This window comes from Phalacrocorax aristotelis, chromosome 28 (genome assembly GCF_949628215.1).
Source record: "Phalacrocorax aristotelis chromosome 28, bGulAri2.1, whole genome shotgun sequence".
Lineage (NCBI taxonomy): Eukaryota > Metazoa > Chordata > Aves > Suliformes > Phalacrocoracidae > Phalacrocorax > Phalacrocorax aristotelis.
In genome coordinates this window covers 486,997-613,146 of record NC_134303.1, presented here as the reverse complement: position 1 = coordinate 613,146, position 126,150 = coordinate 486,997, and the positions used below count along the sequence as shown (strand labels likewise).

General features: G+C 64.4%; 16 protein-coding genes and 1 long non-coding RNA gene across 45 annotated transcripts in view; 12 read left to right on the top strand and 5 right to left on the bottom strand.

The window, feature by feature from the left end:
* HOOK2 (hook microtubule tethering protein 2) overlaps nt 1–4,834 on the bottom strand; it is a 6,749-nt gene extending 1,915 nt beyond the window's left edge. Inside the window, 17 exon segments of the mRNA XM_075076077.1 lie at nt 342–407; nt 487–600; nt 689–758; nt 1,016–1,103; nt 1,209–1,319; nt 1,639–1,785; nt 1,788–1,842; nt 2,002–2,142; nt 2,333–2,490; nt 2,703–2,783; nt 2,953–3,015; nt 3,300–3,367; nt 3,448–3,580; nt 3,692–3,742; nt 4,075–4,147; nt 4,288–4,373; nt 4,784–4,834. Of these exon segments, the coding sequence (XP_074932178.1) occupies nt 342–407; nt 487–600; nt 689–758; nt 1,016–1,103; nt 1,209–1,319; nt 1,639–1,785; nt 1,788–1,842; nt 2,002–2,142; nt 2,333–2,490; nt 2,703–2,783; nt 2,953–3,015; nt 3,300–3,367; nt 3,448–3,580; nt 3,692–3,742; nt 4,075–4,147; nt 4,288–4,373; nt 4,784–4,834 (1,556 nt within the window).
* A 5,048-nt stretch (nt 4,835–9,882) lies between these two features.
* RNASEH2A (ribonuclease H2 subunit A) lies at nt 9,883–12,946 on the top strand. Of its 2 annotated transcripts, XM_075076115.1 has the most exons (8): nt 9,888–10,151; nt 10,297–10,368; nt 10,582–10,708; nt 11,200–11,287; nt 11,718–11,855; nt 12,067–12,154; nt 12,250–12,373; nt 12,751–12,946. In XM_075076115.1, the coding sequence occupies exons 1-8, from the start codon at nt 10,025–10,027 to the stop codon at nt 12,881–12,883; spliced, it is 897 nt and encodes a 298-aa protein (XP_074932216.1). In that variant the 5' UTR covers nt 9,888–10,024; the 3' UTR covers nt 12,884–12,946. The 2 variants fall into 2 exon arrangements, with proteins under 2 accessions (XP_074932217.1, XP_074932216.1); XM_075076116.1 differs by lacking the exon at nt 10,297–10,368 and having other exon boundaries at nt 9,883–10,151.
* Nucleotides 12,947–14,660: 1,714 nt separating this feature from the next.
* Nucleotides 14,661–27,267, top strand: MAST1 (microtubule associated serine/threonine kinase 1). The gene is given in 28 exon segments (XM_075076076.1): nt 14,661–14,704; nt 15,195–15,283; nt 15,804–15,823; nt 15,825–15,880; nt 16,012–16,090; nt 16,484–16,612; nt 16,614–16,648; nt 17,146–17,221; nt 17,582–17,788; nt 18,341–18,442; nt 19,086–19,215; nt 19,586–19,653; nt 19,731–19,816; nt 19,906–20,114; nt 20,622–20,760; nt 20,891–21,023; nt 21,104–21,269; nt 21,575–21,676; nt 21,745–21,867; nt 22,202–22,311; nt 22,599–22,726; nt 22,942–23,129; nt 23,239–23,479; nt 23,741–24,023; nt 24,402–24,524; nt 24,795–24,931; nt 25,150–25,319; nt 25,741–27,267. Coding segments are annotated over 28 exon segments (4,092 nt in total). The 3' UTR covers nt 26,460–27,267.
* A 160-nt stretch (nt 27,268–27,427) lies between these two features.
* GCDH (glutaryl-CoA dehydrogenase) lies at nt 27,428–31,178 on the top strand. Its single transcript, XM_075076112.1, has 11 exons — nt 27,428–27,527; nt 27,748–27,835; nt 28,002–28,142; nt 28,541–28,603; nt 29,032–29,202; nt 29,585–29,714; nt 29,785–30,004; nt 30,090–30,193; nt 30,274–30,399; nt 30,471–30,631; nt 30,721–31,178. The coding sequence occupies exons 2-11, from the start codon at nt 27,754–27,756 to the stop codon at nt 30,810–30,812; spliced, it is 1,290 nt and encodes a 429-aa protein (XP_074932213.1). The 5' UTR covers nt 27,428–27,527; nt 27,748–27,753; the 3' UTR covers nt 30,813–31,178.
* A 121-nt stretch (nt 31,179–31,299) lies between these two features.
* Nucleotides 31,300–33,322, bottom strand: SYCE2 (synaptonemal complex central element protein 2). The gene is made up of 3 exons (XM_075076118.1): nt 32,958–33,322; nt 32,475–32,673; nt 31,300–31,719 (listed from the first exon to the last, which is right to left on the bottom strand). The coding sequence occupies exons 1-3, from the start codon at nt 33,068–33,070 to the stop codon at nt 31,525–31,527; spliced, it is 507 nt and encodes a 168-aa protein (XP_074932219.1). The 5' UTR covers nt 33,071–33,322; the 3' UTR covers nt 31,300–31,524.
* A 416-nt stretch (nt 33,323–33,738) lies between these two features.
* Nucleotides 33,739–36,882, bottom strand: FARSA (phenylalanyl-tRNA synthetase subunit alpha). The gene is made up of 13 exons (XM_075076109.1): nt 36,675–36,882; nt 36,456–36,593; nt 36,274–36,372; nt 35,850–35,968; nt 35,679–35,771; nt 35,474–35,602; nt 35,267–35,382; nt 35,092–35,176; nt 34,901–35,000; nt 34,645–34,813; nt 34,488–34,565; nt 33,983–34,097; nt 33,739–33,898 (listed from the first exon to the last, which is right to left on the bottom strand). The coding sequence occupies exons 1-13, from the start codon at nt 36,828–36,830 to the stop codon at nt 33,793–33,795; spliced, it is 1,503 nt and encodes a 500-aa protein (XP_074932210.1). The 5' UTR covers nt 36,831–36,882; the 3' UTR covers nt 33,739–33,792.
* Nucleotides 36,883–37,770: 888 nt separating this feature from the next.
* On the top strand, nt 37,771–41,167 carry CALR (calreticulin). Its single transcript, XM_075076113.1, has 9 exons — nt 37,771–37,942; nt 39,133–39,234; nt 39,324–39,527; nt 39,611–39,705; nt 39,785–39,994; nt 40,071–40,184; nt 40,267–40,410; nt 40,493–40,585; nt 40,702–41,167. The coding sequence occupies exons 1-9, from the start codon at nt 37,846–37,848 to the stop codon at nt 40,894–40,896; spliced, it is 1,254 nt and encodes a 417-aa protein (XP_074932214.1). The 5' UTR covers nt 37,771–37,845; the 3' UTR covers nt 40,897–41,167.
* A 143-nt stretch (nt 41,168–41,310) lies between these two features.
* Nucleotides 41,311–45,353, top strand: RAD23A (RAD23 nucleotide excision repair protein A). Its single transcript, XM_075076114.1, has 9 exons — nt 41,311–41,486; nt 42,082–42,243; nt 42,330–42,508; nt 42,826–42,881; nt 43,281–43,408; nt 43,495–43,570; nt 43,985–44,115; nt 44,205–44,360; nt 44,876–45,353. The coding sequence occupies exons 1-9, from the start codon at nt 41,415–41,417 to the stop codon at nt 44,987–44,989; spliced, it is 1,074 nt and encodes a 357-aa protein (XP_074932215.1). The 5' UTR covers nt 41,311–41,414; the 3' UTR covers nt 44,990–45,353.
* Nucleotides 45,324–46,901, bottom strand: GADD45GIP1 (GADD45G interacting protein 1). The gene is made up of 2 exons (XM_075076117.1): nt 46,217–46,901; nt 45,324–45,749 (listed from the first exon to the last, which is right to left on the bottom strand). The coding sequence occupies exons 1-2, from the start codon at nt 46,546–46,548 to the stop codon at nt 45,395–45,397; spliced, it is 687 nt and encodes a 228-aa protein (XP_074932218.1). The 5' UTR covers nt 46,549–46,901; the 3' UTR covers nt 45,324–45,394.
* A 2,316-nt stretch (nt 46,902–49,217) lies between these two features.
* NFIX (nuclear factor I X) lies at nt 49,218–66,788 on the top strand. 7 transcript variants are annotated; one of them, XM_075076102.1, is made up of 11 exons: nt 49,218–49,411; nt 57,183–57,714; nt 60,902–60,964; nt 61,144–61,218; nt 61,397–61,517; nt 61,969–62,102; nt 62,486–62,608; nt 63,001–63,167; nt 64,014–64,137; nt 65,559–65,647; nt 66,692–66,788. In XM_075076102.1, the coding sequence occupies exons 1-11, from the start codon at nt 49,385–49,387 to the stop codon at nt 66,704–66,706; spliced, it is 1,470 nt and encodes a 489-aa protein (XP_074932203.1). In that variant the 5' UTR covers nt 49,218–49,384; the 3' UTR covers nt 66,707–66,788. The 7 variants fall into 7 exon arrangements, with proteins under 7 accessions (XP_074932203.1, XP_074932204.1, XP_074932207.1 ...); XM_075076103.1 differs by lacking the exon at nt 62,486–62,608; XM_075076106.1 differs by lacking the exon at nt 64,014–64,137 and having other exon boundaries at nt 63,108–63,167.
* A 2,333-nt stretch (nt 66,789–69,121) lies between these two features.
* Nucleotides 69,122–73,671, top strand: ACP5 (acid phosphatase 5, tartrate resistant). 8 transcript variants are annotated; one of them, XM_075076225.1, is made up of 6 exons: nt 69,122–69,415; nt 70,266–70,308; nt 71,152–71,432; nt 71,754–71,881; nt 72,225–72,576; nt 73,047–73,671. In XM_075076225.1, exons 1-6 carry the CDS (start codon nt 69,320–69,322, stop codon nt 73,281–73,283), a joined length of 1,137 nt encoding a protein of 378 aa, XP_074932326.1. In that variant the 5' UTR covers nt 69,122–69,319; the 3' UTR covers nt 73,284–73,671. The 8 variants fall into 8 exon arrangements, with proteins under 8 accessions (XP_074932326.1, XP_074932327.1, XP_074932328.1 ...); XM_075076226.1 differs by having other exon boundaries at nt 69,140–69,289; nt 70,142–70,308; XM_075076227.1 differs by having other exon boundaries at nt 69,142–69,415; nt 70,142–70,308; nt 71,175–71,432.
* A 143-nt stretch (nt 73,672–73,814) lies between these two features.
* Nucleotides 73,815–74,930, top strand: ELOF1 (elongation factor 1). 2 transcript variants are annotated; one of them, XM_075076237.1, is made up of 4 exons: nt 73,815–73,911; nt 74,094–74,211; nt 74,335–74,405; nt 74,496–74,930. In XM_075076237.1, the coding sequence occupies exons 2-4, from the start codon at nt 74,096–74,098 to the stop codon at nt 74,558–74,560; spliced, it is 252 nt and encodes an 83-aa protein (XP_074932338.1). In that variant the 5' UTR covers nt 73,815–73,911; nt 74,094–74,095; the 3' UTR covers nt 74,561–74,930. The 2 variants fall into 2 exon arrangements, with proteins under 2 accessions (XP_074932338.1, XP_074932337.1); XM_075076236.1 differs by having other exon boundaries at nt 73,831–73,940.
* Nucleotides 74,931–75,610: 680 nt separating this feature from the next.
* CNN1 (calponin 1) lies at nt 75,611–79,664 on the bottom strand. 2 transcript variants are annotated; one of them, XM_075076234.1, is made up of 7 exons: nt 79,085–79,664; nt 77,969–78,090; nt 77,650–77,716; nt 77,391–77,528; nt 76,989–77,099; nt 76,579–76,725; nt 75,611–76,059 (listed from the first exon to the last, which is right to left on the bottom strand). In XM_075076234.1, the coding sequence occupies exons 1-7, from the start codon at nt 79,145–79,147 to the stop codon at nt 75,832–75,834; spliced, it is 876 nt and encodes a 291-aa protein (XP_074932335.1). In that variant the 5' UTR covers nt 79,148–79,664; the 3' UTR covers nt 75,611–75,831. The 2 variants fall into 2 exon arrangements, with proteins under 2 accessions (XP_074932335.1, XP_074932336.1); XM_075076235.1 differs by having other exon boundaries at nt 75,630–76,059; nt 76,579–76,605; nt 79,085–79,528.
* Nucleotides 79,665–80,485: 821 nt separating this feature from the next.
* Nucleotides 80,486–83,342, top strand: ECSIT (ECSIT signaling integrator). Of its 2 annotated transcripts, none has more exons than XM_075076224.1 (7): nt 80,486–80,689; nt 80,847–81,258; nt 81,384–81,607; nt 81,986–82,040; nt 82,296–82,444; nt 82,825–82,927; nt 83,004–83,342. In XM_075076224.1, the coding sequence occupies exons 1-7, from the start codon at nt 80,627–80,629 to the stop codon at nt 83,321–83,323; spliced, it is 1,326 nt and encodes a 441-aa protein (XP_074932325.1). In that variant the 5' UTR covers nt 80,486–80,626; the 3' UTR covers nt 83,324–83,342. The 2 variants fall into 2 exon arrangements, with proteins under 2 accessions (XP_074932325.1, XP_074932324.1); XM_075076223.1 differs by having other exon boundaries at nt 82,248–82,444.
* A 137-nt stretch (nt 83,343–83,479) lies between these two features.
* On the top strand, nt 83,480–87,600 carry ZNF653 (zinc finger protein 653). Of its 10 annotated transcripts, none has more exons than XM_075076221.1 (9): nt 83,480–83,812; nt 84,094–84,137; nt 84,483–84,698; nt 84,906–85,310; nt 85,522–85,699; nt 86,273–86,390; nt 86,485–86,599; nt 86,686–86,785; nt 87,037–87,600. In XM_075076221.1, exons 1-9 carry the CDS (start codon nt 83,637–83,639, stop codon nt 87,212–87,214), a joined length of 1,530 nt encoding a protein of 509 aa, XP_074932322.1. In that variant the 5' UTR covers nt 83,480–83,636; the 3' UTR covers nt 87,215–87,600. The 10 variants fall into 10 exon arrangements, with proteins under 10 accessions (XP_074932322.1, XP_074932321.1, XP_074932320.1 ...); XM_075076220.1 differs by having other exon boundaries at nt 84,091–84,137; XM_075076219.1 differs by having other exon boundaries at nt 83,480–83,950; nt 84,939–85,310; nt 85,525–85,699.
* Nucleotides 87,601–88,457: 857 nt separating this feature from the next.
* On the top strand, nt 88,458–94,978 carry ELAVL3 (ELAV like RNA binding protein 3). The gene is made up of 7 exons (XM_075076075.1): nt 88,458–88,466; nt 90,168–90,453; nt 91,018–91,121; nt 91,415–91,568; nt 91,844–92,060; nt 92,401–92,439; nt 92,600–94,978. The coding sequence occupies exons 1-7, from the start codon at nt 88,458–88,460 to the stop codon at nt 92,922–92,924; spliced, it is 1,134 nt and encodes a 377-aa protein (XP_074932176.1). The 3' UTR covers nt 92,925–94,978.
* A 30,466-nt stretch (nt 94,979–125,444) lies between these two features.
* The window catches only part of LOC142048875 (uncharacterized), a 6,708-nt gene continuing 6,002 nt past the window's right edge, over nt 125,445–126,150 (top strand). For 2 of the 3 annotated variants that reach the window (XR_012657550.1, XR_012657551.1), the window contains exon 1: nt 125,445–125,633. This is a non-coding gene — a long non-coding RNA (uncharacterized LOC142048875). The remainder of the gene's footprint in view (nt 125,634–126,150) is intronic. The other variant, XR_012657552.1, reaches the window with a different exon arrangement.

The following is a 126,150-nucleotide window of genomic DNA, read 5'->3' as shown; positions in this document are numbered from 1 at the left end:
GGTCTCCAGCAGCAACAACTGTGGGGGGGAACAAGGCGTGAGGGGGGGCCGTGGCACCCCCCAAAAGCCTGGGGGTCCTGAGGAACCCCTGCCCCCCCCCCAAACCCCAGCATCCTCCTTTGAAACCTGAGAGGATGCAGGCCCTGCGCCCCCCAAAGTCCAAACCTCACTTGCCCCAAATGTGGGAACCCCCCCAAAATACCACCTCTTCCCCAGAACATCAGGACCCTCCCAAGAAAATGGGGACCCCACAAGAACACTGGGGACCCCCCCCAGCAAATAACAATATTTCCCCACCCACTAAGCCCCCTAAACCCTCAGGAGAGCCCCCACCCGCTCACCTCCTCAGGGGGTCCCCCTGATCTTCCAGGGCCATCGCCAGCTCTGACGCCCCTGTGGCCCCCAGCCTGCGGGTGGGGGGGTGTTAGGGATGCGGGGGGAGGGGACACATTTAGGACAACGTGTCACACCCTCCCCGGCCCCCACCTCTGCTGGTCAGCATCACGCAGCCGCTGCTGGAGCCGGTCCCGCTGGAGCCGCAGCGTCGCCTCCTGCGCCTGCAGCCGTCGGTTCTCCTGCTGCAGCTGCGCCACCGTCTCCCTGGGGGCCAGTGGCAGGGTCAGGGGGTCTGGGGCGGGGGGGGGGGGCCCCCAGGGTCGGGGACCCACCCCTCTGCCTCTGCACCCACCTCAGCTCCGCAGGGAGGATTTCAGCCGCCAGGTTTCCTGCGGGGGCCATGCCCTCTTCCAGCACCGCATCTGGGGAAGGAGATGGCTGATGTGGGGACAGGAGATGACACCCCCAAACTGCACCCCCGGGACAGCACTGTGTGCTCCCCCAAACCCTGGTTCCTCCCAGGGTTAACCGCCAAGGCCAAAACCCTTGCCCCAAGGGAGGGATTCTCTGGTGTCTCGTATGAAGGTTGAGCTCAGCAGGGTCCCTCCCCCCGACATGGAGTCTGTCACCTTCCCCCTGCCCAGGGCCCGTGTCTCCCCCCACGGGGTCCCCCACCCACCTGCCTGACGCAGGCAGCTCTGCTGCACCTGAGTGCAGCGCAACTCCTCATTGGCCTCACGTAGGGCATCCCGCTCCTCCAGCAGCCGCTGCAGGGCCCAGGGGAGGTCAGTAGGGGGGACCCAGGCGCCCGGGGGGGGGGGGGACGGACGACCCAGGCGCCCGGGTGGGGGGGGGGGACGACAGACACTCGCCTCCTTCTCCTTGTTCAGCGCCTCAAACCTCTCCTGCAGGTTCCTGAACTCCACCTGCCATTTCTCTGCCCGCAGCTCTGCCGCCGCCTGCTGCCCACTCAGCTCCTCCACCTGGGTGGGGCCACAGCTGACCACACCCCCTCGGGCCACAGCTCCACCCACTGGCTACAGCCCCGCCCCCCCACACCTTCACACCTCTGCAGCTGCCACAGGTGGCCACACCCCCTCGGTGACCACACCCACCTCCACGCAGGCCATGCCTCTGCTGCCCCACCCAGTTCCCTGTGGGAGGAGCCTGTAGGCCTAGCCCTGCCCCCACGCCAAAGCCACACCCCCCAGCCATATGGCATTGGGCCAGGACAACATTGTCCCGCCCCTTGGCCACAGCCCCGCCCCCAAACCCCGCCTACCAGCCTATAGCTCCGCCCACCTGCCTGCGGGCGGCCTCCAGCTGTGCGCAGCCGGCCTGCGCCCGGCCCAGCTGTTGCTGCAGCGCGGCCGCCCGCCGCAGCTGGGTGGCATGGCGCTCCTCCAGTGCCCGCACCCAGCGCCGCAGGTCACCCGCCGCCGCCGCGCGGGCCCCGGTACGCCGCCACCCGCCGCCTCCAGCCGCCCCGCGCGCGCCGACGACGCCCTGCCGGGATCGGGGGGGACCGCTGGTGTTCCCTGCGCCAGGGGTGCCCCGAGCGCCAGGGTACCCCATGCCCTGGGGCACCCCAACTGCCCAAGGACACCCTGAGGGGACCCAGGTGTCTGGGCACCCCCCCCCTCCACCAACGGGACCCCGGCCCACCTCAGCACGTCCATCTCATCGCGCAGGGCGCGGGCCTCCCCAGCCAGGCCGCTCAGCTCCTCTGCCCGCGCCTGCAGTCCCCGTGCCTCCCGCTCCAGCTGGCTGCAGCGCGCCCGCAGCTCCTCCTTCCCACTCTCCAGCCTGCCCAAGGGGACCCCAACATCAGGGGACCCCCCATGGCATAGGAGTGTAGAGTGCTACTCACCCCTCCAACCCCTATTTTGCTCTCTCGGTGGGAAAACCCAGACCCCAGAGATTGGGGTAACCCCTCCAAAGGGACCCAGGCTGGGCCCCCCTCCCTGCCCAGGGGACCCAGGTGTCCGGGCCTTACCGGTAATTCTCCTCCTGCAGCTGCTCCACCTGCGTCTGCAGCAGTAGCAGCTTCTTGGCAGAGGCACCGGCAGCATCAGCCTCCAGCTGCGCCTTCTCCTCTCGCAGCACACGGTTCTCCTCTGCCAGGCTGCCCTTCTCCTCCAGCAGCGCCGCCACCTGCCCCGCGGCGGCAGGACCCAAATGTCCAGGAAGGGACCCGAGCATCTGGGCTTCCCTCCCTGGGGGGTCCCAGGGACAGGGTGCACCACCCAACCCTTATACAAGATAGCAAAGAACCCCTCCCACTCAGTGTGACCCTTTGGGTGCCCTCACCCCAACCCTAGAGACTGGCAGGGATAGGACTGTGAAACCAGGCGTCTGGGCCCCACCTGCTGCTCCAACTCAAGGCAGCGCTGCTGCGGCCCCCCGGCCTCCTCGGGCTCCTCGCTCAGGAAGTAATAGCGCCGTGACTGCAGGGGGAAAGGGGGATCAGTGCCGGGGGAACACGCACCCCCAGGCACCCCCACCCAGCCCCCACCCTGCCCCCCAGCCTTGGGGCTCCCCTGGAGCACCCCACCAGAGCGCTCCCCCCGTAGCCCCTGGCCTTGCCCCCCCCAACCCTGCACCCAGCCCCATCACCTGCGTGTCGAAGTTCCCGTACATCTCCACTGCCATTGTCTCCGATGGTTCTTTATCCAAAAGCTGTGTAAACGAAAAAAGTACAACATTATAAAGTGTAATTGGGGGGGGGTTTCTTCAGGGCCCCCCCATAACCCACGGTGCTTCCCAAAAATCACACACCCCCCCCAAACCTTCCTGCAGAGCCCTCTGGTCACATTCACTCTCAGGCTCCAGGATGCTCCAAACTCCCCTGAGACGATCCCACAGAGACCCCCATCCCCTCCTGTCCCCCTCAATGCCCCCAGGGCCCCAACACCCCCCAGAGACCCCCAACAGCCCCCTGGGGACCCCCAAGGTGCCCCCACCTCCTGGATGGCCATCATCACCACGTGCTGCACTGACTCCTCCAGCGTCATGATGCGCTGAATGTGTTCTACAAAGGAGGAACATGGTGGGTTAGGGGGTTCAGGGGGCATTTCAGGAGTGAGGGGACCCCCCCAGCCCTGCACCCACCTTCCCGCCTCTCGCAGCTGACAGCGCACCCCAGCACCAGTCGCACCAGTTTGCCCAGTTGCTCTGGGTCGGCCTGCTGGGCCGCCAGCACCACATTGGGCACGTGCTGCTCCGCCACTGTCTGGCCCAGCACCTGTGGGATCCGGGAGCAGAGACCAGGGGTCAGCCTCCCTCCGGGGTACCCCCCTACCCCAAAACAGGGGGCCCAAATGCCAGGCCCCCGCCCATGGGCCCCCACACTCACATCCTGCCAGTACTCCAGGATGCTCTGCAGAACCTTCCGCAGGTTGCTCACCTGTAGGGGGGAAAGGTGGGACCCCCTGGTGGGACCCCTAAAATGCCCTCCCAACGGTTGGGGACCCCAAAATGCCCCACCATTGCTGTGGCCCTGCCTCAGGTCCTCCAACATGGCCCTCTCCAACTGCCCCCCCAAAACAGCTCTCCCAATCAACCCTCCCCCTAGAAAAAGCCTCCCCAAACCAGCTGCCCCCAGACACCCCTCAAACCAACACCTCCAAATATTCCACTCCCCCTCCTCACCCCTCAGGGCAAATCTAAGGCTGAGAACACCCTCCCTAAAGCACACATGGGTGGTGTGCCCCCACCCCAATATATGCCCTCCCCCACCTTCAGCCTCCAGTTATCCTCAGTGTCGTCCCGGATCCGGCCCAGCCATGTCTCGTTGAACCACGAGGCGTCACTGGGGGAACACAGGGGGAGTCCCCAAAATCAGGTCCCCTCCACCCAGGCTGCCCCCACCCCCACCCAGGGGGTGCCCTGGACCCCATGGGGGGCCCTAGGGTTGTCCCCAAGGTGGGGGGCAGCACTCCCCACACTCACATGCTGTGCAGGACATGGGCAAGGGCCACCCCGCTGGCCAGGTCCTGTGGGGAGGCGCAGGGCGAGGGGGGGGCAAAGGTCTGCAGCTGAGGGGGGCACAAAGGGGGGGTGGTGGTGTCAGGGCACGGCTGCCCCCAAAACAGCCTGCCTGGACCCCCTCAGGGCTAGGGACAGACAACTCGTGTCCTGGCCCTCCCTGCAGACAGGGGAGCCCCCAAACCTGCACATCCCCCACTAACCACTGTGGAGGGGAGGGGCAGGGACCCTGTTTTTACGCTCAGCAAAGTCCCCCCAAGGTATGGGAGTAGCAATGACCCCCCGTGGGGTGCTCCCCCTGCTAATCCCCTCCCCGACATTAGCTAGGGGGCAAAGGGCACCCGGGGGAGGGGTCACTGGGTGCTGGAGGGTCACAAGGGCCCGGCAGGTGCCCAGAAGGAACCACAGGGCCCCGAGGGGGCCACACGGGCCCGGGAAGGTCGTCCCGGCCCCCCCTTACCCAGGTGAGCAGCGGCCCGCACACGTCCCGCCCCTCCGCCATTGCCGCCATCTCGGGGCCGGTCCGCCAGGGGCACTGAACAGCACCCAGAGCGGCCACACCTGCCGGCCGCGCCCTCTTCCGGCCCCGCCCCGCCGCCCTCTCGGGACAGGTCCTCCCGCGCTACAGAGTCGCGCCCAGAGCGGCCGCACCTGTCGGCCAGCTCCCTTCCGGCCACGCCCACGGCCATATATGGAGCCGGTCATCCCGCGCTACAGAGTCGCGCCCAGAGCGGCTGCGCCCGGCGGCACTGCCCTTTCCGGCCACGCCTTCCCCGCTATTTTTGGGGCCGGCCCTCCCGGGCTACAGAGTCGTGCCCAGAGCGGCCGCGCCAGTTGGCCCCGCCCGGCCTCCGCTGACTCAGCGCCGCGTCACCGCCCGCCCCCGCCCCTCCGGCCGCTCCCGTCTGGCCCCGCCGGGCCCGCCCCGTCGGGGATCGGCAGCCGCCAGGTGCGGGGGGGTTAGGGGAGGCCGCACGGGGTCAGGCTGGGCCGCTTTCCCCCGAGGGGCGGGATTGGCGGCGCCTCCGCCCCCGCTGACGTCAGCGACGAACTCGGCGACTCTGGTTGCGTCACCGGCGCGGGGCGTGCGGGAGCGGCGGGAACGGACCCCGGGGGAACCCAGGCGCCGGGGGTCGGGTGGGGCGGCGGGTGTCAGTGGTGTCGCCATGGTCACGCCAACCCCCCCGGTGCTTCAACCCCCGCGGCGGCACTTCCGGTTCCGGGGTGGGGGGAGCCCGGGGACCCCCCCGTGTTCCCAGTGCAGCCCTGGAGGTATCCCAGTGCTCCCAGTACCGCCCTGAGGCTATCCCAGTGTTCCCATTACAGCCCTGGAACCCTGCCGCTGCTACCAGTACAGCCCTGGGGACATCCCAATGCTCCCAGTATAGCCCTGGAAGCCCGCCAGCGCTCCCAGCGCAGCCCTGGGGACATCCCGTTTCTCCCAAGGGAGCTTTGCCCCCCCCCATGTCCCTGTACACCCCCAGGGCCCTCTCAGTGTCCCCAGTCCGTCCCCAAGACCCTCCCAGTCCTCTAGTCCAGCCCCCCCCCCGCCCCCCCCTCCCGGCTGTTCCCACCACTGTGAACCCAGGCGTCTGGGCCCGGGGCATGCTGGGAAATTCCCACCCCGTGGGGCTGCCTGGTTCCCGTTGGCTGCCCAGATGCCTGGGTTGCCCCAATGCCTGGGTTGCCCCAGATTCCCCCCCCCAAGTCCCCCCAAACCCCCCAGCCTCACTCCACCCCACTACCAGGTGTATGGTCATCCCCCCAGATAGTCCCAGTTTGCTCCAGGCTCCCCAGGACTAACAGCACGGTTTGGGGGTGACCCAGACGCCAGGTTCTCGCCCCACTGCCTGTGGTGGGGGTAGGGTGCCCGGACGCCTGGGTCTCATGGGGGTGGGGCACAGGGCTGGCCCTGCACACCTGGGTATCCTGTGCTGGCAGTGCCCCCCCACCGAAAACCTGGTGGCAGCCACAGCCGTTGGTGCCCATGGGGCACCCAAAGGTGACACCAGGCGAGAGGTGCTGGGGGGGGGGGGGTGTGTCCCCGACCTTCCCTCCCCCCCAAACCTGGGACCCCCCCTCTGGGCCTGGGACCCCCACGCATGCACCCCGAGGCCCAGCCCCTGCAGCTGGGAGACCCTGGTGTTGGGTTAGAGCCACCCCACCCCACCCCCATTTCCCCAACCCCCCCCACCTTCCTGCTCCCGCCACTTCCTGGCAGGGGGAGGGGCAGCCAGGGGACCCAGGCGTCCGGCTCTAACCACCCCCCCGCCGCAGCTTCCCCCATGGGGGGGTTGAACCAGGGAGGGGGGGTTCCTGACACCCGGGGCTCAGGGTGGGGGGTCCAGCCAGGCCTGACTCACTCAGGGACTGCTCGGGGGAAGGAGAAGTCGGGAGGGAAAATCAGACGGGCCCAAAATCCCCTAAAATCCAGGGTGGGGGCAGGGCCCAGACACCTGGGACCCTGGAGGGGGGAGGCCCTGACGCCTGGGTCCCCCACGGGAAAGCCCCGGGGGCTGCCGGCACAGGGCATTAGCATGGGGCTGAGACAGTGCAGGGGGACCCCCCCGGTGCTGCTGACCCACACACACATGTCCTTGTGCGTGCACACGCGTGTGCATCCCTGCCCCGCCCTGGCAGGCTGGGACATGCCGCTCATTAACCCGCATCTGTCCCGCCCGGATGCCTGGTTCCCCCTCGCTCTGGGCAGGGGTGTCGCAGAGGACCCTGGCTTGGGCGTCCCGGGGGTCTCGGGTGCTCAGCCCGGGCATGCACGCCAGGGCACAGGGAGGGAAGTGACTCAGGTGGTGCCGATGGTGACTCATGGATGGGGACTGGGTCCAGGCGTCTGGACACCCGCAGGGGCACCCAGGCACCCGTGGGGCACTCAGGCATCTGGGCACCCACGGGGGGACCCAGGCACCCATGGGGGCTCCCAGAGGGACCCAGGCATCCGGGCACCCATGGGGGCAGCCAGAGTGACACAGGTGTCTGGGCACCCTCGGAGTGGGAGCCGACCCACCCGAGCACCAATGTGAGCTCACACATGTGTGCACGGCCCCAGTATGGGGGCCCACACATGTGCCCTGTGCTAGCCCTGGCCCTGGTGTGGGCTGGGCTCACACATGTGTGCATCCAGAGGCGTGCTGGGGCCCACGCTCACACGCGTGTGCACCCAGATGTGTACTGGAGCCCATGCTCACACGCCTGTGCACCCAGACATGTGCTGGGGCCCACACTCATGTGTGCACCTGGACACGTGCTGCGGCCCATGCTCACACGCGTGTGCACCCTGAGGTGTGCTGCAGCCCACACTCACACGTGTGCCCCGGGCACATGCGTGTGCTGCCCACCCCCCTGCGTGTACCCACGGGTGCGTGTGCGTGTGTGTCCCCTGCACGCCCGTGTCCCGTCGCCCCGTTACACACCTCCCCCATCCCGGCGGCCCCGCCCCTTCCCGCACGGGGGCGTGTCCCGCCGGGAGGGGCGTGTCCCGCGGGCGCCGCAGCCAATGGGGCCGCGCTTCCGCCGCGGGCGGGTATAAGGCGGGCGGGGGGCGCCGGGTCGCGGGTTCGAACCCCGCCGCTCCTGGTCCCGTCCCGCCGCATGTGTGCGCGGATGGAGCCGCCGTTCTACCGCCCTGCGCCCTTCCCGGGCGGCTTCTGCCGGCCCGAGCCCGATTACGGGGCGTTGCCGGGAGCGCTGCCGCCGGGGGCCACCCCGGAGCCCTTCCGTGGGCTCAAGCCGGCGCCGTGCCCTGACGGCGGTTTCTTCGGTTCCAGCGCCGGTACCAGCGGCTTCTTCTACCCCTGCCCGGGGGAACGCGACGGTTTCGCCGGTAGCTTCGCGCAAGCGCTGGACGAGCTGCACCAGCCGGGGCCGCCCAACGTGGCGCTGCCGGAGCCGCCGGGGCTGGCGGCGGCGGGAGGCGGGGCCCCCTTCCCGGCGGTCCCCGGAGCGGCGCCGGAGGCGGAGGCGGCCGAGCCGGGTCCCGACTCCCCGGAGCGGTTGCAGGCGGAACGGCGGCGGCTGCGGAACCGGCTGGCGGCGAGCCGGTGCAGGCGGCGGAAGCTGGAGCGCATCGCCCGGCTGGAGCAGCGCGTCCGCGGGCTCCGCGCCCAGAACGCGGCGCTGGCGGCGACGGCGGCCGGGCTCCGCGCCCAGGTGCGGCGGCTGCGCGGCTCCGTGCGCGACCACGCCGGCTCCGGCTGCCCGCTGCCCCCCGGCGCAGCCCTCGGCTTCTAGCCACCCCCCCGGCGAGGAACGGACCGGGCCCGGAGGGGCGCCCGGGCCGTCGCTGCCCCAGCTGCTGCCCGGTGATGGGGACCCCCACGGACCCCCGGCGTGGACACGGATGTATGGGGCACCCCGACGGAACGCTGAGCGTGGGTGAGGACTGTGGCTTTGAGGGACCCCCATGGACATCCTGATGATGAGGACCCCCAGTGTGGACACGGTGGTATGGCGCACCCCGATGGAACGCTGCATGGGACTATGGCTGAGGACCTCGGCTTTGGGGGGCTTCCTCTGGGGACCCCCATGGACACCCCGATGAGGACCCCACAGACCTGGACAGACCCCAAGGGACAGGGACCCTCTCCCCCCTGCCCCCAACGGGATGCTGCATGGGACCATGCTGGGATGAGGACCACAGCTTTGGGGGGGGTATCCTGCTGCGGACCCCCATGGCCACCCCCACGGGGACCCTGTGGATATGGACCCTGTAGGCTCCAGCTGCTGCTTGGTGAAGGTCACGGCTTCTGGGGGGGGCACCCAGAGGGACCCCCCTCCCTGCCACAGACCTGGAGGAACTGGGGACTCCTGATGGAGAACCCCAAACAGAGCCGAGAGGATAGGGGAACCCTGTGGGGGAACTGCCCCCCCCCCCAATGGACCTGCCTGAAGGGACTTGCAGGACGAGGCACACCCAGTTGAGGCCCCCCAAGGGGTTAGGGACCCCAGGGCCCGCGGGAACGGGACCTGCGAGATGGACTGGGTACCCCCAAACTGGGCCTAGCGCCCGCCCCCCCGTGGTGCCCCCCCAGCTGGGCCTGGGGACTCCTTTGGGACTGGGGGGACCCGCAGGGTCAGGCCCCCCCAAACTGGGCATTTACCCGTTGGGGGAGTGTCCCCGGGTTGGACTCATTTTGTGGGGGGCTGAGCCCCCATTCTGTGCTCCCCAAAGGGGGGGCACCCCCCCGCGAAGTTTACAGGAACCCCCCGGAGGGGGGAAGGGGAGCGTTTTGTTGTTGCTGTTTATTTTTTGTACGTTTGTATTTAATTAATAATAACTGTAATAACTGGTCGAGTTGTGCCGTGTTTTGGGGGGGTGACCGTCTCGTGGGACCCCCGCGCCGCGGGCACCGCCGTCACCGGAAGGGGGCGGTGCCAGGGCTTTCCCCGCTGACGCAACCATGCCCATATACGGGCAGGCGGGGGCCGTTGCGGGAACCCCCTCCCGCGCTACCCGGCACCGTCCGCCCCGGGGCGGCACTTCCCGGACGGAGGGGGATGGGGCGGGTCTTCCGCGACACTCCCTCCCACCCCACCCCCCGCCTGGGGCTGGACCGACCTCCGGGACCCTTCCCCACGGGACCCAGGCGTTCCGGACCCCGCCGTGACCCCTGGGGGGGTGGTGCCTCCCCGCAGCCTACATCTCCCAGTGGGGTGTGCGTGGGCCCCGCCCGGCCCCGCCCCCGCAATGGCGCTGGCGCGGCTGGAGCGAGACCCGGCGGGCGCGGGGCGGTTCGGTTCCGCCGTGCCCCCCCTCTGCCGCCGCCGGCCCTGCGCCCTCGGCGTGGACGAGGCGGGCCGGGGGCCGGTGCTGGGTGAGACTGGTGGGGGCCGGACCCTCCCCTTGGGGGGGCTGCGCGTGGCGCGGAGGGGGGTCCCGGTACACCGGGCTGCACACGGGGGTTTCCTTCCTCCCGCCTCCCCGTTCTCACTCACCCCTGCTCCCGGTTCCCCCCGCAGGGCCGATGGTTTATGGGATCTGCTACTGCCCCGTGGAGAAGCTGGAGGAGCTGGAGGCGCTGGGGGTGGCAGGTGGGGGCGTCTCGGGGGGCACCCGGCGGGCTGGGGCGCCCTGAGGGGGTAGGGAGCCCCGTGGGGTCCTGGGAGGCCCTGTGGGGGGAGGTTTGGAGGTCCCGAGCGTGGGTTTGGGGTATGGCGGAGGTTGGGGGTCCTGGGATTCGGGGGGGCGTGTGTCCCAGGGGGAGTTGGGGGATCCGGGGTGTCCCCTCACCTTGGTCCCCCCAGACTCGAAGACGCTGTCGGAGGGGGAGCGGGAGCGGCGCTTTGAGCTGCTGGAGGCGGCGAGCGACGTCCTGGGGTGGGCGCTGCACGTGCTGCCCCCCGACCACATCTCTGCCTGCATGCAGCAGCGGTGAGACCCCCTCAGGGCCCCCCCGAGACCCCCCACCCCCCGACCACATCTCTGCCTGCATGCAGCAGCGGTGAGACCCCCTCAGGGCCCCCCCCGAGACCCCCCACCCCCCGACCACATCTCTGTCTGCACGCAGCAGCGGTGAGACCCCCTCATGCCCCCCCCGAGACCCCCCACCCCCAACCACATCTCTGCCTGCATGCAGCAGTGGTGAGACCCCCCTCAGGGCCCCCCCAAGGCCCCCTGGGACCCCCCAATCCCCTGATTATATCTCTGCCTGCATGCAGCAGCAGCGAGAGCCACCCAAACCCACCCGGGGTCCCCCAGACCCCTCTGTGACCCCTCTTGGCCCCCCCCCAGCACCTTTGAGTGCCTCTGGCCCTCCAAGCCTGGTTCCTGCAGTCTCTATCTCCTGCCCCACCCCCCCACCCCGTTTGGGGTGCCGGGGGGGTTTGGGGAGCTGGGGGTGATGGCCCCCCTGACCCCCCCAGAGCCAGGTACAACCTGAACGAGCTGTCGCACGATACGGCCATGGGCCTCATCCAGTTCGCGCTGGACTCTGGCGTGCAGGTGGCCGAGGTGGGTTTGCAGGGGGCGTGGGGGGGCAGCACAGGTGCGGGGGGGGGGAACTGGGTGGGGGGGGGCCCTGGGCTGTGGCTAAACCCCACTTTTCTCCTCCCCCTGTGCCTTACTTTTTCTCACAGGACTGAGCAGTTTGGGGGGGAATTGGGGCTCTGGGGGTGATCCAGGTTGTTTTGGGGTGATTTTGGGGTGCTTTGGAGGGTGACTGGAGGGAGTCTGGGATTGTTTGGGGGTAATTTAGCATGGGTTTGGGGGTGCTGGGAGGGAGTGTTTTGGGGCTTCTTTTGAGGAGGAGGGTCAGGGCGCAGCAGAGGGTTCAGGCTGTTTTGGGGGAGGTTGAGGAGCTTTTGCAGGGGTTTTGGGGTGCTGGGCAGCCACGATGGATCAGGGAGCCAGGGGTGATTTTGGGGGGCTGGGGCTCCCCCAGGTGTTTGTGGACACGGTGGGGCCAGCAGAAAAGTACGAGGCGAAGCTGCGGCAGCACTTCCCAGGGCTGGCGGTGACCGTGCGCCCCAAAGCCGACGGGCTCTTCCCTGTTGTCAGCGCTGCCAGCATCTGCGCCAAGGTGGGCACCGAGTCCCCCCCCTGAGCACTGACATCCCCCCAGAGCACCCACCCGCCCCCAACCCCATGGGGCCATCCTCCCCCTGCACCCCACATCTGCTCCCTCACTCTGCACCAGGCTCAGCTGCACCCTGGGGCAGTGAGTTTGGGGGGGGGGGCCCATGGGGGCCTAAGACCCCACCCCCAACCCCCCTGGGCTCTGCCCCCCCCAGGTTGCCCGTGACCGGGCCGTGAAGCACTGGAAGTTTGTGGAGGACCTAGAGGACATTGACCGGGACTACGGCTCAGGGTACCCCAATGGTAGGAGCAGGCAGGGGGGACGCGGCGGGGGGCTGGCCCCTGGGGGACCCAGGCATCCGGGCACCCCTCATGCCGCACCCCCACCCCCCCTTCAGACCCCAAGACGAAGGAGTGGCTGCGGCGTCACCTCGACCCCATCTTCGGGTTCCCCCAGTTTGTGCGCTTCAGCTGGGCGACGGCACAGGAGTTGCTGCAGCGAGAGGGTGTCCCCGTCAAGTGGTATGGGGCGGGGGGCTGGGGGGGTCCTGGGGTGGGGGGACAGCGTGGGGGCTGCTGTCACTTGGGGGGGGGCAGTCCCCAGTGTGAGGCTATGGGGGAGCTGGGGCTGCTCCTGTAATGGGGGGAGTGGGGTGGGGGTCCCTGTGTAATTGGGTGGGCACAAGGGGAGTCCTGTCTGTGCCATGAGGGGAGCCAGACCCGGGCAGGAGAGGGGGACACAGGGGTGCTGTCGGTCCAATGGTGGGGCCGAGGGGTGGGTGTTCCCATGCAATTGGGGGACACGGGTCCCTGCCCTGTGGGGCGGGATGGGGCAAATCCCCTGCCCAGACTCCTGGGTCCCTTGTGCCCCCCCTAGGTCCCTGACTTTTCCCCCCCAGGGCCGACGAGGACCCCAAGGAAGACCCCTCATCCACGCCCTCGGTGCTCTCCTACTTCGCCCGGGCACACCCCCGGCGTACCCCCCACCGCTTCTTCCAGGAGCGCAGCCTGCAGCCTCTGGCCGAGCTGTGACTCCCCTGAAACAGGGACCCCCAAAACGCCCCCCAATAAAGGACGTGGTTGTTTTCTAACAAAGTGTGGTACAGAAACCCCCAAATCCACTTTTTTTGTGGGGGGTGGGGGCGCTGGGGCAGCAGAAAACTCATTTATTCCCCCTGTGAAGTTGGGGGGTGTCACAGGGAATGGTGGGCCGGCAGTGTCTGTGGCATTTGGGGGGGGTCTGTAGGATTGCGGGGGGGCGGGTTGCACAGACCCTGGTTGTGCTGGGGGGGGCGTTTGGGGCTCCCTAGCTTTGGAGGGGGTTGGGGCCCCCAATGAGCATGTTCCCCCATGGGGGGAAGGGAACCCAGGCATCTGCCCCCCCAACCCCTCCTTAATCGGTCCTGGCCGGGCACCTGGCAATCGCTGTGGCCTCAATCCCGGGGGATTAGGGGTCTAATGCGGGGGGGGGGGGCGTCACTGGGGGCCCCCCGACTTTGCTGGGTGCGTTTTTAGGGGTTTTATGGTACCAAAATGTCGCTAATGAGCCAGGGGTGGGGGGTTCGGCCGTATTGCCGGAATATGAACATGGGGGAAGACACACACAACATGGGGCGGGGGGGACGGGACAGAATCCCCCCCGAGGTGACCCAAAGTCCCCCAGAAGGGACCCAGGCATCCGGGCTGGAGAGCGTGGCCGGTTCAGCACCGCGGACAGCGGTGGGGGGGCTCGGGGGGGTCCTGGGGGGAAGGGGACGGGGACCCTGGGGCACGTGGGGGCCATGGGGCAAAGGTGGGGACAGGGCAGGGTAAGGGGGGGCAGGAGGAAGCCCACCCCCGGGGTGGGGCCGGCCCCCCCCCCCCCCCCGACGCCTGAGTCCCCCCCGTCAGGGCGGGGCTGGGCGGGGCCGCTGGGCGGGGCGCTCCCGGGGGTCCCGCGCGGCGGAGGATGGCGGCGGGCGTCTGAGGAGGGGGTGTTTGGGCACCGGGGGCGCGGGGGGGGGCCGGGACCCCGCGCACCGGCGGCGCCATGGACGACTCGGGTGTGATCCGCCGGCGGCGGCTGCAGGTACCGGCGGTGAGGGGGTGGGGGTGGGGGTTCGGTAGCGGAGGGGGGTCGGTAGCGGAGGGGGTCGGTGCTGGGGGCGGATTCAGTACCGGAGGGGTTGAGGCCCGGCCCGGGGGGACCTGTATCGGCAGGGCGGGTACGGGGGCGTGGGGGATACGGGCCCGGTGATGGGAAGGTCGGTCCGGGCGGGGTCGGCACCGGGGAGGTGATGTGGGCCCGGTACCGGGGCGGGGCGGAACTGGGGGGGCTGCAGGGCTGTGGTGGAGAGGGGGTCTGGGCAACCAGATCTGGGGGGGTCTCAGAGGTGGGGGGCACCCGGGGGGATGGTGGAGCCCATGCCTTGCCCCCCCCCAGCATTGGGGCAGGGCCCGAGGACCTCCCCAAGCGCTGCTGCGGGGGGCAGGGGGCCCGTCCAGAGGGATGGGGGGGGGGGGCCAGGTGAGCCCGGGGGGGTCAGGGGATTCCGGGGGGGTCCGGGCCGCCCCCCACCCTCTGCCCCGTTTTGCAGAAGGATCTGCCGCTGCCGCGGAAAAGCAGCAGGTGAGACCCCCCCCCGCGCCCCCCCCATTGTCCCCATCGCCCCCCCATTGCGCCCCCATTGCACCCACCGCCCCGGCCCCGCCCCAACCCCGCCCCAGCCCCGCCCCGCTGCAGCCGCCGCCGCCGCGTCCCCCCCCCCCGCCCTGCCGAGGCGCCGCCGCCGCGGAGCCCACGGCCCCCCCCGGGCTCTCGGACCCCCCGATGCCGATCCTGGTGGGCAGCAGCATGTTCCGCCGCACCAAGAGGTAACCGGGGCCTCGGCCTTCCTCTCCTCATCCTCATCCACCACCCCTTCTCCATCCTTATTCCCATCCTTCATCCTCAGCCTTCATCCTTCTCCATCCCCATCGCCATCCTCATCCCTTCTCCATCCTCATCTCCATCCTCGTCCTCATCCTTCATTCTCGTCCTCTTTCATCCTCATCCTCCGTCTCTTCTCCTCCATCCTCCCTCCTTCATCCCTGTCCTCTGGCCCTCATCCCTCCTTCCTCATCCTCCGTCTTCATCCTCCATCCCTGGCCCCCCCCCGGCCCCATGATCCCCTCCATGGCCACTGCAACCCCCCAGACCCTTCCCCCGAGCCCCCATTCCTGCACCCCTTTGGGGGGGAGGGGAAGCTGTGGGTGCCCTCCCCCAGGCACCTTTGGGTGTCATTAGCGTGTTTGGGTGCAGGGTGGGGGGCATGTGTGAGGGGGATCCTGGCGCCCCCCCACGCCCCCCTACCCCCCCCCCCAGCTGCCGTACGAGCAACCGGAAGAGCCTGATCCTGACCAGCACCTCCCCCACCCTCCCACGGCCCCACTCGCCGCTGCCTGGCCACATCGGTGAGACCCCCCGGGCCCCCCGTGTCCCCCCCCGTGTTCCCAACTCCCTCCCAAGGCCCTAAGACCCTCCTAAGTCCCCCACAGAAAGCCCCAAAGGGGCCAATAGGGAGCTCCAGGTAACCAATGCCCCCCAAAGGACCCATAAGAATCCCCCCAAACCACTGGGACCCCCCCAAGGCACCCATTGTCCCCCTCAGGCCCCACGAACACCCTAGGCAAACTTGGGGAGCCCCCCAGGAACCCATAGGGACCCCCCCAAGGGACCCATTGTCCCCCCAATACCAATAATGCCCCCATCCCCAGCCTCCCTGGCACTTATAGGGACCCCAAAGCACCTGAGCCCCCCCAGTCCCTGGTGTTCCTCCTGCCCCCCTCCTTTTCCCTGGGGTGAGTTGCATCCATTTGGTCCTGCTCCCTCTGGTGTGGGTGGGGCCCGGCAGGGCGGGGGTGTCAGGGTGGGGCAGTGGTGACATCATCCCTGTGTCCCCCTCCATATGCCTCCTGCCCGCCCCCGCTGCAGGCAGCAGCCCCCTGGACAGCCCCCCGCAACTTCTCGCCCAGCAACCCGGCCCACTTCTCCTTTGCCTCCTCCCGCCGGTAAGGGCACCCAGGCACCTGGGTGGTGATGGGGGGAGGTACCCAGGCACCTGGGTCCTGTCCCAGCTCAGGGGTGGGGTGGGGGTCTCCTGGACGCCTGGGTCTCCTGACAGCCCCCCACCTACTCCCAGTGCCGATGGGCGCCGCTGGTCGCTGGCCTCGCTGCCCTCCTCCGGCTATGGCACCAACACCCCCAGCTCCACCGTCTCGGTGAGTCGGGGGCCCCGGAGCCCCCTGTGTCCAGGGAACCTGCTGGGGCACTCTCCCCATGGTGGGGGGTGGTTGATGGGGGGAGTTACTGAGGGTCTGGAGGGCATGGCCAGTGGTCTGGGAGTGGGTCCCTGCACAGGTCTGCCTGTGGGGTTAGGTGTGGGTCCCACCCATGGGGGGGTCCGGGGAGGGGTTGGTGGTGGCCGGGGGTCGGTGGGGGGGTGCATGGTGTGCAGTCAGGAGACCATGGTGGGTCCATGGGTCTCCATGAGTGGCCATAGGTCCTCGTGGAGTGCCATGGCGGGCATCCATAGGGGGTCTGTGAGGACCCATGAGGGGTCTGTGGGCTGCAGTGGGGGTCTGCGGGGTCGGAGGGGTGACGCGGGCGCGCAGTCCTCGTGCTCGTCGCAGGAGCGCCTGCACCAGCTGCCAGCGCAGCCGACGCCAGAGGAGCTGCGCTTCCTTTCCCGCCACTTCGGCAGCTCCGAGAGCCTGGCCGAGGAGGATGGGGGTGCTCGGGGGGGGGCCGGCCCCACGCCCCCGCTCCCGTAGCCTCAGGTGGGGCTGGGGCACTGGGGACCCCAAGTGGCTGGGGCAGCACCAGGGATTTGGGGACCCCATGAGGGATCAGGGCAGCAAGAGGCTGGGGGTCACCATGGGGTTCGGGGGGCACACCAGGGCTTTGGGGGGACCATGGGGAGCACCATGGGGCTTCAGGACACTTTGTGGTTGGGGACACCATAGGACTGGAGGGGGGCAGGCCTTTGGGGACACTGTGTGGGAATCGGGGCACCGTGAGGGTGGGGACGTCGTGAACCTGGGTTGACCCGGTGTAGGGGGGGACCATGGGGGCACCACAGAGCACTGTGGGGTGGGGGGCAGCAGGGTGACAGGGACACTGTGGCCATGGGACATCAGGGGGGGTGGAATGGGGCTGCTGTGGGTCCCCATGGAGACACCAGGGAGAGTTGTGGGGGATCCTGCGAGTGCCAGCGGTAGGGCTGCTGGGTGGGGGACGCTGCAGGTCCCGCGGGTGCCAGCGCTGCCCCCCCCAGCCCAGGGCGCTCGCCCTCGTCCCATGACAACGAGATCGTGATGATGAACCACGTCTACAAGGAACGGTTCCCAAAGGTGGGGCTGGGGGAATGTGGGGGACTGGGGGAGGACATAGGGGCTTGGGGAGGGGGTCAGGGAGGGGACTATGGGGTTTGAGGGGTTATGGAACAGCTCTGGGGGGTCTCGGGCAGTGGGCACTGAGGGGAGACATAGAGTCTTGGGTGGGTCCTGGGAAGGTTATGGGGATCTTGGGGGATTATGAAGTACCTATAGGGGATCAGGGGGGCTCTGAGGTTCCTGGAGAGGAGGTTTGACAGCTCAGGGGTTCTGGGGTGGCTATGGAGCACTGGAGGAGGTTGTGGGGTCTTGGGGGGCCCCAGGGGGCCTGTGGAGATGTCAGGATCCATGGGGAGCCTGTCCGCCTGGGTCCTGCAGGCGACGGCGCAGATGGAAGAGCGGCTGGAGGAGTTTGTGCGGGGCTGCGGCCCTGGCGGGACGCCACTGGCCGACGGTGCCCTCAGCTTCATCCAGCACCAGCTGGTCGAGCTGGCACGTGATTGCCTGGCCAAGGCGCGGCACGGCCTCATCACCGCTGGCTACTTCTACGAGCTGCAGGAGAACATGGAGCGGCTGCTGCAGGACGTGAGCCATGGCGCCCAACGGGACCCAATGAGACCCAGTGGCACCCCATGGGGCCCCAAGGGACCTAAAAGGGATCAACAGGACCCCACAGTGCCCAACAGGACCCAACAGAGCCCAACACAGACACATTGGCACCCATTGGGGCCCAAAGAGGCTCAGTGACACCCAACAGTGCCCAGCAGAGCCCCAAGAGACCCAACAGGGCTAGTGCACCCAACGGGGCCCAACAGCATCCAACAGGGACCCAACAGCCCCCCCATCGGTCCCAATGGGGCCCAATGGCACCTTGAGCACCTAATGGGGATCAACTAGGGCCATACAGGGCCCAATGGGAACCCTCACCACCCAAGGGCACCCAATGGGACCCAACAGGATGCCCCAACAGGTCCCCAGGGACCCAATGGGAACCCACTGGACACAACGAAACCTGAGGAGGTGTCCCAGGGCCCATGAGACCCCTTGGGACTGCTCCCTCAGGACCCCATGTGATCCCCCAGCATCCCGCAACCATCAGGTCCCCCGGGGCCCCCTGACCCCCCCACGTACCCCCAGGCCTACGAGCGCTCAGAGTCGGAGGAGGTGGCCTTCATCACCCAGCTGGTGAAGAAGCTCCTCATCATCATCTCCCGCCCTGCCCGGCTGCTCGAGTGCCTGGTGAGTCCCCCAGGACCCCCCATCCCCCGGGGACCCAGGCGCCTGGGACCTGCGACAGCCCCCCCCCAGTATCCCCCCCCCCCATCTATTTTGCACCATCCCAACTGTCCAATCAGTTGAAGACCTTCCGGTCACCCTGACAACACCCTGGCCAATCCCTGCGCGCAGCCAATGGGGAGGCAGGGCTGTTGTTGCCATGGTGGCAGCCGTGTTGCCGGGGCAGCGCCATGGCGACGGTGGGTCCTGGGGACCACTGAGACAAAGGTGGGAGGGGCCGGGGGCATAGGAGGGCACACGCGTGTGCACCGGCCTGTGACTGTCGGTGCACGCAGGCACACGTGTGCTCTGGCACACGTGTGTGCATTGGTGCAGGCACAGTGACACACGTGCACACATGCGTTTGGGCTCAAACACACACGTTCTGGTGCACACACATGCATCCCCGTGTGCACACACATGCTCAAATGCTTGCACACGCTCTCACACATGTACGGACCCATGTGGACCAGCACACGTATGTGCAGCAGCATACTCCCCTACTGTCTGCTGCTGCATTGCACTGTGCTGGTGTATGTCCCCACGTGCACACACGTGATGATGCGTGTCCCCCCGTGCACATGCGTGCTGGGGTGTGTCGGCACAGGAGTTCGACCCGGCTGAGTTCTACCAGCTGCTGGCGGCGGCAGAGGGCCAGGCCCGCGAGGGGCTGCTGAAGGCCGACATCCCCCGCTACATCATTGGGCAACTGGGGCTGGCACGGGACCCCTTCCCTGGTACACACGTGTGCGAGTGGCCGCAGGGCGGGCACAGGGATTTGCACATACCTGTGGGGGCGTGCATGCACGTGTGGGCGCATGCAAGGGGTATGCACGTGTGTGTGGGAGCGTGCACACATGGGGCCTTGCACGGGAGGGTGTGTGCGTGGGGCGTGCATGGGATCTGCACGCGTGTAGGCACAGGCAGGGCTGCACATGTGTGTGGGAGCGTGCATGAGGAGGGTGTCTGCATGGATCGTCTGGAGCTTGCACGCTGTGGGTGTGCAGCAGTGTGGAGGCGTGCACAGGGGTGCGTGCTTCAGGGGTGCGTGCACGGGGTGTTGTACACTGGGGGGGTGCGTATGCGTGACACCTCGTGTCCCTGCAGATGTGGTGCATCTGGAGGAGCCCGACAGTGGCGGGAGCAACACGCCGGAGCCAGAGGAGGCGGCTGAGGTGGGTGCCACGGCAGGGTCCTTGTGTGTCCCTCCCTGTGTCCCCCCATGTCCCCATGTCACCCTGTGTCCCCCCAGGGCCGTAGCGCTGTCCCCAGGCCCAAGAAGCCACCAGGCGAAGGCGACTTTGAGACCATCAAACTCATCAGCAACGGCGCCTATGGGTGAGCGGCCCCAGATGGGTCCCGGGGGGGGGCGGGGGTCCGGGATGCCGGGGTCCCTGGCGCAGCATGACGTGCGGCTGTGCCGGCAGGGCGGTGTACCTGGTGCGGCACACGGCCACACGCCAGCGCTTCGCCATGAAGAAGATCAACAAGCAGAACCTGCTGCTGCGCAACCAGGTGGAGCAGGCGTTCGTGGAACGTGACATCCTCACCTTCGCCGAAAACCCCTTCGTCGTCAGCATGTTCTGCTCCTTCCAGACCCGCCGCCACCTCTGCATGGTCATGGAGTACGTCGAAGGTGGGTGAAGGGTCAACAGGCGTCGAGATACGGGGCTGGGCGTCGTGACACGGGGCTGGGCATTGCAATACCGGGCTCAGTGTTGCGATATGGGTCTGGGCATCGTCATGCAGGTCTGGGTGCCACGATACAGAGCTGGGCATCATGACAGAGAGCTGGGTGTTGCGATATGGGGCTGGGCATCATGATACGGAGGTGGGTGGTATGATAAGGGACTGGGCATTGCAATATAGGGTTGTACGTCAAGATACGGTACCAGGCATTATAATATGGAGCCAGACATTGTGATATGGGGCCGGGGCAGTGCAACATGGTGTGGTTTGTGTCCCGATAGGCTGGTTTATGTCATGATGGGACATTTTTTACATCCCAACCTGGTGCGTTTCATCTGAGCGGGTGCTTTGTGTCCCACTGGGACATGCTGGGTGGTGGCGGGTGACGCTGTGACGCACACTGCCGTGTCCTCCCATTGCCCCCCATGCCCCCCGCCACGTCCCCCTGTCCCAGGCGGGGACTGCGCGACGCTGCTGAAGCACATCGGGGCGCTGCCGCTGGAGCTGGCCCGGCTCTACTTTGCCGAGACCGTCCTGGCCCTCGAGTACCTGCACAACTATGGGATTGTCCACCGTGACCTCAAGCCTGACAAGTACGCCTGGATGCCAGGGTGCCCTGGGGCAGTGGGGGAGGGGGCTGGGCCAGGGGAGGGCCGGGGGGTGCCGGACACCTGTGTCCCCGCCGGACGCCTGGGTCCCCACCGGACGCCTGGGTGCCTGCAGCCTGCTGATCACCTCGCTGGGCCACGTGAAGCTGACGGACTTTGGGCTCTCCAAGATGGGGCTGATGAGCCTCACCACCAACCTCTACGAGGGCCACATGGAGAAGGACGCCCGCGAGTTCCGCGACAAGCAGGTGGGCGGGGCTGGGCAGGGCCGTTGGGGTGGGGCGGTTGGGGTGTGGTGGGGTGTGGCTGGCACTGACCCTGCCTGCAGGTGTGCGGCACCCCCGAGTACATCGCACCTGAGGTGATCCTGCGGCAGGGCTACGGGAAGCCGGTGGACTGGTGGGCAATGGGCATCGTCCTCTATGAGTTCCTGGTGGGCTGCGTCCCCTTCTTCGGGGACACCCCCGAGGAGCTCTTCGGGCAGGTCATCTCAGGTATGGGGACAGGGACACGGAGGGGACACGGCGGGACATGGGGCAGGTCATCTCGGGGGCGGGGGGGACGTGTGGATGGGGCAGGTCATCTCTAGTACACGGACTGGGACATGGGAGGGACACGGGGGGGCATGGGGACACAGAGCAGGTAATCTTGGGTATGGGGACACAGGGGGATGAATAGGTCATCTTGGGGACATGGGGACAGGGATGGTCGTCCCTGGTACAGGGATGGGCATGGGGACACGGGGATGGGATGGGGCTGGCAGCCGTGACCCCACGCTAACGTGGGCCCCCCATGTCAGACGAGATCCTGTGGCCGGAGGGGGATGAGGCACTGCCCCCTGACGCCCAGCACCTCATCTCCTGCCTCCTGCAGCCCGATCCCCTGCGGCGCCTCGGGGCCGGTAAGACCCCCATTCCCCCACCCCTCCCCGGGCTGCGGCCCCCACTGACCCCAGCCTCATCCCCGCAGGGGGTGCACAGGAGGTGAAGGCTCACGGCTTCTTCGCAGCACTGGACTGGACGGGGCTGCTGCGGCAGAAAGCTGAGTTTGTGCCGCACCTGGAGTCCGAGGAGGACACCAGCTACTTTGACAGTGAGGGACCCACAGGACCCCCACCAGCAACCCTGGGAACACCTCGGGACCCCTCTGGGACCCCGACCCAGGGACCCCCTGGGACCACCCCATGACACCTCCCAGGGGACACCCCCTTGGCACCCCATGCACCGCCCCTCCCCAGCCAGGGACAACCCCCCATGGGACCTTCCAGCCCTGCCACACGCTCACGGGACCCCCTCAGGAATCCCACCATGTGCCCTCCCCAGGACACCTCCGTGTGTCCCCTCTATGGGTCCCTCACCCCTGGGCCCCCTGGGGTGACCTGATGGGACTCCCACCCTGTGGCCACTCTCACCCCTGCCCCCCGCAGCGCGCTCGGACCGGTACCCCCACGTCACCTCCTACGAGGACGAGGACACAACAGAGGACGAACCCGTGGAGATCCGGCAGTTCTCGTCCTGCTCCCCCCGCTTCAGTAAGGTGAGGGGACAGGGGGGTACTGAGGGGTGGGGACACAGGAATGGTGGGGGACAGAGGGATGCGGGCACGTGGGGATGCACAGGACCTCGCACAGCCCCGTGCAGTGCAGGGTCCTCGTGCCCAGCCCCATGCAAACCCTCGTGCGCCCTTTGTGCAGTCACACGTGTGCAAACCCTCATGCACACACCGCCCCCCCACCCCACCCCGCAATGACACGTGTGCAAAGCCTCGTGCGCCGCTCGTGCGATGCCCAGGGCGAGCAGGTGCGAGGCAGTGCCGGTGCGCAGGTGTACAGCAGCCTGGAGCAGCTCTCGCAGCAGCAAGAGCCGAAGGCGGCCAAGGGACGTCCGCGGGACGAGGGGAGACGTGACGGCTTCGCCCGCGACCGCAGCTGGCGCACGGCCTCGCCTGAGCTGTGAGCGCCTGCACCGGGGTCCCCGGGGAACGGCAGGGTCCCTGGGGGGGGAGCACCAGGGGCTCTGGGTGGGGGGGGGTCAGCACACCTGGGTCCCCAGGGTGGGGGCAATGCCTGGGTGCCCTGGGTCCTGCCCAGATGCCTGGTTTTCCCAAAGGATGTCTGAGGGGGTTGTAGTGGTCAGACCCCCCCCCAAAACACCTCGGTCCCTACAGGAAGCGTGCATCGGCAGCTGAGGGGGCCCCCCCTGAGGGCGAGGGCAGCCCCCCTCCAGGCGCCCGTCGCCGCTTCTCAGCTCTGCTGGAGCCGGGACGCCCCGGGGCCCCCACCGAGGAGAGGGCCCCCCCCCGCAATGGGGCACCCCCCCGCGATGGACCCACAGATGGACCCAGCGAGGAGCCAGGTCGGTCCCAGATGCTGGGGTCAAAGGTGGGGGATAGAGGGTCCCGGATGCCTGGGTCCCCAGTGGGGAGGTCCCAGACACCTGGGTCCTCACCAGCCGGTACCCCCAGGGGAGCGAGTGCCGCGAGCCGGGGACCTGCCCCCACCCCGAGCCGAGCTGGGGCTGCGGCGGCCGCGGCACCCAGGGGTGGTCCCCGAGGCAGGGGGTGACAAACGCAGCCCCCGCGGCCCTGGGAAGGTCACCAAGTCAGCATCAGCCACTGCCCTCTCCGTCATCATCCCCAGCGGTGGGTGTCACCCCCGGGACGTCAGCATCCCCTCCGGACAACCCCCACCCCCCGCCCCTCCTTGGTGGGCAGCCTAGAGACCTGGGTCCCCATGGGTGGTGTGGGTCCCCCGCATACCCGGGTCCCCAAGTGTGACGGCAGGGGGGTTGGTGGGGGTCCCTGGACACCTGAGTCCCAAGGGTGGAGGGTCCCTGGTCACCTGGGGGTTGGGGGGGTGGGTGGGGGTGCCCATGGATGCCTGGGTCCCCATGGGGGATGGGGGCCTCCCCTGGACACCCGGGCCTCTGTGGGTGGTGGAACCCCTGGTCCCATGGGTGGGGGACAGCGGGTGCCCCGGATGCCGGGGTCCATGGGTGCGGTGCCAGCCAGGGGGCGCAGGGGAGGCGCCTGGCTCCTCGCCCCTGGGCAGCCCCATGTCCCCGCGGTCACTGTCCTCGGACCCATCCTCGCGGGACTCATCCCCGGGGAGGGAGCTGGCCCCGGCCGTGGCCGCCCCCCGCTCCCCCATCGCCATCCCCCGCCCCGGCAAGAAGTTCGGCTTCACCCTGCGCGCCATCCGCGTCTATCTGGGGGACAGCGACGTCTACAGTGTCCACCATGTCGTCTGGGTCAGTGGGACGGGGGGGTCGCTGGGGAGAAAGGGGGGGACATGGAGGGACGTGGGGGGGACGGGACATGAGCAGCGCCCACCACATCGTGTGGGTCAGCAACGGACGGGGCGACACAAGGATGGGGACATCAGGGGACATGGGGGGGCCTTTGGGGACATAGAGGGGACAGGGGAGTTGTGGGGGGATGAGGATGTGCACAGAGCCCCCCCATGTTGTCAGGGTGGGTAGGGATCGGGGGCACTGGGGGGGGACATTGGAAGGATGGAGGGTATCTGCAGCATCCACTGCGTTGTTCGGGCCAGGGGACGCGGCGAGGGAGGGGCTGGGGCATTGTGGCCCCCGTGCATTGTGAGTAACGGTGCCCTGTGCGTGCAGCACGTGGAGGAGGGGGGCCCGGCACAGGAGGCGGGGCTCTGCGCCGGTGACCTCATCACCCACGTCAACGGGGAGCCTGTCCACGGGTTGGTGCACACTGAGGTCGTCGAGCTCATCCTCAAGGTCAGGGGTCATGAGATGTCATGGGGTCACAGGGTCATGGGGGTCATGGGGATGTGGGGAGGGGTCACGTGGTCAAAAGGTCACTGGGTTGAGAGGTTGTGGTGGGGTCATGGTAGGGTCATGGGGTTGCCAGAAGGTCACAATGGGGTCACGGCCAGGTTGTGGGTCCTGGTGGGGTCACAGTGGGGAGGCAGAGCGGGCTGGGCGTCTGGGTGTAGCGGAGCATGGTGGGGTGCGGCAGGGCGTGGCAGTGACCCCGCTGTGCATCAGAGCGGGACGAAGGTGCTGGTGACAACGACGCCGCTGGAGAACACGTCCATCCGCCTGGGCCCCGCGCGGCGCCGCAGCGCACGGGCCAAGATGGCGCGGAGGAACCGCCGGGGCGGTGCCGGGGGCGGCCACGAGAGGTGGGGCTGGGGGGAAGTGGGGGGAAGTGGGGGGTAGAGGGTGGGGCCCAGGGTGGGGCCCGGGGGCGGGCAGAGGGCACGTCTGGGGGCGGGGCCCGGGCAGGGTGGGGTTTGTGGGTGGAGCGGGCCGGGGCCCTTGGCAGGGCCCGTGGATGGAGCAGGGGGCGGGGGCGGGGGCGGGGCCCGGCCGCCGAAGTGACGGTCCTCCCCGCCGGCAGGCGGCGCAGTGCGCTCTTCCGGCACCTGGCCCGCCAGGCCTCGCTGCTGCACACGAGCCGCTCGCTGACGTCACTAAGCCGCTCGCTCTCCTCCTCCGACAGCCTGCCCGCCTCCCCCACCCACGCGCGCGCGCGGGACCCCGCCCTCCCGCCGCGCGCCGCCGAGACGGGTACGCGCCACCACGGCAACGGGCGGGGCCATGACAACGGGGCGGGGGCGGGACCGTGGCAACGGGGCGGGGGCGGAGCCATGGCAACGGGGCGGGGCGGGCCTATGGCAATGGATAGGGGTGGGCGGGGGGATGGGACCGTGGCAACGGGGGCGGGGGCGGGACCAACGGGGGACAACGGGGGTGGGGGAGAGGGCGGAGCCAATGCAGCGGTGCGGGGGGCGGAGCCATGGGGCGGGGCGGGGCTACGGGAGCCACGAGGGTCCGAGGAGGGTGAGACGGGGCTACGGCGGCCGGGAGGGGCCGGGCGGCGGCGGCCGCTCCGCAGCCCCGGGGTGCCCCGAGCCCGGCCGCGGCGGGAGGCTCCGCTCGGTCGGCCCCGGTCCCGCGGCCGGCTCTGACCCGCGGCCGGCGCACGCAGGGGCCTCCCCGCCCAGCAGCTCCCCGGGCTCCAGCGCGCCGCCCTCGCCGGCGCCGGCCGGGCCCCACCTGCGGCCCAGCTCGCTGCAGGGCCTGTCCCCGAAGCTGCAGCGGCAGTACCGGGCGGCGCGCTGCAAGTCGGCCGGCAGCATCCCGCTCTCGCCGCTGGCCCACACGCCCTCACCGCCCGCCGCCTCGCCGCCCGCCTTCCCCGCCAAGCTGCACCCCAAGGCCGCCGAGTCGCCCCGCCTTGCCCGCCGGGGTCCCCCCGAGAAGGCGGCGGCGGCGGCGGGGGCGGCCCGCAAGCACGGCCTGGAGGCCACCCGCAAGGACTTCCCAGCCGAGCCGCCGCTGCAGAGCCTGGCCGAGTGGGACGGCGAGAGCCCGGCCGAGGGGCCGCCCCCCGCGCCCCCCGCCCGCCGCCTGGGCCGCCAGGAGCTGCCGCTGCTACTGGGGGGCCCCCCCGCCGCCGATCCCGCCCCCCCGGGGCCGGAGGAGCCCGAGCGGGTGCCGCGGGGCCCCGCCAAGGCGCTGAGCCCGGTGCAGGAGCACGAGCAGGCCCGGCGGGGGGGCGCCCCGGGGGGGCCGCCGGTGCCCATCGTGGTGGTGGGGCCCAGCGCAGTCCCCGGGGACGGGGACAGGGCGCTGGGGCCCCCCCAGAGCACCGGCCCCCCCCCCCAGCCGCTGAGCTCCCCTCCCCCCCCACCCCCGCGGCTGTAAATCGGGGGGGACCCCCAGGCATGCGGGGCCCCCGCCCGCCCTGCCCGGGGCAGTGGCTTGCAGCCCCCCCGGCACCTCCCTGCATATGCGAAGGGTTAATGCTGTGACACCCCCCACCCCCGGTGTGATGTCATCGGCTCGGCAGCCCCCCCGTCCCGGGGTGTCGCTTCCCCCCCCCCCCCGTCTTCTCTTTCCTCCTGGTTCTTGCCTTGCTGATGTTACGGCGGTGATGTCACAGGTGGGGTGGGAGGGGCAAGGGCACAGCTGTGATGTCACTCGGGGATGGGGAACGGTGGCATCACAGTGGTGATGGCCATCAGGGAGTGATGTGATGTCACGACTGGTGTCGGTGGAGCGGTGATGTCCCGGTTGTGATGCCAGCGTTGGTGCGGAATTGGCAATGTTGCCGTTACGATGTCACTGATGGCGTAGGAGGGGTGATGTAACGGTGCTGCTGTCACAACTCTGATGTAACCGAAGGTGTGGGAATGGTGATGTCACAGCTACGGTGTCACTGGCAGAGTGGGGATAGTGATGTCACAGCTGTGGTGATGGCGAAGTGGGGGCAGTGACTGGTGCTGGGCGGTGATGTCACCGCCGTGAGGTCACCGAGTGTGACTGACACACCCCAAGTATGCAGTGATGTCCCACACCAGCAGCTGACATCACTGCAAGTGCTGGCCAAGCAGGTGACATCACCAACCCCCCCGTGACGTTATCCCCCCCCCGTTCTCGCTATGCAAAAGCCCCCCCCGGGCAGGGGGTGCCGGGGGGGGGCCCGGGGCCAATAAAGCCTGTACAGCACCGACCCGGCGTGTGCTTCCAGGGGGAGCGAGGGGGGGGAGATTGGACCTACGTCATCACGCCGCGGCCCTGGGGACCCCCGACCCACCCCAACTCCCCCCCAGCTCTCTCCGGGCAGTGGTTTGGGGGTCCCGCAGCCCTGGGCCACCCCCGGATCCCGGGCAGGCGCGGGTTAATGTCACGCCCCCGCCCCACCCCCCGTGACGTCACGGCCGAGGCTCCTCCGCGGCCGTTCGCCGCCGCCGCCGCCGCCGCGCTTACACGGTGCGGGGGGGCCGGGAGGGGGGTGTCGGTGGCCGTTTGGGGGGGGGGGGGGCACACACACCTTGGGGGGCAGCTGCGGGGGCCGGGAAGAGGCAGCGCGGGGTATTTAAGGGTCTTGGGGAACTCTAGGGGAGGCAGTTGGGGGTCCCTGGGGGAGGCGGTTGGGGGTCCCGGGGTGGGCAGTTGGGGGGTCAGCCAGGCTCAGCTGCCGCCCCCCCAGACCCCCATGGCGCTGCGACTCGCCGCCCCGCTGCTGCGCCTGGCCCGGAGAGGCGCCCGCTGGGGGGGCACGGCCCCCCCTCCGCAGGGTGAGTGGGGAGAGGGGCCCGAGAACCCCAGCTCCCCTCCTCCGACCCCCCCCCCCAGCTGCGGGGAGGGGCACAGCTGTGGGTCAGCTGTGGGGCTGGTGCTGACCCACGCTCTGTGTGTGCCCCCCCCGGTGTGCCGTGTCCCCGTCCCCCCCCCCCCCCCCAGCCACAGTCCCCTTCGACTGGCGGGACCCGCTGGGGCTGGAGGGGCTGCTGACCCCCGAGGAGCAGCTGCTGCGGGACACCCTCCGCAAGTACTGCCAGGAGCGGCTGCTGCCCCGCGTCCTGCATGCCAACCGCCACGAGGGTACGACCCAGCAGCCCCCGGCACCCCCCCCCACCCCAGCTCCTCAACTCCATCCCCAAACCCCAGAATCCTCCCCCAAATCCTCCCCCATGTCCTCAAACATCCCCCAAACCCCTCACCCCCGTTACTCCCTTGGTATCTGCACACGCCCCCAGCACCGCAAATACCCCCCAGGGCACCCCCATGGCCCTCCAAATACCTCCCAGCTCCCCAAATACCTCCCCGGTACCCCCTAATCCTGCCCAGTACCCCGCAACACACCCCCGTGCCCCCTCCCTGCAGGACCCTGGGTGGCCACGGTTGGGGGTAGGGGTGGTGGGAGCCCCCCGTTGGGGGCATCCCCACCGCCCCCACCCCAGCTTGGCCGCCCTCACACCTCACCATGCCCCTCCCCACAGTCTTTGACCGGGAGATTGTGTCTGAGATGGGGGCACTGGGGGTGCTTGGCCCCACCATCAAAGGTGAGTGGGGGGCAGTGGAGGGACTGGGATGCCCCAGAGCGTGGGGGAGACTCTGGGGGTGCTGTGGGGTCCCTGGGGGGAAGATGGGATCCCCCTAGAGACAGCAAGGGAGCTGGCAGACTGCAAGGGCTGAAGTGGGGTGGGGCAGGTCTCCCCCCTGGGGTTACCAGGGTGTTATTGGGGAAGTCCAGGGCGCTATGGGGGAGTGCTGGGACCCCTGGGGAGGGGCTGCGATGGCCCCAGGGGCAACGAGAGGGTTTGGAGGGTCTGGGGGGGGGGCAGTGGTCCTCCTTGGGGGTACAGGGGTGGTTATTGGGAGGGCACAGGGCTGCAGTTCCTGGGGTCGAGGGTCTGGGGGTCTCTGTGACGCAGTACTCAGGGTACAGCCAGGGGTCCCAGGGGTCTCTGTGGGGTGATGCTGTCCCCAGGGTATGGCTGTGCGGGCACCACCTCGGTGGGCTACGGGCTGGTGACGCGGGAGCTGGAGCGGGTGGACAGCAGCTACCGCTCGGTGCTGAGCGTCCAGTCTTCCCTCGTCATGTACCCCATCCTGGCCTATGGGACCCCCGCCCAGCGGGACCGCTTCCTACCCCCCCTGGGTGAGACCGGCACCGGGGGGGTCTGTGGGGCAGGACAGATGGGGTCTGTGGGGCATGAGGAGGGGTCTGTGGGGCATGAGGAGGGGTCTGCGTGGCAAGTGGGGGAACTGTGGGCAGGAGGGGGGGTGCTGTGGTGTGGGAGGAGGGGTCTGTAGGGCAAGTGGGAGGGCCATGGGGCAGGAGGGGGGGTGTATGTGGGGCAGGTGGGGGGTGTGGGGCAGGAAGGGGGCCATGGGGTTCCTGGGGTCTCCCTGATGCCACCCCACCATGGGGGAAGCTGCTGATAAAGCAGGAGTGACCTGGGCAGGGGGTGGTATGGGGCAGAGGTGGGGGGCTGTGGGAGGCCGTGGTGGTCCAGGGGACCCCCTGACACCACCCTCAGCACGGGGGGAGCTGTTGGGGTGCTTTGGGCTGACGGAGCCCAACCACGGGAGCGACCCGGGGCGTATGGAGACACGGGCCCGCTACAACCCCAGCACCAAGACCTACACGTTGCGGGGCTCCAAGACTTGGTGAGCCCTGAATCGGAGGGGGGGATGGGACCCTCCCAGGCCCCCACCCTGACCCCCCCACCCTGGCCAGGATCACCAATGCGCCGGTGGCTGACCTGTGCCTGGTGTGGGCGGTGTGCGAGGAAGACGGGCGGGTGCGGGGGTTCCTGCTGGAGCGGGGGACACCTGGCCTCAGCACCCCCAAAATTGAGGGCAAGTTCTCGCTCCGCGCCTCTGCCACCGGCATGATCCTGATGGACAACGTGGAGGTGCCAGAGGAGAACCTGTTGCCCTACGCCGTTGGCCTGGCGGTAAGGGGTGGGGTGGCGCACGGGGGTACGCACGGGGGGCCCTGCCGCAGGACAGGGGGGCCATGGCGACACCCGCTCGCTCCAGGGTCCCTTCGGCTGCCTGACTCACGCCCGCTACGGCATCGCTTGGGGTGCACTGGGTGCCGCCGAGGCCTGCTTGGAGACAGTGCGGCAGTACGTCCTCGACAGGTAGCGCCGGGGCCGGGGGATGCCCCAAAATGAGGGGTCCCCTCTGTCTCCCTGGCCCCACCGTCCCCTCTCCGCTGCAGGAGCCAGTTTGGGGGGCCGCTGGCGCGCAACCAGCTGGTGCAGAAGAAGCTGGCAGACATGGTGACTGAGATAGCCCTGGGGCTGCAGGCCTGCCTGCGCCTCGGCCGCCTCAAGGACGAGGGCAGGTGCGTGCCGCCGGGGCTGGGGGGCATTCGGCGGTGGTGGCAGGGGGGTGCCAGCATCCTGGTCCCCACAGGGCAGCCCCTGAGATGGTGTCAATGCTGAAACGCAACTCGTGCGGGAAGGCGCTGGCCATTGCCCGGGAGGCACGGGACATGCTGGGGGGGAACGGGATCTGCGACGAGTACCACATCATCCGGCACATGATGAACCTGGAGGCTGTCAACACCTATGAAGGTACCGCCACGCTGGGTGGGGGACACAGGGTCCCGCCAGCACCAGCGCTGCCGGGCACCCCTGAGGCCTGGCTGCTCTCTCGCCTGCAGGCACCCACGACATCCATGCGCTGATCCTGGGCCGAGCTATCACCGGCATCCAGGCCTTCGCCCCCAGCAAGCCGCCAGCACCGCGGGGCTAGCGGTGGGAGCCAGCGCCTGGCACCGCGCTGGCGGCACACGGCTGTGACGCTGCGGCATGACTGGCCTTGCGCCGCCGCCGGCAGGGCTGGGACATCACCCGTGGGCGGGGTGGGGGGGCGCGTTGCCGTGTCACCGATGGGACCGGCTTTCACCAACTGGACCCGGCGTCACCGATGGGACTTGGTGATGCCGACAGGACAAGGTATCGCCAAGCGGACCCGCTGTCACTGACAGGTCTTGGTGTCACCGCTGGGACCCGGCAGCCTGGTTGTGCCAGGCTTTGCCATGGTGCTTCTTGGCTGGTGAACTGCCCTTGTGCCTTTGCCGTCCTTGCGGCCACTCACCAATAAAAGGTGGAAAAGCCACCATGCACCAGCCTCTGTTCGTCAGCGCCAGACTCGTCAGGATTAATTAAGCTGCCTGAATCCAGCTCTGCTGCCGGGAGGGGGCCCTGCTCCAGTGTGTGCTGTGTGTGCAGCAGGGAGTGAGCAGACACTGGGTTTGACATTTAGGTTTTTTTCTTTTTTTCTCTTTTAATTTGTGCTAAACCTGAACACCAACAGCAACAGAAAAGCCCTTTTGGACCAAAATCCTCCTTTCCCACTCGCAGCTGCCCTGGCACAGCCCCACTTTGGGGCAGGTGGGCTGCCATGGGGGCTCCCATGGATTTTTTGGGGGGCAGGAGGGGGCCCTGCGGATTTGGGGCCCTGCTCAGGTCTCAGGCTGCAGGCAGAGGTCATGGTAGGCCGCCTCCACGGTGCGGCAGACCTGCTGGAGCTCAGCCTCGGCCTGCCCCACGCGCTCCATCACCTCCCCCAGCTCCTGCAGCCGCTCCTGGATCAGCTCGTTGTTGAGGTCGTAGAGGTGGAAGAGCCGCTCCTCCAGCTGCTCCGCCAGGCCTGAGACCTGCCGTGTCGGGGCAGAAAAGGGGGGGAATGGCTCTTGCAGGAGTGGGCAGCACTGCTGGCACAGCCAGCGCCTGGCCACCGTCCCCAGAGGGGGTGGCAGCTGCGGCCGCCCGGGCTGGCACACCTCCCAGCCTGGCTTGGCTGCTGTCGCCGCCAGCTGCGCCCATGGTAGCCGGAGCGCCGGCCGCAGTAGCCACCGAGCACTGGGTCACCATGAGCCGCAGCTGCTGAGGCCAGGCCGCCATCTGTGCGTGGGCCTGCGGGAGCCCCCCCTCACGCCCTGCTGGCATGGCCCCCCAGGCTGCAGGGACGCCGGCGGGAGCAAAGTCCAGCGCAGTATGCAGCTGAGCAAGGACGCCGAGGGCAGCCAGCGGCTGCACGGGGATGGGGGAGCCATTGGCGTCCCCTCTGCTCCCCAAAGTGGGGCCAGAGGCAGCTGCCACTGCCCCCAAAGGACTGGGGGAGCTCCCTCCGCCATGGCAGTGAGCGCCGGTGCATACGGCACACCAGGCTCTGCAGCTGGCGCCAGCGCCCTGCGAGAGGCTGCTCACACCGAGCTCGCTCCCCGCGGCACCACGTCTCACTGCCCCCCAGCCTGCCACTAATTCAGGCAGAATAATGCCATTAAACACATCAAGCAGAGACTGCGTGGCTGTGTGGGCCCACTCAGCAGCAAGGGGCTGGCGTGGGCTGGGGTCTCCTTGCCCACCACTCACCCCATGCCAGCAGCTCCCCCCGGTCCCCAGCCCCCACCTTCAGCAGCAGGCTCTCCCTGAAGCCGCTCATCACGGTGTGGTCCTCCTTGCGGCTGTCATTCACCCTGTCAATCAACTGCTGTGCACGCTGCTGCAGGCTCCCGACGCTGGCATCCAGCGACGCGAAGTATCGGGAGGCCTGGCCATCCAGCGCCGCTTCTGCGCCAGGCGGGGGGGCCCCAGGCAGCGCCTCCGTCCTCATCAGAATCACAGCACCCACGTGTCAGGGGCATGCACCCCACGGGGACAGGGTCGTGCTCTGCCCCAGCCAGGGAGGGGACAGCCTGCCCAGCTGGTCACGTTAATTGGGAAACATTGGGAACCCCACTAATGACCGTGGTGGCCCATGGACAAGGGATGCGCGTGTCACATAGGACAACCCTCGCTGCACCACCTGGGGGGTTGTCGCTCCCCGTATGCTCCTTTTTTCCCCTTAATTTAGGTCAAACTGTGAAGCAGTGGAGGGTGGAAAATGTGTTACCTGTCGGGGTCCTCGCTGGGGGGCTCATCCCTGCCCATCCCTGCGAAGAAGGGGCTGCTGCCCACTGCTGCCTCCTGTTCTGGCTCAGGGCCCTCACGCTCTTTCCGTGACATACCCACCCTGGGGGGCAGCCGGGGGCCGGGGCCCAGCCAGGCCCGGCTGGGGCTACTCTGGGCTGCAACAACCTCAGTCCGGGGCGGGGGTCCTGGGGCGGCTGTGGGAGCGGGGCCTGCAGCGCAGGGGCCTGGCGGGGGACCGAGGAACCGGGGCTGACCGGACCCCCGAGGCGAAGAAGCGGGACCCGCGGCCGCCCCTCAGCGCCCTGAGGAGAGCGCAGTAGGCGGGGGTCTCGGCGGCTCACGGACACCTACGCCGGCCAATCGGCGCTCGCCTGGACCGCGGGGCGACCAATGAAAGACGGCTGGAATAAAAGGCGGGAGGGGTAAAAGGCGGGAAGAGCTGGGGCGCCGACTGAGGAGCCGGAGCGCGATGGTGTCGGGGAACGGTACGCTCGGGGCGCACCGGGGGGCCCGGGGGATGGGGGGTCTATGGGCGGGGGAGGCCGGCTGAAGAGTGGGGAGGTGCCCCGCTGTGAGGCCGCTGGGCTGAAACACTCAGGGGGTCGCGGGGGGCTGTGGGCGGGGCTGCAGGGCCTGGGGGTACGGCTCTCCCCCGTGCTGTGCAAGGCCATGGGGCTCTCCAGCCCCCGTGCACAATAAACCCCCCCCAAACGCTGCCCCACGTGTGGTCCCTGCCTCCAGCACAGACACAGGCACCCAGCTGGGCAAAGGGGGTTTATTTGGGGAGAGGGTACCCCTCCCCAGGAGGTCGGGGTCTAGGCGTCCAGGCGGCAGAGGGGGCTGTCGTAGACCATCTGCAGGTTGACACGATGTCCCACCAGCTCCCGAATGTTGTTGATGCCATACTTGATCATGGTAGGGCTGGTGCAGGAGATAGGACGTTCAGCAGGGTGGCCCCCTCCCCACGCCAGGGCCCCCTCACTGCCCCCCCGCCCCCCGACTTACCGCTCCAGCGAGAGCCCCCAGGCGATGACAGATACGTTCTCAGGGAGCCCCATGGGCAGCAGCAGCTCGGGGCGGAAGACACCTGAGTTTCCCACCTCCACCCACTTCTTCAGCCCTGGAGGGGGTGTGATGGGGGTCCCCACCCCACAGGGGGGTGAGGTGGGATCCCCAACCATGGGGCACCCCAGAGACCCCCTACCTCAGAAAGTGTGAGATCAAGCCACCCTATAGTGGAACCCCAGAGCCTCAACACCCTGTAGAGGCACTCCAAAGCCCCCCTCCAGGGGAGAGAGCGAGGCTATGCTGACCTCCATGTCACAGGATGACCCCACACTGTAGAAGCACCCCAGAGCCCCCCACCCCATAGAGGAGAAAATGAGGCTAAGGTGGCTGCCATCCCATAAAAGTCACCCAGTTCCCCCCCCCCACACTCCATGGGGGCACATGCAGACCCTGGTGCTCCTGTGCAGACACCCCCTGCTCCATGGCAGGGGCCCCCCCTCACCCTCGTGATAGCTGAACACCTCCATGCTGGGCTCCGTGTAGGGGTTATAGGCTGGTTTGAAGCGCAGCTGGGTGATGCCTGGGGACAGAGGGGGGTGAGGAGGACCCTGGGGAGGCCCCAGCCCCTCCCCGTGTGCCCCCCCTGTGCCTTCCCATACCCAGTTTGGTGAAGAACTGCCGGAGGATGCCCATGAGGTGGCCAAGGGTGAGGCCGCGGTCGGCCACCACCCCCTCCACCTGGTGGAACTCGGCCAGGTGGGTGGCATCCAGGCTCTCATTGCGGAACACCCGGTCAATGGAGAAGTACTTCACTGGGGAGAACTTCTCCTGGGTGGGTGGGGGGGAGGCAAAAGAGGGGTAAGGTCAGACAGGGCCCCCCAAACCTGCCCTGGGCCCCCCCCAAGCCCATCCCACCTGGCGGGCCAGCTGGTAGAGTGCCCGGGCGCTGGCAGACGTGGTGTGGGTGCGCAGCAAGTTCCTCCGTGCCTCCTCCAGCCGCCACTCGTACTTGTACCTGGGGGGGTGGCTCAGCCAGGGGTGGGGGGCACAGCCCCGGGGGGGCATTGCCCCCCCCCCCCCAACCCACCCTGGGGTCTCGCCCTCACCCTTGCGAGCCATAGCCTCCCTGTGAGTGGACCTTCTTCACCTTGGCCGTGTAGCCAGCGGGCAGCTCAGGGGCCTCGGCAGGGTCTGGGGGGTGGGGATGTCAGTGGGGTTTGGAGGGGGTGTGTGTCAGTGGGGTTGGGGGGCCCCCCCTCTATCCCCAACCCCAGCACCAACCCTGCAGGAAGAAGGTGTCATGCTGGTCACGGGCCGGGTGCTGCTGGGGTTGGAAGAGGGCATCAAAGTTCCAGAAGGAGCTCTCCACAAAGTTGTCGGTTGGCATCTCTGTGAACCTGGGGGCCATGGTGTTGGGGTGGGGGGAGAGCCATGCTCCCCCCCAGCCCAGGGGACCCCCCCAGGACTCCCCCCTCACCCCTCACTCACCCCATCTCCAGGAAGATCTGGCGGAGCTGGGAGCGCACCTTCAGCAGGGGGTGGAGGTGGCCGCAAGCGGGTGGCAGCCCCAGCGCCGAGAAGTTGTAGGGTTTGAAGGGGCGCTGCCGCCAGGAGCCCCTGCAGGGGGTCAGGGTCAAGAGGTCATGGGCAGGGTCAGGGGGATCATGGTAGGGCCAGGCCCTCCCAGACTCACGTGGCGATCATCTCGGGTGTCAGCTCCGTCTCCTGCCGTGCCACTGCGGTGCTGAAGGCGCTGCCTTTGCGGATCCAGTAGGATTTGAGGGTGCTGAGGGGGGTGAGGGAGGATCAGAGGGGCAAGGGGGGCTCAGGGGGTGCCCTCAAACCTGCCCCCCGCCTTGCTCACACTTCCAGCAGCAGCTTCCTCCTCTTGAGCTCAGTGCGGTCGCGCTCAGGCAGGCTCTCGGCCTCTCCCTGCTGCACCCGCTGCAGGCTCTGCTGCACCGTGTCCTGCACCTCTGGCACCTGCGGGGCACGGCGGGGGGCACCAGGGGCGGGCATAATGGGGGGGCAGCCCCCCCGGGGAGCTGGGGACAGGCCCAGCCCCGACAGGGACCCTCGCCTATCCACCCCCAGCTCCAGCGGACCGCTGCCCTTCCCCCCAGGACACGCATGGCTCCAGGGCCTGCCTGTCCCCCTGCTCTGTCCCCCCCACCTCAGCTCCAGGGGACCCCCATCTGTCCCCCCCAGCACACCCCCAGCTCCAGGGGGGCCCCACACATTCCCCCTAGCTCCAGGGGACCCCTGCCCGTCCCCCCCGGGACACTCACGGCGCGGAGGACGCGGGGGCCGCCCGGTGTCCCCTTCTCCAGCCGCAGCCACTTGTTGGCCATGGCCTTGCTGAAGCCCACCGAACCGCCGGGCAGCTTCTGCGGGCACAGGGCAGCTGTGAGCGGCCCGGCGCCCCCCGGTATCACCCGATCTTTCCCCCCCGCCCAGTCCCCCCGCTCACCATGGCGTCGCTCTGGGGCAGCCCCTCCACCGGGAGGCTCCGGAAGAGCCGCACCTCAGGGCTACCATCCCGCAGCACCTCCGCGCCCTCGGGGCTCAGCTCCCACCGCTGGGCCGCCCGCGCCTCCGCCTCGATCACCTGTCGGGACCGGCACCGGGCTCGGCACTAGGACACCGGGACCCCAAGCACCGCCCCGGCCCCGTGCCCCACCGCTCCCACCTCCCCCAGCGCCTGTAGGCTCTTGACGGCGCCCACGAGCGTCTGGTGGTCGAGACCGAGAGCGGCGGCTGCCTCCAGGCTGCAGAGGCCCCCGCCGGGCCCCGCCGCCTCCTGCTCCAGCCGCTGCAGGAGCAGCTCCGCCACGCTCGGCGACATCCCAGCGCCCACCGAAAGCGCTCCCCGCGCTCCCCGGAAGCACTACCGGCGCTCACCGGAAGCGGCGGGGCGGGCGCCATCTTGAGAGTGGCGCGTCGCCATCTTGAGAGTGGCTTTGCAGGAGGGAGGCCGGCCGGAGCTATGGGAGGGCTGTGACGCCGAGAGGCTGCGGAGTGACGTCATGGGGCGCGAGGTGACTTTAACGCGCCCTGGTCCTGTGAGGGTCTTAGCTCAGCGGCAGGCTGGCCGCACCCACCATGCGTCACCCCCAGCCTGTCACTATGGCAACAAAGACCCTGGGCCCGGCCTATCGTGGCACTGACACCGACCTCAGGCACCCCACCGCTGTGACGATGGCCCCTGGGACCAGATCCGGGGGGCGCCTGCGCCCCATCAGCGCTGCCCCCCAGCCCGCACCTCCCTGCTTTTCATGTATGCTATGACATTGCTGGGCCGTGTTACATCATCACTTTATCACAGCTGTGTATAGGTCATAACACCCTAAGACAGCAGGGAGACCCCTTATCTGGCGTGTCCTCCCCGCACTCCGCGTGCTCCCCCACTGTGTCGGGGACCCAACCCCCCTCCTGGTGCCGTTATAGGGTGGCGAACGCCGCCCCCCACGTGGCCCACGGGAGGCCTGGCCCTTTAAGAGCTCCCGACCCCACGTGACCGCGGTGACGCGCCCCACGAGGGGAGATGAGAAGCGCGCGGGAGGGGGGGGGGCGTCTCCCTCCGAACGCGTGGTCGCTCCTCATTGGCAGTTGTGCTCAGCCAATGGGAAGCGGCCATCTGGGACGCCAACGTTCGGGGGCGCCGTCGCCGCCGGCCAGCGGGCGTTCAGCCAATAGGAGCGGGTCCCTCGCGGGCGCGGGCCAATGGGTTAGGGCCGTGGGCGGGCCGAGGGGCGGCGGGGGGATAAAAACTGGCGCCGTCACCGCCCACCTCCGCAGTGCCGGGCGCCGCCGGGCCGGGAGAAAGGGAAGGAGCGGCTGCGCCGCCTGGGACCGCCGCCATGAGCCGCCTTGGCCTCCCCGTCCTGCTTGGCGCCCTACTGGCGATGGCGGCGGCCGGGCCCACCCAGTTCTTCCGGGAGGAGTTCACGGATGGAGGTAAGGAGGAACGGGAGTCTTGGGGTCGGGGGGGTGTTGAGGTGAGGGCGGGGTCTGTGGGGTCCCCTGATGTGAAGGGGACCTGGGTCGGGGTCCTTGAGGTTGGTGGGAGGCTGTGGGGACATGAGGGGGACCTGGTGGGGGGGTCCCTGAGGTTGGTGGGAGGCTGTGGGGACCTGAGGGGGACCTGGTGGGGGGTCCCTGAGGTTGGTGGGAGGCTGTGGGGACCCGAAGGGGACCTGGTGGGGGGGTCCCTGAGGTGGAGGGAGGTTGTGGGGACCTGGAGGGAGTCCCAGAGGTGGAGTAAGACTGGGGTCCTGGGGGGGACCCTGAGGTGAAGTGGGGCCTTGGGGGGCGGTCCGTGAGACAAACGGAGGTTGCGGTGGGGCTGAGGGGGGAAACTCCCCAAGGTGAGGGAGATGGCTGTGGGGACTTGGGGTATTCCATGAGGTGAGGGAAGGTATGGGGGGAGCCTGGAGGCCTTCCCTGAGTAGGAGGTGAGGGGGTTGTGGTAGGGGGTGTACAGGACAGATGGGAGGGTTGAGAGGTCTCATCTAGGCTGAGGAGGAGGGTCATATGGGGGATGAAGGATTTTGGCTGAGGAGGGTCCAAGTCTTTGGAGGAATGGTGAGGGTGAGTGAGGGTTCTAGGTTAGTCTTCAGGTAGAGCTGGGGGAGATAAAGGGGGCTCAGAGATTTAGGAGAGGGGTAGGGGTCAGCAGAAAGGTGTAGGGGGCCTCAGGGCCTGCTTCAACGAGTGGTCCTGGGGAGAACTTTGTGCCCGAGCTCTGCCCTGGCCTGGGGAATGGGGGCCCTGTGAGGACACAGGGGACTGAGGGCCCCCCCCCGGCTTTGGGGGACCAGAGAGGCAGCAGATAGGGGCTGGGCAGGAGCTGGCTCACACTGGTAGTTTGTCCTTACCTGGGAGCCTGAATCCTCCTGCAGCCTGACAGTGAGAGGCACCTCAAGACCTGAGCTCCGCTGGGGCTCCAGCCACAGGGGAAGGGAGGAGCAATGTAGGGTGGTCCAGTTCTAGCTGTGGGTGCAGGTGTGCAGCTCTCCTCAGTGGGTTCCTCTGAAGTGTAACAGGCCTTGGGAGCTGTCCTGCTGCCAGCTCTGCATGGCAGGGGCAGAAGTGACTCCCCAGCTGTGGGGAAGGGGCTTGAGCTCTGGCATCCTCCCCTCCCACAGATGCCTGGACCCGCCGGTGGGTGGAATCGAAGCACAAGCCTGACTACGGCCGGTTTGTCCTCACGGCTGGGAAGTTTTACGGTGATGCTGAGAAGGACAAAGGTGAGGTGACCCCCCAAGGCTGGGCTGTGCTGGGTGGGGAACCCCAGGGCCTGGAGGCCTCCCTACCCCAACAATCCTGCATCCCGCAGGGATCCAGACGAGCCAGGATGCCCGGTTCTACGCCATATCCTCCCGCTTTGAGCCCTTTAGCAACTGGGACAAGACGCTAGTGGTGCAGTTCACAGTGAAGCATGAGCAGAACATTGACTGTGGTGGCGGCTACGTCAAGCTCTTCCCGGCCAGCCTGAACCAGGAGGACATGCATGGTGACTCGGAGTACAACATCATGTTCGGTGGGTCCCTTGGTCCCCCTCTGCCCCCTGGGGTGCTGTGTGTGGGCCCCCCCTCACCCCCTGTCCCCCCCCCCCCCCCCCAGGCCCTGACATCTGCGGCCCGGGCACCAAGAAGGTCCATGTCATCTTTAACTACAAGGGGAAGAACGTCCTGATCAACAAGGATATCCGCTGCAAGGTGGGTGGCAGGCGCAGGGGGGGCCTGCCCTGCCCCATGGAGGTGTTCCTGGCCCCACTGAGCCACCCCCTCCCCACAGGATGATGAGTTTACCCACCTCTACACGCTGGTGGTCCGGCCTGACAACACCTATGAGGTGAAGATTGACAATGGGCGGGTGGAGTCGGGAAGCCTGGAGGAGGACTGGGATTTCCTGCCGCCCAGGAAGATCAAGGACCCTGAGGCCCGGAAACCTGATGACTGGGATGAGCGGGCCAAGATTGATGACCCGGAGGACACCAAGCCTGAGGTTCAGGGGGCTTTTGGGGGCTGTGGTGGGGGTGTGAGGGGCTGTGGCAGTGGCCTGACCCTGCCTGGCCCTGCAGGACTGGGACAAGCCTGAGCACATTCCTGACCCCGATGCCAAGAAGCCAGAGGACTGGGATGAGGAGATGGATGGGGAGTGGGAGCCCCCTGTCATCCAGAACCCTGAGTACAAGGTGAGGCTGGGGGTCTGGGTAGGGGGGGTGTGGGTCTTGAGGGGCTGGTCCGTGCCCCCCCTGACCCTCCTGATCCCCCCAGGGCGAGTGGAAGCCCCGGCAGATCGACAATCCCGACTACAAGGGCAAGTGGGTGCATCCTGAGATCGACAACCCTGAGTACAGCCCTGACCCGCATCTCTATGCCTATGACAGCTTTGGTGTCATTGGCCTTGACCTCTGGCAGGTGTGTGGGGTGGCAGCCCCCTCCCCAAACCCCTCATGTCCCCTCCCCCAGCCCCCCCTGCTAAACCCCCTCTGTTCCACAGGTGAAGTCTGGCACTATCTTTGATAACTTTCTCATCACTGATGATGAGAAGCTGGCAGAGGAGATCGGGAATGAGACCTGGGGGGCCACCAAGGTAAGGGAGGGGGTGGGGCTGGACTTCAGGACCCCCCTGGTGACTGCCTGGTCCCTATTTGGGACCCCTGGTGACCCCCTCAGGCCCCCCAGTGATCCCTGCCCTGTGTCCCGCAGGAGGCGGAGAGGAAGATGAAGGAGCAGCAGGATGAGGAGCAGCGGAAGAAGCAGGAGGAGGAGGAGAAGCAGCAGAAGGAGGAGGAAGGGGACGAGGAGGGGGACGGGGAGGAGGATGAGGAGGAGGATGAGGAGGAGCCTGAAGCTGAGGCTGAGCCCGAGGGGGCGGAGGCGGCCCCGCGGGATGAGCTGTGAGGGGCGGCGCGGCCCGGCTGGCCCCGCGGCGGGACCGTAATGTCTCTGTGAGACCTGGACTCTTTTCTATGGCGCCGCCGCCCGCCCGGGGCGGGCCCGGGGAGCGGGGGGGGCCGGGGCGAGGACTCAGGAAGGGGCGCCGGGCCTGGTAGGGCAGGGGCGGGGGGGGTGAGACCCCGCCCAGTACCGGCGAGGGGTGGGGCTCTGCGGGCGTACGTGGCTGTACGGGTGTCGCGATTCGGTTTCTATTAAATTAAGGCTCCTCCCGGTGCTGTCGGCTCCGATCCCTCCGCCCGCGCCATCTTCCTCCCGCGCCGCCATTTTGTGTCGCAGTGCGGCTCACGTGACGGGTGCCACCGCCCTTTTCCCACGTCACGTGACGAGGAGCGGACAGGCCCGCGCTGTGACGCAATTCCGGCCTCGCGTCACGTGGCGGAAGCGGCGGGGCGCCTAAGATGGCGGCGGCGTGAGTTGCATGTTGTGGGGCCGCCGGGAGGAGCCGGAGCCGCCGCCGCGCCATGGCGGTGACCGTGACGCTGAAGACGCTGCAGCAGCAAACCTTCAAGATCCGTATGGAGCCGCACGAAACGGTGAGCGCGGCACGGGCGGGAGCGGCCCGCGGGAAGGGCGGGCGGGCGGGGCCGGGCCTCACCCCCCGCCGGCCTGGGGCGGCCCCGATCCCGCTCCTGCTCCCGCCCGCGGCGGGGCCGCCGCCCCCTGCAATGGGGCAGCCCGTGGCTTCTGCGCCCCAAGCCCGTTTCGTGTCTCTGCTCCCCTCCCCCCCTTCTCGGTCAGGTCGGGGCGGTTCACGGGGGTTGGGGGGGAGGCGCTCCGTGTCCCTTCTGCTCCGTCAGCCGTTGGGGGGGGCGGTTCCTGTCACTGCACAGCCTGGGGCTCCCTAGTGCTCCCCCCGCCCCCGCGGCTGCTGCTCGGATGCCTGGGCACTCTGCCCCCCTAGGGAGGGATTATTTGGGTGGAGTTGAATATCGAGGGTGGCTGAACCTCCCCCCGGGCTCAGAGCAACCTCCCCAGCTACTCCCTCACCTCTGGTGCTGTCACTCCGCTAGCCCCAGGTGGGACAACAACCACCCCATCTAAGGGGACCTTGTTGGTTTTGGTGGGACCCCATGATTTTGGGGTGACCCTGTTTGGGGGCTGTCGCTGATCCTCTGTGCCCCCTCTAAGGTGCGGGCACTGAAAGAGAAAATTGAGGCGGAGAAGGGCAGCGACGCCTTTCCTGTGGCTGGGCAGAAGCTCATCTATGCCGGGAAGATCCTGAGCGATGATGTCCCTATCCGCGAGTACCGCATTGATGAGAAGAATTTTGTGGTTGTTATGGTGACCAAGGTGGGACCTCCCCTGGTTCTGCCCACCCCCCCTCCTCAATGGGATCCCCCTCAAACCCTATGCCTGCTCATGACACTTTCCCACAGGCTAAGTCGACGCTGGGCACCGCAGCCCCTGAGGCCGGAGCTGGCGGCACCTCGGAGCCTCCTGCAGCACCGGGGCCCCCCCCAGCCACTGATGCCGTCCCACCACCACCAGCTGCCCCCAGTGAGGAGACACCATCCCACGATCTCCCTCCGCTCACCCTCTCAGAGCCTGCGGCAGGGTAAGGGGGGCAGAGCCCCGAGGAGGGGGGAATTGGGGGGTGTGTGGGTGGTCTAATTCTGTCAGACCCCGGGGTTGAGGGGCGTAGGGCACATGAGATGCTGAAGCAAAGCATATGGGGGGGCTGCAGGGGGCTTAGGGGCTAATACAGACAAGATTTGGGGTGTGTGTGTGGGAGTAGCAGGAGAATGGGGGCTGGGGCTGGGGCTGGGCCAGCGTGGGGTGGGGTTAGGGGGCCATGGGGTTTTGAGGGGGCCAGCTGTGCCCTGGAGCTCCCAGAAAGGCCCCGGCTGCCACATCTCTCTCTTGAATCCACAGCTCTGTTCCCCCCCCAGGTAGTGCGGGGCGCTCAGCCGACGCCGCCTCCACCCTCGGTGGGTGCCGGGGAGCGGGGGATGGGGGAACTGGGGGTCTTCTGGGCAAGGGGAAGTGGGGGATGGATGTGGAGGGATCCCTGGGCTGTGGAGACTGGTGATCCCCATGGAGATGGCGGGGTGGGGGTGTCCCAGAACATGGTGGTCCCTGAGACGGGGAGGACTCTGGGACTGGGGGAGGCAAGACGGGGGGTCCTGAGTGGGGACGGAGGAGAGGGGGAGGTGTTGTGGAAGATGTGTTGGGGGTCCCCGCGTGATGGGATGGGACAGATAAACGGGGGTCTTTGAAGTTCAGAGTCATTGTTACGGGGCAATGATGGTAAATGGGAGAGGTAGGGGGGTGGGGATCTGTGGGGGCCCAGAGGGGTCCCAGGGCCAGCGCTGATGCAGGACCGGCAGTGACGGGTTCGGAGTATGAGACGATGCTGACGGAGATCATGTCGATGGGGTACGAGCGGGAGCGGGTGGTGGCCGCGCTGCGCGCCAGCTACAACAACCCCCACCGTGCCGTTGAGTACCTGCTGACGGTGAGCTGGGGGCTGGGGGGGTGTTGGGGGGGTCCCGGGGGGTGTGTGGGGGGCTCTGGGCCCCCCCTGACCCCCACTGCCCCCAGGGCATCCCCGGCAGCCCCGAGCCTGAGCGCCCACCAGTGCAGGAGAGCCGCCCCCCGGAGCAGCCAGCGCCTGAGGGTCAGTGGGGCGGGGCTTATGGGGCCACACCCATGGTCTCTCTGGGGGGGTGCTGGGAGGCCTTTCCCCCTCAGGGCAGGGCTCAGGGCTCCACCCCCAGTGAGCAAGATCCTGGCCTCGGGGTGTGGCCTTGGAGGCTCCTTCCCTCAGGGGCCTGGACTAGTGCTGAGAACGGCCCCCGGGAGCCCCACCCAGTTCCCTGCGTAGAGGTGTGGCTCTGCTGGGTCCCTCATTGGGTGAGGGTGTGGCCTGGGTGGAGGTGGGTGGTGCTGTCTGGCTCCACCCCCTGGGGCAGTGCTTGGGGCTTGGCTTGAGGCTTTTCCTCCTGGGGATGGTAGGGGTCTGTTCTTGTCAGACCCCTCCCTGTGGGTGTAGCTTGGTCAGGCCCCACCCACTGACCCCACCCACCCACAGGGGAGAACCCACTGGAGTTCCTGCGGGAGCAGCCACAGTTCCAGAACATGCGGCAGGTGATCCAGCAGAACCCGGCCCTGCTGCCCGCCCTGCTCCAGCAGCTGGGCCAGGAGAACCCCCAGCTGCTCCAGGTACCCACCCCCACCCCCCAGATCCCTCTGGGATCCCCCCCGAGACCCCCACCTCACACTTCCCCTCCCCCCCCCCCCCCCCCCCCCAGCAAATCAGCCAGCACCAGGAGCAGTTCATCCAGATGCTGAACGAGCCGCTGGGGGAGCTGGGTGACCTCGAGGGGGAGATGGGCGCCATCGGGGATGAGTCCCCACAGATGAACTACATCCAGGTGACGCCTCAGGAAAAAGAAGCCATAGAAAGGGTAAGGGCAAGGGGGGCATTGGGGTGGGGAGCAGGGGGCACAGGCTTTGGGCCGTCAGCAGGGTGCAGGGCGAGCTCCTTGCTGCTATAGGGACCACAGTCAATAGCGTGGCTCATCTGTGGACACAACTCGCAGCACGATGCCCAGGCATCACTAGGAACCTGAGTTTGCAGTGCTGAGGGAGTTGGGGAAACAGCCTATTAGACCTGTTATTAGGGCTTAGTGTGAACACCGGAAGGAAGCAAAGGATCCTTGTGGCCATTAAGAACAGCAGTTGGGCTCTGGTTCCCGGGCTCTGGCGTTAACAGCAGTGGAAAGCGGCTGTTAGTCAGAACTGGAAAAGCAATAGCTGTTTTCAGCCATCGTTAGGGACCAGAACTCGTACTCCTGCTTGGTAACGTGTGTAGAGCTACTGTGAGAGTTACCGTTATGGTCCAGAGGTAACAGTGGTGACAAGAAGCTGTGCCTGCCCTGGGGTGTCAGTAGGGCCCAGAGTGAATGCTCCCCTCCTGCAGTTGAAGGCACTGGGCTTCCCAGAGAGCCTGGTGATCCAGGCTTACTTCGCCTGCGAGAAGAACGAGAACCTGGCGGCCAACTTCCTGCTCAGCCAGAACTTCGACGACGACTGAGAGGCCAGGGCAGGCGCCCCCCGGCCTCCCCCCCTGCCAGGGGGTAGGTGGCTGTGCAAGGCGCCCCCCAGGGGCTGTGGGTGTGGCTCTGCCCTTCAGGCAGGGGTGGGACTAGGGCCTCCATGGGGCCCCAGCCCTGCCACGCCCTGAGGGAGCAGCAGCAATGGGTGGAGCACCTGTAGTAGCCACCCCCCCCCCTCACCCCACCCCAAAAACCAGCGTGGGGTGAGCTCAGCAAACTGCTTTCTCCTGTCCCCCCTCCTTCCCCGTTTGGCCCTGGTGCGGGAGGGTGGGGGGCAGGGTGCAGCACCGCAGGAAGAACCACAACTTGGGGGAAAAGATTAAACGCAGAATTTTAAACCCATTTTGGGGGTGCATGGGTGTGATTTGAGGACAAGGTGGGGGTCAGGAGGAGTCGGCCCCTCTGCCCTCGGGGAGGGCCCCTGGGTGGGGCCGGGAGGCGGCAGCGGCCTCGGCGGCAGCCATGGCACTACGGGTAGCCTCCACCCGCTCCTGCCGCTGCCGTCGCTTCTCCTCCCGCCGCTGGCGCTGCTCCAGGTCCTGCAGCAGCGCCTGGGCCTGGGGGCTGCCACGGCGAGGGGTCCCGGCGCGAGAAGGCCCTGCCAGCCCCGCCTCAGCCAGCAGGCGCTGCCGCCGCGCCACCTCCTGCCGTGCTTTCTCCCGCGCCTGTGCCCGCTCCTGCCGCCAGGCACTCACCCGCGCTGGCATCGCTGCCAGGCTGGAGGCGATCAGCTGCTGCCTGGGGGAGAGAGGGGAGAACCCTGGGATCGGGATGCCCTCAGTCCCAGCCCCCCACTCGCCTGGTCCCAGTTCTCCCAGTGCCTCCTGTCCCCCCAGTCCCAGTGCCCACAGTTCTCCCCAGGCCCAGTTCTCCCAGTTTTCACCAGTTTCCTCTCCCTTGACTGTGGTCCCATTTCTTCCAGTGCCACCAGTCTACCCCCAATGCCCCCGGTTCTCCCAGTGTCTTCCCCAGCCCCATTTCTCCCAGTTTTCACCAGTTTCCTTCCGCTCCCCCATCCCCGATCCCAGTTCACCCAGTGCCACCAGTGTACCTCCACTACCCCCAGAGCTCCCCTCTGACCTGATGCCAGTTCTCCCATTTGCCCCGGTTTTGCCCGGTGCCCCTCCAGACCCTGATCCCACCTCCCCCGGTGCCCCCACCGCCCCCAGGCCCGCTCCCCGTTGCCCCAGCGCCCCCCGCCCCACCTCTCCGCCCGCCGCCGCGCCTCCTCCTGCTCTCGCCGGTCCAGCGCCGCCTCCATCTCCCGCAGCGGTGGGTTCCACTCCCGCTCCTCCGCCTCCACCGCCCGCAGCTGCTCAGGGTCGGGCCAGAGCCGCCAGGCCGGCACCGCCGCCGCCTCCCCCAGCCGCCCGAAGCGCCGCGCTGCAGCCCGCGGGTCAGCGGGGTCCGCCGGCGCCGGGCCGGTGCCGCGCCGCAGCGGGGCCGCCCGGTAGGGTCGGGCTGGGGCAGCGATCGCCAGCGAGACCCGGGCCTGGCCCAGCGCCGCCGCCAGCGCTCGCCCCAAGGGCGCCGCCATCTTCGCCGGGCGGCGGAAGTGACGTGCGGAAGCGGCTGAAGGCGCGGGCGGAAGACGGGCTGGGAGGTGACGGGCGGGGGAGGGGGCGGGGGCAGCCCGGGGGACCCCAACAGGGATGGGGGACCCAGAGAGCGCGGGCGGCTTGTAACGGGGAGAGCCCCTGCGGGGTACCCAGGGCGTTAGAGCCCCCTTCGGTGTTGGGTTCGGTGTTCGGGGGACCGTGGCGGGGCCCCCCCTCGGGGCGGGGGGCAGTGGGGACCCCGAAACGGAGCTGGAAGCGGGGCGGGGGGGGACTGTCCCCGCCGCGGTGCTCCCACACCGCCGCCCCTCCCCCGGTGTGTGTGGGGGTGGGTTTGGGGGGGGATTTGGGCTGGGCGCGAGTTCCCCTCCCCCCCCCCGCCCCCCCTCCCCCCGCCCCCCCCAAACCTTTTCAGTCGTAGCCAAATCCCGGGGCGCGCTGCCAAGGCCTCGGCGGCGTTAACCCCTCCTTGCCCGCCGCCGGGCCCCGAGGCCCCCGCCCGAGCCCTCCCCCCCGCCCAGGAGCACCCCCGGACGCCGGGGTCCCCTGCGGGGAGGAGGCGCGGGGTGGGCCGTGCGGCCGGGGATGGGAAAAGGGCGTGGGGGGCGCCCGGACGCCTGGGTCCGCTCCCCACGTGGGCCCCACGGGGGGGCCAGGGCCCCCGGGCGCCTGGGTCCGCTCCCCCCCCGCCCCCCGGCTCTGGCTGGAGCTGCCGGGGGCCCGGGGGGGGGGCGGGGAGCTTTAATGGCTTCCAGGCCTCGGCAGCCGGCGAAAACCCGTTCCTAACCAGAGCCAAAATCCCCCAAAATCGCCCCAAAACATTCCCCAGGCCTCCCTGGGGTGGGGGACCCACGCGTCCAGGTCCCCTCACCCCCACTGCAGCCCCCAGGCCTCCCCCCACGCCAACTGGGGGACTCAGGTGTCTGGGCTGCCAGCCCCCCCCCCGCCATAAACCCAAGGCCCCCCTAAACCCAGCCAAGAGGAGGGGCTGGAAATTGGCCCATTTTGGGTCAGTTTTGCCTGATTTTGGCGCCTCTGCAGTTCCTTCGCTCCCACCTTTGTCTTTCCCCACTGCTGAGACCCCACAGCCCCAGATTTACCACCACGGGGGGGAGAATGGGGACACAGTTCTCCCCACGGAGGTTTTTCCTGTCCAGCCTCAGGGATGAGGGGGTGCAGACCAGAGGTCTCCCCCGGGGTCCCTCCCAGACGCCAGGGTCCCTGTCCCCAACATGTCCTCACAGCTGGCAGAAGATGTGCTGTGGTGTCAGTGCTGGTCCTGGCATGTCACAGCGTGTCAGGGTGTGTCGTGGCATGTCAGGATGTGTCATGGCGTGTCAGCGCACATTGTTGCATGTGGCAGCGTGTGTGAGCGTGCCCCCCGCCCTGTGCCCGGCTCTGTCTACAGCCCCAGCTAGTCACGGTGACACATCTGGCACTGGTAGCCCCCAAGCAGCTGGTGGGGACAGGGATGGGGGCAGCTTGATGGGCCCCGTGTGATGCATGACGGCTGCACACACGTGTGTGCAGGGACACAGGGACTCGGACGTGCTGGGTCCCCTCTGGCCATGGTGGGCAACGGGTGCCCGGACACCTGGGACAGCCCTGTCCCCATGTGTCCCCACCCCTGCATGGGGGTCCAGGCAGGGGCTTCATGGCGCCGTGTCCCCCCTGTCCCCCACATGACAGCAGTGCCCCCCCCCATGGCAGCAGCTCAGTGGGGGGGGGGACCGCAGCTGTGCCCACCCTCCCCACCCCCGCACGGAGGGGACCCAGGCATCCAGGCAGGGGGGGATGCTAATACACTCCCCCACACTCCTGGGGTCCCCTCCAGCCACGGTCCCCCTGGCCAAGGGCCACCCAGGGCACCCAGTGACACCTGGGACACCCCAAAGCCAGGGCCCCTTGTGCTGTCCCTCGGTGCTTTGGGCCGCAGCAGCGCCGGCACCTCCGGCAGCGAAGGGGTGACAGTGGCTGTGGCGGCGGTGCCAGCGCTGGCACCCGGTGGTGACAGATGGCGGAGGGACGCGGCCGCAGCCGGAATGACAGATGAGGCTGCCACCACCGCCGTCACTGCCACTGCCACTGCCATCGGCACTGTCACTGTTACCCACACTGCCATGGCGCTGTCACTGCCACTGCCACTGTCATCGGCACCGTCATGACACGGTCAACAGCGCTGGCACTGCCATTGTCGCGGCACTGTCACCACCGCCGGCAGTGTCACTGTCACCGGCACTGCCACTGGCACTGCTGCGGCCACTGCCACTGGTACTGCCACCGCCGCTGTCACGGCACGGCCGCCACGGCCGCCACCAGACTGTGCCGCCTCTCCCCACTGCCACCGCCGGCGCTGCTGTCACTGTCACCCGTGGGGAGTCACAGCGGCCCCTGCGGCCTCTTGCTGGGTACCTGCGGCTGCGGGGTCCCTGCACGGGGGGGGGGGGCAGGTGGGGGACCGGTGTCCCCACGACCAGCGTGTCCCCCTCGTGTCCCCCCGTGGTCCCCCAGGCCGTCCCGACAGGGGCGGGGCCCATCCCGGCGGGGGCGTGTCCATAGTGGGTGGGGGCGTGTCCCGCGCCGCTAGTGGGCGGGCCCGAGAGTGGGATGGGCGTCTCCCGGGGCGTCTCCGGGGGCGGGGCCTGGTGGGGGCGGGGCCGGCGCGGCGCTTCCCGCGGCAAAAGTGCGGCGGGCGCCAACTTCGGGCAAACTTTACCCGCGCGCCGCCGGTACCGGCACCCCCGGACCCGGGACCCCCCCGGACCCCCGGCACCCCCGGACCCCCCGCCATGCCCCGCCGCGGCTGACACCGCCGCCATGTACTCCCCGTACTGCCTCACCCAGGTACGGCCGGGAGCGGGGGGCCCGGTAACGGGGGGCGTCCGGTAACGGCGGGTCTGTAAAGGGGGGTCCGGTCCGGGGGGTCCGGTCCCAGCTTTGCTGCGCACCGCGAACGGCTGCGGCCCCCCCCCCCCCCGCGCCAAAATCGGGGTGCATTGGGTGGGGGTGCGACCATTCCCCGGTTGCCGATACTGGGCGGGCGGCGACTCCGCTTCCTCCGCCGGCACCGGGGCCCCGGGTGAGCGCCGGAGCCGCTCCCGCTGCACGGCTGCCGGCGGTCCGGGGCTGCTGCCGCCTCTGGCCGGTATGTCTCGGAGAAGCTCCACTCGGACTCCCGGTGCGAGGGTCCCCGGTTGTGCCCGGCCCTGTGCGGGGGGACTCGATCCGGCGCGGGGCAGCGACCCCGGACCCCCCAGCCCGGTGCCGCCGCGAAGCCCCTTCCTGCGAGCGGAGGGAGCCGGGGCAGGGGTTACCCAGGGGGAATGGGGTGGTGGGGGTGGGGTTGCCCCACGGGAGGCGTCGTTCACGGGGCACCCGCAGGACGGTGCAGTCGGTGCCCGCGGGGTGTTTTGTGCCTGTGGGCACCGCCGGGACGGGCTGAAACCCGGTCCCGGGGGGGTGGTAGCCCCGGGGCCCACAGAAGGGCGGCCGGGTGGCTCGGTGGGGCCGGGAGAGGGTGAGGCCCCTGCAGGGGCACCGGCGCTGGGGAATGCCTTGTACTGGGGGGATTTGTTGGGGTGTTGCGGGGGACCGTGGGGAGGGAGGTCTTTACAGGAGGACTGTGGGGTCCGTGGGGTTTTGGGGGTTGTCTGTGGGGAGGGGCAACGCCGGTCGCTGGGTGGGGGCACGTTTTGGGGGCTGTGACATAGGGGTCCCTATGGGAGTTCCTATGGGGGTTCCTGCCCCCCCCCCCCGATATCCTGGGGTCCCCCTGGGGTCCCACCATGATTGCCTGGGCGGCCTGGCCCCCCCTGCCAGGCGTTGCTGCTTCCCCCCCCCGCCGTTGCCCTTTTCTCCCGCTTTTCGTGGAGGTTTTGGCGGCCGGTTGTGTCTGGGCGGGCGGCCAGCGGCGCTTCTCGCAGCTTCGGCGCCCGCCCCACACACGCGTGTGCACGCGCCAGCAACACGCCATTGCACATGCGTGTGCCCCTGCCTGCACACGCCAGCAACATGCCTGTGAGCCCGCCTGCCTGTACTGGTGCACACACATGTGGTCCCTCCTGCACACACAATTGCACATGTGTGTGCTTCCATGTACACATAGTCAAACACGTATGTGCTCGCTGGTGCGTGTGCACGATCACACTCTGCATGTGTGTGCATGCCCCTGTGCGCACCCCGTCTCACATTGTGCACACACATGCGTGCACACACATATACGTGGTGGCCTCATGGGCCCAATCCTGAGCGTGCTGAAGCGTGGCTGTGTGCACAGGCGCCGCATGCTGACACGCGTGTGCTTCCCTCTCACCCCCTTTTCCCTTTTGAGCCATTTCTGGGCGGTTTTGGGCTGCTGCCACCATCCCCCACCCCGGCACAGGGCCAGGCCCCCAGCGTGCGCAGGATCTGGCTGCTGTGCCCAGCTGCGGGCACAGAGAGCGGCACGCATAGCGGCACCTATAGCAGCATGTATAGTGTCATGTGTAGCGGCACGTATAGCGGCAGCTCCTGCCGCTGGGCCCTGTGGCTGACCAGGCGTGGGATGTACCTCGTCTGCCACTGGCGCAGCACCAGCGCCAGTCCCCTACAGTTCCCGTCCCCTCTAGCCGGTGTAGCTGGCAGCAGCTCCTTTCTCTGTGCCATAACCCGCAGCCTCGGCGGTGAAACCCCGCGGCTGGATGCATGGCCCCAGCCCCCACCAGGATGTAGCCCCCTGGCCCAGCCCTGGGCTCCAGCTGCCGGTGCTGCGGCTGCTCGCTGGGCCAGTGTCCCCCGTGTCCCCTCAGGTCTCCCAGCTGAAGGCTCCCGGCCGTGCAGAGCCGCCCCTGGCCTGGACCCCGGCGGGACGTAGTGCGGCCTCGGAGCAATGTGGGTCACTGTCACCCTTGCTGTCGTGACATCACTGTTAACTGTCACCAGCTGGGTGACCCCTGGGGTGGAACAAGGGCACCCACAGAACCCCCCTGGCTGCACAGAATACCCCCATGCCCATTTCCTCTCCAAAGAACAGGGGAAAATACACAGCGCCCCTCAGAGCCACCCCCACCCCCACACAACCCCGCCCCATCCCCACGCAGCTGCTATGGGGGGAGGCAGCCCAACCTACACCGTAGGGCTGCGTGGTCTGCGCGTGCCGGGCCCCTATAGCCCCTGCCCCGGCGGCCGTGTGGCGGTGGCCGCAGCAGCACGTGCGTCTCCAGCCCTTGTAGCAGTGCAGCGTAGGTGGGTGCAGCGCGGGGCGCTGTGGCCGGTGCGGGGTGCGGTGCAGAGCGTGAGGTGCTGCCGGCAGCGGGGCGCAACGCGCCGCACACTGTGGGTGCCGTGTGTGCATCACGACGCATAACGTAACGCGCGTTTGGGGGTTCAGTGCAGCGAGAGCCGGGGTCCGTGCTCTGCACGTGCCATGTACAGGACACATATGTGACATGTATGTCATAGGCAGCGTACCATGTCCTTGGGGCAGCAGACGGCAGCCGAAGGTGCGCTGCTGAGCGGGGCGCCAGAGCAGGACATGGTGTCGGGGGGGTGTTGTGTGGCACAGGTTTGGGATGTGCCCCAGAGCCCGCGGCACAGCACAGCCTGGCATGGCACGGTGCTGCGGCGGGGCCCGGTGCCACAGGGTGCCCCCAGTACCGCGGGGCATGCCCTGCACCTGCAGCTGTTACGTTTGGCTGGTGCCAGGACCCGCAGAGGGTGTGGAGCCACCTCTGGGGGCTGGGGGGAACAGGAGGGGCATGAGGTGCCCCAGCACCCCCCAGACGATGCCCCACCCAGCCTGCAGCCGCTATGGTGCCTATAGGGCCTGGCGAGGACCAGGGTGGTGCGTGGGGCACCTATGGGCTGTTGGGGCTGGGGTGTGCGAGGGGCTGTGGGTGCCCGATGGGCCCAACAGCAGGGCGGGGTTCACACGTGTGTAATGGTGGGGATGTGCACACGTATGTAATGGGGTGCAGGTGCATATGACGGAGAGAGAGGACGCATATGTGTGTCACGGGAACTGGGTGCACACATACGCGATGGGGGCGTACGTGCCGTGAGTGCACTGTGTGTGCGATGTGTGTGCAGGTGACGTGCACACGTGGCAGCTGCGCCTGCACGCTCCGTGCACATCTCCCTGCTCAGCGTGTGTGCAACACGTGTGCACAGTGCCTCTGCATACGGGTGCCATCCCACACTGCCCGTGTTGCATCCCTGCATGCACCAGGAGTGCAACACACATACGCACAGTGCAGTGCATGCGTGCGTGTGCCCATACTGGTGTGCGATGCATGTGCAAGGGCCCCGTGCCCCACGCGTGGCCATGTGGGGCTGCACCGCCGGCTGATGCAATCGGTGTAGGGGAGGCACCGCCTCCCCCGCCACGTGCGAGGCCGTGCGAGGCCGTGCGAGGCGCCCGGGGCCGTGTGAGATGGGGGCAGGTGACACGCGTGGGTGCCACGCCGGGGGGGCGTGCATGTGCACGGCACGCGCTGCCTGGTGCGCGTGGTGTGTTTGCGTGCTGTTGTGCCGTGTGTCCGTGTGGTGTGCACGCTGCCTGCGCGTGCGAGGGGCCGTGTGCGTGGTGAGGCGTGTGCGCGCCGTGTGGGCCCTGCACATGCATGGCGAGACGTGTGGGTATGCTTTGCTGTCTGCACCGCTGCACCCCTGTGTTACGGCACTTGTGGCTTTGACAGTCCCCCTCCCTGTGTCCCCCCACGCCCCCCCTGTGTCCCCTGGCTGTGGGGCTGCGCTGGCAGCATCAATAATGGAGAAGCCCTTGGCCGGGCTGGGGGGGGGCCCTGAATTATTGATGGGCCACAAAAAGCTTTCTTGGACGCGGCAGCACTGCAGGGCCCCCCCGGCCCAGCCTGGCAGGAGGCCACGGTGGTGCCGGGATGCCTGGATCCGCGCTGGGGAGGGAGCGGGGTTGGCGGGGGTGGGGGGCAGCCCGAACGCCTGGGTCCCCTCCCCAGCTGGTGGGGGGATGCACGCCTGGATGCCCGGGTCCACCGGTGCCAAACTGCATCAGCAGCCCCACGCGCTGCGGCACCGCCTCGAGCCACTGCGGCGTGTCCCCCCCCCCACCAGTGCCCGTGATTTCCGGACCCCCGGCACGGCCCGGGCGCCTGGGTCCCATTCCTGGCTCTGCCACATGGGGAAGTGGGGGGGCCCAGACGCCCGCATTCCCCACGAGCAGCCCAGACGCCTGGGTCCTCCACGTGGCTGCGGGCAGGGGAGCAGGCAGGCGGCTTCCTCCGCACAGCCCGGATGGCTGGGTCCCCCCTGGACGCCTGGGTCCCCCGCCAGGACCATCCGGCACGTTCTCTCCGAGGCCGCCAGGACGCCTGGGTCCTCCCGGACGCCTGGGTTCCGGCCGCTCCCGGCCTCGTGCCGGGGTCCCTTGTGGCTGTCCCCCTCCTTATCCCGGGGGTCCAGGATGCCCCTCACTCGCCCCCCCCTCCACCCCCCGTCCGCACACCCCCCCCACCCCGCCTGCACGGTCAGGGGCCGCCGGGGGTTTTTTTGGCGGCAATTCTGGCTGTTTCGGGCTGTTTTCTCTCGCGGCGAAGCCGAGGGCCGGGGGGAGCTGGCAGCGGCGCGGGAGGGCGGGCGCTGCCGGGGCGGGGGGGCCAGGGGGGGTGTTTTTCTTTTTTTTTTTTTTTTCTTTTTTCCCTCTTTTCTGTTTTTTCTGGGCTTTTCCCTCCCGATCCGGCGCCGCCCCCCCCCGCCGCCGCGTTGGCGCTTTGCCGGGCGCTCGCAGCTGCGGACGCGGCGACGTGGCTTCGCCCGAGACTGCGGCTCAATGCGGGGCCAGCGCAGCCAATGGCAGCCCGGCGGCACCGGGGCCGGACCCCACCTCAGCGTGGACCCCGGTGTCCGGGGGGGGCCCTGGTGTCCAGGAGGGGACCCCGGCCTCAGGCAGGGACCCCAACGTCTGTGCAGACTCCAGTGGCCAAGCCTCTAGATCCTTCCATGCTAGCCCCGACTTCCCCGTGGAGGGGTGGGGAGGGGACCCAGGCGTTCGGGCGGACCCAGGTGCCGGGGCGCCATGGGCCTGACCTGGTGGCTCTTTGTCTTCACGGGGGCCGCGGGGAGACCTAGGTGTTTGGGCCACCGACCCTCCCCGCTGCCAGCCCGACCCACCCCAGTGCCCTTCCCAAGGTGTCCGGGTGGAGCCAGGCATCTGGGAGCCCTCCCGGTGCCCAAGCGGGTGCTGGCAGGCCTGGACGCCTGGGTTCTCTGCAGCTGGCTGGGAGGGGAGGGGGGCTGTGGGGTGGAGGGGGCCCGGACGCCTGGGTCCCCTCCGTCCCTGCAGGCGGCTCGGCCAGGGGTGCCGTGAGCGAAGGTGTCATGTGTGGCCGTGACCCCCCTCGTGCAAAGCGTGACCCATGGTGCGAACCCCTCAGAGGGGTCAGGAGCCCCTGGGTGTCCCTCTTCCCACACTGCGCCTTCCCCCGCCCCCCCCGCCAGCACCGCAGTGTCCCATTTTGTGGGTTTCGCAAAGCGAAACAGGGCAGGAAGCGGGTGGGGGCTGGGGAGCGACCCCGTGCATGTCGTCGTCCCCCCTGCTGTGGTTTTGGGGTGAAAGCCACGAGGTTTGGGGCTGGGGAGGTGTGCGGGCATCGAGGTGCGGGAGCCTCCACCCGTCCCTGCCGCCGAAACGCCCAAATTTTGGGCTTTTTCTTCACACAGAGGGAATTAATTACGGGGGGGGGAGGTTTGGCTCCAAGCACCGCGTCGGGGATTTGGGGGCAGAAACGGAGGTTTTGGGCCGTTCCGCGCTGGGGCCGCCACGGGGCCAGGGAAAGCGGCCAAAATCCGGGCCCTTCCCGCTCCTGGGGTGTGTCGGGGGGGCCAGACCCCCGGGATGGGCCCCTCGTGCGAGCGCGGCCCCAGCGTCCTCGCTCGACCCCCCTGCACGGGGCTTTGCACGAGGGTTTGCACGAGGAGCGCGATCGAGGCGCGTGGGTGACACCCCCCCCCCCCGCCCCGGGCACGGTTGTGGGTGCAGATCCCCATGTTTTGGCGAAGCCCCCGGGGCCGCGGGTGCACCGGGGGGGCCGGCGGGGGGGGGGGGTTCTGCCCCGCCGGCCGCCTCGCACGGGGCTTTGCACGGGTCTGGCTGTTCCACACGCGTGGGACTCGCTGAGGGCTCGCCGGGCACACGCGTGGCCGCGCCGGGGCGCGCCCGGTGCCCCCCCCCCCCCCCGTCCCGCCGCCCCCGGCCCCCCCGCGCCGTGTCCCGGCCCCGAACTCCACCGCCCCCCCCCGGCCCCGCCCCCCCCGGCCCGGCCAATGGGGCGGCTGCTCCCCCCGCGCGCTGCGCCCCCATTGGCCACCGCCGCGCCGGTCCCGGTGCCAAAAGGGGCCGCGGCGGCTCCGCGCGCTCCGCGCCCGGCGGCGGCGGCGGCGGCTCCGGCTGCGGCTCCGCGGCGGCACCGGGACCCCCGGACCGGGACCCCCCCGACAGGGACACCCCCGACAGGGACACCACCCCCCGGGACCCGCACTGTCCCGGCAGCTGGGACACCCCCGACACCCCGGTAACCGGGACCCCCGGTACCTGAGGCCCCCCTGCAGTGTCCGCCCCCCGGACCCGCCCCCCCCCCCCCCCCGGTAGCCCCCGTTAACCCCTTCCCTCCCAGTAGCGCCCCCCGTCCCCGTCTGTCGCCCCCGGTTCTGCCCCGCCGGGGCCCGACTGGCAGCTGCCCACGGCCGGGATGAGCCGCCGCGATGGTACGGACGGGGATGGGATGGGACGGGACCGGCGGCTCCGGGGACGGGGACCGAGGACAGGCGCTGGTGGCACCGGGGACTGCGATGGGGACCGGGATAGGGCCGGGGACTGACGGCACCAGCGAGCGGGAACAGGGGACGGGGACCGGTGGCGCTGGCATCGGGGACAGGCGATGGCGGGTGGCAGCGGGAACGGGGACCGATGGGGAAGGGGATGGTGATCGGTGGCACCGGGGATAGGGCTGGCAGCAGGGACCAGCTCTAGGGACGGGGACCACGCGGGCGGCTTGGGGACGTGCCTGGGGCAGCCGAGCCCCGACGGCGGTGAGAGCCGGACGGGGATGGAGCGGGCTGGGGCTGAGCCAGTACAGGGGGCAGGGACGGGGCGGCACCGGGGCTGGGGCATGGGCTGTGCCGGGACGGGGGCAGCGGGGATGGGGACACGGGGCTGAGTCGTCCCCGGGCTGGGGACGTGGGAGCACCGTGGGGCTGCACCGGTACCGGGGCTGTGCAGGGCCGGGAGCTGACTTGTCCCTGGTGCCAGCCGCGCACCAAGAGCCCGGCAGGTCCCCCTGAGCCAGCGCTGCCCCGGTCTCCCAGCCCCATAGCGCCGTCCCCGGGGCCAGATCCTGCATCCCTGGTCCCCGGCAATGCCCAGGGCTGAGCTGAGTGTCTCCTGGGGCTGGGATGGCCCCGGGCCTGGGTATGGTCCCCTGCACAGGACGGGGGTGCCCCTGGAAGCACCCTGGGCAGGATGCAGCCATGTCTGGGGATGCTCCTCCTGCACAGCACGGGCATCCTCCCAGGAGCATCCTGTGCAGGGTGGGGGTCCTCTGGGAGCTGCTGGGGCCGTGGCCACCCCACGGCAGCACCCCACTGACGGTGCCCTGCCCCACAGGATGAGTTCCACCCCTTCATCGAGGCGCTGCTGCCCCACGTCCGGGCCTTCTCCTACACCTGGTTCAACCTGCAGGCCCGCAAGCGCAAGTACTTCAAGAAGCACGAGAAGCGGATGTCGAAGGAGGAGGAGCGTGCCGTCAAGGACGAGCTGCTGGGCGAGAAGCCTGAGGTCAAGCAGAAGTGGGCCTCGCGCCTCCTGGCCAAGCTGCGCAAGGACATCCGGCCCGAGTGCCGCGAGGACTTCGTGCTCTCCGTCACCGGCAAGAAGGCGCCCTGCTGCGTTCTCTCCAACCCCGACCAGAAGGGCAAGATCCGCCGCATCGACTGCCTGCGCCAGGCTGACAAGGTCTGGCGCCTGGACCTGGTGATGGTCATCCTCTTCAAGGGAGTCCCGCTGGAGAGCACTGACGGCGAGCGCCTGGCCAAGGCGCCCCAGTGTGCCAGCCCCGGCCTCTGCGTCCAGCCCCACCACATCGGCGTCACCATCAAGGAGCTCGACCTCTACCTGGCCTACTTTGTCCATGCGCCTGGTGAGTGCTGCCGGTGGGGAGCGCGGGGGGCTGAGCCGGAGCCGGCAGCACGGTCAGGGGGCGGCGGCAGGGTCCGCTGCACACACCAGGGCTGCAGGCAAAGGCTCCCGGCTGTGCCCTCCCTGGCTCCAGAGAGGTCCTGGGGGCACTGTCCCCTCTGCAATGCCCTGGGGGCAGCTGCAGTCCCAGCAGGTGCTGGAGGGACCCTGCACCAGGGCTGGGCTGTGTCTGCAGCAGCCCTGGGGCCGGCGCAGTGCCGGTGGTTCTGCGGAGGCACCCGGGGCCCCCCTTCAACCCACGGCCCTCCCCGGCCCCACACCCACCTAGGGTGGCCCCGGCCGGGGATGCCAGCCCCCACGTGCCTTGCACAAAGCCGCACCGTGTGCCAAAGCACGCGCCGCGTGCCGTGTGCCGCGTGCCAAGCCGTGTGCCATGCGCTGTGCCAGACTGTGCACCATGAGCCGTGCATGGAGCCGTGCCGTGCACCAAGCTGGGTGCCAGACCAAGCCCCGAGCCGTGCCGTGCACCAGGCTCTGCACAGCACCAAGCTCCGCTGTGCACCAAGCACCGAGCCCTGCCGTGCACCAAGCTGTGCCATACACTAAGCCCCAAGCCCTGCCGTGCACCGAGCCGTGCCGTGGGCCGGGCTCCTGGCGGATGCTTCTGCCCTGGCCGAGGCGTGGGCGTGCAACGGGCACCCGGCTCTTGTGCCTGCGGGGCACCAGCAGCGTACACGCATGTGTGCGGTGAGCTGAGGTGGGGGGGACACAGGTGTATGCAGAGCTGCAGGGGCTGCAGAGGGGTCTTGCGTGTGTGGGAGGCACAGAGGCAGAGCCGTGTGTGTGTGTGTGCGTGTGCATGGTGGGGTACCCTAGCCCGGGTGCCTGGTCCTGTCTTTCCTGCTGGGGGGGAGGTGTAATTTTGGGGCTGGAGCAAGGGATTTTGGGCTGCTTAGCCAGTGCTTAGGGTTGGCTCCCAAATGCCTGGGTCCTTGCTGGGGGGTGCCCAGATACCAGGGTCCCTCATGTGCCTTGCGGGGTGAAGAAGGAGGCAGTTGGGGTGTGTATCCTGCCTCCAACCCCCATCCCGCCCCCCCCCCCCCGACAAATCCCCCCCCAGGCCCATGTGCCAAATCTGAGCATGTCTGCGGGGGGGCCCTGCAGCCCTCCCCCCTACCCCCACTCCCCTGCCCAGCCTGGGGGGGGCTCAAATCCCCAATGCAGCTCCCGCCCAGCACTGCCAAAATGGCCCCGGTTGGCACCGTGCCCCCATGCGCGGCACGAGGCCCCGTGCGCGGCCCCGGCCCCCAGCCCCCCCGGCATCCCCCCTCTCTCCCCTGCCAGGGGCCCTTTGGCTGCTGCAGGCTGGGGGGGGGCACGGTGCCAACCCCCCCCCTCCCCGTGTGTGTAAGATGGCGGCGCCTGTTGGCACCCGAAACGCGCTGCGGCACCGCAGCCCCGTGGTGGGACCCTCCTGGGATGGGGACAGCCCCCGTGCTGGGGACCCCCGTGCCATGGTGTGCCACCCCCTCTGCAATAGCCCCTGCCCTGTGCCAGGGAGCCCCCAACCTGCTCCTGTTCGTGTCTTGCACACGCATGTGCCACAGGGCTGTGCTGGTGGTGCCCCTCTGCCTGCCCAGTGCGGGGTGAGCCCACGCACCAGTGTCCCTTTCCCCGCTGAGGTTCCGGCTCCGCGCTGGGGGTGTCCATATGTGCCTATAGGGGCCTGCGGGGTGTATCGGGGCCTGCGGGCACTTGCAGAGACCTGTATGTAGGTTTCTGGGGTCTTGGGGTGCAGGTGGAGCTATAGGGTGCTATAGGGCTCTGCCAGGACCTCTGTGTGTCTGGGGTTCTGTGGTGCTCCAGGTGGGTCTCTAGGGCCCATCGGGCTGTGGGCAGCTGTAGGGGTCGTGAGGTCCATAGGGGCTGCGAGGGTGATGCACACGGTTGCTGCTGGCGCTGCCCGAATGCCTGGGTCCCTTCCCAGACGCCTGGGTCCGGGGGACGCAGGTGTGGGGGGAGGGGCCCTGCGGGGGGGGTCAGGGTGCAGCTGCCAACAGCACCTGAACCCCCTGCCGGGGCTGGGGATGCAGGGACGCTGTGGGGCTGGGGTCTTGTAGGGACACAGGGACCTGCTGGGGGCTCAGGGGAAACTGAGGCATGGGGCGGCTGCAGGACGGGGGTCCTGAGACCCGCCCCCAGGGACCCAGCTGTCTGAGCCCCTGCTCCTGGCACCCAGCACGGGGTCTGCTCTGTGCCCAGGGGCTGCAGGAGGACCCAGGCGGCCGGGTGGGTCGTGGGGGTGGGGCGGCACGCGCCTGCCACGCGACCCCCCCCCCCCCCCCCCCGCGGAGGCTGCGACCCGGCACGCGCCCTGCTGACCCCTGACCCCACAGGGTGATGCGGCGGGGCCAAAACGGGGGAGGGGACCTGTCCTCCTGACCCTCCCCACCCGGACGCCTGGGTGTGGGGACAGCAGGGGTGAGGGGAGCCCCGGGGCCCTGTGGGGGTGCTGGGAGGACCCAGACATCGGGGATGGAAGGTGCCGGGGGGGATGGGACACCCAGACATCTGGGATGGAGGTACTGGGGGGGACCCAGGTGTCTGGGGCAGACCCAGGTGTCCGGGGCAGATGGGGGTTGCCTTTGCGGGGGGGACCCAGGCGTGCGGGGAGGTGCTGGGGGGGACCCAGGCATCCGGGCGCCCCCCCACTCAGCGCAGACAATGGCTGCTTTGTTGGCGCTGCCCGTTGGCGGGGGGCCAACGCATTCCTGGCCCCCGGCCCGGCCCCACGGCGGCCCCCAGCCCCCCCGGCCCGGCCCGGCCCCCTGCCAGCCCTGGCCCCCTGGCCCCCTGCGGCTGCTGCATCCCCCTTATCACCCGGCCAAGGGGCACCTGAACACCTGGGTCCCCTCGGGGGTGCGGGGTGGGGGCACCCGGATGCCTGGGTCCTATACGGGGTGGGGGGGTGCCTGGACGCCTGGGTCCTCCAGAGGAGGGGGGCTGCGGGTGCCGCCCGGGCACAGCTGAGGTCCTGGAGGACGTTCACCTTGAACGACCCCGCAGGAACAAGGGGCCCTTCAGTGCTGGGACCCAGGCGTCCAGGGCTGCCCCTCCCCAGGGCGGGATGGGGACCCCAGCGTCCAGGGGGACCCCGGCGGCCGGGCCTGACCCTGTCTCTCCTGCAGACTCTGGACAATCTGACAGTTCAAATCCCCAGGGAGACGCGGACATCAAACCACTGCCCAACGGTGAGCCCCCAGTCCCTTCAGTGCCACCCCCTGCAGCCCCCTTGTGCTCCCAGTGCCCCCCCTGTGGCCCCCAGTGCCCTCTGTCCCCATGGCGTCCCTATCCTACGAGTCTATGTCCCCAGTCCCTATGCTCCCCCAGTGCGGTGTCCCCCCATGTCCCCCATCTGCCGTGTTCCCAGGGCACCTGACCTTCCAGGACTGCTTTGTGACGTCGGGTGTCTGGAACGTGACGGAGCTGGTGAGGGTGTCCCAGAGTAAGTGGGGAGATGGGGGGGACGGGGGCAGGGGAAGGGATGGGATGGGGGGGACAGGGGAACACAGGGGTGTTGTGGGAATCAGGGGAGGTGGGGGCATGGGACATGGAGACATGGGGGACGTGGGAGTGGCTCAGGGGGTCCTGTGTTGGTCCCCCACGTCCCCCATGTCCCCCAGCCCCTGTGGCGACAGCGTCGGGCCCCAACTTCTCGCTGGCCGACCTGGAGAGCCCAGGGGGCTACTACAACATCAGCCCTGTCGCGCTTGGCCGCCGGCCCCTGGGACCCCCTGCCGCCAGGTACCCTGGGGCCTCCTGAGACCCCCCTATAACCCCACGGCATGCCCCCCCTAACCTTTGGGACCCCCATAACCCCCTGGGATCCCCCAATAACCCCCCTTCGCCCCCAGAATCCCCCTTTACTACCCAATAACCCCCCGGGACACCCCCAGAACCCCCTGACCCCCTCTGGGATCCCCCAATAACCAACTTGGCCCCTTGGAACCCCCCATTAACAACCAATAACCCCCTGGGACACCCCCAGAACCTCCATAAGCCCCTGGGACACCCCTGGGATACCCTATACCCCCACATGCAGACACCCTCCAGGGCTCCCATACACCCCTGTGTCCCTAGCGGGGGGTGGTGCTCCAGTTCTTGGTGAGTGACACTGCTTGGGAGGAGGGGGATGTCCCCATCCCTGGGGGGGGTGACACTCCCATCCCCAGAGGTGACACCCCTGTCCCCGCAGCGGCCCGAAGCGCCCCAAGGCGCTGGATGAGGGGGACCTGGAGGGTCCTGGGGATGACGTCTTCTACCCTGGGCCGGGGCGGTCCCCAGCCCCTGGCAGCAGCCAGGGGCCCTGGGGGGGGGACGTTGACACCGGTGGGTGACATGGGGGGGCATGGGGGCATGTGGAGTTGGGGGAATGACAAGAGGGGTTTGGGGGGGCACAGGGGGCTCCTGGGGGCGGATGTGGACATGGGGGCATGACAAGAGGACGTGGGGAGGGACAGCGTGGGGGGAACGTGTGGGGTAAGGGGCAAAGGGGGGTTGCGAGGATGCAGAGGGCTTGGGTGGGGCTAAGGGGTGCTGGGAGTCAGTGGGGGCCATGGGGGTTCCCTGAGAGCTGTGGGGACTGATCTGTGCTGGGAGGCCTGGGGGGATGCTGGGGTCTGGGAGAAGTCTGGGGGTCCGGGGCGGGGTCCCCAGGGGGCCGTGGGGGTGCTGGGGTCCGGGTGCCCCCCCGACCCCCGCGGCCCCTCCAGGCCCAGCGGCGCTGAAGAAGTCGGGGAAGTTGGATTTCTGCAGCGCCCTGTCGGGGCATGGGGCCGCCCCCCGCATGGCCTTCGGCCACCACCCCCTGCCTGTCCTGGCTGGCGTCCGCCCCGGTGAGACCCCAACCCCCCGGAAACCCCTGGGACCCCTGTCCCCCCTGGGCACCCCCTGCCTTCCCCTGGGACCCCCAGCCCCCCCCACTGCCTCACCCCGACACCCCTGCCCCCCCCCAGCTCCTTGGGACCCCTGGTCTGGAGGGGTTGTGGTGGCCGCGGACACCTGGGTCCCACCTGGGCACTGGGGGAGAACAGAGGGTGGACCTGGGCAGATGGGGGGTCTGGACCTGGGCTCGGGGGATTGGGGGGTGGGATGTCCCTGGACACCTGGGTCCTGTTCCCATTCCCCCCAAATGCCTGGGCCCTGGGAGAGCTCCAAACCCCGGGTCCTGCATCCCCGGACACCTGGGTCCCGCGGCCGCCCGTGCTGGCGCTGAGGGTCCCTGCAGGCAGCCCGCGGGCCACGGCCTCGGCGCTGCACTTCCCGTCGGGGTCCCTCCTGCCCCAGTCGAGCCCCTACTTCGCCCACCCCACCATCCGCTACCACCACGGGCAGGACTCGCTCAAGGACTTCGTCCAGTTCGTCTGCGCCGACGGCGCCGCCCAGGGCCCCCAGGTGGGACGGGGCTGGGGCTGGGGGACGCTGCGGGGACACCACGGGGACGTGGGGGGGGGGGGGGCGGGATGCAGGGGATGGGGTGTAGGAACACGGTGACGCGGGACATGCGGAGGCGGTGGTGACACTGTGGGGACATGGGGGATGCCGTCCCCTGGCCTGACCCCGCCCTATGCCCGGGGCGCTGCCAGTCTCTGCGGGGCCAAGGCCGGTGCGGCGCGCTGGGACCGGTGCGGGGCCCCGGGTGGACGCTGGTCCCGGTGCAGCTCCCAAGGGACAAGCGCGTGCTCGGTCGCCGCGGCAACGGGTGCCCAGGGGGCGGGACCCGTATGCAAATGAGGTGCAGGAGGCAGAGCCTCTGCCGTGGCGTTCCCTGGAGGTGGGGCTTGTAAGCAAATTAGGCAGGGGGGCGGGGCCTGTGCAGGACAATTCCCTGGAGGTGTGACCTAGATGCAAATGAGGGCCAGGAGGAGGAGTCTGTATGGAAATGAGGCAGCAGAGGCGGTGCTGGAGAGCAAAGAGGTGGGGCTTTATGCAAATATGGTGACTGGGGTGGGGCTGGAATGCAAATACAGCATGGGAGGCGGAGCTTGTATGCAAATGAGCCCCGGCAGCTGTGCTGGCTGCAGCAGGAGGGCCAGGAGAGGGGTGACAGGGACCCCCACGCTGGGGACTCTCCCCGTGGGGGGCCCCCCCCACGCACACCTGTGCCATGTGCAATGGTCCCTGTCTCTCCCCTGTGCCACCCTGTGCCGCTGCCCCCCTCCCCCTGTGCCACTGCACTGTCCCTGCCCTGCCCTGGGGGTCCTGGGGTGCCGGGTGCCCGTCACCGTGTTCTCGTTGCAGCCGTGCGGGGTGCAGGGCCGGGCCGGGGGGGCTGCGGGGGCCCCCCTGGCCCGGCCCTTGCCCCTGCCCCCGCCGGAGCCCAAAGCCCCCAGCGGCCCCCAGGGCGGAGCGCCCGCGGCACCCCGTAAGTCCCTGGCCCCTGCGCCCCACTGCACCCCACTGCACCTGCAGCCGGGACCTGGGCCACGGTGGGGCAGGGAGGGATGCAGGGAGTGCAGCGATGGGGTGTGGTGCAAAGGGTGCAGCAGTAGCGTGTGTGGGGTGGAGTGGTGGGGTGCAGCAGCAGGGGGTGGAGCAGTGGGGTGTAGGGGTGCAGCAGTGGGGTGCATTGGGGTGCAACAGCAGGGTGCAGGGGTGCACAGTAGAGGGGTGCAGCTGTGCAGTGCAGGGGGCGCGGCAGCAGGGTGCATTGGGGTGCAGCAGCAAGGTGCAGGGGTGCACAGTAGCAGGATGCAGCAGCAGCAGTAGCAGGGGTGCCCATCAGTGGGGTGCAGCAGTGGGCTGCAGTGGGCTGCAGGTGCCAGGCAGGGACCTAGGGGGCCGATGGCATGAGTGGCAGCAGTGGCCCTGGGGTGACCTGGCAGTGGCACAGGCAGGCGCAGAGTGGCACCAGTGACACAGGTGGCACCAAGGTGACCCTGGGGGGGGGTGGGTGGGGGTGTGCAGCAGGTGACAGGGCTGACACGGGAGGGTGACACGAGGTGACAGGGTGGCCCAGCCTGGCCCGGCTGCCCGTGCATCATCACCTCCTCCGCATCGTCATCGCTGTCACTGTCCCCTGTCACCGTCCCCTGACCCCAGGCACGTCTGCTCCGTCCCTGCCGGCGCCTCATCCACCCCATTTTCAGTTCGTTTTTCCCCTTCTCCATTTTTTCCTCCTTTTACCCCATTTTCGGGGGAGGGGGGGGTGGGGGTGTTGGTCGGGAGCGGGGTACCCGGGATGCCTGGGTCAATCGTGCCGCCAGGGGTCCAGGGCCCAGATGCCTGGGTCCTCTGTGGGGGGCAGGGGGACACCTAGATCCCGTGAATTTTCCTTCCGGCTCCATCCTCAGGGGGTACATGGGGGGGGAGGGGGAGGTCCCCACAGGTAAGTTCTGATGGGAAGGGCGGGAGGGGGTCCTGGTGCTGTGCAGCTGGCACGGGGCACCTATGCAGTGGGCGTGCACGTGTGCGCGCGCGTGTGTGTGTATGTGCGCGCGCTCGTGTGCACGTGGCCCTGGATGCACACGCGTGTGACTGTGCATGCATGGCCTCGCCCGCTCACCTGCACTGTCACACACACGCACATGCGTGTGCAGCTGCCCCCACCCCACCCCGCCCCACCCCGCCCCCCCATCAGCCCTCGGCTCCTCGCAGCCAAGGGGGCGCGTTCCCCCGGCTCCGCCTGCACGCAGGTGCTTTTGCACACGCTCACGCGCTCGCCACAATGCCACGGGCTCGGCGTGACGCCGGCCGCCTCGCGCGCCTCGCACCGCGCGTCTCGCGCGCCTGCACCGCGGGTCACGGGTGCCCGCGCGGGCTGGGCTAAGCCTGCTCTCCCTGCAGCATTCGCAGCGTCAGGCGCCGCCGCTGCCCCCCGCCTTGTCGGCCTCGGACCCCGCGACGGCAACTTTCTGACCCTCCCCCAGCAGCAGGTAGGGTCCCCTCCCCGCACGCCTGGGTCCCCTCCCGCACTCCTGGGTCCCTCCCTGCATGCCCGGGTCCCCTGCCAGGGCACGCCCGAACACCCAGGTCCTCACCTGCCCCTCCTCCTCTCCTGGGCTAATTAGGTGGTTAATGAGACTGGTCCCAGGACCCCACCCCCTTCCACCTCTGCTGCCAAATTGGGAGGCACTGGGGGGGGGACGGCCCCCCATCATGCCTGACCCGTCTGGTTGCTGGGGGCAACGAGACATGATGTCATCGCCAGGCCCTGCCTGGAACAATGGTGGGGCGGGCCCTGCCCCCAGCATTGCCGTGGCAACCTTGTGGCCCCCCCCCCCCCGCCTTCCCACCCCCCCCCCATCACTGTGGCACTGCTGTGGCACTGTGGGCTGGGGGTCGCGACCCCCAGCAGGGCGCCCCATTGGCCCCTAGCGCCGTGGCACGACGCCCGATTGGCTGTCTGCCCCATGGCGCCGGCCCCGGATTGGCTGGCGCTGGAGCAGGCCGCGGCACCGGCCCAGAGCCAATGGGCCGGGTGTAGGGGGGGAGGCCAGGGCTGGTGGCCAATGGGGGGCCTCGGTGGGCCAGCCAGGCAGTGCCTGATTGGCTGGCACTGACAGGCAGGAGGGGGAGGAGCCAGCGGTAGATTGGCTGGCACCGGCAGGCCTTGGCAGGCTGCGGGCGCTGCGGCGGGCAGACGCGTCCTCATTGGCTGGACCTGGTGGTGCGGTGGTTTGGCAACCAATGGCATGCCAGCGCCGCGCCTGGTTTGGCACGCGGGGGTGGGCGGGGCGCCCGGATGCCTGGGTCCCCCCCCAGCCGCACTGGGCCCACCATGTGCTGGGGCTTGAGGCTGGGGCCAAGCTGGGGTGCTGCCCAGCCGCCTGGGTCCCCCCGGCCACCTGGGTCCCCCGTGCCACGGGTGGGCCCTGACCCCGCCCCACCCCACCCCAGCGGACCATGGGGGGGCGGGGGGGGAGGCTGGGAGGATGGGGTCTGGTGTCCACCAGCCGCTGACCCCTGTTTCTCCTCAGTCCTGGTTCCTCTGACGCCGCCCCTGGACAAGGAGAAACCACCCGGAAAAAGGAGGAAAACAAAACAAAACAAAAAAAGACAAAAAAAAAAAAAAAAAAAAAAAAAAAAAGGAAGCCGCAGCCCCCCCCCCGGCCCCCCCCCCCGCTGCCGTCCATCCCCGGGGGGGCCCCAGCCCCCCCCCGACGTGGATGAGGGTTCGGCCTCTCTGATGTGTGACACCTGCCCCCCCCCCCCCCCGGGATTCCCCCCCCCTCCCCCAAATCTCCCTTCTCCCTTCCCCCCCCCCCCACTCCCCCAGCACAGACAGGGTCACCCTGGGCCCCCCGGGGGTGTTTGGGCCTCCCTGCCCCAGCTGCAATTTGGGGGGGGAAGGGGGGAAGACACGAGGCTCCTGGGGGGGCACACGCGTGTGCACTCGCACCACACCTGCGCACACCCGCGTGTGCCCGCAGCACGTTTGCACGCACCCACGCACGCGTGTGCGCGCCTGGCACTGTGTGGTCACACCACACGTGTGCATCCGCACCCCTGCCGCTACCACCCCACCCCCACCCACCCACCCCGTGCGTGCACGGTCACATGTGTGCGCCCCCCGCCCCTGCACACGCGTGTGCCCTGGTCACCAGCACTTGCACACGCACTGCACACGCGTGTGCTGGGGGGCCCCCTTGCTGCAGGCCAGCGAGTGGGGCCGGGGGGGCTGAAACACCCTGAATCGCCCGAATGCCCCTCTCCCCCGGCTTTGGGGTCCCCCCGACCCTCCCCCCCAGCTCATTTTTTTTAATTAAGTGCAATTACCCCCGGGCAAGGCCCCCCCCCCCCCCTTGGGTCAAACTCCCATGTTTTGGGGTCTAACCCCGCTGGGGGTCAAACCCCCCACACGGGTTTGGGGTCAAACCCCCCGTTTTGGGTCAGACCCCCCCATCTGGGGCCCATCCCCCTTTTGGGTTACCCCCCCCTTTTTTTTTTTTTTTGTCCAATTTCCCCATTTGGGGTCAAACCACCCCAGTGTGGGTCCCTCTTCCCCTCTGGGGTTAAACCCCCACGTTTAGGGTCAGCCCTGCCCCCATTTGATGCCCCCCCGGGTCACCCCCCCCCGGGGTCAAACCTCCCATTTTGGGGTCAAACCCCCCCTTGGGTCTCCCCCAACTCTCCAAGTGCTTTTTTGGGGAACCCACCCACTTTTCCCTAATCTTTCCCATTGGGGTTTCACACCCCGCCCCCCCAGCAATTTTGTGTTTTTTTTATTATCGTTTTTGGGTAGTTTTGCTCTGGCCCCACATTCTGGGGGGCACTGGGGCCCCAATTCCCAACATGGGCCCTATGATGGGGGGGGGGAATCTGGGGGCATTTTGCTCATTTGGGGGTTTTTCTGCACCTTTGGCTGATTTTGGTGTCGGGGGGACGGGATGGGGCCCCCCTCTCACCCCGGGCAGTTTGGGGGGTACAGCCCACCCCTGGCCCCCGGGTTTTGGGGTCAGATGGACCAAAATTGCATTTGCCTTAGACCCCCCCGTGTGCCTTCCCCCCCCAATGGGCCCCCCAAAATGGGGACAATCATTAGGGCCCCCATTTTGGGGACCCCACTCTGGGCGACCCCCCTCTTTGTGGCCCCCTCCCCTGGGTTTTTTGGACCCCCCCCCGGGACCCCCACCAGCAGTGCCCTTCCCCCCGGGAAGCAGGCCCCTCCCCAACTTTGGGGATCCCCCCATTTTGGGGCCCCCACTGGGGCCCCCCACCAGCAATGGGGCCCCAACATTTGGGGACCCCCCCCACCAGCAATGGGCCCCTCCCCGGGCAGTGGGAACCCCCCCCGGTACTGGGTACCCAGATTTCGGGACCCCGTCCCCCCCTCCTCCAAGCCCTGGATGGGGGGGTGCCATCTTGGGAGGCGTCGCTCTCGGGGCCCCCCCCCACCAGCGTTGCACATTTGGGGACCCCCAGCTCGCCCCTCACCCCCGCACGTGGTAGTGACGTCATTTCCCGTTGGGGTGGGTCGGCCCCTCCCCCAGACCGAGGAGAAAAGGAAAAACCCCCCAAAAGGCGCTGCCCGCGAGCGGGAAGGAGGAAAAATCCGCGGAAAAAAAGGGGCAAAAAGACAAAAAAAATGAAATAAAGTGTCGTACCCGCCCCGCCCCGGTTCTGCCCGCGGGGGGGGGGGGGGGGGGACGGGGGGTTGGGGGGGCACGGGGGGGGGGGGCGCTGCATCCCCCGGCGGCCGCGCCGGCAGCAGCCGCGACCCCCCGCTGTTCCACACGGCAACGGGGTCTCCGGAGCAGCGGAGTCCCCACGGCGACGGGGTCTTTCGCTCTGGGAGAGGGTGGTCCCGCGGGGGGGGGTGGGGCGCGGACACCCCGAGGGCAGCCCCAAAAACCAGGCCGGTTTCTTGCCGTTCCGCGCGGGGTGCTGGGGAGGGGGCAGGGGCGACCCCGGTGTCTGGGCCCCTCCCCCGCCGCTTTAGGAGGCAAAGGGCGCCCCCCACCCCCCCCCGGAGGGACTCAGGCGTCCGGGCCCCCTCCCTCCCCACCGGCCCGCACTGCCCCTCCCGGCATCGGAGGGGACCCAGGCGTGCGGGACCCCCCGACCCCGCCCGGCCGGTGAGACGCGGAACTAGGCAGACTGGTGGGATGAGGCCGGGCCGGACGCCTGGGTGGGCCCGGACCCCTCGGGCTCCCCAGCCCCGGGGCCGAAGGCCAGAGCTCGGGGTGACCCCCCACATCCAAGTAAGGGACCCAGGCGTTCGGCTGCCCCTCCCCCCCTTCCCCTGCTGCACGTGGCCTCATTGGAAAACGCGGCGGGGGGGGGCACTCCCGGCCGTCTGGGTCCCCCCGGGTGGGATGGGGGGGGGGGGGCGCTCCCGGCCGTCTGGGTCCCCCCGGGTGGGATGGGGGGGGGCGCTCCCGGCCGTCTGGGTCCTTCCGGGTGGGGGGGCGTTGGGGCACTCCCGGCCGTCTGGGTCCTCCCGGGTGGGATGGGGGGGGCACTCATGGCCGTCTGGGTCCTTCCGGGTGGGGGGGCGTTGGGGCACTCCCGGCCGTCTGGGTCCCCCCGGGGCGGGGGGGGTTGGGGCACTCCCGGCCGTCTGGGTCCTTCCGGGTGGGGGGGCGTTGGGGCACTCCCGGCCGTCTGGGTCCTTCCGGGTGGGGGGGCGTTGGGGCACTCCCGGCCGTCTGGGTCCCCCCGGGGCGGGGGGGGTTGGGGCACTCCCGGCCGTCTGGGTCCTTCCGGGTGGGGGGGGGTTGGGGCACTCCCGGCCGCCTGGGTCCCCCCGGGTGGGATGGTGGGGGGACACTCCCGGCCGCCTGGGTCCCCCCGGGTGGGATGGTGGGGGGTCACTCCCGGACGCCTGGGTCCCGCGCTAGTCATGGCGTGGCCGTGCCTTGAGCGGCTTTGGGGCATTTTGGGGATTTCCGGCGGAGACCGGGGCTGATCCCTCTCGGGTCCTCCAGTGCCCCGTGGCCCGCCCCCTGCCCCCCCGCGGCGGCCCCGTGTCACCGCGAGGCGTCAGGTGACGGCGGGACCGGGGGGGGCACCGGGTGGTGCGACCCCACTTCCCCTTTTGGGCCCATAAAGCACCGGAGGGGACACGCGAGGGGACACGAGAGTGGACACGAGGGTGAGTGGTCCCCGGCCCCACGGGGTCCGGCCCTGGCAACTCATGGGAGGGGGGAGGGCAGCCCAGACACCCAGGTCCCACTTCTGCATGGGGGAGGTGGTGGTGCTGGGGACCCCCTCTGGACACCTGGGGCCCACCGGTGAAGACTGGGACCCACCAGATGCCTGGGTCCCACAGGTGGGGACCAGCAGCCATGGACACCTGGGTCCCATGGGTGGGGGCTGGGACCCCATGGACCGTCCTGGACGCCTGGGTCCCATGGGTGGGGGCTGGGATCCCTGTGACCCCCCACCCCCAGATTCCTGGGTCCCATGGGTGGGTGCTGGTACCCCTGCGACCCCCCCAGACGCCTGGGTCCCATGGGTGGGGGCTGGGACCCATGCGAACCCATCCCCTCCCAGACACCTTGGTCCCATGGGTGGGGACTGGGACCCCTGCAACCTCCCCAGACGCCTGGGTCCCATGGGTAGGGGCCAGGTCCCTGGGAACCCCCAGATACCTGGGTCCCATGGGTGGGGGCTGGGACCCCTGCGACACCCCCCCCCCCCCCCCCCAAGACACCTGGGTCCCATGGGTGGGGCCTGGGATCCCTGTGACCCCTCCCAGATCTTGGGTCCCATGGGTGGGGGCTGGGACCCCTGCAACTCCTCCCAGACGCCTGGGTCCCATGGGTAGGTGCTGGGACCTCTGCAACTCCCCCCGGACGCCTGGGTCCCATGGGTGGGTGCTGGGACCCCTGTGACCCCCCCAAGACACCTGGGTCCTATGGGTGGGGTCTGGGACCCCAGACACCTGGGTCCCATGGGTGAGGGCCGGGACCCCTGGGATGCCCCTGGACACCAGGGTCCTGGGGGTACCATCTGCAGATGCTGGTGCTGCTGTGGATGACGGTGATGGTGGCGGTGATGGTGGCAGCAGGGGGGAGTCCTGAGGGGGCTGTGCAGTTCTTGGCAGTGGGTGACTGGGGGGGAATCCCTGACCCCCCTTTCACCACCCCACGCGAGGTGGCCACGGCAGCAGCCATGGGACGCACGGCCACTGACCTCGGTGCCAACTTTGTCCTCGCCCTTGGGGACAACTTCTACTACAAGGGGGTGCAGGACGAGTGGGACCCCCGCTTCCAGGTATTGCCACATGTCTCCAGGGTCAGGGCACCCTGAAATGTGGGGGTGGGGGGGCATCTTGGGGGAGGGAGGCTGTGGTGGGGTGATCCTCAAATATGTATGGGGGAGCCTCTATCTTGGAGGGGGAGCAAAATTTCAGGGGGGACCCCAGTACCAATCTGAGGGGAACCCAAATGTCCGTGGGAGGGGTTGTGGGGAGCCTGGCTGGGCTCCGTTCCCCTGTCCCCACACATCCCCATCCCATGTCCCCATGTGTCTCTGTCCGCTGCTCCCCCTGTCCCCCCCGTTCCCTTCCCATCCCCACCATGTCCCCTCTGGCAGGAGACCTTCGAGCGGGTGTTCACGGCCCCGGGGCTGCAGGAGCTGCCCTGGTTCGTACTGGCCGGGAACCACGACCATGCTGGGAACGTCACCGCGCAGCTGGCATACAGCCACCGCTCCCCCCGATGGTAGGGACCCCCTGGGACAGCCAGGACCCCTGTGCATCTCCTGTTTCCTGGCGTGGCCACCTGTCCGTGTCCCCAGTGTGTCCCCAAGTACCCCTGAGATGTCACCGCGGTGTTCCCAAGTGTCCCCAAGCCGCCTGTGTCCCACAGGCACATCCTGCACTACTACTACAGCCCATGTCTGGTGCTGGGCTGTCCCCAGGGTGTCCCCAAGCTTCCCATGTCCCACAGGCACTTCCTACACTGCCACTACAGCCTGTGCCTGGTGCAGGGGTGTCCCCAAGCTGTCCCCAAGTCCCCCCGGGGTGTCCCCACAGTATCCCCAAACCTTCTGTGTGTCCTGCAGGCACTTCCCACACTACTACTACAGTCTGCGCCTCTCCCTGCCGGGCACCAACGTCTCAGCCCGGCTGCTGGTGCTGGACACAGTGATGCTTTGCGGTGGTGGGGATGACTTCGGGGTGGGGAACACCCCTAGTGGCCCCCAGGACGCAGAGGCAGCGGCAGCACAGCTGGCCTGGCTGCGGGGACGACTGTCCTCTGCGCGCCACGACCGCTATGTGCTGGTGGCCGGGCACTACCCAGTGTGGTCGGTGGCGGAGCATGGCCCCACCGCCTGCCTGGTGCGGCTGCTGCGGCCGCTGCTGCGGCACCACCGTGTGACTGCCTACCTCTGCGGCCATGACCACAACCTGCAGGTGAGCCCTGGGACCCCGGCCTCTGGTGGACCCCCCCAGACCCCTTCATGGGACCCTACTTTGCAGGGATCCCCCAAAACCTGACCTAGGACCCCGCTGTATGGGGGCCCCCCCCCAGAAACTGCCCATGGGACCCTGGTATTTATGGAATGCCCCAGACCCCTCCATGGGATGCTGGCATCCAGGGGATACCCTAGATTACCCCCCTTGATTCCACCCCCTCTGGACCCTGGTGACCAGGGACACCCCCCCCCACTATCCCCTTGGCCCCACTCCCTCAGTTCCTGGAGCAGGGGGTAGGCATCCAGGCATCTGTGGGGCAGCCAGGTGTCCAGACTCTGCCCTCCATCCCTGTCCCCTGTCCCCAGTCCCTGACGGGGGGTGGACAGGGTCCTGGTGTCTGGGGCAGGGATCCAGGTGGGGACCCAGCCATCTGGACCCCTCATCCCCCACACAACTTTGCCCCCCAGTTCCTGGAGGAGGGGGGTGTGGGCTATGTGGTGAGCGGCGCCGGCAACTTTATGGAGGACACCCAGACCCACGGTGGGGCCGTGCCCCCTGGCTCCCTCCGCTTCTTCTTCGGGGCACCCACATCCCCCGGCGGCTTTGCCCACCTCCGCCTGGATGCCCACGCGGCCATCGTCACCTTCCTGGAGGCCACCGGCCGCGTCCTCTACCGTGTGGCCCTGCCCCCCCGTGACCTGTGACCCCTGCACCCCTGGCACCAGGACCCTGAAGGACCCCAGGGCTCACCGTAGCAGGGGATGTATGGGGGGTACCCCCTGGCACGGCAGATGCCGTCACAGAACCCTTGCGGCCCCTGGCCACGCAGGACCCTGCAGGGGCAGCCAGCAGGACAACACCACACCCCCCACCCTCTCGCCTGGTGCTGGTGGACCCCCAGGGGAACGGGTCGGAGTCCCCCGTGACACCCTACATCAGGGACAGGGGGCAGGACCCCTGTGACACCTGACCTCAGGGAACCCCAAGGCCCTGCGGGAGCCCCCCCCCCCCCAGCCCGGACCCCCGCAGGTCCCCGGTGTCCCGTCCCGTTCCCCCCGCCCCCCCCCCCCAATAAAGGGCTTTGGACGGAGACGCTGACCCGGACACGCCGCGACTGACCGCCGCGAAACCACCCCGTTACGGGCAGCGCGAGTCACGTGGCGCTGGCGCGGCCCCGCCCCCACTGCCGGTTGGTTGGGGCCGCGTGGCCGCCGCCCAATTGGCAGCAAGGGCGGGTGGAAGCGGCGCGAGGCGGGGGAGGCGGGGCCGGGGTTACTTCCGGGGTTCTGCGGCGGAAGCGCCGGTCGCCGGGGGAAACACGGCGGGAGCGGAGTGAGCGGAGCGGGGTGGCGGCTCCCGGGGTACGGCCGGGGGGGGCGCCGGGGCGGTCGAGGCCGGGGAGGGTCCGAGCTCGCCCCCGTCGTGGCCCAGTTCGGGTGGGGGCTCCTGGACGCCGGGCCCCGGGAGAGGCTGTCTCCACCGGCCCGTGACCGGGCCCGTCGCGGTTCCCGCAGCCATGGGGCGCCGTAAATCCAAGCGGAAGCCGCCGCCTAAGAAGAAGGTGACGGGGACGCTGGAGACACAGTTCACCTGCCCCTTCTGCAACCATGAGAAGTCTTGTGACGTCAAGATGTGAGCGTGGGGCGAGGGAGAACGGCCGGGGGGGTGGGGGGGCGGCGGGGGGGTGGAGGCCACAATCCGCAAGGGGGCATGGCGGGGGGCCGGCCGTAGCAGCCTGTGTCCTGCTGCCCCCAGGGACCGTGCCCGCAACACGGGGGTGATCTCCTGCACCGTCTGCCTGGAGGAGTTCCAGACGCCCATCACCTGTATCCTTATCGGGACCACTCCATTGCCCCGACCCCCACCCCCCGGACCTCACCTCCGTCTCCCTGTTAGTGCCTTAACATCCCCCAAAGACCTCTCGGAGCCGGTGGACGTCTACAGCGACTGGATCGATGCCTGCGAAGCTGCCAACCAGTAGCAGCCAGGACAGACTCTGCCCGCAGCACAACCCTGGACCCCCGGAGGAGGGCGGTCCTGTCCCTGCCCCAAGACCCGAGGTGGGAGGTCGTGTCCCTGCTGCCCCTTCACGGCATTTTCTTCACGTTTTCTACCTTTCTGTCCCCAGGCACGGGGGACCTGGCTCACGCGGGGACCCAGGATGTGTCCCCTCCCTGGGCACAGGACCTCTCCTCTTGGAGGAGGCTCGCCCAGCCTCACTGTGGCTTGTCCCAGGTGCTTAATTGCTGTTCACCAGTGAGCTGCAGGGAGATGGGCCTGGGCCCGGCACGCAGGCAATGTGTTTTGGCAGAGCTGCCTTTGAATAAATGCCCTTGTGGGGCTGGGCTGGGGCTCCGTGTCCTTGTCACAGCGAGGGGGACAGAGATGGGCAGGGACACATGGGGCTGGCTCTGTGGGGTCTGTGGGGACGGTCAGGCCCACAGCGGGCCAGGCAAAGCCAAGGCCCTAACAAGGCTCAGAGATGCTAATGAATCTCATCTGGTTTCAGAGCTACGCTGGGACAAATTGTCACCCTCGGCCACCAGCTCCTAAACCTGTGGATGCCGTTACCCCCCCCCCCACCAGGGACCTCGTTAGGGTCAATTTTATCATCACGGGTACCTGCGTGGGCAGGAGGGGCCGGAGCCAGGCATTTCAGCGGCTCTGCGGGTGTCAGCCTGGGTTCGGCATTGCCCCAACGTGGGGAACCTCAGTGTCCTGGGTACAACTTGTGTCCCCTTACAGCACATTTGTGTTGTCCAGCTGCCAAAACATCCTCTCTGCCACTGTGTGTCCTCCCAACCTTGCCCCCTCTGTGTCTTGATGTCCCTCTGTCCCTGTTCCCCTTCAATGTTCCGCTGTCCCCATGTGCCTCGGTGTGCCCCCATCCCTGTCCCATCTCCATGCGTTGTTGTTCCCCTACCTTGTGTCCCCACAGCCCTGTGCCTTGTTGTCCCCTGCAGTCCCCCTGCCTTGTTCCCCCCATGCCTCCTTGTCCCCGGTCTTGCCATTGTGCCTCCTTGTCCCCCGTGCTGGTGCCCGCAAAGGTGGCAGGTTTGCATGTGGGTTTTATTGTGCCTTGGTGGCTTCACATAGGAGGGGCAGCAGCGGGGCCAGGCCCCCTGGCCAAGCTCCCCCGGGCTGAGCCCCCTGGCCGTGCCGGCCCCATGGGGCCAGGGGCGCAGTGAGGCCGGTGCGGTGGGGCCCTGCGTGGGGCAGGGCAGTGCGGTGCAAGCAGCCGCGGGCCGGCAGCTACTGGGAGTTGTAGAGGCCGTCGAGGCCGTCCTCGCCCAGCAGCTCAGGGCCGCCGCAGTACTTGGGGTCATAGACCTGCCGCGGCAGCCCGTACACCGTCATGCCCTGTTGTGAAGCGCCCTTGTTGCTGCCCATCTGCAGCCCGATGGTCATCGTGTCACAGTGCTCCATGCCCAGTGCTGGCTCAAAGATCTGCCGCTTCGTCCCCGGTGCCGTCATCCCCGCCTGGGCAAGGACAGTGCTGGGGGTGGTGGCCTCGGCCTCTCCGTGGGGACCGGGGGGGTGTGTGTGTCCCCCCGTGTCCCTGTCCTCCCCAGATGGTCCCTTAGCCTCCTGTGAGGGTCCTCCAGCTTCCCTCAAGGGTCCTTCAGTCTCCCCATGGGTCTGGAGGGGGTCCCTCTATCCTCTCCAGGGCATCAGAGTGGGTCCCTTGTCCTCCCCAGAGGGTCCTTCAGCCTCCTCAGGGGACTGCATCTCGGGGTGTCAGGGGCCCTGGGGGCCCCCCAATCCTTCCCCCCACTGCCCATGGGGACTCCCTCACCCCCTCCCTCCAGTGCCATGTCCCCAAGTCCCTTCACCTGCCTGACTTGGGACACTGGAGTCCCTGGGGACATCAGTCTCCCTGTGTCCCCTGTACCCAGCAGGCCCAACACAGTGGGGTCCCTGCAGGTATGGCAGTGGCTGTGTCCCACCCCCAGCTGGCACCCTTGGTGCCCCTGGGGAGAGCGCTCCCCACATCCGCACCTGGCTGGCGCCCTTGTTGGTGCCCATCTGGAGGCTGATGGTGGCCTGGTCCAGGGGCTGGTCCGTCCCCAGCTTGGGATCATAGAGGTGCCGCCGTGTCCCATATGCTGTCATGCCTTGCTGGCTGGCAAACTTGTTGGTGCCCATCTGGGGGTGGAGGAGAGGGGAAGTTGCAGGCGGGGACAGGGACAGGCACCCACCAGCCCCAACACACTGGGACTGCCCTCCCCACCGTCCACAGCGAAAGCCTGTGTCCCCAAAAGACACACCCTCCCCACCCCCCAGGACCCCTGGGCACCCCATGTGCCCTGATGTCCCCCAGAATCCCCCGATCCCCCATGCACCCTGCCATCCCCCTGTGCTTCCCCCATCTCCTTTTACCACCCCCACCCTGTGTGTCCCCATGGTACCTGGAGGCCGATGATGTTCCTGCCTTCACGGAGCTTCTCAGGGTGGAAGCGCCGCTGCTGCTTCTCTGCGTACTTCACCCCCAAACCCACGTTGTTCCCCTTTGTCTTGGCCTGCACAAGACCCTGAGGCTCAGGGCGTGCATAGGCTTTCGCCCCATTGCAGCCCCCAGACTCATGTTTATCCCCAGTTCCCCTGGGACTGCCCCCAAGCCACAGCCCAGGTGCCACACCCCCCAGGGCTCCCCCGAGCCCCTGGCTTTGCCCCATTTGGCCCCATCACCTAGCAGGTGAGGGCAATGGGGGAGGACTGGATGTCCTCCCAGGGGTTGTAGGGAGCCCCCAGGGCCCCCAGCCCACCCCCAAGGACTCCCAAAGACCCCCGTCCTATCCCAGTGGGGTCACCTGGCTGGCAAGGGCGATGAGGGTGGACTGGACCTGCGTGTGGTTGGTGTTCTCGAAGAGGTCGTTGGCCTCAAAGATGTCGTGGGGCTTCACCCCGTAGCGCGTGATGGCCCGCAGGAAGTTCCCGATGTTCTCCAGCTGCACACAGGTCAGCTCAGAGCCTGGACCCCCAGACCATCCCCCGGGTCACCCCCCGCAGTCCCCTGAGCAGCGCCAAGGGCCCCCCCAAGCCCTGACTCCCCTTTTGTGGACCCCTCACCTTGTGCCAGTTCTGGATGGGTTCATTCACCTTCTGCACAGAGCCGGGCTGTAGCTTGTTGATGAGCCTGGGGACAAGGGGTCAGGGTCAGGGTTGGAACAGGGGTCAGCCCTCACTGGTCAGGGTCAGCCCAGGTGAGGTTGGTGGGGGGCAAGGGCTGGGGTCAAGCTTAAAGTCCAGGGTCAAGATTGGACTGAGTTGCCAGAGGATGAGCCCAGACTCCAGCTGGGGTCAGGGGTGAGCTGTGCTTCCAAAGGACAGCCTGGTTCCAGGGTTGGGGTCAGGGCTGTGGTCATTGGTCATTGTTCAGGGGTCATACTCGCAGAGGATGACACCATCCTTGAGGCCATCCATGAAGCTGTCTCCGATGCGGCGACCGGTGGTCCCCTCGATCCAGGCACGCAGCTCCCGCTCCGTCTGCGGGTCATACTTCTGTGCCAGCTGGGGATGGGAATGGGGGACACCATCAGGGGCGTGTGGTGACATGAGGGACACTGTCAGAGGGACACGGGGACATGTGGGACATAGGGGATACGGTGGGCACTGTCAGGAGGACGCTGTTAGACGGGAGAATGCAGAAGGGGATGGAGGGCTGAGCAGGGGGCAGGGGAGATGGGGGGGCACGGGGGGGGGGAGGGGTGCCACTCCAGGGGTGACAGACGAGCTCATCCCCTGCTCTCCCCCCCTCCCCTCATGGCGGTGGGGTTGGGGTGGGTGCAGAAGAGCTCTGGACGCTTGGGTCCCCCAGGTGCTGGGGGGGAGAGTGGGGAGGTGGTGGTGGTGGGCCGTGCCGGGAGGGAAGGGGGGTATCTACCCCCGCAAGGCAGGGAGGACGCGGGCGCCCGGGCCCCCCACCTGCCCCGCCCCCCCCCCCGGGAGGACCCAGCCGTCCGGGCCCGCCGAACCTTTGCCCATATATAGCCCCGGGCTGCGGCCGCCCGCCCGCCGCGCTCCGACGCCTTATAAGGGCGCGCGGCGGGGCCGGGGGCGGCGGGGCCCCCCCGGGTCGCCGGGGCCCCCCCGGCTTAACCCTTCCCGCGCCACATCCCGCAGGCGGCGGCGTCCGGAGGGACGGGACGCCCCCTGCGCCTGCTCCCCGCGGGGCGTCTGCAAGGGGGAAACTGAGGCACGGCCGGGGCGGAGGGACACCCCCCCCCCCCAAAGGCGTCCGGGTGCCGCCCCCTCGCCCCGGACACGGCGGGGACTGTGGCGTCCCGGTGCCCACCCCCTCGCCGCCCGCAGCGGGGACCCAGGCGTCCGGGCTCCCCCGCTCGGGGCAGCACCAGGGACAGCGCCAGCTCGTCCCCCGCCCCCCGCCCGCTCCGGTCCCGCCGGGCCATGCCCCCCTCCCCCGTCCGTTCCTGCCCCCCTTCTCTCCCGGTGGGGTCGGTCCTGCCCGGTTCGGCCCGGCCCGGCCCGGCCCTGTCCCGCCCACCTTATTCTTCACCTCGGCCGACAGCCCGTAGGCCGGCCCGCGGTTGAAGTGCGCGTTGGACATGGGGTCGGTGCGGGAGGGTCCCGGTGGGTCGGGTCGGGTCGATTCAGTTCGCCCCGGTCCGGGTCTGTCCCCGTTCGGCTCGGTCGGGTCGGGTCCGGCTCGGCTCCGCTCGGCCCGGCTCGGCTGGGCTCGGGTCGGTCCCGTCGGGTCGGCTCGGTTCCTCTCGGGTCGCTTCGTCCCGGTCCCGACCCGGCGCCGCCGCCACTTTTAAAAGTCGGCGGAGGGCGCGGAGCCCCCCCGGGCCGGAGCCGCTGCCAGCCAATCTACACCACCCGCCGCGCTGATGTCACCGCGGGGCGGGTGGTGGCGTCATTTTTTCCACATTTAGCGGGGGGATCCCGGGGGGGCGGGGGAGCCCCGGGACACCCCGCCCCCCCAACTGTCCTCAAGCCCCCCTCCCCCCTTCATCCCTTCCCCATCTTCCATCCTCCCCGCTCTCCCACCCTTCCCCCTACCTCTCCGTCTCTCCCTCTGTCTCTCCCTCCTGTTCCTCCGTTCATCTCTCCCTCTGTCCGTCCCTCCTGCCCCTCTGCCCATCCCTCCGTCCCCCTACCCCCCGCCTGACCCCTTGTCCCTCTGTCCCTACTCCTGTCCCTCTGTCCATCCGCCTCTCTCTTTGTCCCTCTCTCTTCCCCGCTCCCCGCGCTGTTTGTCCCCCCCGGACGCCTGGGACCCCGCCCCGAACTCCGGGGTCCCCCCAGTCTCAGGGGGAGCGGTGGGGGCGGGGCGGTCCGGACGCCCGGGTCCTCCCGGTGCCGTCAGCGGATCGGACTCCGCCGGCCCCGAGGGGGGGAAGGGACGGTTCGTCACGGGTGGGGAATGCGCCTCCCCCCCCCCCCAAGCCCGGGACCGCGGCGGGGGGACCCAGGCGTCCAGGCTCCGCCCCCACCGCCCCGAGGGGTCCCGGCTCGAGGCGAGGGCGGGTCGGTATCCCGCGGCCTCGGACAGGGGAGCTCTGGGGCGTTCCGGGGGGCCCGGGCGGCCGGGTGGGGGCGGACTCTGGTGTCCGGGAAGACCCAGGCGTCCGGTGGGGGACCCAGGCGTCTGCGGCCGCCCCCCTGCTCCTGCCGGAGCTGCCGTTTCCATTTATAGCAGCCGTTGCAGCTCTGACGTCACCGTGACCCGTGTACCATCACCACCAGCCCAAGGCTCTGACATCACCCAAGGCCACTGTCCCCAGTCCTGACATCATCGCGTAACCCCGGCTCTGAACGCATCCGTGGGGCCCGCTCTGACATCACGGGGAACCCCTTCGAGCTCCGCCCCCTGCGCCGTCAATCACCGCCCGCGCCCCGCCTCCAGGCGAAGAGCGCGTGGGGATTGGCTCTACCGCAGGCCCCGCCTCATGACCTGGAAGCGCTGGCCGGAGGGGTCGGCGGCACATGGCGGCGCCCAGCACCGCGACCCGGCGTGGGGGGGACCCCGGAGTCCGGCCGTGACCTCCGACCTCTGGCCCGCCCGCACCGCCCCCGCGGAGCCATGAGGCTGCCCTGGACCCGTGTCCTGCCCCGGGGGCTCTGGGGCAGCTGGGGACCCCCGCAGGTGCGGAGGCGGGAGGGGGCGCCGGGAGGTGGGGGGAGGCGAGGGGACACAGGGGGAGCGCAGGGGGAGGGGACACAGCGGGAGGTGGGGGTACGGGGGGTACTTCGGCCCAGCCTCCCCCCGGCCCCCCCAGCCTCGCCCCCTTTCTCCCTTCCAGGTTGCTCGGAGCCTGTGCCAGCGCAGCAGCCGCCCGGCGGGGGACCCGGCAGGGCAGTCCTGGGGGGACGCCTCGGGGGACACCTCCGGGGACGCCTCGGGGACCCCGGCGTGGCGTGACCCCGCTCGCAGGGCGCAGGACGAGGACCGAGGTCCTGCGGCCTTCGCGGCGGCGCTGGCAGCGCTGGAGCAGGCACCTGGACGGCGTGTGGGGCGGCTGGAGCTGGTGGCAGCAGCGCTGGCAGCGATGCCAGCACTGGGGGTAGCGCGGGAGCGGGAGGCCTACCACCGCCTGCTGCGCCTGCTGCCCCGTGGGCCCTGGGTGCCCCGCGGGCCCTTCCAGCGCATGCTGGCCCCCTTTCCCCGGCAGCAGGAGTGCGGCATCCAGATCCTGGAGCAGATGGAGAGATATGGTGGGTGTGGGCAGGGGGAGGGGGTGCCAGGCCCCTGGGGAGGGAGTCTGGATGCCTGGGTCCTTTGGGGAGGGGCTGCCTTGGGTCCTTGGGGAGGGGTCCTGGACACCTGGGTCCCTGTGCAGGTGTGGTGCCAGATGCAGAGACACGGTTCCTGCTCCTGGGCATCTTCGGGCCCCACAGCCGCCCCATGCGCAAGTGCCAGCGGCTGCTATACTGGCTGCCACGGATGCGCCACGTGGACCCCTACCCCCTGCCCGCCCGCCTACCACCGTCTGGCCTGGCCACTGCCCACCTGGGCCTGCGCCGCATCGCCAATGACCTTGATGCCCGCATCACTGTCTACCAGGTGGGACAAGGGGATGGACACAGGTGGGGGACACACCAGGGGACATGAGGATAGGGGATGTGGGGATGGGGATGTTGGGGGACACGTGGGGATGCGGGGGTGGGCAGACAGGGGGCAGGGAACTGGTGTCACTGTCTAGCAGGTGCGATGGGACAGGGATGGGGGGACCGGGACAGGGAACCCACCTCACCATCGGCTGGGTGTAACACATGGATGCAGAGCTGGGGTGGGAGGTGTGAGGATGGGGATGCAGAGGGGTCCCTCTGTCACTGTGGCCGGGTGGCTGGCTGGGCCCCTCCTGGGGATGCAGTCCCCCAGCAAGGCCCCGATGTCCCTGGGTTGTTAAGGGGTGGCTGGTGACCAGTCTCCCTCCCACAGCGGCCAGTGCCGGACGAGGGGGATGACGAGGGCTCCATCCAACCCTACATCATTGGTGAGCACTGCGGGACTCAGGCGGACCTGGGTGTCAGGGGAGGCGTGTGGTCATCTTGGTGGGGGGCAGCTGTCTGGGGCGGGGACCCATGTGTTTGGGGGTATGCCAGCATGTGGGGGGACCCAGGCATTCGGGGGAGCCTGGTGTAGAGGGAGCCCCGCGGTGCTGGGTGTGCAGTCCCCAATGTTGGGGTCCCTTGTGTGGGAGTTTGGGGTTCCCAATGCTGGCATGGGGTCCTTATCTCCCTCCCCACAGGTGCCCAGAGCCCAGACCAGCAGGCGCTGCTGGCTCAGCACGGCCCGGCACAGCCCGTCTTCGTGGAGGGTCCATTCCCCCTCTGGCTGCGCAGCACCCGCCTGTGCTACTATGTGCTGCGGGGGGACCCCCTGCCTCCCCACCTGCGGGTGAGCCTGGTGGATCCCGGGGCTCTGGAGGGGATGGGATGAAACCTTCTATTGCTTGGCACCAGATGGAAGGGGAGGGGGGTCCCCATGGCCCTGGAGCAGGTGGGATGGGCTACCCATGGCCACAGAGGGGTTCCCCTGGCCCAGGACAGGAGGGGTTGGTACCCCCATTGCCCAGAATAGGTGGGAGGAGACTCTTTTATAGCCCAGGATGGGGCAAGATGGGACCCCCGTGGCCCCAGAGAGGTCCCCCTGGCCCAGGACAAAAGGGGACAAGACCCCCATGGCCCAGGAGAGGAGGGGAGGGGACCCCTATGGCCTTGGAAGGGAGGGGAACTCTGGCCCAGGATGCGTAGGAGGGGACCCCTTGCCCCCACCAGGAGGAACCCCCAGACCCTGAGCGCAGCCTGTACTACCCCCTGACCCTCGACCTGGACCTGGAGCGTGGCCCCTGGGATGACGATGACTTCGATGTGGAGGAGGGTAAGGCAGGGGGGCAGGGGCAGGGGCGAGGGGGAACCTCTGTGCTGCCCCCGTCCCCCTGACCCGTCCCCCATAGTGGAGGAGGGCCCCGTCTTTGCGCTGTGCATGGCGGGGGCTGGTGACCGGCACACCCTGAGCAAGTGGATTGCCGGGCTACAGGAGGCAAACCCCATCCTGGGGCGCACCCCAGTCATCTTCCGCCTGGAGGATGGGGACACCCCAGCTGGCGCCCCCGGGGGTCCCCCTGCACCCCAGCTGGGGGCGGTGCCTGCCCCGCCGGTGGTGCTGGAGGCCCCCGGCCCACCGCGGGGGCGCAGCCGCAGCACCGGGGGCGGTGCCACCGGTCCCGGGAGAGGTGGGGGGCCGGGCGTGCCCCCCACAGCCTCGGAGGAATAAAGGAGGTATCGCCGACGGAGAGGGGTGTCTTGTGTCGGGGTCCCGGGGGGGCCGGGGGTACGCGGCGGGTGGCGGCAACCGGCCCCGTGGAGAGCGGCGCACGTTCACACCCGCCGCCTGGGCGCTCGGCGAGCGCGCATGCGCACTGTATGCCGGCGCCGCGGGGCGCGCGACTGGTCCGGTCGGTCCTTCCGCGCAGGCGCATTGCGCCGCGCCGTCTGTCACGAAAAAAAGGCGTGAGCGGGGCCTGCAGCGGAGGAAGTGTTGGTGGCGTCATCAGCGGCGCGCCGCGGCGCGGGGCGGCGGGCCCGGCATGAGCGCGGCCGAGCGGGGCCTGGGTGCGGCGGGCGGTAGTGGCGGCGGCCCCGGCCCCGGGGGCGGCCCAGCGGTGGAGTCGGGAGGAGGCGGCGGCGGCGGACGGAAGGCGCGGGGGCGCCCGCGGCTGACAGAGTCGGACCGGGCGCGGCGGCGGTTGGAGTCGCGGAAGAAGTATGACGTGCGGCGGGTGTACCTGGGCGAGGCACACGGGCCCTGGGTCGACCTGCGTCGCCGCAGCGGCTGGAGCGATGCCAAGCTGGCGGCCTACCTGTTGGGGCTGGAGCGGGGGCAGCGCGCCGGGCGGCGCGGGTGAGCGGGGCTGGAGGGCCGGGGGGCTCGGTGGGGCCGGGGGGCTCGGGTGCCCCCTTCCCGTCTTGCAGCTATCGTGGGGCAGCCCTCCGCAGAGAGGGGCGCCCCGGTTTGTCCTTAGGCCACCAACTCTCTCTCAGCAGGAAGCTGTGGGAGCAGGTCCCTAAAAAGCCCAAACGGAAGAAAAGTGAGTGTAGTGGAGGGGGTGGGTGGGCGGGGGCTGCCCTTGCCGATGGGGGAACCTCTGGGCTGTGAGTTGGGACACCTCAGGCTGGGGTGGGGCTCAGGCAGGGGCTGGGAGACCTGGGGCTGCCAGGGGTGCGGGTGGGGTTTGGGTGGTGATGGGGGATAAGGCTGGGGCTGGAGGAGCATTGGGCAGGGGCTGGGGCATCTGGGGGTGCTGTGGAGTTGACTAGGGCATGCTAGGGGGCTAGGCAGGGCTTGGGGATTGATGGGGGGGATAGGGTTGGGGGTGTGGGGTGTGCCGTGGGGTCAGGTGGGGGGTGCCAGGCTGCCAGCAGCCCTCCCCCAGGGCGGCGGCGCAATGTGAACTGCTTGCGGCACGCGGTGATCTGGTACGAGGACCACCGGCAGCGCTGCCCCTACGAGCCGCGGCTGGCGGAGCTGGACCCCTCCGTGGGGCTCTACACCACAGCCGTCTGGCAGTGCGAGCGTGGGCACCGCTACTTCCAGGATCTGCGCTCGCCTCTGCGACCCCTCAGTGACTCCGACGGGGACAGTGATGATGGTGCGTGTTGGGAGGGGGTGGGCAGGGGGGCACTCAGCTGGGTTGTGGGGATGCAGTGGTGGGGCTCAGGGGTGGTTTGGGGGACCTGACTTTGTTGTCTGGGGGCCTGGCCTGGGGGTGTGTGGGCCCAGGGTGCTTCTTTGGGTCATGGTGTGGGGGGGCTGTTTTTGGGGGCGGGGGCTCCCCTTGATCTTCTTTCTCCTGCAGCAGCAGCTCCCGGCAGCTCCTTCTCATCCTCAGGGGGTTGCAGCTCAGGCTCGGAGGCGACACCACAGGGGGCCCCGTCAGCACCAGGCGGGGTGGCAGTGGCCCCCCCTGCGGGTCCAGGCCCCCCCGAGGGTGCTGCGGAGGGGCGGGCGGCAGCTCTGGAGGCTGTGGTCTGCGTACCCCTACCACTGCCTCTGCGGCTGGGTGCAGGGCGGGGAGCGCTGGCTGAGGGGGGGCCCCCCACCCTGCTGCAGGGTCCCCCCCTCCTCATCCTGGCCAGCCCTGGCTACGATGCGCTGGGGGGGCTGCAGCTGGACGTGACGGGGGACGAGGTGCCCTGTGCTCTGCTGGAAGAGGAGGGCACCTTCCCCCCACCCCCCCCAGACCCCCACCTTCCTAAGACAGGTATGGGGGAGCAGGGGTTATGGGGGTGAGTGGGACTGGGGTGCTGGGATCTCAGGTGTTTGGAGGGTATTGGGGTGCTGGGGGGGGCCGGTGGGACTGGACTGTTGGGGGTCTGAAGTGGATTGGGGTCAGGAATAGAGGAGATTGGGGTGCTGGGGGTGGGGGCATCAGTGGCTGGGTGCCAGCAGTGCCTCACTTAACTCACTGACAGCAGAAGAGGATGAGATGCTGGGGTTGAAGCAGGAGGAGGTGCCCCTCCCTGCCACCGAGCTCCCGCCACAGCCCCCTCCTGAGTCCCCCCAGGAGCCCCCCCTGCCCCCCCCAGCTGAGGACACTGATGGGGGTGATGTATCAGCCATCATCTACGAGATCCCCAAAGAGCCTGAGAGGTCAGGGGAGCGGGGGTTGGGGGTCTCTTGGGTACCTGGAGGCCCAAAGGTGGCCAGGGTGGGGGGACTCAGGACTTGGGAGGGGTGGCACAGTTTGGGGTGTTGCTGGGGGCTTGGGGGAAGTGTGAGGTATTGGGGGTGTCTTTTGGGGGTCACTACAAGGTTTCCTAAGTTTCTGGGGACATGAAGAGGGCTCAGAGCTGGGGAGGGCCTGGGGGTTACAAGGGGTTCAGTGACTGGAGGTGTGCAGGGGTTGGGGCTTTTTTAGGGCTGGGGGAGACCTTGGGGTTATGGAGGTGTCTTTGGGGACAAGAGGGGAGGCTCTGGGGACTTTGGAGGGCAGGGGCTTTTCTGGGGGGCAGGGGACTGGGACAGTTTCCAGGTACTGTGGGGGTCTTTTTCAGAGGTGCTCTTGGGTTGGAGGAGCTGTTCAGGGTTTGTGAAGGGCTTTAGGAGCCTTCAGGTACATGAAGGGATGTTGAATGGGGCCCCTGAATGCCTGGGCCCCGCCTGGCGCTGTGGCCTCTGGTGGGGGCCTTACCCCACGCTGTGCTGTCGCCCCTCCCTGCGCAGGCGGCGGCGGAGCAGGCGGGGCCGTGCCCCCCACCCTGACCCCGAGGGGCTACCGGAGCCGATCGCCTGCCCCTATGCAGGCTGCGGGCAAGTCTATGTTGCTCTCAGTAGCTTCCAGGTGCGCCTCCCTTCCCTCCTTGGGCTGGGGCCACCCTGCTCCCCCTGTGCCCTCTTGGGTCCCCCAGGGACCCCCTCACCTCTCTGCCCCCCAGAACCATGTCAACCTGGTGCATCGCAAGGGCCGGACCCAGCAGTGCCCCCAGCCCGGCTGCGGGAAGAGGTTTTACCTGGCTAACCACCTGCGCCGGCACATGGTCATCCACTCTGGTGAGCCCCACCATCTCCTGTGCCGTGTCCCCCCAGTGTCCCCCGCCCCATGTCTGCCCAGCATCCCCCCACGTCCTCCTCCCCAGGCGTGCGGGAGTTCACCTGTGAGACCTGCGGGAAGTCCTTCAAGCGCAAGAACCACTTGGAGGTGCACAGGCGGACGCACACCGGGGAGACCCCCTTGCAGTGAGTGATGGGGGAGGACACTGGGAAGACCCCCTGTGGGAAGTGTCAAGGGGGTCAATGGGGAGACCCCCACTTGCAGTTAGTGATATTGTAGGGTCACTGCTGCATCGAATGACACAGGGCACCCCACTCTCTCTGACACCCCCGCCCATTCTGCCAACCCTTCTCAAGGTGCAAGGTCTGCACCTTGCAGAAGGGGGGATGAAGGTGCTCCCTCACCCTCCCCTTGCCGTCCCCCCCCCTCCCCCCAGGTGTGAGGTCTGCGGGTACCGCTGCCGCCAACGTGCCTCCCTGACATGGCACATGAGGCGCCATGGGGGGCCAGGGCTGCGCCCCTTCCCCTGTGAGCGCTGCGGGAGGCGCTTTGAGCGCCCTGAAGGCCTCAAGTTCCACGCACTCAAGAGCCACCCCGAGCCCCGCGGCACTTAGCGGGGCGGCCCCCCGCTTCCCCACGCTGGGTCGCTCTGACTTCCCTGGGGCAACCTCATGCTGTGTGGAGGTAGGGAAGTGCCCTCCGGGGGTCCTGCCCCACCCCACCCCGCCCCAAGCACCCTGAGCCCGATGCACTTGGTGGAGCCCCTCACCCCCCTGGGCTCCACAAGCTGCCTCAGGGGACCCTGAACCCCCATTGCCCTGGGCCCCCTTGCTCACCCTTTATTTATTTCCTGACTCTCAGTTGTCATGTTTGCTCTCCTCCCCCGGGGCAATGGGGTGGGGGGACAGTGGGGACCCTGGTTTTGTCTTGGGGAGGGGGGGACCTGCCCCCCCCCCGGGGCCCCCCGGTGCCCCCCGTTCTATTAAAGTGATGGATTTTATTTGCTGCCTCCCACTCTCTGCCTGGGAGCACCCGGGGCGCGAGGGAATGGGGGGGGGGGGGGGCCGGGGGGCTGCCCCGCAGCTCGGGGGGTCGCGGCCCACCCAGGACAGCCCCTCCTCCCCCGCCACCGCCCTCGGGGGGGCGGGGCGGGGCACGCCCCGGCGCTGTCCCCGGTGCTGAACAGGCGGCAGCTCCGCCCTGCCCCGGCGCCGGGGACCCCCCGCTCCGGCGGTGCCACTGTGGGGTCCCCATCCCGCTTCCCCCATCCCGCCCCCTCCCTGCTCAGCCCCCGGCCCTTCCTCCTCCTCCTGCCTCCCCTTCCTCCTTCTCCCCCCCCCCGCCCAGCGCTTCCTTCTTTATTACACCCGCCCTTTGCCTTCATCACCTTCCTCCTCCTTCCCCCGGCCCCCCCCACCTCCTCGCGGGTCACGTGGGCGGGGCCGGGGGGGCTATAGGCGGTGTCTATAGGGGGGTCTTGGGGGGCGTCGGGGGCTCCGCCTGCTCGGCAGCCAATGGGCTTTGCTGGGGGGGCCAGTCCATTTTGGGGTATGGGGGCGGGGGGGACGGACTGCCCCACCTGCGGACGGTGGGGGGGAACGGACGGAGCCATCGCGGAGCAGTGTGGGGGGGCTGGGCCGCGCCCACCGCGGCGGTTTGGGGGGGCCCCGCCCCGCGGCCGCCCAAGGACGTTTAAAGGACCGACGGGGCCGCCGCTTGCAGCACCCGACGCCGCGGCGGAGCCCCCCGGAGCCGCCCCCCCCCGGCTCGGGGCCCCCCGCAGTGCCCCCCAGCCTGCTGGGCCTTGCGGGGGCCCCCCCGAGCAGCCCCCACGGCCGCAGCCCCGGCCCCGCGACGATGGTGACGGTAGGAGCGGGAGGAGGGGCTGTGGGGGTTTGGGGTGTTGTTGGGAGGGCGCAGCCGGTATCCCCAGCACCCTCCATCTCCTGAAAGCCCTGTCCCGAATGCCCTCCCCCAGCTCCCCGGCATCCAACATCCCCCCTCACCCTGCCCCCCCCACTGTGTCCCCCCCCACCCCCTCATCCTCCAGCCCACCAGCATCCCCACCCCCCATGTCCCCATCTCTTCTGTGTGTGTCCCCCATGTGATGGCGTGTGACACACTTGGGTGGGGATGGGACCGCCACGACAGCTGCATGCACACGCGTGTGCATCACATGTTGAGGGCACATGTATGTGTGCAAAGGGCGGGCACGTGCGTGTCATGCAGGGTGTGGAGGGTGTGTCGGCCCATGTGGCATCTGCTGTGCTGGAACATGGGTGTGCCCTGTGTGCTCGTGTGGGACACGTGTGTGCAAGGGTGGGGTGGGGACTCAGCTGTCCCCTGCCTTCCCCCCCCCCCCACCCCCCGAGTCCTCCTCCCTTTGGCCCACACGTGTAGAGCTGCTGCCACATGCACACGCGTGCTTGCAGCGGAGCAGGGCCTGTACACAGGGGCACGCGCGTGTGCCAGTGCACACGCACACGCCTCTGCTTTAGTGCGTGGGCACAGGGATGTCTGTGTGTGGGGAGGAGTCGTATGCGCACACGCGACACGCAGACACGCGCAGCCCCGGGCAGAGCGGGTGTGTGCGGCAGAGGCGTGTGTTGCTGTCTTGGGCGTGTGTCTGTGTCCGGGCGTGTGTCCGTGTCCGGGCGTGTGTTGTGTGTGTGTCCGTGTGTCTGCGTCTGTGTTGCCCGTAAATCCCATTTTGTCAATGTGATTCGGTGTTATTCGGCTTTTCTGCTTTCACTTTTCTAACCGGCCAGTTTCGGGGCTGTCGCTGCCCCGCGGGCGGACAAACGGACAGAAACCCTCTCGCTCGTGCCGGCCCCCTGCCCCACGCGGTCCCCCAGCCCTTAAAGGCACAGTACCTCCCCGAAGGACCCAGGCGTCCGGCCCCTCCGCCCCATTTCAGACCCTGGCCAGCTCCTGGCGGGCCCGGACCTCGGGGTCCCCATCCCGCCGAGGCGGGGGGGGACGACACGGGCAGCCCCCGGGCGCCTGGGTCCCGCGGCCGTGGCTGGCGCCCCCGGGTGTCCCGTCTCCCGTCAATAAAGGCCCATTGTCCCCCGCTATTGTGCGGGGGGGGGGGGGGGGGGGAAGGGGCGGGGGCTCCGCTGCACAATGGGGGATTATCCCCCGGGGGGAGGGGCGCACCGGATGCCTGGGTCCCCTCCTGCTTCGGGGAGCGATGGGAGCCCGGAGGCCTGGGTTGCCTCCTGCCCTGCTGGGGGGTGGGGGCAGCCTGTGGGGACCCAGGTGCCCGGGCCTCAAAGAGTCCACCGCCCCCATGTCCCACCTGAGGTGTCCCTGTTCCCCCCCCCCCCCCAATGTCCTCATCCCCACTGCCACGTTGCTGCCCCCATCCCCGTGCCCCACCCATGGCTCTGTCCCTGCTTCACCTCGGTAATGACTCCTTGTCCCCGCTGCCTGGGGTTCCCTGTGACTGTCTGTCAGTCCCCGTGCTGTCCCCATGACCCTGGTGTCTCGGTCCCTCCGTTGTCGCCATGTCCTTCTGCTGTCCTGTGATGGAGACACCCTTGTAATGCCCATCCACCCCCTCAGCAGATCCTGAGCACAGTGGAGGCCCAGGCTCCCAGCACCCCGGGGCCGTCAGGCTGTGGCCCCGTCCCCGTTCCTGTGGCTGTGCCAGTGGTGGCAGTGCCAGGGCCGGGGGTGGCAGCAGCGCTGCCCAATGGGGCTCCCCCGGTCCCCACCGTGGCCGACGACAGCAAAACCAACCTGATTGTCAACTACCTGCCCCAGAGCATGAGCCAGGAGGAGCTGCGAAGCCTCTTTGGCAGCCTTGGGGACATCGAGTCCTGCAAGCTTGTCCGCGACAAGGTCACCGGTATGGGACAGGGGAGACAGGACACAGGGAGATGGGACATGGGGAGATGGGACAAGGGGCATGGGGCTTGGGGAGACATGGTGGATGGGACACAGGGACACAGGCAGATGGGACACGGGGAGACAGGACACAAGGCATGGGCAGATGGAATATGGGGGCATGGAACATGGGGAAACGGGACATGGGGAGATGGGACATGGGGACATGGGGAGATGGGACATGGGGACATGGGGTGTGGGGAGCCTGGACACGGGAAACAGGGAGATGGGACGTGGGGACCCATGGGGACTGGGACAGGGGTGAGCATGTGGATGGGAACATGGGGGTAGGGACACCTTCAGGAGCGCCTCTGGGCATGTCAGGTCCTGCAAGCTCAACCACAGGGTTGACCCTACTACAGGGATGTGAGGACACATGGGGGTAGGCGTCAACAGCTACAGAGATGAAGGTGGGATGGAAACGGGCCTTGGGGACAGGACTGGGATGGGGGTGGGGGTGGGGACTGGGGATGGCATGACCGGGCCTGGTGCTGGGGCCACCCTTGGTGCTGACCCCACACCCCAGGGCAGAGCCTGGGCTACGGATTCGTCAACTACGTTGAGGCAGGTGACGCTGACAAGGCCATCAGCACCCTCAACGGCCTCAAGCTGCAGACCAAGACCATCAAGGTGCCAGATGCTGGGGTCCCTCGGTGGGATGGGCAGTAGAGGGGTGCCTCGGGGCGGTGGGTGGATGCTGGGGTCCCTCGGAGCAGGCAGACACTGGGGTCCCTGGGGGGGTGGGGTGGACACCAGGGAGTCCCTTGGAGGGGGTAGACACTAGGGGAGTCCTTGGGGGAGGCAGGTGCCTGCATCCCTGGAGGGAGATCCCATGGATGGGAGGCAGCTCTGGCACCTGGACACCTACGTCCCCCGGGCTGACAACCCTGACACACACCCCTCACCCCACTCCACCCCCCCAGGTGTCCTATGCCCGGCCCAGCTCAGCCTCCATCCGTGATGCCAACCTCTATGTGAGTGGCCTCCCCAAGGCCATGGGGCAGAAGGAGATGGAGCAGCTCTTCTCCCAGTACGGCCGCATCATCACCTCCCGCATCCTTGTTGACCAGGTCACAGGTGTGCCTGGGTCCCCCAGGGGAAGGGGACTGCCAAGACACCCTTGGGTGGGGGACAATTTCCTGGATGCTTGGGTCCCAAGGGTGGGCACTGGGTGTCTGGCGGGGGGGCATTCCTTGGAGACCTGGGTCCCGTGGGTGGATCTGTGGGGGAAATTCCCCAGGTGCCTGGGTCCCATGGGTGCATCTGTGCAGGGGACTCCCATCCTGTCCAGCTGCCCATGGCTGTGCAGCAGAGACTCAGGGCTCTGTCCCCCGGACGCCTGACATCTGCAGGTGTCTCGCGGGGGGTGGGCTTCATCCGCTTTGACAAGCGTGTGGAGGCAGAGGAGGCCGTCCGGGGGCTGCATGGGCAGAAACCGCTGGGAGCCACTGAGCCCATCACCGTCAAGTTCGCCAACAGCCCGGGCCAGAAGTCAGGGGGGGCCCTGCTCAGCCTCTGCCCCAGCGCCCGCCGCTATGGCACCCTGCACCACCCCCCCCAGCGCTTCCGGTAAGCTCAACGTGCCCAGGGGCCCCGGGGCGGGTGGGAAATCCCTGGGAACAGGGGCACCCCCCAGGAGATGGGGCCAGCATAGGGTGTGGGGACATCCCCACCACCATGAGGACAGCCCCCAGGAGATGGGGCCACCACAGGGTGTGGGGACATCCCCATCACCATGAGGCCAGCCCCCAGGAGATGGAGCCACCACAGAGCATGGGGACATCCCTAGCGCTATGTGAACACCCCCAGGAGATGGGGCCACCACAGGGTGTGGGACACCCCCATGGCAAAGTGACACCTACATGGGCACACCCTCATGTTCCTCCTAATGGCTTCTTGTCCCCTCCAGGCTTGACAATTTGCTGAATGTGGCGTACGGAGTGAAGAGGTAATGGCCCCTCCCCTCCCCTTCCCCCCCCCCCCCCCCCCCCCAGTCCAGCTTTGCAGCCCCAGCCCCATGCACGGGCCTGTGTGGCCTGGGGGGGGGACACACCTGGCATCTGGGGGGCACCCTGACCCCAGGCCAGCCCGCTGTCGCTGCTGCCCAGGTTCTCCCCGCTGGCCATCGAGGCAGTGCCAGGGCTGTCTGGGGTGGGCCTGGGGGCCCCTGGCCCTGGCTGGTGCATCTTCGTCTACAACCTGGCGCCTGAGGCAGATGAGAGCGTCCTCTGGCAGCTCTTTGGGCCCTTTGGTGCTGTCACCAATGTCAAGGTCATCCGTGACTTTGCCACCAACAAGTGCAAGGGCTTCGGCTTTGTTACCATGACCAACTACGAGGAGGCAGCCATGGCCATTGCCAGCCTCAATGGCTACCGCCTGGGCGACCGCGTGCTTCAGGTCTCCTTCAAGACCAGCAAACAGCACAAGGCCTGAGCCCCACCCCCACTGGCCCCCTGGCCCCTGGGACCGGGTCTCCTGGCACCACCAGGCCACAGGGACCCCCATGAGTACCAAGGATACCCTGGAGACCATGGAGAACGCCCCTGGACAGCAGGAGACCTTGGGAACCCCCTCCGTGGGCAACAAGGACACCATGGGGACACCCCAAGGATATGCTGGAGACTGTGGGGCCCCCCTCCAGGCACCAAGGACACTGTGGGGACCTTCCCACCCTGGAGACCGTGTAGAACGCCCCTGGACAACCGGAGACCTTGAGGACCCCCTCCATGGGCACCAAGGACACCATGGGGACATCTGAAGGACAGCCTGGCTACCACGGACACCCCCACATCTCCTCTAGGCACCATGGACACCCTGAGGATTCCCCCAGGTGCTCCAGAGCTCTTGGGCACAGTGGGGGCATGGAGATCCTGGGGGTACCCCTGAAGAGCTTCCCGCCCCACCACTCTGGAAAGACTGGTGAACCCCCAGGACACTGAGGACAGTGGAATTCCTGGGGACAGACACACCCCCCCCCCGACACCTCAGTAACCCTGGGAATCATGTAGGAGTCTGGATATGGGGGTGTGGCGGTGTGTGTGTGTGTATGTCACCTCCAAAATACCCAGGAATGCCACACACCCCCCAAAGACTCTGGGGACCCTCCCCCCCAGCACCCAGAGATGTTGGGGGCCAGTGCCCCCCCCCGGGCACTGTGGAGACACCTGCCCCTCCCCAAGCACCCAGAGGCCGTGGCAAACCCCCAGTGAGCCCAGGTACCTTGTCAGGGACCCCTGAGACCCACAGCACTCCCTGGGGCAGGTCCCAGCCCAACGCCCACCCTGCCCCTTTTTTAATATATATATATTTTTTCTTTTCCTCTTTTCCTCTCCTCCTCTGGGGAGGTCACACACCCCATAAACGGGGAGAAGTAGGGTATCTTCCTCCTCCTCCTCCTCCTCCTCCTCTCCCCCACCACCCCCCCGGGGGGAGGCTGGGGGGAGGTGTGGACACCACAGGAGTCCCCCGGGACCGAGCGGCCCACTCCCCCCACCCCACCGGTACCGTGGGGGAGGGAAGGAGGGGGAGACCCCTCCCTGCTTCCGCGAGGCTCCGCCCCCACGGCCAAGCCACGCCCCCAAGCCCAAGGTCTACCGGGGCTTGCCCCGCCCCAGCGCTAGGCCACGCCCCCGGCACCGCCCCCTCCGGCGGTGGCCGGAGCACCCGCAGCGGCGCCCAGGGTCTGCGGGTCGGAGCCCCGGGGACCCCCTGCCCCGAGCACGCGATTCGGCTCGTTTTGTCCCCAGGCTGGTGTCAAGTGGGGGCTCTGCCACCCTCCCCTCTGGTCCAGGAGTTAGGGGCGGGGGTGTTGCTCTCGCTGCTCTTTTTTCCCATTTGTTTCTTTCTTCTTGGAGGGGGAAATTTTTTTGGGGGAAAAAGAACAAACAATAACGAATAATAACAATAATGGTAGCGCAAACAGTAGTGGGGAGAGAGACCGACACAGTCTGCGGTGACTCCTCTGGAGCGACAGACAGAAAACCATCTATTTTTTTAAGAGAATAAGAAGGGAAAAAAAAAAAATCCCCTGATGGCCCCCAAAACCGTCCCTCAGGAGAAAAGCTGCAGGGTGGTGGTGGGAGGGGAATCTGTTACGTGCCCACCCCCCCCTCCTCCTTCCCCGCCCCACCCCCGTATTGCTTGGGGGCCGGGCCAGAGGTTGTGACCCCCAGGCGCGGTCACAGCATGTTTCGGGGGGGTGGGGTGGGGGGGTGTGTGGGGTGTGTGGGGGTACGGGTGTGTCTTGTCCCCACCTTTCTCCAGCTACTCTAAAAATGGGTATTTTGGGGGTTTTTTTTGCCCCAGCCTCCTCAGTTTGCTGGGGTGGGTGCTTTTGCTTGGCCAGTTCTAGCATCCCGGCCAAAGAAAAGGGCAGAAAAGCCCCCAGAATGCCCAACCTTCCCAACAGGCTGAGTCCCCCATAGCAGCCCCATCCTCATCACCATTATTATTATTAATTATTATTATTATTGTTATTATTACTATTATTGTTGTTGTTGTTGTTCTTGTTGTTGTTATTATTACTGCTATTATTTATTTTATCTCCTCCGTCGGGATAATTTCTTGCTTTTCAGTGGTTTCAGTTTCTGTTTGTTTCTGATTCTTTGCTGGCTTTCCTCAGCTCTGGGACCCTTGGGACCCCACCCAACCCCTCCTGACCCCAGCTTTTTTGCCTTGTGTTGTGTCGTGCCTGTTTGCAGCTTCTTGTAGGTTTAACTTATTGTTAATGTAAATATTTATTACACCCCCCCACCCCCACCCTGCCCATGTGTGCGTGTGTCCCTGGGGTGGGTGATGGACCCAGACGTCCGGGGCTGCCCCCCATCCCAGGTCTGACCGCCTCCCCGCCCCCCCCCTTCCTCTGCCCTGGGGCGCTCCAGCCTGGGGACCCCTGTCCCAGGCACCCAGGCATCCAGGCAGCCCCAGACCCAGCAGGACTGGTGGGCCAAGGGGACCCCCAGTTCAGTAGCAATAAGAGCTGCACCCCAGGGGTGTCTGGGAGGACCCAGCATGGGGAGAAACTACCTGAGTGTGAACAGGGCCCCCTGCGGCACAGTGGGGCCCCCAGAGGGGACGGGCTCCTGGCTCCCACCCCTGGACCCGACTCTTTGTACTTTTCATGGCAGAAATAATAAAATATCTGGAGGGGGCAGAAAAATCTGAAATTGTCGTCGTGGTGGTGCATGGCCCCGTGTGATGCAACATTAGTCCCCAAGCCCCCCCGTTCCCCCGCCGCAGCACTCCCGGGGCGAGGCCTGCTGGCAGGGGGAGCATCCATCCTCCCCACACCCCACCCCGCCCCCAGCCCTCCAAGCGGGCCTGGGCGGCTCCAGCCCCGGGTGGCTGAAGGTACCAGGGCCAGGCCAGGGCTCACCCCAGGGAAGCGGGGACGCCTAGGCGGTCATGTGAGCGATGGGGCACGCCAGGAGCTGTAGCCTTCTGGCACAGTCTTCCCACTGTGCAGCTCTGTCCTGGTCCCTTTTACATTCTTTTAATCTCTTGCTTACTCTGCTTTTCTGTCTGTCCCTATTTTTTCTTCTTTCTATGCCTGTCTCCCTATTATTTATCAGTCTATCTTCATTGTGCTCTCTGTCCCTGTCTTTCTCTTGCTCCATCTCTCTGTTGTTTCTCCATCACTGTCATTCTCTCTCTGTCCCAGCGTCCTGTTCCCCATCCCTCTCTTGTTCTCTGAATCCCATTTTCTGTCTCCCTACCCTCACTGTTTTCCTATGTCCCTCTGGCTGTCCTCCCATGCTTGTTTTTCCCCCCTCTCTCCCTCTGTCCTGCTGCCCATTGCTGATTTTTCTTTCTCTTTTTTGTGTCCAGGTCCTATCACTCTCTTTGTCTGTCCTTGTACTGGTTTTGTCTGGGATGGACCTAAAGGTCAGAGCTGGGAGCTGAGCCTAATCAGGCGGCAGTGATCCTGTTGCTGCCTGGCTTGGCTGGGGAAGGATGGTATCTTCGGGGCCAGCCCTGTTCGCAGCACGAGCGGTGTGTCTGCTGCGGCTGGGGTGAGCAGAGGGGGAGCCCCATGCCTCCCCACAGTCCCGAGCGGAGTTCCCTAGTCAGACTTGAGGTAGTGAATTGTGTGGTTGATGATAGGCATTGCAGGGTTTGGGTCAGAATCTGGTGTTGGCCTTTGAAGCTCCTCTTCAAGGCAAAGCGTGGTGCTGATAAGCAGCACGTGCTGTTAACACATACTATCTGTGTTCTTTCTTCCCTCTGTGCAAGACCTGGTGTCCCCAGTTTGTGCCAGAGTCTGGCCCAGCTGCAGTTTCTGCATCGATCTGCAGACCTTGTCCCATGGCTCGAGGTTGGGGCAAGCTGCTGGAGGATTAGAGACTTGTCCTGATGAGCCAGGCACTGTTCCCTGGCTAGTTTGGGCCCCACTTCCTGAGGAGTGTGCTGTCCCTGGCTCACAGGGGGGCAGAGGCTCCATGCTGTGGTTCTGAAGCTCTTAAAAACTGCCTGTCCTACATTTTCAGTGCTTGGAAATGGAGGTTAAGTAATTTATTTCTCAATCTCAGAAAAAGACTAAAAATGCTGCATTTTCAGGGCTCAGAAATAAATTAAGCCCTTTATTATTCAGGTCTCAAAAGCAGAGGGGGAGCACTGCCATTCTGAAGCTCAGAAAAAGACTAAAAGTCATGTATTTTCAGCACTTGAAAATGCAGGCTAAGTTCTGTGTTTCTGGGACTCAGAAAGAACCCTAAGTGTGTGCTGCATTTTTGGGACTTGGAAACAGAGGCTTAGAAAGCAGTTTTCAGCCCCCAAAACTGAGACTCAGAGGGGAACTTTGGGTGGGCCGGAGACAGAGGTGGTTGGGTGGAGGGCATCGGAGCCTGGGTGGGAAGGGAGGGGGTAGGCAGGGTGTGCAGTTGCATTGCTCCCCAAAGTTAGGGAGGCCAGCATGCACCAGGCCAAATTAAACATCTGAGGATACTCTCTGCAGGGAAAAGCACTTTTTGCACATCTAACTCTTTATTCAAGGTATGTATAACCACCAGAATTCAACATTTAGACAACATACAAGTATGACAGTTCACACTGATATAGAAATTAGGACTGATTAATTTACAACCTTGCCAAAAGTCCAGATTACTGCAATTAGCTGGAGCTTTAATTGGCATGTAACAAGAGGGAGCACCCAGCAAAGTGTGTATGAGCTGGAGCTTCACACGACTTGGAATGAGATGGAGTGTCCGTCATCTGGAGCTGTTAGAGGCAGGAGAATCTCATATCAAGAGCTGGAGCCGAAATTACTTGAAACAGAAACAAGTTGGAGCACCTCAGAGCTGCAGCTGAAATGGAAACAGGCCTGAGTGAAACTCACTGGAGCATCCATCAGCAGGAGCTTCAACAAGCTGCAGCTGAAAGTACCTGAACCTGAAACAAGCTGCATGAAGCTGGAGCTGAAACTGAAACAAGCCAGAGTGAAACAGACTGGAATATGGGAACTGTAAGGAGCAGAAGCATCTGGCTGTCATGAAGAGCTGGAACTGAAATTACCTGAACCTGAAGCAAGCAGCAGGAGCCAGAGCTGTAGGAAGCAGAAACTGAAATTACCAGGGACAGTAAGCCACTAGAGCATCCATCAGTGGGCGCTATAAGAAGCTGGAGCTGCCGTGCAGCTGGAGCATCCGTTAGCTGGAGCTGTAACAAGCCATCAGCCGGGGCTGTGCTCCCAGCACGGCTGAATGGAGGAATGCCCACACTCCATAGCCTCTGTTAGCCAGAGCCTGCAGCTGTAACAGGAAGGAACATCTATGAACAGGAATGGCTCCTGGCTGGAGCTGAAATTACTAGGAGCCAGAGCATCCATCAGCTGGGGTGTCTGTCAACCACATCCATACTCCAAGGATGTCCCCAACAAGGAGCTCTTCCCAGCCCAGAGCAGCAGGGAGGTGAGTCATCCTGCGAGCGGGGAGCCTGGCCTCTTGCCTCCCAGTTCTCCCCGTGCAGCTGTGCTGCGAGGGAGCACGGGCAAGGCAGTGTCAGCATCTCCGCTGTACCTGTGAAATGGGAATGAAACCAGTTGGTCAGAGCTCCCAGGGTGCACAGCAGTGCCCCACATAACCCATGGAAGATGCCTGTTCCTGTCCCAGGCAAGGGCAACCCTTCCCTCCCATCTGCCCCTTGCTTTTGGCAGAGGCTGCCCAGTGCTGTGCATGCGTGACAGGGAGAGCAGGGAGGAACAACAGTGGGAGAGCTTGGGGCTCAGCCCCAAAAAAAACTCATGCCTTCCCAAAAGGGCAGGTGAGAATGCACACCTTGCTGAAACCACTCTGCTCAGGGAGGAACACTTCAGGCACAAAATGACACCGCGCAATGCTGGGGCCGAGGACAGGCTGTTCCCATTCAGTGCCCAGTGTGACACAGCGCTCACCCTTCCGGCTGCCACCCTCACCCTAACCCTGCCCGGGAGCGGGACTGGGGGAGCCTCAAGATGTGCTTTGCATCCTGATAAATGTCATTGTCAAGGTGGGTGCTAAACATCAACTAAAACTGAAACAAGACAAGTGGGTTTCAGGAAGGGCCCAGAACAACCAGGAGTCCCACAGGGGGGACACGACAAGGCTGTCCGCATCCTGGCCATGGCCAAAGCCACACCAGCACCAGCACTTGGTCAGTGCAGGCTGGGCAGTTGCTGATGGCATGGGGAGAAGCCACCCTGGGGCAGCTACAGCGCTGGAGCTTCCCTCAGCTCCCCTGGCAGTGACCAGTCCCACAACCATAGGGCACAGCCCCAAGCCCTGGCCTGGCCCCACCACAGCCGGGGCCCCTGCCCAGGAGTGCTGCCGGTGCAGCCCCAAACTGCCCTGCAGCAGGCCGTGCAACACAGCCAGAAGCCACAAGCAAAAATGTTTTCCTCCCAAGCAACAGCCAGGCACAACAGAGATGCGCGGTGCAGCCACAACTTCACCTTGACCCCACTGCAGCCTGGGAGTGGTGCTAGTCCCAAACTGCCCCGCAACGGGACCAGCACCAGAAGCCACAAGCATGGCATGGTTCCTCCTCAGCTAGAGCGAGGCAGGGCTTCCTCAGCTCATGTGCATTTGGGGTGTTTCCGTGTGCCTGACCCTGCCAGATGCCCCTGGAGCACGGCATGGCCAGCTGGCCGCCTGCTTCAGAGCGCTCACCAGACATTTCCTCCTGTGTCAGCAACCCCTGGCGCCGCCTGAGTCAGGGTCATGCTCCTCACCCAGGGTCATCCTCCCATGGCAGCATCCCCCGGCGCTGCCCGTGTCGGGGCTGTGCTCCTCATCCTAGCCCAGCCTGAGCCTTTCTGCTGCTTGGCTGCTCCCCTGCACTGTTGCTTGCAGTGAAAAAAAACCCGTCGTGAGGAAGCAGCTGCAGTGTCACAGCCAGGAGGACGAAGCTGTTGCGTGAGCAGGAGCTCCTGACCCTGATGCACAGCCCACACCATGGCAAACCAAGAGGCGATGCTGGACCTCACTGCTCCAGAGCAGCCAAGGATCATGGCAGCTCCCGAAGAGGCCCTGCCTGCCAGGACCCAGACAGGTGGGCACAGCAGTACAGCTGGACACTTGGCACCACCAAAGCAAGAGTTAAGAAACAACTGCTTCACACAGAGCCCAGAGCTGCTCCTCCAAAATGCCCCTCTGTGGGAGCGCCCGGGGAGCTCCCTGTGCCTGGGGATGCCCGGTGCCAATGCCCCTTCCCTGAGAAACCGTGGGTGTCGTAAGAGCGAGGAGCCCAGCTGGGATGTCCCTGTTCCGCTCCCCCAGTCATCCTGAACCTCGTCTGTGAAGAGGCTGCTGCCGGCCACCGGGACTCCCGCGGTCCCCCCTGCAGGCAGCAAAACCCATCACTGAAGGCAAACGTCGGTTTTGAGCACGGTCCCTTCCCTCCCACACTGCTTTTGCTACCACAGGCTGAGGCCCCATTTTGTGCATAACTTATCAGTCTCCTGAGCCATGTGCCAAGTCCATCCGCGAGGTGCCCCGGCGAGGACAGAGGTGACTCTGGGTCACTGTTTGGGCCCCTTCTCTACCAGGGGATGTGTATTCACCCTCCAGGCAGGCGCCAGCTGTAGGGGACCTGTGCTGTAGCGGAAGACATGAGGCCCCATCCTGCTTTGTGGCGGAGCCATCGAGGGACGGCAAGGCAGTCTGGGCTCCCGGCATGACCCTGGGATGGCAGCCTGTCTCCTCCACCCCACTGGAAGCCAGAGGCTGAGATACACACATGCACAGGGAACGCTTGTACTTGCTGCTGGGCCCCAGCTGCCGAAAGGCCTTGTCCATCCCCTGCAGGTGCTCAAAGGCCTCTTCACTTGCACAGTCTGCCCATGGCGACAGCTGAGAGGAAAGATATTTTAAAGTCACAGGCAACAGCCCTCATGTCATCAGCCCCAAATCAATGTTCTAGAAAACAAGCAGAGGAGAGATGTGGGGTTAGGCATATGAAGGCTCAAGAGAAGGAGCCAAGAGAACAAAATACACCAGCCAAATGAGGACAGCTTATCCAAAGGTTAACCCTGCCTGTAACGCGTGACTAACTGATGCCTGCAACCTGGTTTCAAACAAACAAAAAATAAGAGGATATTGAAAACATTGTACAAATCCAAGTACTGCTAAATTCAGTTAAAGTATCAGGTTTATGTGTTTCAAAATACATGGGGGGACTGAGAGCACCCTCAGTAAGTTTGCAGATGACACCAAATAGGGCAGGAGCATCGAGCTGCTGGAGGGCAGGGAGGCTCTGCAGATGGACCTGGACAGGCTGCATCGATGGGCCGAGGCCAGTTGTGTGAGGTTTCACAAGGCCAAGTGCCGGGTCCTGCCCTTGGGTCACCCCAACCCCAGGCAGCGCCCCAGGCCCGGGGCAGAGGGGCTGGGAAGTGCCCGGCGGAGAAGGCCCTGGGGGTGCTGGCTGACAGCCGGCTGGGCATGAGCCGGCAGTGCCCGGGTGGCCAAGGAGGCCACCAGCCCCCGGGCTTGTGTCAGCACTGGTGTGGCCAGCAGGAGCCGGGCAGGGATGGGGCCCCTGTGCTCGGCACTGGGGAGGCCCCACCTCGAATGCTGGGCTCAGGTTTGGGCCCCTCGGGACAAGAAGGCCCTTGAGGGGCTGGAGCGTGTCCAGAGAAGGGCAGCGGGGCTGGGGCAGGGTCTGGAGCACAAGTGTGCTGGGGGGTGGCTGAGGGGGCTGGGGGGGTTTAGCCTGGAGAAGAGGGGGCTGAGGGGAGCCCTTCTCGCTCTCTCTGACCGCCTGAAAGGTGATCATAGTGAGGTGGGTGTTGGTCTCTTCTCCCAGGTTACTAGCGCTAGGACAAGAAGAGATGGCTTCAAGTTGCACCAGGGCAGAGGTTTAGATTGGATATTAGGAAGAATGTCTTTATTGACAGAGTGGTCAGGCATTGGAACAGGCTTCCCAGAGAGGTGGGCGAGTCACCGTCCCTGGAGGTGTTCAGAAAACACGTAGACGTGGCACTTCACACCATGGTATAGGAGGCATGGTGGTGCTGGGTTGATGGTTGGACTTGATGATCTTAGAGGTCTTTTGCAGCCTTAATGGTTCTAGAATTCTATGAAAAGAAGAAAGGGAACCCCATTCATAGCAGCCAGGAGAACAGTTGTTGGAACAGATGAGCTAGGCAGCAGGTTAAATGTCAGGCATTAATAGCTCCCAGTCAGAAACAAAGTAGGAACATTTTGGAATCTAAAATAAAAATTGAACTGGAAAGCTAAGTCAGGAGCAGTTAATACTGAAATTATCACAGAGCTGTAAGTAAGTTCAGAGGCAGTGACAACTCCTGCTTTGAACCCAAATAGTAATCAAACCTTTAGATTTTTAAGTAAAGAGTAATAAAGGTGAGCCACTAAATAATGGCTGTGTTCAAATGTTAGTATTAAGAAAATTCACAGGCCGTGGCAATTCCCAACTGGAACTACAAATATGAAAAGATTTAGATTTAAAATAAAATTAGAAATCTAACAGAGTGTCACGACTACCCAGATGTAACCACAGCCACTTTGGGGGGAATGCTTCCCCCAGACCAACGCTATTAATGATTTCCAAGTAGGGTTAAAATAAAAGTAAAAGCACTGCAAGTTAAATTTGAGTAGTATAGTACACAGTTAAATTGAATTTTAAAAACATTTAGGACACTAACCAGGCATCATTAACGCTTCCTACTTATTTAATAACAGCGATGTTAAACTGATGCATTACTGAGGCCTGTGAGGTACCATCATCGCAGAAATTCCCAGGCGTGAAGAAGAAACAGAGCGGTCGCGGGGAGCAGGTTACTCTAACAATGTCTTACTGCAATGACAGTAATTACAGGGCTCCTGACCCGGTTTCTAATCCCAAATATGAAATTGTGACTCAACATTCCCTTCCACGGCAGGCTCTTTTCAGTGCTCCGTCTCCCTTTTCCTGCAGCCTCAGAGAACTGGGATCCTCCCCGGGTGCTCGCCACACTCTGTAACAGCAAATTATTCAACCGGGCTGCTGAAATAGGGGGCCAGACGCACTGGAGCCATTGGGGTGGCGGCCAAGGGAGCCAGCGGCCCCCGCGGCATGGCACGGCCTGGCCCAGCAAGGCACATCCCTTGGCACCGAACGGCCCGTCGTGCAGCACTGCTCGCAGCTGCCGAGGGAGGTGGCTCGGGTACATGATGTAAAGCACTGCCCCCCGCCCCCAGGTCCTGCCTCACCATCAGAGCCCCAACATCCTCCTCCTTGCGTAACCCCCACCAAGCACCGCCCCGACCCCGGGACTGCTGCCGGGCCCGAGAGAATGACAGCCAAAAGGCCAACTGACACAGCAGGGACTGCGGTGGGCTCCCGGCCACCTGGCGCAGCTTCTTGGTGCCGGGAGTGGCCATCGGCGCTAGGCTGGGCACTTGCCGTGCTCCAGGGCTGCCCAGAGGTGCCCGGCAGCCCTCTGGAACACACACTCTGCTGGCTGGTGGTCCTCCAGCTCACCAGAAGTGCCCGGCAGCCCTCTGGAACACGCACTCTGGAGACACTGGCAACAACCCAGGGGACAGTGCTGGGCCCCATTGGCATCCCCCTCTCAGCGCCAGGTCCCGCTCCCTGGCGACAGCGGTGCAGGGTCTTTCTGTCCCTAACCCCCTTATTGACAGGCCCCAGCCCCCCACAACAGCTGAAGCAGATTTTTTTGGTTTTTTTTTTTGTGTGTGTTTTTTTTTGTTTTGTTTTGTTCTTCTAAGCTGTGAACCTCAGGCAGGTGACAAACCTCCACGCTGGCCTTTTGGCTGCCATTACGCTCTCCGAGAGGTCACCCTGCCCCTTTCCCAGGGGACCGTGGGAAGGTGGGGTGGGCCGTGGGGTATATGAGCCACAGCCTCGGCTTCTGGAGCTTGTTGCGCTCCTGGCCTTCTCTGGTGTTCCTGCTCTCTTGTTCCTCTGAGTGACTGCAGCTTTTGAGCTGTCTTAACTCTTTGGGTAGGTGTATTTTGATATTTAGGGAAGTGGAGGTGTTTGTCTGAGGTAAGGATTTCAGAGTTTGGTAATGTTTGGCAGCATCTGTACTAGAAAGTTCACTTGCATCCTACTTTTTTTCTCATATGGTGGTGTTTTGGGTGTTTAGGGGTGGTATGATAATTTAATTGTATGGTTTTGGTGGTTTTTTTGTTGTCGTTGTTGTAAGTGCATTTTACTTCGCTGGCATTCCCGTCTTTACTGAAGGTGGAAAATTGTGTTTTTTCACTTGTTTTGCCATTTACTGTTTGAGTTATTGACTTGATCTCTTAATAGGCCTGCTAGTGAGATGCTGGAGTAGGGGTTGGGGTGAATACGTTGTATGCATCTGTACATAGAGTTTTAGCATTTCTCAGGAGAGTAGGTGGGATGTCAGGCATAGTGTCTTTCAGGGTATGGAGCAGTTCATTGCTTTTCTTTATTGCCCACAGAGTATGTTGTCCCTAGAACATTTGCAGCTGTGGCAGACCCCTCATAGATCATAAGTGTCAGGACTTCCCATATTTTGTGGGCCTGTGGCAGAGCCTGGCATCTGTGAGAAGACAGAAGATAGGTGGTGCTTGGAGAATGCAGGGCAGACCTTGGAAGGGTAGCAGGAGACCCAGGGGCCTTAAGATTGCCAGTACAGGGTAGGAGCTATTGGGAAGGGCTGGGGTTCCTTCCCGAACTGTTCAGGAGAAGAGAAGGGGGTTCTAAAATGTTCGGACCAGATGGTTGGGAAAGGGAGGTGGCTTCATCAGCCTTTCTACAGATGGATTTTGGTGTTGGATTTGGGTGTTGGTGATGCCTGCTCTGTTTTGGTCTCTCGGCAGCCAGCATGAGGTTGTGACAAAGTTATGAGAGATGTGGCATAAACTGTCTGGGCCTCGGCATTGCAACGTGCAGGGCTGAATGTCAGGTGAGTCTCATCTCATGGGTGCATGAGATATGTTAAGAGGTACGCTACAGAACCCCGAGGCCTCTCCTGTTCTGTGCTTTTTATGTAGTCCATTCCCTGGCTTAATTTTTGTATCTGTCTCATCATGGTCATTGATGCTTAGAGGCACTGACTAGTTCCTTGTTCCCAGCACAGGCTTGCGTTGCTGTCTTCACTGGAACTTGCTGGAGAAGGTGTGTGTTCTTTGTGCTTGTGACAACCTCCAGCCAGGGCTCTGTCTCTTATTGCAGTCCCAGGCGCGCGAGCTTTTTCTGCAATTCCCTTTTTGCCTTTTTCCTTATGTGTCCAATGAGTTTGCTCCAGTATTGGTGATGGAAGTTATGCTCTCTTCTTCTCGATTATCTGTTGTGTGTTTAGCACCGGTTTCTGTAGTCACAAGATGTCCATTTGACATCCCTGAGTCATCGTGTCATGCTGTTGAGCGAAGTTGAGCAGAAGGTGTTGTGGGTTGTGATGGAGGAGTACGGTTGGTGGTTTTGGTTTAGTGCTTTTGGGGTCTCTGTGTTGCCGAGTGAGTCAGTCAAAGGGATTTATCAGTCTGTCTTGCATGCTGGGCTCTCGCTTTTGGAAAGCAGTATACAACATTTGTGTGCCTCTCCCTGTTTGTCTTGAGGTGGGCCTGGGATCGAAGGTTAAGGTTCCTGAGCCATTGGAGATGGACCAACTATATGAGGATGCATGTGATGTGGCCGCTTAACCCGGAGGCATGGCTCAGGAGGTGAGGGGAGCCATGTGGAGTGCTGGGGGAGAGGATGAGTGTGGCAGGTGGCTGTTAGGGTAGGTGAAAGAGGAGGGAAGGGCGTGTACTTCTTACGGGTATTACTGTGTGTCTTTCTTTTGAACTCGCTGATGTTGATGACTCAGTGTCACAGATGGGAGTGCAAAGTATGGATTTGCCAGGTTAGTGGAGTGGGCAAGTAAAATGGGCAAGGTTTGCTGTTAGTTAAGGTATTTGTCAGCAACCCGTTGACTTGGTTTTCTTGTTGCTGCGGGTGTACAGCAGGGGGCCAGACACAGGAGACGGGGGGCAACAGAGTGTCGTGAGAAGGTAGGTTGGCACACAGTTATGGAGGGATTGTGTTGCTTTGAGCACCAACATGACTAGTTAATGCTCTGTTTTGAAGGTGTGAAGTGACTCTCAAAACTACATGCAAAGCGGGATGTCTGCCCCGAGCTCGTCGGGCAAGGTGAGCGATGAACAGCAAACCGTAGCAGCGGTTATTTTTGAGGTGTGGAATTGTTTGTGAGTGGGCGGCCGCTTCCAGGCGCAGCGGTCACCTTGTCTCTCTGGTTCTCTAGGCGCCGTAGGTGGCGGCGGCCACGACGTCCAGCCTCATTAGAGCGTGGTCGAGCGGAAGTTCACGGCGCTTCCGAGGAGGCTGTTGTTGCGGAAGAGGTCAGCGTTGAGTGGTGTGACGCTGAGTGATGGCACCGCATGTTTGGAGATGATGAAGAGGATCCAGGTGATTGCAGCACCATCCTAGGTGTAGCCTATGTGTGCAGGGATGAATGTCACGGACTCCTGACAGATGTTCTGCAGAAGACACTTATTGCCAGCTTTTCACTGCTTATGTATCTTTTCGACACATTCTCCACGCGACCACACGCACAAACAGTTTCTGTTATTTGTCAGCCAGCTCTAAGCACGCGCCTTATACTATATTCTGATAGGCTGTTCTATTATATCTAGCTCTAAGCATGCGCCCTATGCTACATTCTAATACACTGTTCTATTCGCGTTACCTCATTTGCTTTAGCTTACTTAATTCTTTCCTGACATTCCCACGCCTCTGTCCATTTTTTACTGCCGCGCTGCTTCAGCTCGAGGACGTGTCAAACAGCGCTAAGTTACTTGCAAATTCATCTCCTACATATGTGGTTTTTCCTAAAGGCCTCTTTCTGAGCGTCTGCCAGGCAGGGCAGTTCCAGCCTGCGTCTGTGTTACTAGGTGGATTTTGTAGTCTGTCGTTGTCCTGTACTGTACTTAGGTCTTGATGTCTCTGTTGTTGTCTGTGCCCAGCGCGCACACAGGTAGCAATACTGAGGGTCTTGCGAGCCTTGGCTCATCAGCATAATGCTAACCGAGAGCTTCCTTTCTCGCATTGTAAGTCTAATGCACAGATCTGTCTTGTGTCTCTCAAATATTAGAACTTTATAGATGGTTGTCTTTTTGTGGCAGTGATTAAGGCAGCCTCAGCATTGGTGCCGAAGAGCAGTCTGCTTACCCGGAGCTCTTTCCTGGGACCTGTTCCCTGCACCTGAACGTTCTGAGGTCTTTAAGAGTGGCTTGTCGCTCGTGCATCGTCCTAGTTGTGGGTATATGGTTTTATCGCAGGTGATGGTGCGTGACTTCTCTGCAGATGCTATAGCTTCTTCCTCGCCGCCCTACAGATCTTCTCGCCTGGTGGCATCTCTGGGGCGGAGGTCCGTTGTCTTGGTGAGAATTTTCTTAGGTGTCTGCGTCACGTCATCTGTAGTATATGTGTGCAGTGTCCATGCCTGTGTCGGAGCTGCTCCGCCTGGGGGTGTAGCAATGGTAGGGTGGGGGAACGAATAGCAGTAAGAGTATATGGTTAATGTTAATGTGCACAGACTGTTTTGGCAACGCCCGTACAACCCTCGTCAGAGCGAGTGGCCATTGGCAGCAGACAAGGACAGAAATTTCCACAGTGTGTTGTGGTTTTTGAGGGGATGACCGTAGCTGCCTGGGAGAGGTGGCTGGACCACCAGCTGAGCAGATTGCATCTCAGAGCTGTTCAAGCTGTGTGTAGGGCTTAATGTTTGATTTAATGTATTGCTTTCAATGGCAGGCTGTAGATGGGCTCCAGATGGGAACGAGACCTGTGGAACGGTAAAGCTACTGCTGTGCATCCAGGTGACTTGGTCAATGTTGTTTTTGCAGATGCCGAGGGAGGAGTTGTGCAGGGCGATGGAGGAGAGCAGAGGACAGCGCTGTAAGAAGGTGAGTCAATGTGTGGTATATAAAGGGGAGATGTGCTGTGAGTGATGGGTATACGACTCTGTTGCGTGGTGTGGTTTTCTTTTTGTTTTTTAATTTGCAGGGGCAAAGTGATGAGCGAAGCGTGATGTGTGGACCGGAGGTGAATCCGGTAAGGTGAGCGGTGACTGGTGGGCTGAAGTAGCAGTTCTTTCTGAGGTGTTGTGTTGCTGGGGAAGCTATAAGGACTGCATGTTGTTTGGGTGTTACAGGTGGTGAGCGAGCCCAATGCAAAATGAAACTGATGGATGCCGGCTTGGCGAGGTGTCGAGTTGAAGGAGTGTGAAGTGTCGAGGTAAAGGAGTGTGGTGAGAGATGGGTGCGGGCAGGCTGTGGTATCGGGCAGTATCTCAGCAGGTGCCTTTTTGCTTGGGTTTTTCCAGGTGCCACACTCAGGCTGGGAGCGGCGCTGCTGCATGCCGTTAAGAGGTCTGAGAAGGTGAGGCAGTGGTGAGCATCTAAGATCAGAGAATGTGTGGTCCATTGTTGAGCTCTTCAGTTTTGCAGGCAAGTTGTGGGCTGTCTTTGTAATGGCATGAACATTTGAAGCGAGCTGGGTAGTAATGAGGAAGTACACGGGGCTGGTGATTTTTCATGAGTGTGATGTAGTTTGCTGTGTCTTGAGATATTAGGGGCCAAAAGCGATGACGGGTGCGGCGCGTGATGCTGGCATCGGTGCAGAGCAGGTGAGCCGATGGACATGTTCCTTTTGAGGAGGGTGACGTTCTGGAAGAGATCTGCGTTGACCCGTGTGATGCTTATCGCTGGCGCTGTGTTTTTTCTTTTTTCAGATGATGGAGAGGCACCTGGGACCTGCATGATCGATCCAGCTGGCTGACTGCTTTCCTTTTACAGGCCGGATTGCGACTCCTAGCCCTCTGGAAGCTAAGTCGAAGCAGGGGTGCTGGAGGAGGGGTCGGGGGAGGGAGGGGACGCGGTTGGCAGTGGGAGGAAGGGATTTTAAAGGCGGTGTAGCGGCGAGGGCCGTCCAGGAAGCGATCGCCTTTGGGCAGGTAAGGGGAGCGGGTTCCTATTCAGCGTGATGCTAGTTTGCGCCAGGCAGGGTGGTTCCGGGCTGCGGGTGTTGTCGTGTGGTTTGTGCGGTGCGTGTTCGGCGTCTTGGACCTTCGTCCTGTCTCGATGGTCTTCTCGCTCTCTCGGAGCGAGGCCCGTGCTTCGGGTGCCGTCCCTAGGGCCCGGCAAGGCTCTAAGGGGGGACGCGGCGCCCATCGGGCGCTGTCTTTTTTTTGCCTCCCAGGTTTAAAGCGTGGGTCGTTCTGTCATCTCAGGAGTCTCTGCGCAGTCGTCTTGTGCGTCATCATTCCTTGCTGCATGAGCAGCTCTGCTCTGTAGCTGTTCGTTTCCAGGGAGCGGTGTTTCTTGCCTGCATCCTTACGTTCTTACATCTCAAAGCCGGGCTTCTTGCGCGTCCGTCTCATCAGCGTTGAGCGGCCCTTCTTATCGTGGGCCGCGACGGCCTGCTCTTTTTCTGGAGTAGCCTCAGGGCCTCCTCACAGCGACGCGAGGGTCCCGTGGGTCTTGTTGCCGGACGAGCTCTTCCGTCCGGCTGTCGTCGTTCTTGCCGAGAGCTTTTTCTCGTCTCGGGGGTGCGTCGCTTGTAGCGTTCTGCGTAGCGTGGGTGTGCGCTGTGGGCGTTTGGCTTGGATCTGCCCTGGCCCCGGGTGTAGAGGTAGTCGTGGGGAGGCCTAGTGGCGATAGCTTGCGGTTCGTCGGTTGCTGTGCCTGGGGTCTTGTGGGAAAGGTCAGATGGAGCCATCTTGGATCGAGTGGCTGTAGCCAGCAGGCAAGGACGGTAATTTCCGTAGTGTTTTGTGGGCTCGGAGGGGATGACGGGAGCTGTCTGGGAGAGGGCACTAGGGTTCTGTCTGAGCGGATGGCCTCTGAAGGGCGTTCGAGGTTTTGTACGTGCGTAGGGCTGAACGTGTGATTTCCCATCTTGCTTTCAAGGGCAGGGTGTAAGGAGGCTCCAGATGGTATCGCCATGTGGGAACGAGACCTGTGGAACGGTAAAGCTCTGTTGTTGTGCATCCAGGTGACTGGCTCGACGTTGTTTTTCACACGCCGGGGGAGGAGTCGTGCAGGACAACGGAGAACCGACGACTGCTCTGCAAGCAGGTGAGTAGGTGCGTGGTGTATCTGGAGGGAAGATGTGAGCGATGGCTCTGTGACTCTGTTGTGTTTTAATTATTTAGTTGTGATTTCATTTTGGTGTGTCTTTGGTTTTTTTTCTTCAATTTGAAGCCGGTAAAGCGAGGAGCGATGGGCGCTTTGGGCACCGGAGGCGGTCGGGCAAGGCGAGCGGCCATCAGTGGGCTGAAGCAGCAGTTCTTTTTGACGTGGAGCGTCGCTGGTGAAGGTAAAAGGAGCTCACGTTGTTTGAGTGTTACGGGCGGTGGGCGAGCCCAGCGTGGCAACTGGAAGTGACGGAGGCCGGGCGGGCAAGCCGTCGAGGTGGAGGAGCGTGCGGTGGCAGTCGGTCCGCGTCGGCTGCATTTTCGGGCGGTATTTTGGCAGGTGCCTTTTAGGTTGTTTTTTTCCAGGCGTTCCACGGCGGCTCGGAGCGGCACTGTTGCGTGCCCATGGGAGGTCTGAGAGGGCGAGGCAGCGGTCAGCATCTAAGGTTGGAGATTGCTGCGGTCCATCGTTAAGCGTGTAAGTTTTGCAGGCAGCATCCAGGCGGTCTTTGGAATGGCGTAACGGGCGTTTGAAGCGAGCCGGGTAGCGATGGAGAAGTACACGGGGCTGGTGGTTTTTCGCGAGTGTACCGGTAGCTTGGTGTGTTTCGGCATATCGGGGGCCAAAAGCGATGACGGGTGCAGTGCGTGGTGCTGGCATCGGTGCAGAGCAGGTGAGCCGATGGACGTGTTCCTTTTGAGGAGGGTGACGTTCAGGAAGAGATCTGCGGTGACCCATGTGATACTTGTCGCTGGCGCTGGGTGTTTTTTTTTTTTATTTTTCTTTCAGATGATGAAGGGAAGCCTGGCAACTGCAGGAATATCCTGTTAGCTGCTGTGTTTTCTGGTGTGAAAGGTTTGAGAACCCGAGCCATCTGAAAGCCGCACAGTCTGTCTTTTTGACTTTGGTTAGGAAGAGATTTTGAAAAATGTAAATATTTCGTATTTCACATTCTATGAACTTTCCATCAGAGTGGATTTTTGGAGATGATGTATTTGGCATCAGAATTAATGATAACAAGAGTTATTATTCTAGAATGAAGTTGATATTTTTTGTTTAAAATAATAATATCCAAGTACAGCACAATAGTGTAAATGGTGACGGTATCATTAGTGTTTGGGTTTTCAGCTGTCACAATTAAGATATAAAATGGTGTTAATCTGCATGATTCAGTACAGCCAAATAATTTAGCAAATGTGGAAGTGTATTTTGGTTGCTTTAGGTATTACAGCACTGTGGATTTGACACCTCCCCCCTTCTTCCCTGAAACTATAACCATATGGGTGATCTCTTACCTCTATGAGTTTTCTATTATAAATGATACTTTAAAAAAAAAAGCTAACATTGTATGATTTACAAACTGACTTGTGTTGTTTAAACTCTAAGTGCCAAATAGCTGTAGCTTAAGATTTATTAGGTGTATGTAAGGAGTTAGGTATTTGTTGGAAATGTTTATCAAGAGGAGCAACTGCATATTTTGGCTTTTTTCCCTTGATATTTTGAGGGAGCGTTACGAAGCACTTAACTTCCCCCTTGCTTTCAAGGGCACTTCTCAATGGCAGTTAAGCAGTAAGTCTCTAAGGCAGTGCAGCTGGCCACATGCCCCTCCTAACTCCATAACACACCAAACTGTCCCAGTCAAATTTTTACTGTGTATTTTGGAGACAGGCTATTGACACCATTACATTAACAAATGTGGAAGAGTAACACAGAAGGAAAATGGAATGCTTTTATAGCATAAGTATTTTAATTGGATTTGTAGAAACACACACACCCCTTCTTAGCATCAAGTGAATTACTGAGATTTGTTCTTTGTTTTTTATTTTACTCTTTTAGGTTTGACACTTTGGCCTTCACTGAGTAAGCACAATGTGCAGCAGCAGCAGTGAAAGAGCTGTAGCTGTGGCGGTGAATCGGTAACCAGAGATTCTTGTTACGCTATAGCATTGCCCTGCAGTCTCATAGGGTTATCTCCCTGCAGCAGTGCCGTAAGGGAGGGATGAGACTTTTTCCGACACCAGCAAGAACGTTTAGTCTGATACCATTTTGATCAGATGTTTAATATAAATAGCTGTTAATAGTGTTTTTAAGTGTTCTACTCACTCAAACTTTAAAGGACGTGTTGTGTTTCAAGCTGATCCATTTACTGAGAAACCTTCTTTGACTAAACTGATATACTATGCCTTAGGCTGACACCAGTTTGTGTTTTCATCTGCTCTGATTTTTTTAATATGCTGAAATACAGTTACAGATTTTTGGTTTTCCAACATTTTGATGAAAGCCTCTCGGTGTGCTCAGTAAATACCTCCCCACCCATGCTTGCTTCCTGTCACTTGGGGCACGCTAATGCCACTTTGTGTGGGGGCAATGATGCAGCAGAGGATCGGGTGAGGGAATTTAGGTGATGGTCTGTGTAGGACCGCTGTGGAATAATGACAAGCTGCACACAGCTGTGAGAATGCAACCTCGAAGAAGGGAACCAGGAGGATTGTTATTGAACAATATGTCATTGCAATCCCAGAACCGCCGTTAGCTGGCAGAGCGCGTACCCGGCAGGCCCTGTCGCGTCCGGCAATGCCTAGGCGGTACTTTTTCCTTGAATCTGCTGAGGGTATAAAAAGGGGCGGCTCAAAGCAGAGAGAGAGGGGAGACAGAGCCCGCTCTGTGAACCCCAGGGGACATCCTGGAGGTGCCGCGCCTACCTCCCTTCTCCATGAGGACCCCCCTCATGGTCACCCTCCCGCTTGGCCTTGTCTCGGGTGTAGCGGGGTTGGTAAGACTCTGACGAGGGGAAAACAACATGCTAGTAACTGCTTATGCAAGGCTATGACCTGCTGCATAAATTGGCAACAAGGATGGGATTCCTGCAGCAGAGATGACCCAGGGAGCGGACACGGCTCCGTCAGTGGAGCGCAGAGCTGCACCCAGAGTACGCTGTCCTCCGTAAGGGGTGGGCACGGAGCCCTCAGCCTTTGGAGGTTTGAGTCTCCGCGATAGAGGTGGTGCGTTTGTTTTGTGTGTCCTTTGTGTCAGCTTTGTCATGCTTTTGCTACCGCTCGGCGGTGTTGGCGTGGCCGTAAGCTCAGTCCAGCTGATTCATCTTTTGGTTGTAGTTCTGTATGCTGGTGCGTGCGGTGCCACAGGTTGACGCCGTTGGAAAAATGGATACATCCAGTTCGGTGGTGTTGCCGTGTGAGGCGCCGTGACATTGGTGGATGTGACTGGACGAGGTCCCCTTTGTCTCAGCACCGCGACTCCCCAGAATCCTTTGCATGTGCTCGATGGGAGCACCCCTCACGGTGAGTGAGTTCAGTGATACAGGTAACCACGTGCTGCCCGGAGTGCTGCGCAAAGGTGTACCCGTAGAACAGTGGGACAGCTGACTGCCACATCTGGGTAAATGACCCTCATTACCCCCACAAGAACCTCGAATCTTGGGAACATTGAACACAGGCTATTGTACGTGTTTCAATTATAGTAGTCGAAAGAATGGTTTGGTGGTGAGTAAATGCTATATTGCGTTGGTATTGCAACCATACCCAGTGGGGCAGTTCTAGGGGAGCAAACGTTAGTACCACCTATAACACATACGTGCCTCTACCACCTGGACTCGTTTTGATATGCGGGGTCCATGCAGGGCCAGGACTGCCCAAAGCCCATAAGCCATAAGGGGTGGGCCTTGCACCCTAAGATGACTGACGTTATTCACAGCCAACATTACATTAGTGGTACGGTTGCGATAAAATCGGTCCCATCACTGAACCACCCCTCACATCCATGCATTTTCTCCCAAGTGTAAGGAGATGGTGGAAATCCGGGACCTGGCAAAAACCATCGCCGTATCTTTTTCGGCTCTGGGCGGCACTTAGCCCTGACGGCACTAAGCCGCTTTGGATGCTGGTTAGCAAAATTTAGTAATGCTACCGGTAGAGTTCTTTCTGATTTATTACTTTATGTAGATAGTATATTCCAGGCTACACTTAAAAATCACGCCGCTATTGACTTTTTACTGTAAGCTCGTGGAGATGCATGTGAGGACTTTTACGGTTTACGCTGCATGAACCCGAGCGACCAAAGTTGTTCTGTGCACAACTGCAAGAGAGACACCGATATAAACCAGCAATTAGCGGAAGCAACCCGTTTGCTGGATGGACGTAGGGGCAGGTTTGGTGAAAATAGTTATAACTGATCTTGTGCCTAGGTGGCATTTGTTTGCTATGCCTGGTTTGCCGTATACCACGTCTAGATGGTATCATTTGGACTATTGTCGATACAGCTTTACACGGCGCAATGGCACGGGTTGCAGAATACCATCGTGTTCCAACTACTGAGCACGCAGTGGCACGTGTGAGGGATTTTAGACGGTGGTCGGTGTAGGGCCGCTGTGGAAAAATCACAAGCTGAACTCAGCTGTGAGAACACAACCGTGAAGAAGGGAACCGGGACGATTGTTATTGAACAATATGTCATTGCAATCCCAGAACCGCCGTTAGCTGGCAGAGTGCGTACCCGGCAGGCCCTGTCGGTGCGTGCGCCGGCCACGTGTGCAGCAATGCCTAGGCGGTACTTTTTCATTGAATCTGCTGAAAATATAAAAAGGGGTGGCTCAAAGCAGAGCGAGAGCGGAGACAGAGCCCGCTCTGTGAACCCCAGGGGACACCCTGAAGGTGCTGCGATGACCGTGCTCAGGGTCACCCTCCCGCTTGGCCTTGTCTCGGGTGTAGCGGGGTTGGTAAGACTCTCGTGGGGGGAAAGCAATATGCTAGTAACTGCTAATGCAAGGCTGTAACAGAGCAATAAATACTGCTGTTCTTTAAGTATCACATGTTGGGTGTATTTTGTGCATAGGAATCCTGCTAATGTGTTATGGATGGGGGTGTAATGGGGGGTCCTTCCCCAAAAGAGTCATGGGGGGGTAATATTAAGTATTATAAGCTATAAGTCTGGGTGTGTGGCATTAAAATAGAGGAATAGTTTGTTTCTTTCTATTTTGAATTCCTTCCTCTAGATAGATTTTAAAAATCACCAAAATTTATTTTATGTCTATACACGGCTTTTGTATTTTAAAAGCCTGTGTGTGTTTCTACTTGGAATATAAAAAATTTCAAGTTCTTGATATTATACAGTAGGTAAAAGGTTTATTTTAAAGGTTTTTTTTTTTTTACTTAAAAGTTAATACTGGTTTTCAAAATATATAAAAAGAAGTTGGACCGGATCAAGCTATCTGAATTTAGTGTGTGTTGTATATCAAGCATACCACAGGGTCGCAGGTTGGAAGGTTCTCGGGGATCATCTAGTCCAGGCCTTGTGGCAGATGTTCTATGTAATCTAAATAAAGATAATAAATTAAGTGTAAACAGATACAGATATAAGTAGATATCTAAGTCTAAATAGAGAAGTGTAAAAAGACTAGTGTCAAAATAGGTAAGTTTAAACAGATGGTTAATCTAAAGAGAAGTTCTGATAAAAGGGTTAATCACTATGTCTAAATAGACGTGTAAATATTCTATAGACATATATAGATATAGTCACAATAGATAGTGTAAATAGATATTAAGTTATAAACATCTATATATGTAAGTAGATACCTAAGTGTAAATACCTGCGCTGTGTAGGGTTTTTATAGCAGTAAGAAAACCACTATTTAGAGAACGGTTTCAGAAGCTCAACCCCTCCTTTCATACCTACCGAAGTTGTAAAAGCGCTTTCTAAAGCTGCCCCTTATCCCCGCTCCTTTTCCTCTCCAAGCCAGGGCCCATCCTCCCTGTTGGTGACTTTCCCCTGCAGGGCTGCGCTTGCAGAGCGAGAGCTGCTGCCACAGCACTAATACACCCCCAAAGCCCCGACTCTGGTCCACCTACCTCTCTGGTGCCCCAAAAGTTGTTGCTCTTTTGCCAGTTCTGCCCTGTACGCTTCACCTCTTCGTTTCTTGTTCCATGTGCCTTGTTCCAGCTCTTTCCTCTGTCCTTCCTCCCTGTTTATTCTTTTTCCTCTGTCACACTGCTTTTGGGTGCTGACCCTGGTAGCCAGCTCACTGCAACCATATCTGACGCGCGTGAAGGGACAAGGCTTCGCTGCTTCCTGCCCATTCCCAGATGCGTTTGCAGCCCCTGGGCTTCGGGGTGAGTGGCTGCAGCTGCGTCCAAGGGAGAAGATGATGTGCTGTTGGATGCAGCCGGTGAGTCCGAGGACAGGGCTGGCCCTGCTGTGCCAAGGGGCTCTAGCTGGGGAGAGGGCTGCCTGGACACTCCTGCCTGCAGGAGCTGGCTGAGGAGTGAAAGGAAGGGTGTTCCACAGGCAGGTGCCTCCAGCAAGGAACAGCGTGTCGTTGAGCAAGGAAGGATCCGTCCCGGCCAGAGCACGCCACCAGCACAAGGTAACAGGATATCAGCAGCTCTGTTGGCTATGTGCGTTGGCCCCCGTGTGTCCAGGAAACACGGTCGGAGAGGAGTGTCGGGGCACCCGCCTCCTGCTCCGGGAGGGGCATGGTTTGGGCAGCCAGCACTGTGGAGGGGGACGGGGCAGAGGGAGAGAGAGAAACCTCAGGGCTGTGAAGGTGTCCTGCCCACAACAGGAGCTGCAGTGAGTCGCACGGCTCCTCCCATGCATCTGGGCCTATCCCTGCTATGCTTTTCCCAGTGTCTGTCTGCCTCCTTGCCTGTCCCTGCCTCTGTCTCCTTCTCAGGCTGCACAGCTCACCAAAGCTTTTTGGTCTTCTGCCAACACTGCCCTGCACCCCATCACCTTCTATGTGTCCTTTCTATACCTCTCCTTTTCTGGCTCCACACCTGCTATTATTTTTTCTTCCCTATTACTTGTAAAAATTGCATTTCTAGGTCTGCCTCTACCCAGCGACCTATCTCCATTTCAGTGACTCCCTCTGCTCTGCCCCGGCTTGCTCTTCCTATGTCCTTTCTCTGTGGCCGTCTATCCGTCTCCCTCTCTTGATATTTAACTTCTTACCCACACAGCCAGAACCCTGTTGATTTTTACATTTGCGCTGTCTGTCTACATTCAGTTCCGCGTCCACGTTTGTTTCTTCCTGCCTGTCCTCAACTAGATCACTTTTTCAATTTTGTTTCTGTCTTCATTGATTTAATTTGGTGGACCCTATTTCTTACTTTTTCCTGTCTGTCCCTTACCCCATTGCTTTTAAAATTCTCTTTCTAGATGTAGTTTTACGAAAGTGCCAATCCCTGTTTTTAAGGGTTATTTGTTGGTCGTGCACCCCATTGCTTTAAAAATATTTTATTGAGTTCACTGTTTGTATTTTTTTTATAGACTTAATAAGGTTGGAAAAGACCTCTGATATCATTGAGTCCAATCATCAACCCAACACTACTGCACCTCCTAAAGCACGTCCTAAAGTGCCAGGTATACGCATCTTTTGAACGCCTCCAGGGAGGGCAACTGCCCCACCTCTCTGGACAGCCTGTTCCAACACCTGACAACTCTTCCGGTAAAGAAATTTTTCCTAATACCCTATCTGATCATTCCCTGATGGAACTCGACACCATTTCCCCTTGTCCAGTCGCTAGCTCATTGGGAAAAGGAACCTACACCCAGTTCACTACAACCTCCTTTGAGCCTCCTCTTCTGCAGACTTAAACCACCCCAGTTCCCTCAGCCGCTCTTCATAAGACTTGTTTTCCAGACCCTTCCCCAAGCTTTTTTGCCCTTCTCTGGACATGCTCCCACTACTCGATGTCCTTTTTGTACTGAAGGGCCCGAAAGGGAACACGATACTCAAGGTGCGGCCTCACCAGTGCCAAGTCAGGGGTATGATCACTTCCCTACTCCTGCTGGCCACACTATTTCTGATACAAGGCAGGACCCCATCGGCCTCCTTGGTGACCCAGGCAGACCACCGCCTCACGTTCAGCTGGCTGTCAACCGGCACCCCTGGGTCCTTCTCTGCCACACAGTTTTCCAGCCGCTCTTCCCCAAGCCTGTAGCATTGCATGGGGTCGTTGTCACCCGAGCACAGGACCCGGCATTCAGCCTTGTTAATTCTCATAGAGTTGACATCAGGCCATGGGTCCAGCCTGTCCAGATCCCTCTGCAGAGCCTTCCTACCCTCAAGCAGATGAACACTCCTGCACAACTTGGTATCATCTGCAAACTTACTGAAGGCACACTGTCCCCTCATTCAGATCATTGATAAAGACATGGAACAAGACTAGTCCCAAAATTGAGCCCCGGGGAACAGCACTCATGACCAGCCACAAATTGGATTTAACTTCTTTCACCACTACTCTTGGGGCTCAGCCATCCAGCTAGTTTTGTACTCAGCAAAGAGTACACCTGTCCAAGCTAGGAACCACCAGCTTCTCCAGGAGAATGCTGTGGGAGACAGTGTCAAAGGCTTTACTGAAGTACAGGTAGATAACATCCACGGCCCTTCCCTCATCCACTAGGTGGGTCACCTGGTCATAGAAGGAGACCGGGTTGGTCGGGCAGAACCTGCCTTTCAAGAACCTGCGGTGTCTGGGCCTGATCCCCTGGTCATCCTGTACATGCCTGGTGAGCACACTGAAGGTGAACCATTACTACCCTGGTGATAAACAGCCAGTCTACTAGAGACTGAGGCCAAGAAGGCATCAAGTGCCTCAGTCTACTCCTCAGTGGCAGCATTCCCCACCCCAGCCCCCAGTAGAGGCTGGAGATTCTCTTTGGCTCCTTTCTGTTAGCATATATGTAAAAGCACGTTTTGTCATCTCTAACAACAGTGGCCAGTTGAGTTCTAGCTGGGCTTTTGCCTTCCTGGTTTGCTCTCCGATTGGCATAACAAGCTCTGTGTTCTGTTCTTGACTTGCCTACCCAGTCTTCAAAAGCAGTAAACTCTCCTTTCCCCTCACCCCCCACCGAGCCACCGCAAAAGCTCTCTGTTCAGCCAGGCCTGTCATCCTCCCTGCCCGTTTGTCTTACTGCACACGGGGACAACCTGGTTCTGCACCTTCCAGATTTCCTTCTTGAACATCCAGCCTTCCAGGACCCCTTAGCCCTTCAGGACTTCCTCCCAAGGAACCCTTTCAACCAGCGTCCCGAAGAGTCCAAACCCTGCCCTCCGCAAGTCCACGGTATAGATTTTGCCAGCCCCCCCTTCCTTATTTTGCCAGGCATCAGGAATTCTATCAGGGTGCAGTCGCTAGGCACAAAATGGCTTCCAACCCCCACATCTCCCACCGGTCCTTCTGTTTCTAAAGAGCAGGTCAGTAGAGGCACCTCCCCAGTAGGCTCATTTACCAGCTGCATCAGGAAGTTACCTTCCACGTGCTCCATGAACCTCCTAGACAGTTTCCTCTGCTGCATTTTCTTTCCAGCAGACATCTGGTAAGTTCAAGTGCCCCATGAGAATAAGGGGTAGCAATTGTGAGAGTTCTGCCAGCTGCCTGTAGAATTCTTCAGCTACTTCTTCATTGCAGTTGGGTGGCCTACAGCAGACCCCCAGCTGGATATCTGCCTCATTGGCCTTTCCCCTCATCCTTACCCATAAGCCGTCAACCTCACCCTTCCAATCATTGAGCTCTCTACAGCCAAAACACTACCTAACGTACAGAGCCACCCCACCACATCTCCTTCCTTGCCTAACCCTTCGTAAGAGATTAGAGCCATCCATCGCAGCACTCGAATTGTACGAGGCATCCCACCGCATCTGGTGAGAAACCGTACTAGGAGCAGCTAAAGTCACTTGGTTTATTAAGCCTAGAGACAGGGAGACCTCATCTCCCTCTGCAGCTTCCTCACATGGGGTGGAGGAGGCACAGGTGCCGATCATTTTTCTCCAGTGACCAACAATAGGACCTGAGGGAACGGCGGGAGGCTGGGCCAGGGGAGGTTTAGGGTGGGTATTAGGAAAAGGTTTTTCACTCAGAGGGCCATGGAACGTGGAACAGGCTCCCCAGGGAAGCAGGCACAGCTCCAAGCCTGACGATATTCAAGAAGCATTAGGGCAACACCCTCAGAGACACGGTGTGAATTTGGGGTTGTCCTGTGCAGGGACAGGAGTTGGACTCTAATCCTCGTGGGTCCCTTCTGACCCAGAACGTTCTATGATTCTGCGATGTCTGCGACGGCAAGAAAATCAAAGCTATCCCGCTGCACAACAGCTTGTGTCTCCTGCCTTACGGCATCCGTGCTGCGTGCACCAGGGTAGACACGCTCAAGCTGGGATAGCGATTTCGCCCTCGAGCTCGGCACGCAGCCCCTACGCTCTTCTTTAGCGAGCCTGGCTATATCCCTTCCCCTTCAAGCCTCCTTTAAAGCCGCCCCCATGAGCCCCGCAAACTCACAAGCAAGAATGTTTTTCCCCCTTTGAGATAGATGAACACCTTAATCCCTTGTAATTTTTCCTCTTGTTACCGTAACCACCCTTGCTTTTATCATGTTCTTTTTGTGTACTATTATCACCTTTACTGTGTTCATTTGTTCATTTTCAGCTCTTTCCTTAGCACCATCACTTTTTAAATTTTATGCCTGTGTTTTAATTCTCTGTTGCTATTGTTTGGTTATTACTGTCTCTTAATCCTTTGGCTTTTAAAATTTTCTACTTTTGCTTGTTCAGTGGTGTTACTTCTCAATTATTTTTCTTTTTTTCCCCTAGCGCTCTCACCTTTTACATTTCCTTTTCATGTCTGTTTTAGTTCGCTGTCCTTATTTCATAAGATTGTCTTTATTTCCTAATACTCACTAAGTGTTCTTTCTACAGCAGCCTCAGTTCCCTTTGCTGTCCTTGCAAAATTATTTCTCGTCTCTCTTTAGCACCCTCGCTTTTTCCATTTTCTTTCTACCTCCCTTCTAGGTTGCCGTGTCTGTTTTAATAGTTTCTTTTATTTCCATATAACCCCTCCCTTCTTAAATGTTATTTCTAAGTTAAAGTTTATTCCTTTGGATTTTAAAATAAATTATTTCTTCTATTTCAATAATGGCCTTGCTTTTTCCACTTTCTTTCTACATTCCTGTTTTACTCGACCTTTGCTACTTTTGCCATTTTTTTTCCTCATTTCCTTTTTTCCTATTTGCTTCTAAAATTTTGTCTACTCTAATTCTCTTTGCTGTCTTTGTGCTCCACAGCATTTTGGTAGCATTTTGTCTCCTTTTCAATCTCTTATCCCCCTGAGCCTTTCGTGACCCCTCCACTCCCAGGTGCCGTGCGTCCCACACCGTGTTTTAGCTCAGGAGCTGCCTTTGATCTTCCCTTGTTATCCCTGAACCCAGTCGTCGGGTTTGCTTGTGCCTCGGAGTGCTCTGAGCGTACTGTCTGCTGACTATGGTACCTCCAGCCGGCCCCGGCTCCCGAGGAGAGCTGTAACCTGGTGACCCCCCTCCAGACCGTATCCTCGTGCCCCCAGGCGTTGTCTCTGCACCTCATTCAGGACCCCTCAGGGTGCCACCACCCCTGTCGGTCCCTTTGAGGTCGCATTCTGCACGCTGTTAGCTTTGCCGTGGCACTCGCGCCCCTCTCTCACCATCTGAGGATTTCCCAAGTCCGTATGTGCCGCACGCAGCAGTCATTCTGTCCTTTCTTCCGTCTGTGCCTCCATTTGTTCCCTGGCTTTCTCACATTGCGTTTACTGAGCTCAGATCCCCTCTGGATTTAATCATCACATCCCCAAATATTTTTCTGTCTCTCTGCCTTCCTCGGGACATCTTTTATCCTCATCACGATCCTTCCCGAGAGTTTCCTCAGGCTCCACACCCACCTTGCAGCGCATGCGTCGCAGAGCCCTCATTTGTTCCTCTACGCTATCCAGGACTCCCCTGTGCAGTCCTCGACCGCCTGAGACCACCTGTGCTCTGCTCAGACGGTTGCCCGAGTTCCTCCTCCTTGTCCCAAGTCATCTCTTGTCTGCCTTGATCCCCGCCCAGGGTCACAGCATCACTCGGGAGCCCAACTGGAACGAGAATTCAAGTGCAGGGAGACTAACGATTACACAATACTGGGCAACTGGCTTTTGCAGCTCATCTCCCTCGCCTTCTTTGTCGTGACGTCCGAGCCTCCCGTCTCTGCTACGTGGCGCTTCTTTCTCTTCCCGTCTGCCGTCTCTGCCCGGTGCTTCTGCCACTCAGCCTCCTGCAGTTTGCCTGGACGCCCTCCTGGGACTCCAAGGGCCACACCATGTCTCTGAGCCTTCTTTTCTCAGCCTGCCTCTTTTTAATTCCTCTACTCTTTATTTTTTGTTTAAGATAAAAAAATCAATGGTCCTTGCGGAGATCCAAGCACAGCACATACTCCAAAGGTTGATGGCATTGGTAGTGCTTGGGTTCTCAGTTGTAACAGTCGAGATACCATAAAATACGGTTCCCCTGCATGCTTCGGTACAGCCGAACGCATTAGCAGGTCTGCCGGTCCTTCTTGGTAGCCCCGTGTATTGCAACACTGGGGATTTGATTTGCGTGGTTTTTTGTTGTGGTATTTTTTTTTCCCCAAAAAAGTAAAACCGTATCGGGGATCTCTTGACTCACCGATTCTTCTGTCATAAATGAAAGTTTAAAAAAAGCTGACATCGTCTGATTTACCACGTGACTTGTGCTGTTTCAGCTGTAACTGCTGAGCAGATGTAGGGTACGATTTGTTAGGTGTACTTAAGCAGGTAGGTATTTGTTGTAAATATTTAATGAGGGGCGACTGAATGTCGTGGGGGGCTTTTTTCCCACCGGTATTTTGAGGGAGCGCTCTTAAGTATTTTATTTCAGTCTCGCTTTCGATGCGCGTTTCCCTGGCAGTTCAGCAGCATCTCTTGGGCGGGGCAGCCGGGCGGACGTCCCTCCCGACTCCATAACACGCCAAAACCCCCCAGTCACGTTGCTGCTGTGTATTTTGGAGATAGATAATCTTATGGCGCGCATGAACGGCTGTGTGAGTTAAATGAACGCAGAAGGAAAATGGAAAGCTTTTAGAGCCTAGACGCTCATATTGGATGTGCGTAAACACGCGCCCGCCTTCTCAGCACAAAGTGAATTACTGAGATTTATTCTTAATTTTTTACATTACTCTTTCAAGTTTGACACACTTCACTTCAGGCTTCATGGAGCCAGGCAGCAAGACGTGCGGCGGCAGGGCGAGGGCTGTAGCTGCTGCGGTGGATCTGTAAGTGGAGGTTCCGGTTCCGGTACAACTTTGCCCCGCAGCCTCACGGGGTTATCTCCCCGCAGCGGTGCCGTAAGGAAGGGATGAGACGTTTTCCAGCACCAGCCAGAGCGTTCAGTGTTACGCGAAGGATCTGTTCAAAACAGTATCAGTTAGTCTTAATACCATTTTCAAGTGTTCCAATCCCTCTAGCTTTTAAAGGATGTGTTGTGTTTTGACATGACCCGTTTGCCTAGAATCTTGCTGCGGCTCAATTTCCTTCCTATCCCTTATGCTGACTGAGCTCCTCCATTCTCTTCTGTGCTATTTTATTCACATGCTGAAATATAGCTTGGGATTTCTGTTTTTCAGATGTCTTCTAAGTATATCATGATGCTCAAGAGATGCCCCCCGGCCCGGGTTTGCCTGCCCATCATTAAGCGTGGTGAAGGTAAGGGGCCATCCCTCTGCCTGGAGGCTCCTGGGTCTGTCTCCAGCGGGTGCCCCGCAGGTGCGGCCGCGAGGGCTGCCCGGTGGGGAGAGTCAGGGCCCCCAGGGACCGGGGCTGTTTGTCACCCCGGGGAGCCCGTCCCAGTGCGGGAACAGAGTGGGAACATGGCCGAGCAGAGCCCGAGAGAGACGTGACACCGTCCTCTGGCACGCTCCTGCTCTGCCGTGGGGCGGCCGCCAGCCTGCGGACAGGGGCTGGGGGGCTGCAGCTGTTTGGGGGGCTGCCCCACCTTTTAGATTTTAGCAGAGCTCCCCCTTTTCTGGGGGGTGGGGGGGTGTGTGTGTGCGTATGTACCTTTGTAAATGGCACTATTAAATAATGAGCTGCAGGTTGGAGCAGATTCCCTTGTTTAGTGCCCTTCTTGGGGGTGAATAAAATTGGGGGAGTCCTGGGGGGGGTGATGATGTCATGTGGGGCTCCCCGGTGTCACTGGGGGAGTTGATAATGCGTCAGAGGAACAGGTGAGTGGGGGTGTCATGTAGGGGTTCCCCCCCAAAAAGGGGGGTTGCAGCCCCAAAATGCCTGAAAATTCAGGGGGGCTATTACAAAAAACTCTTATTTTATATATATTGAAGTGTAATATTAATTTATAGATGTATAAAGGGATTTTAAAATAAGAACTTATCTCTCCTATATTATATAACGGATTTCAGGATACAAAAATTCTACATCGAGATACAGGGTTTTAAAACACAAAAGTAACTCGACCGTCTATATATCTAAATCAAAAAATAAAGGAGTTTAAAATGAAGAAAAAGGATAGGTGAAGGAATTCAAAACAGAAGAAAGTCCGACTAGAGCGAGCATCTACGCTTAGTGTGTGTTACATAGTCTAAGTAGATGTGTAATCTAAATAGAGGTTATATAGAGTGAAATAAGCCTAGGTATAACTGTAAGTAGATGTCTAAATAGAGAAGTTGAAAAAGATTGAAGTGTCAAAGTGTAAGTAAGCAGATAGCTAGTCTAAATGGGTGTTTTATATACGTGTTAATATGGAAGTCTAAACAGGTATGTGTAAATAGATATTCTGTGTAAGTGTAAATAGCCTAAATAGGTGTAAGTGTAAATATAATAGCTAAGTCTAAACAGGTATTGTATGTAAATGTAAAATAGATAGTACATATAAAATATAGATGTACTCTGTAAGGATGTGTAAGTAGACACACAAGTGCAAATGTCTATGCTATATAAGGTTTTTAAAATGCAAAGAAACCATGTTGATAGAGATGTTTATAGAGAAGATTTAAAAATTAGACACACACCTCACCCCCACCCCCCAATCAACTGAAGGCACAAAAGCGCTTTCAAATGCTGCCCCTTCCCCGTTCTCCTTCTCCCATCCCGATTTGGGGCCGATTCCCCCAAATGGGGACTTCCCCCTCTGGGGCTGCGTAGGCAGCCTGGGAGCTGCTGCCAGGGCAGACACACACCCCAAAGCCCCTGAGTCTGGGTCTGCAATGGGGGGTGAAAAACCCCAAACAGACGAAACACCCAAACAGGTTTGGGGGAAAGAAAACAATTCGGGGCTCTTGGGAAACCCCACTCCTGCTGGGTTTGTGCAGCTGGAAAGGAGAAAAAAAAAAAAAGGTGGTGGTGGGGGAACCCCACTAATCATTCTCATGCGCAAAACCATGAGCAAAAATCACCGATTTCTGTGTTGTGGAAAGGGCCAAAGAGACCCAGAAGTGAACCGTTTGGAAAAGCAATCCCAACTTTGACCTTATGGAAAAGCAAAACAAGCCAAAGGAACAAACCCCCAAAAACCCCAACGACAAAAAAAGCCAAGCCATCCAAACAGAAATCACCACCACCAAACGACTGCCCCAAAAAACCCAAATTGGGGAAAATTTGGGGTGAAACACCGGCAGTTTGAGGGGCATTGCTGGGGCTTATCTGGAATGGATTCTCCGGAGTGGGTCAGTTATCTGGAGCGGATCATCTGCTGCAGGTTAGCCCAGGTGAGTTGCCCGTTGTGGATTATCCTGGGGGGACCCCCCTGGTGTCAGTCATCCCCATGCATGTTCCCCATGGCGTGTCTGCCCAGACATGCCCCTGTCCAGCGGTGTCCGCCTCCTCCCCCGCCCTCCCTCTGCGTGTGTCTGTGCCCTCCCAAACGCTGTCCCCTGAAATGGCCCCCCCGCATGACTTTTTTTCCCCGGTGACATCCCCGCCCCCGCTTCCCCTGGCCTCCTGTTCTGTGCTCGCTGAAGCCTTGTGCTTACGCAGGATGAGCAGAGCAGGGTCCTGGCAGTGCAGAGGCGAGGCGAGGCGCTGCCAAGCCAACGAAGCCCAAGGCTCAGCAGCGCACAAGTCCTTTGCAGGTCAGCCACTGGCACCTGGTCTGCCTGGCTGCCCCGTGCCCTGACGCACAGCTGCCCCCCTCACCCCAGGCAGCCTGCCTTCGGAAGGGCAGCTGTGTTCCCCTGATGGATTTTCTTCTTTAACCCTCTAGGACCTGTTGACTTGCTGCTCTCC

Excerpts from the sequence above, each read along its gene's own strand:
- RNASEH2A (XM_075076115.1), top strand. The coding sequence starts at position 10,025 with ATGGCGCTGGCGCGGCTGGAGCGAGACCCGGCGGGCGCGGGGCGGTTC. Across the intron at positions 10,152-10,296 it reads GGGCCGGGGGCCGGTGCTGG|GGCCGATGGTTTATGGGATC; the intron begins GTGAGACTGGTG and ends TTCCCCCCGCAG. Across the intron at positions 11,856-12,066 it reads CTGCCAGCATCTGCGCCAAG|GTTGCCCGTGACCGGGCCGT; the intron begins GTGGGCACCGAG and ends TGCCCCCCCCAG.
- RAD23A (XM_075076114.1), top strand. The coding sequence starts at position 41,415 with ATGGCGGTGACCGTGACGCTGAAGACGCTGCAGCAGCAAACCTTCAAG. Across the intron at positions 42,244-42,329 it reads TGGTTGTTATGGTGACCAAG|GCTAAGTCGACGCTGGGCAC; the intron begins GTGGGACCTCCC and ends ACTTTCCCACAG. Across the intron at positions 44,116-44,204 it reads AGAACCCCCAGCTGCTCCAG|CAAATCAGCCAGCACCAGGA; the intron begins GTACCCACCCCC and ends CCCCCCCCCCAG.
- ACP5 (XM_075076225.1), top strand. The coding sequence starts at position 69,320 with ATGAGGCCGGGCCGGACGCCTGGGTGGGCCCGGACCCCTCGGGCTCCC. Across the intron at positions 70,309-71,151 it reads ACACGAGAGTGGACACGAGG|GGTCCTGGGGGTACCATCTG; the intron begins GTGAGTGGTCCC and ends CCTGGACACCAG. Across the intron at positions 71,882-72,224 it reads AGCCACCGCTCCCCCCGATG|GCACTTCCCACACTACTACT; the intron begins GTAGGGACCCCC and ends TGTGTCCTGCAG.
- FARSA (XM_075076109.1), bottom strand. The coding sequence starts at position 36,830 with ATGTCGCCGAGCGTGGCGGAGCTGCTCCTGCAGCGGCTGGAGCAGGAG. Across the intron at positions 35,969-36,273 it reads GCCCCCGCGTCCTCCGCGCC|GTGCCAGAGGTGCAGGACAC; the intron begins GTGAGTGTCCCG and ends CGTGCCCCGCAG. Across the intron at positions 34,098-34,487 it reads GGTGTTCAGCTATCACGAGG|GGCTGAAGAAGTGGGTGGAG; the intron begins GTGAGGGGGGGC and ends CACCCCCTCCAG.
- ECSIT (XM_075076223.1), top strand. The coding sequence starts at position 80,627 with ATGAGGCTGCCCTGGACCCGTGTCCTGCCCCGGGGGCTCTGGGGCAGC. Across the intron at positions 81,608-81,985 it reads CCCGCATCACTGTCTACCAG|CGGCCAGTGCCGGACGAGGG; the intron begins GTGGGACAAGGG and ends TCCCTCCCACAG. Across the intron at positions 82,041-82,247 it reads CATCCAACCCTACATCATTG|TTTGGGGTTCCCAATGCTGG; the intron begins GTGAGCACTGCG and ends CTTGTGTGGGAG.
- ZNF653 (XM_075076212.1), top strand. The coding sequence starts at position 83,637 with ATGAGCGCGGCCGAGCGGGGCCTGGGTGCGGCGGGCGGTAGTGGCGGC. Across the intron at positions 85,311-85,521 it reads CCCCCACCTTCCTAAGACAG|CAGAAGAGGATGAGATGCTG; the intron begins GTATGGGGGAGC and ends ACTCACTGACAG. Across the intron at positions 86,391-86,484 it reads TTGCTCTCAGTAGCTTCCAG|AACCATGTCAACCTGGTGCA; the intron begins GTGCGCCTCCCT and ends TCTGCCCCCCAG.
- ELOF1 (XM_075076237.1), top strand. The coding sequence starts at position 74,096 with ATGGGGCGCCGTAAATCCAAGCGGAAGCCGCCGCCTAAGAAGAAGGTG. Across the intron at positions 74,212-74,334 it reads AAGTCTTGTGACGTCAAGAT|GGACCGTGCCCGCAACACGG; the intron begins GTGAGCGTGGGG and ends TGCTGCCCCCAG. Across the intron at positions 74,406-74,495 it reads GTTCCAGACGCCCATCACCT|ACCTCTCGGAGCCGGTGGAC; the intron begins GTATCCTTATCG and ends CATCCCCCAAAG.
- GCDH (XM_075076112.1), top strand. The coding sequence starts at position 27,754 with ATGGCGCTGCGACTCGCCGCCCCGCTGCTGCGCCTGGCCCGGAGAGGC. Across the intron at positions 29,203-29,584 it reads CCGCTTCCTACCCCCCCTGG|CACGGGGGGAGCTGTTGGGG; the intron begins GTGAGACCGGCA and ends CACCACCCTCAG. Across the intron at positions 29,715-29,784 it reads TTGCGGGGCTCCAAGACTTG|GATCACCAATGCGCCGGTGG; the intron begins GTGAGCCCTGAA and ends CACCCTGGCCAG.
- NFIX (XM_075076102.1), top strand. The coding sequence starts at position 49,385 with ATGTACTCCCCGTACTGCCTCACCCAG. Across the intron at positions 61,518-61,968 it reads CTGGGACCCCCTGCCGCCAG|CGGCCCGAAGCGCCCCAAGG; the intron begins GTACCCTGGGGC and ends CTGTCCCCGCAG. Across the intron at positions 62,103-62,485 it reads GGGGGGGGACGTTGACACCG|GCCCAGCGGCGCTGAAGAAG; the intron begins GTGGGTGACATG and ends CGGCCCCTCCAG.
- CNN1 (XM_075076234.1), bottom strand. The coding sequence starts at position 79,147 with ATGTCCAACGCGCACTTCAACCGCGGGCCGGCCTACGGGCTGTCGGCC. Across the intron at positions 76,726-76,988 it reads GGAACATCATCGGCCTCCAG|ATGGGCACCAACAAGTTTGC; the intron begins GTACCATGGGGA and ends CTCCACCCCCAG. Across the intron at positions 76,060-76,578 it reads CCAACAAGGGCGCCAGCCAG|GCGGGGATGACGGCACCGGG; the intron begins GTGCGGATGTGG and ends GTCCTTGCCCAG.
- ELAVL3 (XM_075076075.1), top strand. Across the intron at positions 92,061-92,400 it reads CACCCCCCCCAGCGCTTCCG|GCTTGACAATTTGCTGAATG; the intron begins GTAAGCTCAACG and ends TGTCCCCTCCAG. Across the intron at positions 92,440-92,599 it reads GTGGCGTACGGAGTGAAGAG|GTTCTCCCCGCTGGCCATCG; the intron begins GTAATGGCCCCT and ends GCTGCTGCCCAG.
- SYCE2 (XM_075076118.1), bottom strand. The coding sequence starts at position 33,070 with ATGTCACGGAAAGAGCGTGAGGGCCCTGAGCCAGAACAGGAGGCAGCA. Across the intron at positions 32,674-32,957 it reads CCCAGCGAGGACCCCGACAG|GACGGAGGCGCTGCCTGGGG; the intron begins GTAACACATTTT and ends GATTCTGATGAG. Across the intron at positions 31,720-32,474 it reads GGGAGAGCCTGCTGCTGAAG|GTCTCAGGCCTGGCGGAGCA; the intron begins GTGGGGGCTGGG and ends CCGACACGGCAG.
- CALR (XM_075076113.1), top strand. The coding sequence starts at position 37,846 with ATGAGCCGCCTTGGCCTCCCCGTCCTGCTTGGCGCCCTACTGGCGATG. Across the intron at positions 39,528-39,610 it reads GGAGTACAACATCATGTTCG|GCCCTGACATCTGCGGCCCG; the intron begins GTGGGTCCCTTG and ends CCCCCCCCCCAG. Across the intron at positions 39,995-40,070 it reads CGGAGGACACCAAGCCTGAG|GACTGGGACAAGCCTGAGCA; the intron begins GTTCAGGGGGCT and ends CTGGCCCTGCAG.
- GADD45GIP1 (XM_075076117.1), bottom strand. The coding sequence starts at position 46,548 with ATGGCGGCGCCCTTGGGGCGAGCGCTGGCGGCGGCGCTGGGCCAGGCC. Across the intron at positions 45,750-46,216 it reads GCGCGGCGGCGGGCGGAGAG|GCAGCAGCTGATCGCCTCCA; the intron begins GTGGGGCGGGGG and ends TCTCTCCCCCAG.